This window comes from Acanthochromis polyacanthus, chromosome 15 (genome assembly GCF_021347895.1).
Source record: "Acanthochromis polyacanthus isolate Apoly-LR-REF ecotype Palm Island chromosome 15, KAUST_Apoly_ChrSc, whole genome shotgun sequence".
NCBI classification, from domain to species: domain Eukaryota; kingdom Metazoa; phylum Chordata; class Actinopteri; family Pomacentridae; genus Acanthochromis; species Acanthochromis polyacanthus.
This window is the reverse complement of record NC_067127.1, coordinates 31,582,030-31,726,208: the sequence shown is the minus strand read 5'-3', so window position 1 is coordinate 31,726,208 and position 144,179 is coordinate 31,582,030. Positions and strand designations below refer to the sequence as shown.

At 39.4% G+C, this 144,179-nt stretch overlaps 6 non-coding genes and 1 pseudogene across 6 annotated transcripts; 6 read left to right on the top strand and 1 right to left on the bottom strand.

Moving 5' to 3' along the window:
* Positions 1-56,325: 56,325 nt before the first annotated feature.
* On the top strand, positions 56,326-56,399 carry trnat-agu (transfer RNA threonine (anticodon AGU)). The gene has a single exon. It is a non-coding gene; the product is annotated as a tRNA-Thr (tRNA).
* Positions 56,400-58,037: 1,638 nt separating this feature from the next.
* On the top strand, positions 58,038-58,111 carry trnat-agu (transfer RNA threonine (anticodon AGU)). The gene has a single exon. It is a non-coding gene; the product is annotated as a tRNA-Thr (tRNA).
* Positions 58,112-58,259: 148 nt separating this feature from the next.
* On the top strand, positions 58,260-58,333 carry trnaa-ugc (transfer RNA alanine (anticodon UGC)). Its single transcript has one exon. It is a non-coding gene; the product is annotated as a tRNA-Ala (tRNA).
* A 222-nt stretch (positions 58,334-58,555) lies between these two features.
* On the top strand, positions 58,556-58,629 carry trnat-agu (transfer RNA threonine (anticodon AGU)). The gene has a single exon. It is a non-coding gene; the product is annotated as a tRNA-Thr (tRNA).
* Positions 58,630-60,670: 2,041 nt separating this feature from the next.
* trnai-uau (transfer RNA isoleucine (anticodon UAU)) lies at positions 60,671-60,744 on the top strand. The gene has a single exon. It is a non-coding gene; the product is annotated as a tRNA-Ile (tRNA).
* Positions 60,745-61,181: 437 nt separating this feature from the next.
* On the top strand, positions 61,182-61,255 carry trnat-ugu (transfer RNA threonine (anticodon UGU)). The gene has a single exon. It is a non-coding gene; the product is annotated as a tRNA-Thr (tRNA).
* A 28,019-nt stretch (positions 61,256-89,274) lies between these two features.
* On the bottom strand, positions 89,275-98,217 carry LOC127537560 (uncharacterized; annotated as a pseudogene).
* Between the last annotated feature and the right edge of the window lie 45,962 nt (positions 98,218-144,179).

Genomic DNA, 144,179 nt, shown 5'->3' with positions numbered 1-144,179 from the left:
GATACAGCATCGAGGTGTGTCTATAAATGTGTGTGTGTGTGTGTGTGTGTGTGTGTGTGTGTGTGTGTGTGTGTGTGTGTGTGTGTGTGTGTGTGTGTGTGTGTGTGTGTGTCCCTGCTTTTATCATCAGAACAGGTCGGAAGGTTGCTGGAGGGAGCAGCTATATCCCCTCCAGCAGGAAACTCACACACTCTTCTATCTCTGCGAGGACCTCAGCCCTGGAGATTAACACCGTTTGGAGGGCTGGTGGGATCCTCACCTCTCAGGTGCATGTTTGAGGGAGAAGGCCGAAGGTTCAGTTTGACATCTTGTCATAAGCACAGCAAAAGGTTAAGAACTGTGTTCGTCTGTGTCAAACAGAGGTCTTCATATATAGTGCAGGTAAACAACAACAAGCCCACACACAACCAGAAACACAGCATGACAACATGATCCAGTTTTCTGAAAACTAAGGCTTCCTCAAGAACCTGATACAGTAAAAACAAAAAATGCTTCAGAGGTTTTCACCTTTACATTAAATCTTAGCGAGTGTAATTTGGCTTTTTTGACAAAATTAAAAATTAGCGTGAATTGATTAAAAATATAAAAAGTAAAAAGGGTGAATGCATATGTTTTAAACCCCTTAAAGAAACTAATTCAACATAGATGAAGCCAGTTGGTACTAAAAGTTACGAAGTTTGTGAAACAAGAAAAGCACTCTGAGAGCGCAGTACTCCGCCAAGGCTGCTCAGTCATTGTATCATTTCTAATGGCTGAAATCTCAAAAACAAAAAAAAGATTTGTGGCAAAAATAATGGCACCGCAGAATGCGGCCATTTAATATAGATGTACCCACAAACAAAGTGACCTTGAGCTGAGCACAGGTGTGTGTTATGTATGTGTACATTATGTACGGATACCAAATAGTGTGACCTAAATATGTAGCAGGCGGCAGGAATTGATGGGAATCAGAAACACCCCCACAATTGTTCCTTGTATGTGTTTTCCGATGGATAAGTCCTGATTAGTCCATAAAGGTGGATTTGTAGTAGGATCGCAACTATGTGATTGTCAGCAGGCAGCTGATGCAGTGTTCACTTGTAGTATAGTTACAGTGACGCTGTGCTGCTATCTCGCAATGACACAGAAATTTTTAACAAATCCGTGGATCCAGATTATAAGCTGCATCGCTGCCAAAATCTAATCACTTGGTCCTTGTGTCATTTCTGACCTTCCCTGAAGATTTCATCGAAATCCGTTTTCGAGTAATGTTGTGAACAGACAGAAAGACAGACAGCCACACAAACGTACACCGATTATCACATAACTCCGCCGCATTCCTTCGTGGAGTAATAAAGATAATCTGAGGTCAGTAAATATGTGTCAGTGATTGTAGTGTCAAGATTCTTGCATCTGGAAGGTCCGGTCACTGGTAATCCTGTATATAACTGAGAGGTTAGGAGCAGAACAGTGTAAGCCACAAAAAATCCGAGCTGAGTTTTATATAAATTCTGTAACAATTTATCTAGATTTTAGTGGCAAAGTGGTCTAAACCATGTTTTGCATGTTAGACTGTTCTTGAAAACACAAAACTTTGAACCCGTTTTTCTCAAAAACTAAGATACTGGGTGAGACATCTCTGTTTCCAAACCCTTGGAAGGTTTTGGAAACAGAGTGAGTCAGGCGATAATACGAGAACATATCCTTTGGAGTCAAGTTAACTTGGAGCAAATACTGACTTCAAGGGGGTGAATATTTATCCAGTGTCTTGTTTTAACTTCTTTTTTTCAATTATTTGACATTACTTTGAGGAAATCTGTTTTCATTTAGACATAAGAGAGTCTTTTTTGGTAAATTCCTGTTATGAAATATAAATAAATTGACAATGGTTCAATGCTGAAGAACTGCACTGTCATTTCTGTTTTGAAACAAACATATTTTCTCATTTATGGCATCTTAGAAAAGGCTTTTAGATAAAAACCTACTATATATTCAAGTTGTTTGGAGCACATAGTACCGCATAGGAGACTTCTGATCAGTGCTGAAGTTATTCTGCAGTGCGACAATGACCCCTGAGTCATAAAGAGCCATCCTCAGCTACCAGAGGAACAAGTAAATTATAAAAGCAGAGAATGTGCTTCAGGCAGCAGTATGTTTCTTTCAGAACACGTTTTGCAGTTGCATATGAGTTGTGTATAGCTCTACTTTCTAAGCGGCAGCACGATCTGGTGTTATCTCACTTCACAGAGTCCTCGGTGCTGCAGACTGAATGCAAACTTTTCTTCGTATAGACCCAGCGTTCCTTCCTTTACTCAGCAGCGATGATGATGATGATGATGATGATGACATTAGGACGGGGCAGCCAGGCCGCAAGGTGCCATTTTCTTTACTGTTGTCCCTGAAGCAAACCAAAGGCAGCACTTGCATCACCCCTTTTCTTCCGTCTCTCCTCCCACTCGCTTCCCCGCCGGATACACTTTGATCAGGCGTAATGAGTGTTTCACTTATGAGGAAAAATGTACACACTCAGCCACATTCTGCTTCAAGAGGTCTTCTTTGTTCTGACTCCTGTATAAACACAATTATGTTGTTGTAATTACTTCATTTCATGCTGCTCAGGACCTGTTTGAAGTGCAGGGCCTCAGTGGGCTCCCGTAAAGGTGGATTTCATAGGCGCAAAGTCTTTTATTTTGGGTCTATTTTAGGCTGTCGTACACAAAGAATTCAGCAGGAAAGTGTAATGTTTGGCATGTCCTCTCTCTCTGTCTACCTCTGTCCAACTTTGTACTGTCACCTGTCCAATAAAATCATAAAAAAATAATCTTCAGCTTCTACTTTTGCCAAACCTGTTGGAAAGAGTTGAATGCTTACCCAGCACATATGTCAAAAAAAGTTATTCTTCACTTCTTCTTCAAGCATTTTCACCCCATTTCCAAAATGTTTCTGCTCTATAAACTTGTAGCTTCATGCTAAAATGACTTTCCAAGGCTTTCAATGCAATAAATATGTTTTCATCATTTCAGAAATCACCACAAAAACGGGTGATAATCGACTCTGTGGGCAGTTTAAATGGTCCTGTCTGCAGCTTTTCTATTAGAATTCACATGTGGACACCCAGAGGCGTCCCTGAAGGAATCCCTGCACATCCACTGAAAACTTATTTCAGCTAACCTGGGAATATGTTTCTTCAGGAGTTGGAGGAAAATTGGAGGATGTTGGGTACTTATTCTGCCACCGTTATGACTGACGCTCAGGTAAAATGGTGTAAAAGGTACTGATAAGAATTGAAAAAACTAAATTCATGCATGCGTCACAACTTTCTCTTTCTCTATTTTGATCAAAGCTTTGGCTTTTCTCTCTGACTCTTAAAGAAAGCAGCTTTTAACCTTTAGACCGGTCTTGTCTTCTGGCTTCTCCTCACAGCGGAGAGGGCAGATTCTATTTACTTGATGTATTTTTCCGTCCGTTTGGAAACAGATAAGTGAAAAGGAAAACCAAATCCACCATGAAATATGAAGCAAAGCGTGCGAGGTGAGAAGGTCAGCATTAATGCGTCTCTTGTGGTGGAGTTTAGTGATTCAGGTGGATGAAACGTTCAGACTGAGAGGATCTAATGGAAGGTCCCCAAAGGCCAATCCAGAATAAACACTTTAAAAGATTCATTCTGCCTTCAGACACTAGCAGTGTTTGTATGCGACGAACGCAAACATTTAGAACCAAAGAACCTCTAATAGCACTAATGTGTTTCCTTCTGTGATCCGTCCTGCAGGTCAGAAGCCTCAGTTTGTATGTTTAACTCACAGTTTCATTTAGTCAGGAGGTTTTTCTGTTTATTTGGCATCTCTTAATGAACCAACAAGACTTTCCTCCTTTATGTTTGAGACTTCGCTATGTGTCACTTGTTTTTAAACTTAATAAATTACATTACAAGTAAGTTCTGCAAAGATTTAGTCAAATTTATTCGGAAAAAAGAAACAAAAGGAAATTTATCAAAAACAAATAATAATGCAGTCTTGTGTGGGACATTCGCATGACATAAACAATTTTCTCACAAGTAAATGTTGTTTGTTCTTGAATTACCATGTCTCCCTTTCTATCAGATATTCTTTTGATTGTTATACCAACTTGTTGATTAATTTCCTCCTAAAGGAAAAAAGGAAACAGAACATTTAATTGAAGTTGTAAATTTGAAAACTTGTACAATGCAGCGCCACTCTCATAGCAATACTGAACCTAATAGCAGGAATTAGGCCAATTTTTTTTTTTCTTTTTGGTTGGGTTTAGACACCAAAACTATGTGATTATGTTTAGGAAAATATCAGGCTTGTTTGACATTTTTACAAGGTACACACTAAATTAAAGTTTGGCACCAAAATTGCTTGATTATATTTTGGAAATTACATGGTTTGGGTTAAATGCAACCCTTTTACTGGACCTGTGAAGCTTTTCCTCCATTTTCTTGAACATCAGGGTGTCAAGTCCCTCCACATCTAATATAAATAATTGGTTGAAAAAGAGAAACATATTTGAGATATGACAAACTAACACAATCTAGCCGAAAATGCATTTTGTTCATGTCTTGGCAGAATGCAGAGTTGTACAGGAGCATAACGTGGGTTGTCTTGCAAGTTTTAGTCCTTTTTTCCAGAGTATAAGCTGACCATGAAGCAAGTTTGACAAATCCAGGCTTTCTTTTGCTAGTTGACTGGACAAAACCTTCAACTTAAATCAGAGATAGCAGTTATCGTGAAGGTGGTTACCAACTTCCTTTGTTAACTCTTCTTCAAACTCTGTATGCGTTCACATAAAAGTGGGCATTTAATGCGCTGTTCTACTCTTATTTTGCAAAAAAAATATGCGATTGTGTGCATCTGCTTTAGTTAACTGGTTGTTTTAATGGAGAATAAGAAGCGATAAAAACTGCTCTTACTGCAAATGATCCAAGATGGGAATGCTGGTAGAAAACTTCTAATCATGTCTTAATGTATTAAGACACAATTAGAAGTGCACTAAGGGCTAACACTGTCCCATATTTCATCAAACACACTACCGCTCAAAAGTTTGGGATTAGTCAGACAATTTCATGTTTTTAATGAAAAGTCACACTTTTTTTCATGTGCTAACATAACAGCACAAACGTCAACAGCCACTGGACACACACACACACATTAACATAATAATAAACCCATGAGATGACTGCTGATGCTAAAAATGTCTCATTTGATCTGAACTGCGGGACAGAATTCAGAGTTCACCTGTCACCTTGTTAGAAAGAGGAAAGATCTCTGCTTCACTTTAGCTAGGCAAACGGCCGCTGCTGTTTCCTTTTTTTGAAACTTGGAATCTGGACTTTTGGGGAAGTTTTGCATCACTGAGGTGCTACATGTTTGCTGTCGGAGGAAGTGAAGCAGCTATCTTGCACTGAGCTAACCGCTAACTAGTCGCCGAGCAAACGTTCCAGCTAGCTGCAGCTAATCCCCAACACAAAAAAAAACTCTGCCAGTGTTTGCCGCATCTAGCCCGAATCATGTGCTGACATAACTGCACAAGGGTTTTCTAATCATCAGTTAGCTTTTTAACACTATTAGCTAGGATTGCCAACCGTCCCTTAAAATATGGAATCGTCCCATATTGAGCAACAAAATTACGAGTCCCATATGGAACGCACTTTGTCCCATATTACCATGAGAATCAAAAATCAGTCTGTAAAATGTCAATGTAATCAATGAATAACAGGGTGCTTCATGTGAAAATTTACGGTAATCTCATTCCCAGCCCTCTCTTACTCTGTGACCAATGAACTGACAGCACACTCACACACGAGTAAGACAATACAGAATCTGGCTCATTTCATTGGTCGAGGTCCTTTCACGTGGAAAGAAGGTATGCCGGCAAACAAGAGACGACAACAAAGCAGCATGGATGACACTGACGTGGATGACAATTTTCAGGCCTCGGACACTGCCGATGGAACTCCTCCAAGGAAGATTAAGAGGCTGCAGAAATACAGAAGCAAATGGGAACGAGTGTGGAATGTGGGTGGGAAAAGTGTGCGATAATATTTACAAGGCACACTGCACTGTCTGTCGGTGCGCGTTTTCTGTAGCCCATGGCGGACTTTATGAAGATAAACAGCATGCATCTAGTGCTGTACACGGTGAAACCATGAGACACAACAAAACCAGGGGAATCCTTGACCGGTTTGTTGTCCACCAGGCAACGCCAGAGGCAGATATGTTATGTAAAAAATAAGAATGATTTCTTTTTATCCTTTCAGTCCTAGTCTGTCAACAGTGTTTGGGTAAACACACTTTGGAATACCGTAATTATGTCACCGTTTATGCTATCGGAAAAAATCCAATGGTTTCTGAAAGCTGAGGTGTTGCACTTTACAGGCAATGTGTAGTTTTATTTCATTTTATTTTTCATTGACAGTAGTTTCATTAATACCCTCCCAGGAAGCAATAGAAGCAGCCACTATGTTCCCAGAGAGAGAACTGCCCTGTGCGATTAAATTGAAACTGCAAAAAAAGATTAATTTCATAGTTTTTTCCCACTAAAACACTAAAATCAAATTCTCTTTTAGTGTTTTTCTTAAACCATCAGTACACTCTTGTAGCAGGAGGTAAATTGTACATAACATAGCCTCATTATGGGAGTCATTAGGTCATTCCCTCACACAGTAGGGTTTGTTAAGTGCCCTCGTGGCCAGGTGTGAATGGGTTGTTATTTTGCACTGAAAAATAAATTGTTGAATAATAATTTGTTTTCCATGCATTTGTATCACTCAAAAACATGCATTTAATTAAACTCAGGTTTGACTCAAAAAAGGGTAAAATTGTTTCACGCACAAAAAAAGGCAAAAAACAAAATTTCACCATGCCGGGAGGGGCGAAGGCAATCGGGTCAACCAGCCCTGCCAGCGAGGTGTCCCTTATTTATTTTTCAGGGCGTTGGCAACCCTACTATTAGCTAACACAATGTAGCATTAGAACACAGCAGTGATGGTTGCTGGAAATGGATCTCCGCACCCTTATATTCCATTAAGAACCACCCATTTCCAGCAAGAATAGTCATTTACCACATTAGCAATGTAAAAAAAAAAGGTTTTTCTTTCAAAAATAAGGACATTTCTAAGGGACCCCAAACTTGTGAACGGTAGTGTACATTACACTGTTGTGTCTGATGCTATTTAAATAGCTCAGTAATGCTGTGCATTCTTTTCTGATTAATTTGATGGTGACATCCCAATCCATTTATTTAGCTTTTTGCAATTTACATATAATAACTATGGCCCATTTATATCCCAATTTTAAGAAAGATGCCCCCATTCCCAGTAGTGTTTGGATACTATTCCAAACACTGTGGGGTTAGAATGGATCATCTTACACTGTGGAAAAGGACGTGACTAGTGGGGCACAAAGGGGATATATTCTGTATATTTTCCCAAACTATGACGCTTTTGTGTCTGATATTATTTAATTAGTTCAGTAATGCTGTGCAGCCTTTTCTGACTATTTTGATGTTGGTGTCCCAATACATTGATTTTGCTTCTATGTATTTTAGTATGTCATAACTAAGACCCATTTATATCCCCTTTTTAGGAACCATACCGAGACTCCAGTTGAACAAAATCCACTGGAAATTTGAAAACAACCATTTATACACAGCAGTTATTAATAATAAACGTCATTACAACTAACTTCCATTTTAGTGCTCCACAGTCTTTGCATGTTGTTCATTATCGCTGCAGACTGGGGAACTAAAACAGAACACTTGATTGCTTTTTCGCACGTCTTGCCTCTTTCTATGAAAAGAAATCTGAATTTCATGACTAATATTTAAGCTGTTATTTATTATCGCGCCGAGGAGGTCGCCTCCACTATTACTGCGGGTTAATTGCTATGCAAACGTGTTTTTTTCAGGGGATTTAACCCGAGCAGATCTACAGCCTTCTCACCCAAATAGTGTGAATATCTAAACAGACCAAAGCTTCCAGTAGAGTATCGACTCCAACCGAGGAAACATCTGAGCGGCCCTCGGAGATTAATATTGTTTTCAAAGTCTGCCCTGTGGCTATGAAAGATAAAAGTTTGATGTTGGCAGTAAAAGCATGCTCCAGACAAAAGTAACCTTACTTCTCCTTGAGTTAAATATTTCAGTGTTGCTTCTAGCTCTGAAGAATTTAAAGTGTTTCTGTAGGAGCATTTTCTGTAGGAGTATCGATGCAGCTGCCTCCTCTCGGTGTCCGTCTGTGCTTGATCTACTTAGAGAATAAACATGTTGGATTGTGAGCTGATGAAGGGATTAGTGTTGGAGCACAGAGCAGAAGTAGGCTGACATGAGAGGAGAAGAGGAACAGACATGTTGGTCATAAAATATCACCTGAAATTTCATAAAATCAGCAAATTAGGGTGGTGGATTACAAGATATACTAGAATGTAATTTAAATTTAACATTAAATTATTAAAATTCAACCACTGATGCTGTATCTCCTTAATTACAGCTTGCATGTTTCACAATTTGGCAAACAAATTTAATATACAAGCCAATTTGGTTTTGGTAGAAATACAGTTGTTTATGAAATGAATGCCACTCCAGCCTTTGGATTTTGAAGGACAACAATATATTAAAAAAGTCTAGACAACGTTATCTCTAAGTAATAATAACCTGTGAATAAAAATGTAAGCAAACTTGACATTTGCAGTGAACTGAAGCAGATTGTTTTGGTAATGATTCATTTTCGTGTCATTTTTATTCTTTGGGCAATTCAGCTTTTTAATGTCATCTTATTTTACTTCCAGCTGCTCTCCTGTTAGTTGAATTATTTGGTAAACCTTAAATTATCTAAATAATAGCGTTGCTATTTTTGTTTTCATATTTTTTTGCCATCTAAGTTTCTTCTTTTTGTACCAATGTCTTTAATTGTTGTGCTTTGTCATGATTCCAGGAGACGAACCCAAGCAGAGAATCACACGACCAAGGCGAGAGCAGGCTGAGAGAAGATTTATTTAGGACAGGTGGGGGATTAGCAGTGAAGCCGAGAGCCAACCACAGGCGGCGGGCGACCCAGGGGTGACTGGAGGTGAGCCAGTCCAGCACGAGACACGAAGCAGAGTGGGAGCCGCAGAGGGAATCAGGAACGGGACACGATGGCGGGCAGGGACCAAGGAGGGAGTCCAGACAGGCTCAAAGGAAACAGGTGGTTCGGGGAAGGATCCTGGCAGCGGAGTGATTCCAGACAGGAAAAGGACAACAGTCATAAACTCACAGAAAAGTATGAAGAGCGAGAGGTGAACTAACTCCCCAGCAGAGTCAACGATCTCGCGCCGTGGAGGTACAGGAACCGGCCTTTTATGGATTGAGGAGCAATCAGTGAATGAGCTCCAGCTGCCTAGCCTAGCCACGCTACACCCATGTTTCTGATGGCACAAGGGTCTAGGGAAGCTCGACAGGGAGGGAGGCGGGCTAAAAGGTTGTCTATCAAATCCCTCTGCAGCAATTGGGTAGGTATACAACCAATCAACGCAACGAATCGGCTGACGTAGTTCCGAGAGCACCGGTGGATTGTGGCTAAGTCCCATTAGCTTCCCAACCAGCGGAGCCAACTGGTATATTAAGGATTTGCCATATCCCGTCGGCATAAGTCCAAATACGTCTTTCTTCTCAATGAAACACTTAAGTGCCGTCCTTTGTTTATCTTTCAAGTTGAATTTTAGCTTCAAATCTTTAAGGGCTGTGGCCAAAGCCGAGTCGAAAGATAACTGTTTATTGTGCACTGGTTGTTTCTGTCAGAATCGTCAAGCACCATCAAGTGGAAGCAGCCGTGAGGCTGCACTTCTATCTGATGCAGCAGAGGAGAGAAAGGAGAAGAAGTGAGCGGGACAGTGAGGGGAGGGAGAAAGATAGGAAAAGGGGATTTGGATGCCAGGTGGGACAAGGGGAGGAGGAGGCCCTGACATGCTTGGCTACATCTGGAGGATACTGAGGTCTTCATGTGAATTTAAAATATAGGATGAATGAATGAATGAATGAATGAATGAATGAATGAATGAATCTTGGGGAAAATGGACACACTGATGTCAGATTTGGAGAAGAGTCAATGTATACACTGTGGGAAATTAATGTCTCAGCAATTTATTGTTATTTTACAGATTTCCCTTGTTTTGTTAAATTACAGAAATCACAGAAAACATCTTAATTTACATGTTAACCCTAAAAGAAACCAACAACAACAAAAGAGGACCAAACTGAATTTTAAATCACTACAGATGTTTTTTGTGCAAAATTATACATTTTTACTGTATTTAAATTAGTAAAACTAATTATCTGATTGATATTTATCATGGTTAGAAAGAGAATATATATTAAGATTTGGAAAACAGTTATAATATCTTACAATTTTTACTGTTTTTTTAAATTACAGATACCTTACCTACAGGTCAACCATAATGCCCACATCAAAATGATGTATTTTCAGAAATGATATGTATGTTTAAATTAAACGTTTCACTGTACTATTTACACTATTTTTAATATATTTAAGTCAGCAAAAATAACTTTATTTAAAAAAAATATTTGTCATTATTTGAAAGAATTGTTTTTTTAAAGTTTCAAATAATTTTTTATCTGCTGTTTTACTTTGTTTTTCCTCCTGCTTTGTTAAATTACAGTTAATATTTGATACGCTGAAATCACAGACAAAAGCATTAGTTTACATATGAAGAGTTAATTTGCAAAAACAGGTAACTCCATTTTCAGAAAACTCATTTTTTTATAGTTTACTTGAGACAATAATAATAACACTAATAATTTATTTTTCTCTATTTTGTCATGTATTTTACTACTGAGTCAAATCCACTCAACTTCAGTTTGATTGATATTATCTCAAGTAAACAATAAAAAAAAGTATTCTGAAAATTTATCAAAACGGAGTTATCTGTTTATGCAAATGAACTCTTCATATTGACTGTGGAAAAAAACAAACGACTGCAACAAGATTTTGTATCTTCACTAATAGTAATTCACTCTTTTACTATGTATGACTGTAAAGTTACAGTTTAATTGTATTTAAATCAGCTAAAAATCTAAGTATTTTGAGTCATTTTCCCAGTTTCACCATTTTTTTTCTCCTTGTGAAACTCATATAGTCATACATTCCTATTTTTTTACAGATATATATTTTTTTTACATTTTTTGCAGTGAAGAGTAGTGTGTAGGAAATAAACAATAAAAAAAAACCTTTGGCTTGGTCCTTTTTTGTGACACGCCCATTAAATCTCCCATCGGTTCGAGTGTAGGTCTGTTTTCCTGTTCGCTGGTGTTGTTTGAACTATTTACTGGCTCGTCTGTTTGGACATGTGATGGCAAACCAAGATCATCTATCTGTCTTTGTTGCCTTGAAGGCTGTTGACCTCGGATCTTCTCTGCCTCCATCTCCGTTCATCCACCCCCTCCCCTGCCCTCCACGTCCATCCATCTTCCTCTGCGGGCGGCCGGAGGTATAAACATTTCATGCAGTGAGTGTCCGCGGGGCGACGCTTCTTCCTCACCGGAGTCAGGAGTCCCATCACTGCACCGCTCCGGCCTTGACCCCGACACCTCTCTGCCCTGCAGCTGTCCATCCACTACACCAGGCAGGGCTGCTGCTAATAGCTAGCCTGCCATAGCAACGGCCTGCTGGGAGGGAGTCAGCGAGCAGAGGCTACGCGGACTTTTGATGAAGCTCCAAATTGAAAGAGTGGTTCGAGTCAAAGAAAGAAAAGAAATATCTGTAGGAGGATTCTCTCTTCTGAGAGGCTTTATTTGAACCTGGAATGCAGCTAATTAGAGTTTTAATTGGAATCTCGGGCAGTCATTCCTGGGATATTCTCACAGACTGGACCTCAGATGCTTTACTTGTGAAAACTCAACACTTCTGCAATGTAAAAATGTTGTGTTTTCTCCCTTTAATCTCACAACAAATTATGTATTTTGTACATCTGTGAATATACTAAACTGCCATCTGTAAATATCGATCTATTTGCACACCGGCCAGACAGTAATTTAGTATAGTATTGCACTACCCATTGCACTGCATTGCTTGTTCCTTCGTGTTTTTGTCTTTTTTTTCCCTACTTTGCCTGGCATGTTTGCACCGGGGTCTATGTCCTGTATATATGGCAGAATTGACAATACAGTTGACTTTGACATTAATTTTGACTCATGTTTTAGGCAAAAATTCTTATTGCTCTGCCCAGGAATGTGACGATCGCTGTTGGTTTGTCTGTTTGTCTGTCTGTTTGCAACATTACTCAGAAATGCACTAAGTGATTTGGATGAAATTTCCAGGGAAGGTCAGAAATGACACAAGGACCAAGTGATTAGATTTTGGCAATTGTACAGGTGGGTCTCAGCTTATTTTGGCATTCCAGTCCTACAGCGTAACATAATGCGATTTTCACTGTTAATCAGAACTCACATATTTACAAAAGTACCTATGGTACTCACCTATGATACTACAGTGGTAAAATCGCAATCTAGAACATAAAAACACTGTACAGTGAAAATTTAAAAAATGAGAACATTTCCTTACCTTTACAAATGAAAGAAAGCAAATGTAGCACAATCCAATGTGGCATTTAACCCGCAAATGTAAACACAGCGAATACGTCATCGCACAGCACCGTGGGATGAGCTATTCTTCCACTCTGCTCACCAACTAGTTCTCACACAAAATTCGTTTTTAAGTTGCAATTTGAGATGGCAACATAACCATGAAACACCGTAGGTTGAGGACGTCATAAACCGAGGACCTACTGTAGTCTGGATCCACAGAGTTGCTAAAGCTTTCTGTATCACTGCAAGATAGTACCACACTGTCACTGTAACTATGACAACAAGTGAATACTACATCAGCCTCCTGCTAATGATCACATAATAGCGATCCTACTAAAAATTGACCGCTACGGACCACAAATTGCTTGAAGACTTCATCTTTCAGAACTCATACGACCGAACAGCCTTTTCGGAGCACAGCGCTCTCTGAGTGCTTTTCCTGTTCTCAATGAGGCCTTCATTGGAATAAACTCTGCAGATTTACAACACATTTTCAAATTTTAGTTTAACTTCCGCATCTTGTTTTCTTCAGCTGTTTCACAACTTTCTCAATAAATTCTACCATCTGTTTTGTTATTGATGCCATGAGTTGAGTTCCCAACCTCAGTCCTGTTGATATATTTAACTTATTTATTTGAACTGTTCAGATTCTGCCTGTGGAAGTCTAGATTTATTTGTAGTTGCAGGTTCTTTTTTAAAAATGACATGAAAACCCTGGAAGATTTGACCAGTCAAGACTTTCTAGAAAGTTCCTGCAGTTCTAATTCACACATTTTCTATTTTTCTTTGTTTAAATATGGCAACAGGATTCTACATTAACCTACAATCATGACAAGCTAGATTAAAGCAGATTAAATCAGTATTTTCTCCTCACATATCATGAGATAAGATCAGTTCTATTTAGAGAGTTGGAAATGCAGGGCATAAAACACAATAACAAGAAGAAAAATCTCAATGAAAGACGATAAAATTATAAGAATAAAGAGTTACAACACAATAATAGTTGACATCAGGGTGTTTAGCTCTACCTGAAGCAAACGTCAATGAGAAAAAGTGGGGGTTTCAGCAACGATTCAAAAGTTTCTAGAGTTGTTACAGGGAAAAAAAATAAGAATTAGGAACTGCCACTGCAAAAGCCCTGTCAGCTTTATTTTTGAAGGAAGATCTTGAAACATCAAGGTGTGTCTGGTTGGTCGACTACCTGGGATGTGTAATGCAAAAGTTCTGCTACATGAGGTGATGCCAACACCTTTAAAACCTTGAATAACAGGCAATAAAATAAAAATCAACAGTGAACTAGAAGACAGGCTCTGAAGGGAGGACGTTACTTGTGTTGAGTTGATCAAGATTTATTTTTTCTGCAGACACTGAAGAAATGCTTTCCACCCACATACAAAGAATCACAATAGTCTGACTGAGTGGTAACAAAGGAGTGAATAACTCCAACTAATCAGCCTTCGGAAGAGAGAGATAAGACCTTATCTTGACTAAAAGTCTTAATAGAGAAAACAATTTTTGACAACTAAGCTGTTAAATTTGAAGAAGCTGCTGGAGATCACTTCAAGGTTTTTCATAATCGATTGTCTGTATATTTATAAATTATTTTTCAGTGTACAAAGATGCTTTAGGTGATGTATCAGTTAGAATAAACTGGAGTTATCGTCCTCCAACATACATTACAAACTTAATCTGCCAGTTGTATGGTTGTTTAGACGTTTGTTAAGTAAACGTATACGTTAATAAACTGTACTAAACCCTTTAGGCAGGATTTTCTTGCTGCTACTTGGTGCATATTGTCCTGCTGTAACTTCATCTGCTTCATATCCATCCATGCAATCACTGAACTGTACAAGGACAAACATCTTTTCATGACCAGACACCAATAAAGAGTATTCACTCCCCTTGAGAGGTTTCCCCTTTTATTACTTTTCAACATTAAACTGTGGTTAATTTAATTCGGCATTTTTTGATGAGATATTACAAAACCATACTCTTTAATGTCAGACTGAAAACATATTTTTACTAATTAAAATCAAATAATTAAAAATATGAATTGTAAAACAAATGATTGTGTAAGTGTTCTTCTTTACAAAACTGCTCAAGCTCTGTCAGTTTATGTCCAGACACAGATTCTCAGTTAGACTGAGATCTGCACTCTAATTTGGTCTCCAGAACTTTCACCTTGTTGCCTATAAACCATTTCTGTGGAGCTTTGGCTGTTTGTTTAGTCTCATTGTCTGGATGGAAAACAAATCTTCTCCTTGTCTCAGTTCTCTTCAGACTACATCATGTTGTCCTCCAGGATTGCTCTAGACTTTGCTGCATTCATTTTACCCTCTGCCTTTACAAGCCCAGCTGCTGAGAAACATCCCCACATCATGATGCTGCCTCCACCATGCTTCATGATGAGGATGGTGTGTTTGTGAGGATGTGCAGTGTTTGGCCAAAAATAGCATCTACTTCGATGGCCAAAAAGCAAAACTTTGATGTCATTAGACTAAAAATCGTTGTACCAGTTGAGCTACTATTTATGCATTTGTCATTTATGAGACACTTATTGATTAACTGACATAACTTTTTAGAAATCTATTTTCACTTACACACAAAGGAATCTTTTTTTTTGTAAATTCTTGTCAAAAAAATTCAGTGTTCAATGTTGATTCAATGTTGGAAAGCAATAAAAGGGGGAAACTTCCATGGGGAGTGAATACTTTTTATAGGCACTGTAGCTATGCAGAAAATTGCAATATAGCTTACAAAACAACATCCTAATGGTCATCCACATCATGTCTTACTCACTATTAGGTCCAGGGAGGCAAGAACACATTGAGCCCACAGTGCTCATAATCCAGCAGCCACAGAACACATCAATGACAAAAAAGAATCTGTGAAACTGACCAGATCAGCTGGAGACCTCCTTCTTAATCTGTCCATTTAGAATTAAATGTGACATTAAGCTAGTAACTGTCTCACTAACTTGGAAACGCCTCTGAAAACAAAACCACTCTTAATGGGTCCCGACGGCTTCACAGTCAATTTCAGTTTAGCTGCTTCCTTTAAATGAGCCTCGGGGCTGCACTCCCCCAGCTAAAGGCTTGCTGCCACATCACACCGCCACTAATGGGGTGCTTAGCCTTTGTCTAGTAAACTGTGGAAATTCAACTGATCCATTTTTTTAAATCTATGTGCTAAATGTCTTTTAGTGGGAAGTGGGCAAATTTAAACCACTTCATTTAGCTGCTTTTCCCATGAAGTGAGGAGCTCTGTGACAGCTGGAAGCTCTGCGTGAATGATTAACTGCTGCAATAAAAAAAGATGTAAAACCTTCTTTTTTAAATTTGGACTTAATCATCTCTGAAGCAAGATGCAATGGCTGAGACCATGCTACTGTCTGGATAGATTGCTGGTAAACTGATGTGCAATTTACCTGCAGACCAAGGCTTTAAAGTCATAAAAAAAAACATTTAAAAAACTATAAAAAAAAAGAAAGGAAAACCAACTTCAAACCTAAACATCTGAGTGAGCCCTAAATTCCATAAAACATTAAAAAACTAAGCAGAAAATTAGCTTAATTTTTAATGTGATTTTTTTATTGCAGTGGGTTCAGACAGTATTTTATTTCTACCACTCTCTCTGTAATTTTTGTTTTGATTTTACTGATATAAAAAAAATCACGAAATTAACAATACAGTTACAAAAACAGACTGTATATACACGTCTATTGTGAAAAAAAATCACTTAAAACCTATATAGTGGTGAGAGTGTGTGTGGGTTTTTTTTGGGGGGGGTGCAAATGTATGTGTGTGTGTGTGTGTGTGTGTGTGTGTGTGTGTGTGTGTGTGTGTGTGTGTGTGTGTGTGTGTGTGTTCTTGTACTTGCTACATTGTGAGTACCATTTTCTGCATTTAATTATCAAAGTGAGGACATTTTTACAAAGTGAGGACATTTTGGCCGGTCCTCACTTTGAAACAGCCATGTTTGAGGGTGAAGACTTGTTTTTAGAGAACAGGTATGAATTGAGGTTTGGTTAGGGTTAGGGTAAGGATTAGGGTTAGGCAATCAGTTGTGATGGTTAAGGTTAGGGTAAGGCTCTAGGAAATGCATTACGCCTATGGATGTCCTCACTAAGATAGAAGTACAAACGTGTGTGTGTGTGTGTGTGTGTGTGTTCTTGTACTTGCTACATTGTGAGAACCATTTTCTGCATTTAACTATCAAAGTGAGGACATTTTTACAAAGTGAGGACATTTTGGCCGGTCCTCACTTTGAAACAGCCATGTTTGAGGGTGAAGACTTGTTTTTAGAGAACAGGTATGAATTGACGTTTGGTTAGGGTTAGGGTAACGATTAAGTTTAGGCAATCAGTTGTGATGGTTAAGGTTAGGGTAAGGTTCTAGGAAATGCATTACGCCTATGGATTATGGATGTCCTCACTGTGTGTGTGTGTGTGTGTGTGTGTGTGTGTGTGTGTGTGTGTGTGTGTGTACATGTGCAGTTGTTTGCATACACACTATATTGCCAAAAGTATTCGCTTACCCGCCTTGACTCTCATGTGAACGTAAGTGACATCCCATTCCTAATCTATAGGGTCCAATATGACGTCGGTCCACCCTTTGCAGCTAGAACAGCTTCAACTCTTCTGGGAAGGCTGTCCACAAGGTTTAGGAGTGTGTTTATGGGAATTTTTAACCATTCTTCCACAAGTGCATTTGTGAGGTCACACACTGATGTTGGACCAGAAGGCCTGGCTCTCAGTCTCTGCTCTAAATTATCCCAAAGGTGTTCTATCGGGTTGAGGTCAGGACTCTGTGCAGGCCAGTCAAGTTCATCCACACCAGACTCTGTCATCCATGTCTTTACTTTATGGACCTTGCTTTGTGCACTGGTGTACAGTCATGTTGGAAGAGGAAGGGGCCAGCTCCAAACTGTTCCCACAAAGTTGGGAGCATGGAATTGTCCAAAATGTCTTGGTATGCTGAAGCATTCAGAGTTCCTTTCACTGGAACTTAGGGGCCAAGCCCAGCTCCTGAAAAACAAGCCCACACCATAATCCCCCCTCCACCAAACTTTACACTTGGCACAATGCATTCCCGCAAGTATTGTTCTCCTGGCAACCACCAAACCCAGACTGGTCCATCAGATTACCAGATGGAGAAGCACCATTCGTCACTCCAGAGAAGGCATCTCCACTGCTCTAGAGTCCAGTGGCGGCGTGCTTTACACCACTGCATCCAACGCTTTGCATTGCACTTGGTGATGTACGGCTCGGATGCAGCTGCTCGGCCATGGAAACCCATTCCATGAAGCTCTCTGCTGAAGCTCTGTTATTGAGCTAATCTGAAGGCCACATGAAGTTTGAAGGTCTGTAGCGATCGACTCTGCAGGAAGTTGGTGACCTCTTGGCACCATGCGCCTCAGCATCCGCTGACCCCGCCCCATCAGTTTACGTGGCCGATCACTTGGTGGCTGAGTTGCTGTCGTTCCCACACACTTCCACTTTCTTATAATACAGCTGACAGTTGACTGTGGAATATTTAGGAGCGAGGAAATGTCACAACTGGATTTGTTGCACAGGTGGCATCCTATCACAGTTCCACGCTGGAATTCACTGAGCTCCAGAGAGCGACCCATTCTTTCACTAATGTTTGCAAAAGCAGTCTGCATGTCGAGGTGCTTGACTTTATACACCTGTGGCCATGGACGTGATTGGAACACCTGATTCTGATTGTTTGGATGAGTGAGCGAATACTTATAATACAATATAGTGTATGTATATATGGAGAGAGAGAGGGATGGGCTTCCTTGTTTTTAATGTTTTTAAATGTTGTAAAGCACTTTGTGTTGCATTTTAACTGTGTGGAAAGTGCTACATGAATAAAGTTTGACTGATTGATTGATAACTGTGAATAACCCTAAAAGTTAAAAAAAATTTAAAAGGAAAATTAACATTTTTTGGCACAAAAAGATGACTATAAAAGGCATTTACAAATGTATTATGAATTTCCCCTTTACAGAATGCATGAAGTCCTTAAATTCAAATTCAAAACATTATATACACACACACACACACACACACACACACATATATATATTCCCAAAATTAGATGCGATTAGTGACAATTGTGAGATGTCCTATAAAATAACACAAGTTTTCACAGCAAAATTGTTGAAAAAAGCAATTTTAATCAGTGTATAATACCTTATAAGCACTGGTAATCTGTTAAAATGCAGTTTTAACCTCCGATATAAACATAATTTCAGTGTTTCCACTCATGCACACAGTATTAAGTCATGAGCAGTTCAGCCAAAGAGTGATTTAACCACCATAAAATGTTTAATTTCATTAGATTTAAGTGGCTTGAAGAGGTAATAACAGCGTTTCACGCAGATAAAGTAAAGATTTGCTTGAAAGATGTAAAAGCAGAAGTGCTTTTCTTCTTCTTTTGTGTTTTGTTCAGTCTAGCCTCAGACATTTTTGTGTCCTTTCAGATGATTGTAAGAATGTGAAGGATCAGGCGCCTGTACAAATCAATTCCCGTCTGATTAAGTGCCCTTGAGCAAACCACTGAATTCTTCCACCTCCAGCGCTTCTGCTGTTATTGTGACCCAGACAGTGACCCCTCCATGAGCAAGAAAAAGAGAATCTACCCCTGATGGTGGAGAGAGAAACACGGCAGAAAGAGGATTAACTTAGAAAAAGAAAAAAAGACGTCTTTCAGGTTGCTCTGAATCACAGAAATCATTTTCTCAAGTAAAACTTTCATTATAATTCTTGCTTGTCTTTCAATGTATCACATTGGAAACCTTTAGAGGACAATATACTTTTATTTTAGGGATTTTTGTTAGTAGTGTCCATACAATGTTATTTTTCATTCTTTGTCCTTTTTGAAAACCTAAAAAAAGAAGAAAACGTGAAACTTTGCAAAAATGTAACTGACCACCATACCTAAAACACAACAGGAAGTCGGCCATTTTGAATTATGTGTCATATTTTGGATGATTTTAGACCAATTTTTGCACATTTTTAAAAGTTATAAACTCAAACAGTGTAACCCCGGCAGAGCTCATATTTGACCAGGATGTACACCAGGGTGATCAACAGTTTTCAAGACGCTCAGCAAAAGTTTGAGGACGTGGAAATGTTGGCTGGGGGAATTTCAACATTTCGCCATGAAACAGGAAATGCTGTTTAACTGGCCTGTACATGCTCCAATCTGCCTCAAACTTTACATGAGTGATGAGAGTCCAGCCCTGATGACATTCATAGGTCAATATACAGTCACAGTCATAGCACCACCTGATGGATGGACAGAAAGTGCTGCATAACTAGCCTGTAAATGCTTCAATCTGCCTGAAACTTCACATATGTGATCAGATTCCGTCACTCATCACATTCATAGGCTGAACGACATTCACAGTTACAGTGCCACCTAGTGGACATGCTTCAATTCGCTGACCAGCAGGGATGCGAGGACCCGTATAACGCTGCTTGCAGCTTTAATTAGTTTTTGTGTCAATTTTGCTGCAAATTTGGGATGTTTAATGTCTTTTTATGTTGTGATTCTGTTTCATAAAACTCCATTGGTGACAGTCAAGCGGAATTTTGTGCAGATTCGTGTTATTAGACAGCATCCAGTTTAGAGTATTTGTTGTTTAAAATAAACTTTTTCGTTCTCGCAGTCTCTTCTTGCAGCTTCCTGAAAAGACTCAATGTGTTTGCAAGAATTATCATCATCTATTCCGAGTGTGTTTTTCTGAAAACAAAACTTGTTCTTTAAGAGAAATAGTTGACTTCTGAGCTTTGTCTAAATGCAGCTGCAGCTACCCTATTAGAAAATAAAAATAGCTGCTTTCAGCATGAGTGAGCATCAAATGATTTTTCATTTATACACTTCTAAAAAGAAGCTTAAAATGAAACTTTGCCATTAAGTTTCTGATTTGAAATGAGGATAAATGGTAGAAGAAGCCTGATTTATTTGGTAGTTAACTCACTAAATTGACCTAAAATGCTGCTATTAAAAAAACATATACAATTCACACACAGGGATGGAAAGCAGAACATGAGAAGTAATTGTACAGCCATGGCCATAAGTCTGGACACAGCATGACTTCCTATGTCTGTTTTGATGTCTATGACAGAACATAACTAATATTTTTTGACAGCACCAGTTTAATTAGTCAACAAATCAACAAGGGATATAATATTATCAATAAATTCCAACAATTGGAACAACTTTGTTCCCAAAACATAATATTAGAAGAAAATAACAAAAAAATGCAGTACTTTCACAACCGAATTTGGTAAGAATAACAAAATGACACCAAACTCTTTTGATGTTTTTTTTAAAATATGAAACTTAATATAGTTCTCAGGAGTTGTGTACTGTATTGTAAGTGACAATTTTGTGGTATTTTCTAAGATTCACAAGCGTCATGGTACTTGTGTCCAAACTTATAGCCATGGCTGTATTTACTGTGAGGATTTTTCACAAGTAGTTCTTTGCATTTCTTTTTGCTTGCAGCACTTGTTCCACATTGTGTAGGTGTGATCTGTCGGGCAGACTCTTGTCGTTCGAAGCGTAACCATGTACAGACACCGTAACACAATCCCATAATGCAGCATGATGACACTATACAGGAACATCTATGGTTCAGTGGCATCAGACAGTGTGACAGTCGGCTTCCTTTGCTGTACTTCCTCGGCGTTGTAGACACGAGCGAGAAGCTGCCGGAGAAAAAGAGCCACGTGAAGCATGAAATTAGTTCATGGTAGCTGTAAAGACAAAGTCAATATGGACTAAAGAGAATCAAGCTCAGACTGAGAGACTCTCTCAGTAAAACAGTCCAGAGTCACTTAATTGGAGCTGGAGGGCGAATAAAACATGTCAGACAGATGCAGCAGCGATAATATTAATCAGAAAAGGTGCAGAGGAAGGAGCTGTTTTTGTCATGCAGGTGTGAAGTCGTGTCGAGCTCTGCTTCCGTGAACACTGACATGTGACTTATAGGTGGTGGATTTCTGTTAGCTCCAGAGAAAGAAAGAGGCGATGAAGGAGAGAAAGCTACATCAAATACTGTCTCAGCGCAGAAATCTGCTACAGTAGAAGCACCCTGATTCTCATCTTTGTCCCCTCCAGCCGTTATGATATGACTTTAGATTCAAGAGTCTCATTTTGTCACGTTTGTACAGCCTGTGCAGTCAAATGCAAAGTGACTCTTCCTTAAGGTCATGCAGCAACAATAAGATATATTAGATTACATAAAAAAACAAAGAAAAATCTTTAACAACAGCAGGAAATTAGAAAACCATCCCAATCCTGGAAGTCCACTGCCTGTCCTCCACAAAAACAAAACTTAAAGTAGAGATTTCTTTTGTCATCCAGTAGACACATGATTTTTCAGAATAACAGTAAACATTAACATGTAGACATTTTTTCATGTGAAGCATGGCGGTGGCAGCATCATGATGTTTCTCAACAGCAGGTCCTGGAAGCTTTGTAAAGGTAATGGGTAAAATGCAGGCAGCAAAGTCTCGAGAAATCCTGGTGGACAATGACCTCTAGCATTTGCCTTTTTTCAAAAAAGAAAACTACTAATTTTTTTGAATTAAAAAGACTATTAATATGTGTAATATTCAGTGGCGGCTGGTGAATTTTTCTCTTGAGGGGGTGCACTTAATTTACCAAACCAAATAGCAGAGTTGGCAATACGGGAATACAAGAATTGATGTAAATTAAGTTCACAGCCATTTGATGTGCTATTACTATGCACCACTACGAGGGAAGCACTACTGCTGAGTCAAACAGACAATTAAATGCACGTAAATGTTACCAGCTAGTGAATTTGAATTTATTTCCCCAGTGTTTGATATGATTTGCTCCAGGTAAGGTGTAATTGGTACACAAACCCTTAAAATCTCCTTTTCTATAATTAAACAAATTAAGAATGTATAAATATGCAAATCTATTTTTTACTTCAAAAGTAAAAAAAGAAACAATTCATTTTTCCAGCTTCAAAGAGTGCCAAGTGCTTCTTCTGTCCAGCAAAATCTTTGGAACAACATATATATATTTACATACTCAAAAAAACAAAAACAAATCCATACCTGTGAAACCAACAAACATTGGACATTTTGTTTAAAAAAAACTAACTATAAGGCTTAAAGCAGACAGTGCTTCTGTGAGCTAACTTTTACATTAACCTTACATGACAATGAGAAAACAGCAAATCTGCATAAAAAAAGTTAAAAGTAAATCCTCACATTTTAGGGATTAAAGCCAGCACCTCTACATCTGTGTTATTTTTTGTATGCAAGTTTTGCTCTTCTGTCTTTGAGACATGCAAATTTCTCAATGACTCTATGGTTAAAATCTGGGGTCTCCCTGACAAGTTTCTTTTCCATAGGGAGCATGGCCAGTGCATTAAGACGATCCTGCAACATTGTGTTAATGAGGAAGGTCTTGATTCTTTTTAGTGTTGAGAAGCACCTCCAGGGCCCGTGCGGGGCTGAGCGTGCATGTGTGTGACGCATGTGGGCCTGCGTGCCTGTACAGGGCTGATGAATGGTTGGACACTCATCCCATTCGGCCGCATATGGATAAATAAACAAAATTATTTATTTATTTTTTTGCCTTTTTATTGTGATAGTCGCAGTGAAAAGTGACAGGAAATGGGGGTGGGGGGGAAGTAGGGGGAAGACATGCAGCAAAAGGCTACAGGCAGGAATCAAACCCTGGTCTCCAACCAGCCCCTGTACATGGGCCACCTGCTTAACCCAATGAGCTATACAGACATTGGGTGCCCAATAAACAAAATTATTTAATAAATACCAGCACACCGGCCCACATGTGGACCAGCCCTTTGGTCAAACGACCGAATGAAATAACGTTCAATCCGCCCCTGAGCACCTCTCAGATTCAGCTGTCGTCATTGGAGTCATGATGAGGATCTTCAGGAGAGACACAGTCTCTGAGAAGGTGTCCTGAGGATTGCTGCTCATGAAGAGCTGGTACAGAGCCACAGCACCATTGCAACTCCTGAACTCTGTGTTGCTGAAGATGAGCAACAGTTCAGCGCAGGCTGACCCGCAGGGCGCTGTCAGCCTGCGCCCTGCTGTCTCCTACCTCTTGTATTGAAGAGGAACGAACTGCGCATGTCAAAGTTATAACGAGAGTCAATGGGGAAAGATGAGTGCGCCCTGGCCAGATACAGTCTCTATCAGTTTTGCACATGGAGAGACTGAAATTCTTGCCCATTCTTCCTTGCAAAACAGCTCGAGCTCAGTGAGGTTGGATGGAGAGCGTTTGTGAACAGCAGTCTTCAGCTCTGCCCACAGATTCTCGATTGGATTCAGGTCTGGACTTTGACTTGGCCATTCTAACACCTGGATACGTTTATTTGTCAACCATTCCATTGTAGATTTGGCTTTATGTTTTGGATCATTGTCCTGTTGGAAGATAAATCTCCGTCCCAGTCTCAGGTCTTTTGCAGACTCCAACAGGTTTTCTTCCAGAATGCTCCTGTATTTGGCTCCATTCATCTTCCCATCAGTTTTAACCATCTTCCCTGTCCCTGCTGAAGAAAAGCAGGCCCAAACCATGAGGCTGCCACCACCATGTTTGACAGTGGGGATGGTGTGTTCAGGGTGATGAGCTGTGTTGCTTTTACGCCAAACATATCGTTTTGCATTGTGGCCAAAAAGTTGGATTTTGGTTTCATCTGACCAGAACACCTTCTTCCACATGTTTGGTGTGTCTCCCAGGTGGCTTGTGGCAAACTTTAAACGAGACTTTTTATGGATATCTTTGAGAAATGGCTTTCTTCTTGCCACTCTTCCATAAAGGCCAGATTTGTGCAGTGTACGACTGATTGTTGTCCTATGGACAGACTCTCCCACCTCAGCTGTAGATCTCTGCAGTTCATCCAGAGTGATCATGGGCCTCTTGGCTGCATCTCTGATCAGTCTTCTCCTTGTTCGAGGTGAAAGTTTAGAGGGACGGCCGGGTCTTGGTAGATTTGCAGTGGTCTGATACTCCTTCCATTTCAATATGATTGCTTGCACAGTGCTCCTTGAGATGTTTAAAGCTTGGGAAATCTTTTTGTATCCAAATCCGGCTTTAAACTTCTCCACAACAGTATCTGGGACCTGCCTGGTGTGTTCCTTGGTCTTCATGATGCTCTCTGCACTTTAAACAGAACCCTGAGACTATCACAGAGCAGGTGCATTTATACGGAGACTTGATTACACACAGGTGGATTCTATTTATCATCATCAGTCATTTAGGACAACATTGGATCATTCAGAGATCCTCACTGAACTTCTGGAGTGAGTTTGCTGCACTGAAAGTAAAGGGGCCGAATAATATTGCACGCCCCACTTTTCAGTTTTTTATTTGTTAAAAAAGTCTAAAATATCCAATAAATTTCATTCCACTTCACGATTGTGTCCCAATTGTTGTTGATTCTTGACAAAAAATTAAAATTTTATATCTTTATGTTTGAAGCCTGAAATGTGGCGAAAGGTTGAAAAGTTCAAGGGGGCCGAATACTTTCACAAGGCACTGTATGTCCACTATTAGTAATTGTAGACAACGTCGGACGTTTCTAATCTGACTTTTTATTTCAAATTATACATTTTAATAACTCTCTACATGCTCTATTATCCATTTTGGTTGTTAAAAACATAGGATATACATGTAAATGTAATTTTAAAACGTTTTATTAAAGGAAGGCCTGTGACTCTACATGATGTGAGACAGAGGGGTCGCCGCCCTAGCGCCCTCTATTGACCAGCCGCCCCTGCTAATATTGCGTTATCATTTGCTTGATTACATGTGCAATATTTCACCTTATTGTTCAACATTGTCAATGTGTGCATTTTTATTTCATTTTCTAGGGGTAATTTATTCATATTTAATTTTTTTCATTATCATGTGTGATTTTAGGCTGCACAGTGGAGTAGTGGTTAGCACTTTTTCCTTGCAGCAAGAAGATCCCCGGTTCAAATCCCGGGGTGGGCCTGGGATCTTTCTGCATGGAGTTTGCATGTTCTCCCTGTGCATGCGTGGGTTTTCTCCAGGTACTCCGGCTTCCTCCCACATTCCAAAAATATGCTGAGGTTAATTGATTACTCTAAATTGTCCGTAGGTGTGAATGTGAGAGTGATTGTTTGTCTGTATATGCAGCCCTGTGACAGACTGGCGACCTGTCCAGGGTGTCCCTTGCCTTTGCTCGAGTCAGCTGAGATAGGCTCCAGCACCCCATGCGATGAGAGTGAGGATAAAGCGGTGTATAGAGAATGGATGGATGGATGGATGGATTTGTGATTTTTACCTCAGTATAATTACCCAGCATCACTTTATACTATTCTATTCTAGCTGTATTGTAGCTCATTTTTTTTAATTTCAGTAATGAATTGTACCTATACTATATTACTTCTCGATTTTTTAGGCTGCATTTCTGATGTTATTGTCATTTTATTTTTTCTGAGCAACATCTAGCAAGAGAATTTCCTTTCTTAATTTATTCATTTTATTTCATTAAAAACACATTTGCAAATTCATCGCACAAAAATTACATATGTTGCAAGTCAGTAGACAGTAAGTGTTACCAGACAAATGGACAACAAGTATAGCAGACACAAGAGAATATTAAAGTAATTCAAATAAAATACCAATTGCGGAAATTTGCAAGTGAATCACCAGAGAATGCACAAGTTTACATGGAATGTAATGTAAACAAAAGTCCAAAAAGATACTACTACTACTAATAATAATAATAATAACAATAACAACAAATAACAATAATAAAACAACTACAAAATAATAAAAAGAAGAAATTTTAGGTGTGCCAATGCTTGATATGGATCATCTACTTCACATCTGCCTCAATGAACAACGAAACGAAGCTCCTATCCCTGCGCTGCAAGACCGAAAGATTTAGGAAATCTTTCTTGCAATCAGCAGTCAGGCTATTCAATTCAAAATTAAACAGTTAAGAACCCTGACAACTGAATTTCCCTTCGGGGATGAATAAAGTGATTCTGATTCTGATATGTTCCTGCCATAATTATAAACAAGGGTATCAAGTCAATTTTCTGGATTTTAGAAAAATTTCTAAAATTTAAACTTTTACTGTGTAAAAACCATAAAAGATATAAAAACACAGATTTAGATGTATGACATTCAAAGTCTTGTGCACTTTTTAAACTTTGAATGAAGCTTCCACTGTTAAATCTGCCAGAGCTGCAGGGCTCCAAAGATGGCTGGTTTTCGTCTGGCCGACTTCCCATTCATGTCTTTAGAGATTTTTAATGCAGTTCTTTGCAAATTTCGCAAAAATCGTTCAACAGATCACTTACAAAAGTCACAGCACACTATCCCTGATTGAGCTGCATGTCTTGATAGATAATGTATATGGATTTTCTAAAGGACGTCTGGAGAATCAATAAGAATAAACCTGAGGAATTAATCTTATTTATAAAGCTGTGTGTTCATTTCATGCATGGAGTCAATGTCTGTGGCAGAAGTATCGATATCTTTTGTTTTAGCTGTTAAAATGCACTTTCAGGATCCTTTTTAGCCACAAATTCAACACAACATCAGTCACAAAGAAATGCTTCTGACTTTCCAAATAGTTTCTGGAAATTCAACAGCGGGACAGTGATGTATGACGGAGAAGAACCGAAATAATCGTCTGTTTTCTCTGCTGTGAGAAAAGTGAATCTGATGCCAGAAGCCGCTGGAGAAGCTTTGAAAGTGAGCTTTTAAGATGAAACAGAAAAGCTTTGGTTTAAAACTTGGAAGAAATCTCGGCTTGAAACGGCTAAATTGGCATTGTAGATTCATTTGTCTTCTTTCAAATGTAAAATATTAATATTAAATATTGCTCATTTGGAGCAGAATGTGTCTGTGTTCATTTATTTATAAGCTTCAATGGATCTGAGAGTGAGGAGGGACTGAATGGATTTTTTTTTAATTAGCGTTTTAAGATTGTGAGTTAGTTTAGTTTCTCTACAGCCTCTGTTATGCTAACAAGGCTGCACATTTGTTGTTTCTGCTTAAAAAAAGGCTGCAGAATCTGAGTTCTCGTCATTTTAACATTTCGTTTATTAGTGAATATTGTGCAGCGACTCCCTCACCGCTTTAAATCATCGCTCAGCAGGGACTTCCACCTCCAGGTTTTCTTCAACAGTTCAAAGGCATGCGAGTCAGTCAGGTGGTTTGGATATTTCATAATGGTCTAAATTTATAAATGCGAGTTGTAATCCTTCAGCCCTCAGAGACTGCTGTTATCTGCAGCCGTAGGGGAAACCACATGCTCTTTACGCTCCCTAAAAACCGGCCGACTGCACAGCGTGAAGAGAAGTTCAAAGTAGCAGCTTATTATCAAACCCCTGATACGAACAATGGCCACAACAACAAACACGAGTGAACTGATAGCTGCCGCTGTACATCCCTAACAACAAGCACACGAGAAATAAACTCAGGCAAATGAAAAAAAAACTAAACGATTCAAAACTTTCCTGTTCAAAGTCAAAAAAGTTGCTTCAGTACAGAAATACACAGAACTTAACACTAAGAGTTAGAGGTGAAGGAGTTGGGTTTAAATAGAAAATTAGCATCAGTTGTTCAATCAGCAGGTAGCAATCGATTCAAACGGACCAATCAAGTGGCAGCACAAGCAGTAGTTTAACTCTTATGTTGAGTTGGAAATGGTCACTTTATTAGGCACAACTGTGAAATCTAATGCAAAATAATACAGATCTGTCATAAATTGTACTTTTGTAAAACTTCTGTAGTTTTAGTTTTTGTTGTAATTTTGTTGTGATATTTCTTAATAGTGTTTATTGTTGATTTCACAATGGATAGTGACATACACTACCATTCAAAGGTCTAAGGACACTTAGAAATGTTCTTATTTTTGAAAGAAAAGCAGTATCTTTGAATGAAGATAGCATTAAATTAATCAGAAATACAGTCTAGGCATTGTTAATGTGGTAAATGACTATTCTAGCTGGAAACAGCTGATTTTTAATGGAATATCTCCATAAGGGTCCAGAGGCCCATTTCCAGCAACCATCACTCCTGTGTTCTAATGCTACATTGTGTTAGCTAATGGTGTTAAAAGGTTCATTGATGATTAGTAAAGCTGTATGCAGTTATGTTAGCACATGAATAAAAGTGTGAGTTTTCATGTAAAACATGAAATTGTCCAGATGACCCCAAAGTTTTGAACGGTAGTGTATAGGATTCCATTATATGGGTTTTCTAGCAAAGAATTAACCTCTATGTTGCATTATCTGACTGAAATCCATGTGTTTTCCTGTCACTTATCACCACAGGATGGACAGAGATGTCTATATTGCTCAAATAAATAAACCAGAAAGCACTTCTATTATCTTCAAGAACCAAAACCAGAAGCCCATTTTATAGCTCTTGAGGAAAAAAAGGGAAGTATTTCTGCTTTATTCATCCGTACTTCAGGAGCTTCCAAGTGCTAATTCACCAGATCTGTCATGCTTCCTATTAAACTGCTTAGAACTTTATCCAACCTGTCAGATTTTATGTCAAACATTTCACAGCTTCTACCGTTAACTCACAGCCACAATGTTGTACAGGAAACAAAGAAAGCATGTCACAGATGCTCAAAGTAATATTCGGCTGCTTTATACCGTTTTGTCAAGAAGAAGAAGAAGAAGAAGAAGAAGAAGAAGAAGAAGAAGAAGAAGAAGAAGAAGAAGCAGACAAGATGAATAAGACTCTGTCCACCTTGGATTAAAGATGACACAATAAAGTAAAGAAACAATGCAATTCTGCATCATTCAGTGAAGCACATATACAACTCTTGTGCTGATTCTACATGTCTGTTTTGTCACATGCGAAGGCTGCTGCAGGGTCACTCATCGATCTGACACTTCATTCATATTTAAATTAATGGTCCAATCCATGCCCGCTAACTCCTCCGGGTCTGTGATCAATGGCTCATTTTCCAAAGCCTCTGTGCAGTTATTGAGAAGTAAGCGGTGTAAAAGCCGCAGGGAAAACGTTTCCAGGCGGCTCGACCGACAGTGGCAGCGGGAGCATGTATGCAGGTGGCACAAAACAAAGGCGCTGGGGTGAATAATTACCCTTTCATTTTTTAATTGCAGTAATCTAAATGTGCGCCACGTTTACCTATACAGCCCTTTCCAAGTGACATAAATATTTGATTTCCACTCGCACTAATGTGCTAATGATAGATTCTCTTACTCTACAAGTGGTAATTCAAGTCGGCGAGCATAAAAGCAAAGGGGAAATGTGCCTGTCAGCTCCACACAGAAGTGTTCGTCTGACTCCCAAGAATATTCAATTTCATACCAGCTATTGAATTTTAAGAGGATGCAATAATCCCCCGGTTTGGTGGAGTGTTTTTCTGTTTGCCGAGAAAATTGCTGATAGGGGTTACAAATGGCTGCCGAGTGATGGAGACAATTGTGCTGATATCCCTGATCACATTTGCTGTGCCATCTGTGTGAGGAAATTGGTTGAAGGGCTTTTAAATGTGGAGTAAATGACAAACAAAACTCCACTATGGCGTTATGTTCTATTAAACCGCACGCTTAACGATGACAGAGACGGAGGAAGATGCAAACACAACGTGGCTTCAATTAGACGCCTAACAAGACAGCCGCCATAATTCCCGTGTTTCTCTGCTTTTTTTGTTTGTTTGTCTGAAGTCTGATTGGACATCCATTGCAGAAGCAGCAGCAAAAGCGTCGCAACTGTGCTTTTAAGGAACATTTCGCTCTAAATCTTTTGATCAGACTCACCCTCGCAGCCAGGAAAAGTGGCTCCCTTCATACAGTTATAGTGTTGATTATAATAGTGTTGCAGAGTCACGGTGAAAAATGCAGTTCAAGATTAATCAGAAGACAAAATGTCTCAAACTCTCCTGCAGGATAATAACTTGGTATATTCCACTAACACTTCTGTTGTTATCCGTGACTAAAGACACTAATTTGGTGTCACAGTGACTCCTGGGGTTCCTTCTTCTTTTTGAGAAAACTGACAGAAAAACAGAGAAGTTCATTTGTAGTTGCAGTCGCAGTTTGAGATTTTTTTTATTTTTTTTTTGGCATTTTTCATGCCCCATTGGAATCCATTGTAACTGCAGTACTCTATGTAAAGCCTCTGTGGCTGTTTTTCACTGCAGTATAAAGACCTGCACCTCTATGGCAACAGAAAAAACTCATTGTGACAATTGGAATGCCATGCATTTCTTTAACAAGAAAAAAGTTAAAACTAGAATCAACATGTACATAGTTGTCACCAACACTGTAAAAATCAGTGCTCTACATACTATAGATGTTGAATTATTTACGTTTTGGCAGACTCTATGAACTTTTTTCTCTACTTAATATTTCACAATGTTGAATGCGTCTTCCAACACCTTGCTGACAACTCGCTTCTCTATTTACAGCTTTTGATCCATGCTGCATTTATTTTATTGATTAAATGTGTTTTAAGGAAAGATGAGATAAGGTTGTCCCACAGTGTGGAAATTTGCAATGTTCTAGCAGCAAAAGAGAAGATGGAGACACTTAAGGAACATCAGTAAAGCATTTTGAGAGTGCAGTACTCCACCAAGACTGCTCATTCCTTGTATCATTTCTGACAGATAAGTTTCGATAAGTCCGCAGTGATTGATTTGTTATTACATCACAATCATGTGATCGTCATCAGGCAGCTGACGTTTTACTTGTAGCCACAGTTACAGTGATGCCACGCCGCTATCTCACGATGATACAGAATTTTTTTAACAAATCCGTGGGTCCAGACTGAATTACTGCCAAAATTGAATCACTTGGTCATTGTGACATTTCTGAGCTTCCCTGAAAATTTCATTCAAATCCGTTGGTCCATTTTTGAGTAATGTTGCTAACAGTCAGACAGACAGGCAAACCAACGCCGATAGTTACATAACTCCACCACATTCCTTGGTGAAGTAAAAAATAAAATGAAATAAAATGGGCATATACATGAGTGTTGTTGACATTGTACACCTTCTTCTACATGTAAAACATCGAAGTTGTAGCGGTTCAACTAAAATTCACTGTTGCACCCTACAAAAGTCTAATGGTGAAACATAAAACCTTGGTTTCAAATATTAAACTAAATATTTCAACTCCACACAACAGATAAGCCAGAGACTACAATGGTCCAATAATCAACACAAGTCATCTATTATTAAAAAGTCCAGTCCGGGTTTTCATTAGTCCCCTTTGTAAACAGTCTGAACTGTCAAACTCAAGTAGTCCATCCCAGGTTTTCTGTATATCCACCAAAAAAGAACCAAACAAGGAAGCGAGCAACAAACGTTCATACAGTTCCAACGAAACAAGATGAAACGAGGATTTCAAAGAAAAGCGCTGCCATCCGGGTTGAGAACGGAGAATAAAAGGCAAAAAGGGGAAAAAGAAAAATAATCCAAACTCACGAGTCTGTGCTAACTCATGACGGTGGCAGAGATGAGCCCGCTGTAGCTGGTTGTCCTCGGCAAGGGTCAGGTTTTCACCGGCAATCGGTATCGGCTGTCAACTTGTTCAGATCGCGTGGAGAAGAAGACACCAGGAAACCTACAGTCACTGTGCTGTCTTGCCACCATACTGCTTTGGAGACTGGCAGATATGAGGAAGTCGAAGGGCCGGCTCTCCCAGTGCGCGGAAAAAGCAACCATTTTACTGGTTGGAATGCGGATGGACTGATGGGGAGTGGAGGTCAGGTGAATGCACACTTTCTCAATACATTCAATACAATATACTTTGGCTATCGCCACAAAGTGTAGTGTATTTTCTTGTCCAAACATTTTTTTTTTCACCAGATATTTTACTTTGTGCAAACACTGCCTGCAGTTTACCTGAAAACTCAGATTTTTTGTTCAATGTGACTTTTGACTGCAGCTGATGCAGTCATGAATTAAAAGCGTAATTGTGTCGCAAAGTTGTATTTGTTACACAATTTGATGCAGTCCATATATATATTTGGTGGACTTGTAAACTAGACATGTAGGATAAAGGGATTTTGATGAAATATCATGATTTTATGCAACAATTTGGTCATGTTCCCCAATGGAACTGCAAAGATTTGATTAATTTTCCAGACAAAACTGCACATCACACATATGAGCTGTTCAAAGAAAAACTGTCCTTGCTTTAATAAATGGTCTATTTTTTTTAGTGATTTTGTAAAGACAACATGCTTTTCTATTGCATTGGCAAATTTTGAAATTAAGAAAATTAATAAAATTGAATTTCACAGTACAGTTTTCATAGATTGGGAAAGTAGCAATAACGACCACAATTGTCTTTTGTAAAAGGCAGCAAACATGTTTATTTCTGCAGTAAAGTTGGACATTTTTCCACTGGTTTCTATAGGGATTGACTCGCTTTTGGAGAAAACCTCTAGTGGACATTGGTGGAACTGCAGTTTGAATAAATTGTCAGGATGCCTCTTGCAGTAAATTCAAACTTATCTGCTGTTCACTGTCAAGAAAAAAAAGCTTTAGACTTTTCAGCCACCTGTGAGTGTTTAATACTGGGAACACTGGGAGGTTTCTGCGGAGGTTACTTTAACCATGTACCCTGACCTAGTGCAGCTTTTCTTGTCTTTGTATTCGTTCTGTTGCGATGCCTGTCTTGTAATCCTCAGAAGCTGTGTAACATCTGTCAGGAATATCCATGTTGGACCCAGACACATTGAGCTGATACCTAAGGTCTGGTGTGATGCTTCACCAGATTGGCTCTCAGAGCTGTCGGTATAAATAAGGGGGTTTATCTGACAGTCCATCCTGATCTTGATCCCTCCTCACTCTGTCTTTGATCCCTTCATAGCTCTGTTCGTTGTCTGCTGTCCATCAGGCGATTGAGCTGCTGGTCAAATGCTCTTCTTCACCCATTCTCTTCTTACCAGCCTTCAATCCTCTCTGGGTTTAATGGAGGAGGACATTAGAATACTCCCCATCCATCTTCTCCACTGCTTTTTCTGCAGACAAGAATATTTCAGGAATATACAGTATGTCTGGACATTTTCTTAGTATTTGATATATTTTCACTGGATATGCTCACCATATTTTTATGCAAATCAGGTGCACCCATGTGCATTGCACAGTTTGATTATGTTCATGTGATTATGCCAAACTAAGCAAAAAATATGCAAAATAGTAGATTATTAGTCATGTCATTCTGCTCAATTACCTCTGATTTGCATGAACCACCTTCATCATAAAGTATAGATGTTACAAATTAGTATCTGTCAAATTTTAGCTTCTTATATCAAAAATTTTACAAGATATAACTGCCCACTAACCGACTTTTACCAATTTTTTTGCACATTGAAATTTGAGGCTGTACAAAGGACAATATCTCAGGAAACGTTAAAGGTAAAAACCTGAAATTTTCACTGCTATTTCTCTTCATCTCATTGATTCACATTATGTAATACTGAACAAGTAGGTTGAATAATGTTTTGATTATGGTCAAGTTGAAAATATGTTTTAGCGCAATAATAATAAAAAAAACCTTTTCATATCTGTGAAAAAAAGTAATCCCCCCCTCTTGTTAAGTCATAAATTAACTGTGGCTAATCACAGTTTTTTGGAAGGCCAGTTCAATTTCACTTACCACATCCAAGCCTGAGTCTTACCTCCAGACCTTTTCAATCAAGAACTCAATTAAATAGAACCTGTCTGACAAAATGAAGTTGACCAAAAGATCTCGAAAAGCTGCAACAAAATGATCCAAAGAAATTCAAGAACAGATGAGAAATAAAGTAATTGGCATTCATCAGTCTGGAAAGGGCTACAAAACCATTTTTAAAGTATCAGGACTCCAGCGAACCACAGTGAGAGCCATTATCCACAAATAGAGAAAACATGGAACAGTGATGAACCTTTCCAGGAGTGGCCGGTCTGACAACATTACCCCAAGAGCACAGCAACGGCTCATCCAGGACGTCACAAAGGAACCCAGATAACATCTAAAGAACTGCAGGCCTCCCTTGCCTCAGTTAAGGTCAATGTCAATGACACAACAAGGAAGAGACTGGGTAAAAAGATCTCCAAGGCGAAAACCATTGCTGACCAAAAAGAACATAAAGGTTTGTCTTGCTTTTGCAAACAAACATCTGAATGATCCCCAAGAGTTTTGGGAGAATATTCAATGGACTGACAAGACAAAAGTTCAACTTTTTGGAAGATGTGTATCTCATTACATCTGGTGTACGCATTACACAGCATTTCAGATAAAGAGCTACATACCAACAGTCAAACATGGTGGTGGTAGTGTGATGATCTAGGGCTGCTTTGCTGCTTCAGGACCTGGACGACTTGCTGTGATTGATGGAACCATGATTTCTGCACTTATGTTCTGCGGTAGGACAACAATCCAGAACACACCAGCAAGTTCACTTCTGAATGATTTAAAAAACAAACAAAATGAAAGTTTTGGAGTGGCCTAGTCAAAGTCCGGACTTGAACTCGATTGAAATGTTGGCGTGATCTTAAAAACATCATTCATGCTCGAAAACCTTTTAGTTATTGAATTAAAACAATTCTACAAAGAAGAGTGGACCAAAATATCTCCACAGAGATGTGAAAGACTCAATTCCAGCTACAGAAAACACTTGATTTCAACTGTTGCCCAACCAGGGCATTAGGTTTAGGGGGCAATTACTTTTTCACACAGGGCCAGGTAGCTTTGAATAGTTTTTTTTTTTCTCCTTAACAAATAAAATCATCATTAAAAAACTGCATTTTGTGTTTACTTGGGTTATCTTTGTCTGATATTTACATGTGTTTGACGATCTTAAAGATTAAAGTGGGGAAAACATGGGGAAAAAAAGAACTTAAGAAGGGGGCAAATACTTTTTCACAGCACTGTATGTGCACAAGAGAAGACTTTTGCTTCACAGCGATGCCTTTTGCCATTTTCACGTGTGTGATTTCAGTCCAATAAATCTCCTGACTTGTCAATGAAGCTGGAAGAATCCCTCACTGGCTCATGAACAGAGAAATAACATTAGTCAATCAATAAGGGACAGAATTTAAGATGACTGGAATGTAATCTCTTCTATAGATGAAGGACCTTCGCGATCAATCACAGCACACTTAACAAACAGAGCACAACGTTAACGTACACAAATGACAAATTAAAACTATCAGTAGTTTACCTTGATGTACTTTAAATGAGGTGTGTCGCACCAATTTCATCTCAGTCTGTATCACGACTATGTAGGCTCAAATTGGATTCCACATGACAGAAATATGTCAATAAAGGAGGTAGTTTGTTTTACAATGAGGCTAAAAGTTACTCACTGTTGGGTCATTTTTGATTGTGATATAAAGTCCTGCACCTCTATGGAAACTTCAGAAACCTCAGGAGTGTGCTCTGTGCAGTTAAAATGCCATAAATCATGCGAAAAGAAAAAAAGAGTTGGATTTCTTTGATTTATTTTACAGAAAAACTAAAAAAAAAACAACAAGATTTTCTCAAGTGCCTACAGGTGCTACCAATACTTTAAAAAAAAGCATAAGTTGACAAATTCAGTCAAAAAGTCCTTGAATTTTTGTCCCGTGGCTACTGTTTGTAGACAAGTCTTTTATGGTTGCCCTGTTGCAATATGAAGTTTAGATTTTTTTTTTTTACTTTTGCAGAACTCTGTCCAGATGGTTCATCTTAGTGAATTTTGAAATGAATCATGTGGAATCAAGTAATTTAAGCAGACTGAAGTTCACCTCCCAGATGAACAGTTCAAGGACCGTTGAAGATCTAACAATTCCTTCTGTTTTCACAGCCTCGATAAATGCTGCAATTTTGTCAATTTGGTAAAGAAAGCATCCCTTTTAAAGCTGACCGAGGGTTTTGGAGTTCAGAAGGTTGAAGCTACTGACTAGACTGCTTTTTAACATTGAGAACAGCAGTTGGAACAACAGCCTATAATCCATTTAGACATTTTCAAGATTTTGTCTCACACTGTTGGTGAACAACTGGGCCCTAAAAGCCACTCAAGACATCAGACTGCATATGTGTTCTGGTTTAAGAACTCTTCACATCATTATGGGGTTTTATTCACATCTATTTGTGCTCTCTATATCTGACATCCTCAAAAGAAGGTCAATCTTTGCCTATGCTTGACCTTTGATGTTGTTTGTGCTTTTCAGACAAGACTCTTTTTTAGATTAGGATTAGAAAATCTTTTTTTGTCCCAATTTGGGCAATTTGATTTGCAACAGCAGTCAACAATGAAATTCATACCATAAAAAACATATACTACAGTACACAGAAACATAGTTATAAATAATATAATAATAAATCTCATCAGGTAAGTTATCATGGCCATCTATGTAGCCTACAGTGCAAGGATACAAGTCTAAAGCTTATTTAAAAACCCTACAGCTGAGGGAACAACTGATCTGAGGTATGTTTGATTTGGCCCTCTCGGGGAAGGTATACCTCTTCCCAGATGGCAAAAGTCGAAACTCAGCATACAGAGGGTGATGTGGGTTAGTCAAAATGACCCTTGCCTTCTGAATGGCTCTTGCTTGACAAACATTGTCAAGCTGCTGCAGGCTAGTGCCAGTGATTCTTTGGGAAAGTTTGACAATGCATCCCAGCCGATTTTAATTAGTGATCCTAAGGTTCCCATACCAGCAAATCAAAAATTTGAATTAACTCAATAAAAGATGAATAAAACATTTTAAAAGCGAACTGACAACATTAAAAATGATGTTTTGATGCTTTTCTTCCTTTGTTTTTTTTTTAACAAAAAGACCCCAAAATATCCATCCACATGGAAATTCAATGGAAATTACTTCAGTAAGAACCTTTACCAGAAGAGAAACACCATCCTCCTGCACAATTCTTAGGTCAGTTTAAACAACATCTTCTCTTCTTCCATCTATCTTTAGTAAGCTGACTTTAGCTTCATTTATTAATCGTCAGCTGTGGTACCAAAGATTTCCAACAAAACCTCGACGGAGCTTTTCGGCTTCTATCTGTAACACACATGTAGGTCTGCATATGCAGCGTTCTGAGACAAATATTTGCTTCCTGCCTTCATGCATTCTGTCTTTGATGATATTTTAGTCCTGTCACCCGTTCCTTGTTTTTGGGGCAGACACAAAAGGCCCAGTTAACCAATTTCCGAGTGTGTTAAAAACTCCTTTGAAATGTAAACGTAACTGCGAGAAAACAAAGCTGGGATTTGGACAGTATTTCGTGTTGGGATGCCATGGTACACAATGCTTTTACATAACCCGTAATTTGATCAAAGTCGCTACATAATGAAGCTAATATGCATGAATTTATAAATGCCAACACAATTTGTGCCTCTCTGTCTATGTTTTGCACAGTGAATGTGAGTCTGGCCACTGTCGCATGGAGCATTGGAGGCTACACATGGCGAGTTCAGCTGTCGAACATAATTGCTCTGTTACTTCCATTTGTGTGTTTCACCGATATGAATTCCTGTAATCTGTGGAATATGAAAAGATCTACGTGTGTGACCATTATGAGTGTGATCATGTGAGAGAGCAGCTTATTCCGACTCCAAAACAGCTCCGATTTAAATGCAGATGAGGCTGGTTGTATGTTTTTCTAAGTGAAGGGGGTTGTTTGTGTGTGTGTGTGTGTGTGTGTGTGTGTGTGTGTGTGTGTGTGTGTGTGTGTGTGTGTGTGTGTGTGTGTGTGTGTGTGCGCGCGCGCACTTCCTGTGTTTGCCTGCAGCTCATTAAAGGCTGGCCATCCATTGATTACAGTCATGTAGTGAGAGGCCTGCACAGAGAAAGACTTGATTCTCTGCTGTATCGAGGCTTGTCAGAATGAAAAGAAAAAGGAGGAGAATTATCAATGGGAAACCTCCTCTTCATCGACATCACCCACAGCACCCACACAACTTCTGGCCGACACAAACCGTGGATCAGACCTGGATACAGAACTGAAACGTGGCGCCCACTCACTCTGCACAGAACCTGCTCGCCTGGCCAATGAGCCGCAAATGTTTTCTACCTTCCGGGTTCGCTTCCACTGCAAATGTGCATTAGTGTTTCTCTCGCTGACCCACCCACACAGCTCCATAGACGGTACACTGTTATGACATCTTCGAGGTACACCTCTATTTTCTAGGCTCTGGGCAAGTTTTTTCATGGCTTTATGAAGCTCTGAAGCCTCCGTGGATTGAAAATTCATGGCAAAAAGAGTAGAAACTGACCTTGTTTCCTGCTGGAGTGTCCTCTCTTACAGATGTCTCTTTCATAATTGTGGTCTGTAGGAAAAATTTCATTGTGATTGTGATATGTTGTTACACGACAAACACACGTTTCAATCATGCATACTAAAGATTACATTTATATGCAACCAAATTTCAATGGAAAACATGTTGTGCACATGTCTGGAGCACATCACATCACATTCGCACAACATCGACGAGCAGCAGCTGTCACAAGTCAGAATGTCACAGGAAATGTGCCATGAAATGTGTTGTATTTGCTTCTGTGATCGCTGGCAGGTGTGTATTTGCAAATTGTCAATAGACTGCAAGCTGGAGCAAAGAAGAAAACATCACATTTTGTGTCATTCAGCAGCTGGATGATCCAATTTTCATGTGAAGCATCATGACAGGTGACAACAAGAAGGTCTGCAGCTACCATCCACACAGTTTTCACAGTTTCGTAAACCAGATTAGGCGCTTGAGGTCAGCAGAACCATCAGCACGCTCATTGTTTTCTTCAGCATTCACATGGTTCTGCACCAGGACTTAATCCCCCTGATTTGCACAGTCAAAGCGGAGTTCCACTGTAATATCCTGAGATGTCAAAAGGAGAACATTCAGCACAATGATTATGCACTGTTTTTGGCCACAACAACACAATCATCCCTCTCCAACTGCCACCAGATTGGGCCTCCGAGGACTTCTTCCTCTTCCCCAAGTTGAAGCTTAGGAGTTTACCCGTTCCTCACTTACATGTTTACATGACAGGACTTCCAAAGTGTGTCACAAGCATTTCACACGTTGAAAATTACAATCTGAAGTGTGTCCAAGCAGGTAATTTCCACAATGTGTTCCATATATTGACCCCATATATTGAAGTAAGAGATAATAGCAGCAACAATGCAATGATAGACTGATGTACTGATGGTATTTATAGTCCATATGGGTCTGTTTTCTCATGAGATAAATGGCATATGTGAAATATCAGACAGATCTTTGTTAGGATGTTCTGTGTTCTGAAACAAGAAGACCATTTTGATGAGAGTGAGGGTCAAATTTGAACAAAGTATAGTCTGGGATCTTGGTAGGTATAATCTTGTAACTTTCTGATTGACTCTCGCACCGATGAGCAATGGCATTAAAACCGCTAAATGTAAAGTAAATAACACTGATAATTTCATAATAAGGCAATGTTCTGTTGGGAAATACTGAGATTCAAGAACTTCCCCCTCTATATCAACACCCCTTCCAGATGACAACAGCCCAAAGCTTTGACCTGGCTTCCGAACTTCCCAAATCCCAATGCGATTCTGATTCCATGGGAAGCACCAGAACTAACCTGATATCCATGTTTTAGCGGTACTAGGTTTTAAGGTTGTAGCTAATACTTTTCCAGACAATGTCATTTTTTCCACCAAATTATCAGATCTGGCAGTAGTATGACTACAGTATTACTGAACCTTGTAGAGTTATGTTGAAGCATTTATTTGGGCACTAATAGCACTTGGTTGTTGAAAGATCATGGCCTTTGTTTTAGTAAAAAAAAGACATCCACAAATACTTGAGATGAAACAGGGTTTTTAGAATTAAACTAGACCCATGATCTCAAGACCCAAGTCTTTGTATGGACACTATGCACATCATCCACCACTTGGTGACTAGTTCATTCACACACACAAAAAAAAAACCTAAAAAATTAATTGTCTCTGAGTGTAGTCCAGGCAGTAACTGTTGTCAAAACATAACTAGAAAACCAATTTAGCTGTGTATAAATGTTCTTTCTAGAAGGCTGGATTATACACCTCCAGCATCCCTCTACTTCCTGCTCTGTATGAATCAGCTCAGATGTTCGATGGAAAGCGTCTCTACAGCCGCTCTGATTGGTGGATAATCTAATTTACCGATAGCCTTGGCTCTGCTCCCTTTCTTGTTGCCGTAGTTTATCACTATACTCTCCATAAAGCCTCCATCACCGTCTCTCTTTTTCCTCTTATGGTTTTCAGCTCAGCGACTGCTGAGTGAACTGATACATCCTGTACAGTTAGTGTCAAAGTCTCTGCTGAATAATCCAAAATGTTCAGGTGACACCTCTGCACAAGTTTTATTATACTTCTGATTTATATTTCTTTTTTTTTTGCAATCATTTTTAAACAAGAAACATCATGTCTGCACCTGAATCTCCACTATTTATTGTCCCGCATTCAGAAAGTTGACAAATGAAGAGAGATTCTAGGTCTGTGAAAACAAAACAAAAAAAACAAAAAAAAAACAAACAACGATTTGCATCCATCGTTTATCGTCATGACGATTTCACATGGAATTATGTTCAATTAATGAATTTCACTAGTTATGGAAATTAGCCTTAATTCATCAATCAGAATTAAACAATTATTTTGAATAAGAATTTACTGATTCATTGCTAGCATGAGCACATGTTTTATTTCCAACAAAACAAGCTGTTCCAACAAATTTTTCAAGATTATTTCAAAGGAATATTCATGCTTCTTCTTGATTACCATTGCATTTATAACAATGTCATTTAAAAAAATCTAGTTGTTTTTTCATGTATTTGTTCGTGCAGTAGCTTTAAAAAAATAAGCTTTTAAGAACAACAAAATTGTTGGTAACTAACTTTTTAAATTGTATTTTAAACCGCAGCTCTGCATGTGAACAAAAGCCACATCTACTCTGGGAAATGCTCTTTATTCTATTTCATTTACATCAGAATTTGACATTTTAAGAGCGTAGGAGAGAAAATTTGAACTCAAGGTGAAGAAAATTTAATTTATCCAGCCAACATTATTATATTAGTTCAACTTCAACTTAGTTTTAAGCCAATTAATGCAGAAGTTGGAGTTTAAATTACACACAATATTAAACTAATGCAACATTATTGTGTCAGCACAGCTACATCAAAATTATATTTTTGCAAATGAAAAGGTTTACCTACATCAAGACATTTTTCTTGCAACCATGCATGTAATTAAGTTGTAAGAACAGGTACCTTAAATTATATATATGTTTCTTTCAGCCACTGTATTAATTTCACAAGTGGCTGCAATGAAACTTGTATAAAACTAACTTAGTTCCTTTGGTTTACCATTTTGATTACATTTCCAGGCCCCACATTATTATTTCTATTGTCGAATACGTGCCTTTAAAGATGTATTGTGCTCATCAGTGTTTACTTTTCAGTCTCAATAGGGATTCAAACACACAGAATCACAAATCAGACTCCTGAAGTGCTGATTGAAATGTGAGGTTATGCATATTTGGTTATATTTTAGGGTTTTCAGATTTCTGCCGGCTCCCTGAGACTATAAAAGCTATAGAATCAAAGCAGCGGTATCAAAACAAGAGCTTGCAGTGAGAGGCTCCGTGAGGCTGTACGTCGGCACAGCGGCACTTTGAAACAACAGTTTACATGCTAGTAATAATGTAAACACGTTGGTTTCCACTGAGCTTTCACTTGTGTCTAATCCTGTTGTAGAAAGAGCTCCTGGTGACTGTGTGGCCTTGAAGAATTGGAACATCGTTGTAAGCTGCTGTTCACCTTCTGAACCCTGAGCAGTTTCTGCAGATTTTTTCTCACTGTGGGCTCGTTTTTTCACTGCAAAATGAAGTCTTGCAGCTCTGTGGAAGCAGAACAACCATGGCTAGAAGTAAAGACTTTTTCCTGAGTATGATACAGTTTTAATGCCATAAATTACAGAAAAAAGTTGAATTTCTTCGATTATTTATTTTAAATGACATTTGCTCCTCTATATACCATTTTTGATGTCATGCTGTTTATTTTATTGAACAAATATGCTTTAAGCTAAGCTATGCTAAAATAATCCTTTCATTTGTCTTACAGCTCTGAAATTTGCAAAAAAACAAAACAAAACATACATATACCACAGTTCAAAAGTTTGGGGTTACCCAGACAATTTCATGTTTTTTATGAAAACTCACACTTGTATTCATGTGCTAACTTAATTCACAAGGGTTTATAAATCATGAGTTACCCTTTAGCACGATTAGCTAACACAATGTAGCATTAGAACACAGGAGTGATGGTTGCTGGAAATGTTCCTCTGTACCACTGTGGAGATGTTCCATTAAAAATCAGCCGTTTCCAGCTGGAATAGTCTTTTGCCACATTAGCAATGTCTAGACTGGATTTCAGATTAATTTCCTGTTATCTTCATTGAAAAAAAATGCTTTACTTTCAAAAATAAGGACAAGTGAAAAACAAACTTTTGAACAGTAATGTATACACAATATACGACACGAAAGTATAGTTGATTTTGCTCAGCCTCTTCCAAATGTGAAAAATAACAAGATAGCATAGGGTTGATTTCTAAGTATAAATACATTGACAGTGTACAAATACAATACTGATATTGCACAGTTTTTTAAACATGTAAAAGAAATTTTATTTCCTTTTCAGTCTCTCATGTCATCTCCTAAATGCTCTGCTGAAACATAACCTGTAGTTCAACAGAAAACTGCATTTTTAACGCATTACTGTTGGTCCTTTTTCGTTTTTATGGTGCAAATTTAGCAGTTTTTTAAATGACACATGTAGAACAAAGTGAGTTTGATGACACATCCTAATTTCAAGCTTAGATTTGGTTAACTGATGTCTTCAGGGACCATTGGAAAGTTGAAAATCTTGATTTTTGCTGAGATAAATGGTGTAATTTTAGCAATATTTTCAAGAAAACATTTCTTTCTGGCTGATTTCAAGATTGAGAGGGTTAAATGTATTTCCAAACTACAAACTAAATTCTGTTAGTCACCAGTGCTGAGTGTGCTGGCAGCAATCTTTGGCAAAATCTGACGTTAAATGCATTGCTAGTCGCTGTAATGACTGAGCACAAAACATGAAATTTGGGTGACCTGACCCTTTAAGTGGATAAGATGCCACCCTGTTAACATGATGTATAATATTTAATGGATGTTTAACCCTTGAGCGCTTCTGTCTGCTCCAGAGTGCTCATGTCAGTAAATGATGCCTGCACACTCGTCCTTATTATCCTCCCTATCACCGGGATCTCCAGCAATGAGTCAGTCTGACAGATGTTATCTCATGTAAATGCATCAGCAACGTCGACAAGGATGGACTCCTCCCGGCGACGGACCCACGTCTGGATGCTGCTTCACTTACTTCTACAGACTTTAACTCCTCATGCTGCACTGGAGCTGAAATGATGTGCCATCAGCCAGACAGTGCCGAGCTCACGCCGGCTCCCAACTACCGGCATCATCCTGTTGAATAATGCAGAGCCCAGATCCGTCCCGCTCACTCTGTCATTCTGTTTGTGCACACGCGGCATCGACACTGCGACGCCACCGACATGCTAATTGCAAGCAGATAGGTCTTCTCATGGCAAACGGCATAAAGGCTGCAAAGACGGGCCATCCAGCATCCACTGACTCATTCATTATAAGCAGATTATTGAGCTTAGGGGATCAATATTAATGCTATGTGAACGTTCCATCTATGTCGCCGTTAGCACATTAGCTGCACACAACATTTACACTGCTCCCCTGACATATACACACTATTCTTGCTTGATGTTTCCTAGAAAATCTCATATCTAATGAAGGAAAAACATGCAGTAATTAAATTATTGATATTATAGGTCTGATGTGTACTAAGTGAAGGAGAGGATAAGATAATACCTGGTGGAGTTTATATCTTAACATGGATGACAGGTAAAAATAATGTGTTCCAGGCTTCAGAACAGCTTCAGTAATTCTTGTCACGGCTTTAATAGATTATTCCTTCATTTGACGTTTGGATGACGGCGGTCTGGTTGAGGGGACATTGCGTATGATTCACATCACTTTAGGTAGTTTCGGGTGTTTTCGTGCACGTCGCTGCGCTCGCTGACATTGATCATGACAGCAAACCAGCTCACGGCAAATCTCTTCATAAGGCAACCAAATCCTTCTTGTCAGGTCATCGATCCAAAGTCCCTCTGGCTGGGACGACAGCTCAGCTTCACAAACAAGTAAGGAAGGACTTCTAGAATACTTTATACTCAACTTTTTAATGCTTAGCATGTTTTCACTCACATATATATATTTTTTTTTTTTCTGGTTTTCAATCAGTCAACCAGCCTTTGTTTATATGGCTTTATTTCCATGGATTTTATGTACATATACATAGTATATAATGTTGCTTTTACTAATTTTTATTGTAAAATTTCAGATTTTATTAATCAGCTTTAATTTATATTGTTTTTTTAAACAAATAAAACATAACACAAAGATAATTTAAAAACCACTACACTAACCCCCAGCATCGTTAAATTGTGTGCTCTATTTATTTTAGTTCTAAGTATTTTTTAAATGATTTGAGGGGTCATTTATTTGATTAATTAAATTAATTTCATATTAATATTTGTATATATTAATATTAAATAGAAATATATTTATCATAAATCTAACATAGATATATGATAGATAAATAAAAACTAAATAAATGCATTCATGAATTAATTTTATTTGTTTAGTATTTATTTATCATATATTTATGACAAATATTACTATATAATATTCGTATATACAAATATTAATATTTAATAGTTATATTTATTCCATGTATTTTGAATTGTGTTTTATATAAAATGTATTTCATATTCATATTAATGGGGATCACAAATTTAGTTGAATTTACGAAATGAAAAACAATAGCTTCTTTCTATCTGTATGGCTGTAAAGTATCATTTATTCTAAAGTGCTGGTGTTTTTAACATGTTTGAATGACAATAAACTGAAATGATTAACTCAGTAAAAGTGGCCATCCTACTAGACACTAGACGAGACAAAATTAAATAAAACAAGCTAAAATACATAATAAAATAAAATATAGATTAGAGAGATGAAGGGCTAAATAGAAGTCACTTGCGAAAAAATATAGAATATGGAAATAATAACAAAAAATGAAGCCATAAACAATGCATCAAATATACTCAAATATGTAATTAAGTGGAAAAAATTAGAAATCAATAATTAAAAGGAGTTCGAGGAAAAACAACAAATAAGTAAAATCAATTACAATTTATTCTCAGCTGTTTGTTTTGCCACCTTTTTTTTAAATTAAAGCAGTTACAAATATTGTTGGAGATGAACTGCATCAAAAATTAACCTACAAACTTCGCAGATCCACCTTTTGATCCTACATCTTGCGAGTTTTTGCAGCAGAAAGTCATTTATTCAACTACTAGGTGTTATTCAGCTTCTTCTCCACTTGGTTCAAAACCAAAAGCTGCATTAGGGAACCGCCAATAACCAGATTATTCCTCCAGATCTAAGGTTTCATTTTCCCAGCCTGCCTGTATTACTCAGAGCCAGTTACTGAAACAGATCATTGTTGTTCCGACACTACGAAAGCATTTTACAAATTACCGGAGATGTCGAGCTAGTATATCCGTGATTTCACGACAGCCTCGTAATTGAGACGGCTGCATTCTGACATTAAAGTGTTCTCCAACGCCGATGCCTCCAATGAAGATTAAACATTCGGACATCGCGGGCATTTCAGTCAGCAGCTATTTGACCGTCGGCCGATCATCAGCGGGTCATTTCATGCTGTGCAGACATCAATGGGAAGGCACCTGCCGAGGGGCTGCCCTCTAGCCAGGATTCAGATTTTCTGTCAGGCCCAGTGTGTTCTCGGGCAAAACCTGCTTTGATATTGCACAGCTTGAGGTCGCCTCTAAGCAGACTTTTTTTTTTCATTTCAACAAAGATCTCAGGTGGATTTTCATTGAAATAAATTAATACTGATTTTTGTCTTGACAAGAGTTAATGAGAGACCCAGGACACCCAGATATGACTGGATAACCCACCTTATAGTGCAAAGGTTTGATTATTTTAGCAAAGTCTGATCATTTTTTAGGATTTTTTAGGTGGCTTGGTGGTTAGCACTTTGCAGCTAGAGATTCCCAGTTCATGTCCCGGCCTGGACCTGGGATCTTTCTGCATGGAGTTTGCATGTTCTTACTGTGCATGTGTGGGTTCTTTCCTGATAATCCGGCTTCCTCTCACAGTCCAAAAACATGCTGAGGTTAATTAGTAGCTCTAAATTGTCCGCTGGGATGAATGCGAGTCTGAATGTTTGTCTGTATATGTAGCCCTGCGACAGACTGATGACCTGTCCAGGGTGTCCCCTGCCTTCACTCTAAGTCAGCTGGGATAAACTCTCTGTGACCCTAATGAGGATTAAGCTATGTATAGAGGATGGATGGATGGTCATATTTTCAGATAAAGAATGAATGTCATGAGGTTAAACATTCCAAAAGACACACACACACACACACACACACACACACACACAAACATACACACATACACACACACACCAAACTAAATATATGAGCTCACGATGCAAAAAAATCGACCCCTGCAACTGTCATCCTTCCAGTTTATGGTCATCCTGCCCAGTGGGGAATAGTTCGATCCCGTTTCTTTGCCGTTTCAGGCCTGAGGCTGTAAACGTCGCTGCCGTGTCACCTGGCAGGCAGGATGATGTTTTCTAAACCGAGCTTTTATGTTGCTCTCCAGGGCTCCAGTCTGGGAGAAGAAAAAAATAAAAATCACCTTTTCATAAAGGTGGAAATTTTACTGAGGGAATAAGCATGACGAGCAAACAGAGAGCAGCAGATTGTATGGGCGTTTTGGTGTATTAACTGACTCAGATACCCGACAATATGAACACTCATGTATAAAAGAAATCAAATGCAGCAGACGGGTGGTAAACACCACCTCTGCAAAGATATTAATGTTCACTTTTCATAACATTTTGTCACAGAGGTGCAGATTCATTTCAAGGTAATTCTCACACAGCTCCTGTTGTTGTTACAGGATATTATTTTATTGTAAGTTACAACAACAGGATCATTTAAGGCTCAAATCAATATTTCGTGTCCAGTATATTTGACAGTGTACATATAATATGAGAAGGCAGCTGTGTGCAGCATTTTTAGCCCAATGTTTTGGTTTTAAGTTGCATTTCATTTATATTTAGTCTCCAAACTCTCATTTATCTTGTTTCCAGTAGCAGACAGCCCCTAATAACTCACTGCTGCAACACATGGCAGATAAAGACAACACCCAGCTGGTAAAGAAAGTAAACTTAGCTAAATAGATGTTTTGATTGTGGAATTCAAACCAGAGCTAAATTTTAAGTGCTTCATGTTTATCATTTAGACACAAATATGATGTTGCACTTCAGTTTTGAATGAGATAAAGAAAATAATGATTTTAAAAAAACAATCCTACATCTGTCATGCGGCAACACAAAGGTACTGAGCATATAAGTAGTGGATTGAATATTCAGCTTTAGATATTCACTTCATACCATTTAATATTTTGTGTCTTTTTTGGTCTTTCCATTTTCCTCAAACCAGCTTTATGTTCAACTAGCTTTAGTGGTAAAAGCCCACATAACAAAAAGTTAAAAATTACTTTTTAGATTGACTTTAGATGATTCTTAAAGGGGGAAATATGGGTCATATTTTGTATGTGTCTTTTGTACCTTTAACCTTTAGAGCAGGGCAGCAAATCCATGAAGACTAAGGGTGCTTTCACACATACGCCTTTTGGTCCGCTTAAAGCGGACTGGAGTCCGCAACACCAGCAAGTACGGTTCGTTTGGGCTGGTGTGAAAGCAGACCAGATGTTTTTGGTGCGGACTAAAGAACCGGACCGAGACCACCTTTGAGAGGCGGTCTCGGTCCGCTTCTATGTGAACTCCAGTTCGGTTCGCTCCTGGTGAGAACACAAACCCGTCTCCATTCGGACCGGCTTGATGGCGCAGCAGACTTTTTAGTCTACGGAAGCTGCCGTAGCAACCTGCACGCGGAATTTTGGGATAACGATAACGTCTTGCAATCTTCTCTGTGCCAAAAACGACTGTGTAATGTTCTTGTACCGAATGCGAGCTTCATGCTGGAACAACAGCAGTATTTGTGCTTGCTGCATAAAGCAATGATACGAATATATGGCAACAAGAACGAACAGGAGAACATAGTTCATTGTTTACGAATAAACCAGCCTGTTGTTTTCTTCTGGGATTTTTCCCTCTTCACATGCTGCGCCAATCAGCGTTCACCTACGTCATTATTTTTGTGAACAGCGCCGCCAAACGACTGGGGGGAGATATTTCATCGCAGTTGGTTCAACTGCGAAAACACTGGTGTGAATGCGAACCGAACCAGTTGAAATTAGCAACATTGTAACAACTTTTGGGTCCAAACGAACCACTCTAACGGACTAACAGGTGTGAAAGCACCCTTAAAGTCTCATTTGGGAAAATATATATTTTATTGCATAATATGTCCTAAAACATTAGAGGTGTAAAATAAAAGTTATGGGAATATACAAAAACTGTTGAAATTCTGAAATTCCTCAAACCCCCCACAAGTAGTTGACTTTACAAGCCAGTAAAGACTTGACCCAGGTGCTACCTAAGTGCTTACTAACCAGTGGTCCTACAGCTCTGTATAGCTCCGCCCCCTCACTGCTTCCAGGTGAACCAATCAGAATAAGCAGCTGCTTCAGAGTCCACCAGGTTAATTCACTTTCTACAGCTGCTTCTGCTAAACTCTGAAATGTCTCAGAACATGCCAAATGTTCTGCTGTTGGGTGCAAGAGTGGACACAAGAGTCTCCATGCACTGCCAGCATCCGAGGAACTGAACACCCAGTAGATTACTGGCATTATTGATGGTGATTACCCCACAACAATAGGAGAATCCTTAGTGTTAGCATGTTGTGCAGCGAATACGAATAACAATGTCTCTGATTGTCAAAGTGCTGTTTCAACTTTAACACCGAGGGACATTCAGAGGTGGTAGAAACTTTAACTTAAACCAGTAAACCAGGATTGCGTGGGTTCATATGTTTTCATGTTAGCATCTGTTAAGTTCTCTTCTGCTCTCTGTGCTCAATAAGCTGCATTTTAATACAGCTGAACTCACAATAAAGCTGGTCTCATTTACAGATGTATCAGTTTTTTGTTGTCAGACAATAGAATGGGTATGGGATAATGACTTTGAGTCACTTCAGAGACATTTCTAAGCTGGTGCAGCTAAATCACTGGTTTTATGACCAAAACGCCAGCTGACAAACTCACCAAACACACAAGTTAAAAACAACGGCTTTGCTGAGAATTCACAGATATTTTAATCTCAACTGATCCTCAGAGAGAACATGAGCTGTGATAGAAAGTCCTGATCTCACATACAGATTCACGTCTCTTTTGACCTCTGTCATAAACTGTTTTCTCTGTGCTGTCAATCACAGATACAGAGAGAGACTTCTTCCTGAATGGGGGGGGCAGCAGCAGCTCAGCTACATTTAATGCTACAGACATTGAAACAGCCCTTTCAGAACAAAACTAAAACCAGGAGTTTTACAACCACAGAGAAGTAAATCTTCTTTGTCGTGTTTTGAGCTGAAAAATGAAAGAAAGACACACTCTGGAGAACTTCATAAATTTGCTGAAAAATGGCTCAATATGTCACTTTTAACATGGCGCTAACCTTAATCAGTCTGTGGCTGCTTTTCTTTATGTTTTACTGTTGAACAATTTTATTCCATTTTGCTCATGTCCATCTTTCTATACCTTTGTGTTCCTGACTTCTCAGGATATTTATGCACTTGGGCATTGTTATTGTCACTAAAAATCTCCGTCACATTTAAAAGATGTCAAAAACATACAACTAGATAGCAAAGCTGCCATTTTTACAGTCTTTGGTATGGATTTTCTTTTAAAACCTCATTAAATTCAATATTTAGAGAGATTTTCAGAGGCTTTTCATCAACCTTTGAACACCTACGATAGAAAAAGACACAGGATGTTTAATTTTTAAGTGGCAGCCTGCAGGATTTTTTGATATCCATAGAGGTTAAACCTCGTATTATTCTTTAATTCACATCTTTGATGAAGAATGTAACAGTTCTTGGTGCAGCAGGCCGCCATCTTCTCTGACTCAAAGCGCTCATTGATCATTCAGGTGAAACTCGCAGCTGCAGGATCTTTAGGAGGCGGTTGGTGGTCCTGACACTGCAAACAGAAGTGTTAGCTGAGGTGTTCTCTCCTGGAGCTGCTGCACTTTATCAGGACTGAGCTGGAATACACAAGTTGTTTATCTCTGGATGCCTTTTATCACAAAGTTGTTCATTTGTTCCTGTCTATACAGGCAGCCCTGGTTTTAGAACGTTTATTCCTTGTCATTTATTCATTGTTTGTTTGTTAAAGGGGAAGTTGAGCTGCCGCAACCATGAAAACGTTTTAGTCCAACTATAACCTCGACATAATTATTCTCGCCATTTGAATTATTGCGCTGCATGTTTAGAAAAGCAGTATAGGTGAAATTACATCAATTTAATAGCAGATTAGTTTTTTTCTTTTCTCATTCTTTCTTACCTTTGGGATTTGTTGAAAAATGAACCAGTATTCATGGCAGCTTTGTGATCAAGGCTGATGGATGGAAGGCAGCAAATTATCACCCAGACTCACAGGCTTGTATGTCTTCAAACGCCGTCTTATTTCCCAGGTTAGTTAAAGATTGTATGGAATTTAGTTTTTCTTAGGTTTGGAGACTTCTGCAGGGATTTATGTATGGAATAGGGGACCAAAAACAGATATGTTGCCTTAATTATGTCTTCACACATTGCAGGTTTGGGCTTTTCTCTCTGGGGAATGGATTAGTTTCATTGTTTGGGCTGAGACATTTAATTTCAGTTTAGGAAAGTGTTTTGGGGGTTGTTTTAGGATGTAAAACACTGGTTTTGTTTGAAAATCTGTGTGAGAATTTTCAGAAGTCCATAATTAAAATGGTAGCTTCAGTTTTATGCGTAACACACTGTTTTATCTTTGCAGAATCTGAAACTTCAACTCAAGTCAAATGCAATTGAATACTTATTGTAAATGAGGACTTATTACAAAATATAAGCAACCCAGTTCCCCACACCAGACATGTCTTGAGTTCTGGTGAATTTTTTGTGGGAGACCAAATCCTTTGGTAGCAAAATTACCCTAAATGCAGGAATTGCAAATAAAAATTCTAATGGGACTCATGACACGTCTTCATAGTTTGGTGGCAGCATGAATCCACAGCCTAGAAACCCATAATCCTCTAATAAACTAAACTAGGGTTTTTGGACGTTTTTGGAAAAGCAGGTGTGACATTTAACGTGACTGAGTAGGTCACTAAAGCCATTTGGCATCGCCCGGACGCCAAAATTACCCAATTTTGTCAGCCAAAAACTGGGAAAACAGAAAGAAAAATTCTATAATCATTGAGCTACCCACCTATGAGGTGCTGTTCCATCTGGAATATGAACCAAATCGAAGCTTAAAATGATGGATTCCATCAAAATCATTTTAATCTGTATGTGTAATTAATACATTTGCCAAAGATGAATTGTTTGTTTTACCCAGATTCTGTGAAAAATGGAAAAAAAAAGGGGAAAATAAGCTTTCTCAGCAGAACTAAGAACCCATGAGTGACTTCGCTGTGAGAAATCATCAGGTAACTGTAGTCTGTCTACATAAAGCAGATATAAAATGAATTAAACCTGTGAATAGTATATATAAATACTAATCTAATATCTGGGTAAAATAAATACAGTTCTGCAAACTGCCACACTTTTTCTTTGCAATATTGCCAACACCTGTGGACACTTGGAAAAATGTATATGTCGGGTCCAGGTTTTTAAATTTTTCGTCAAATAATTAATCAAAGAAAGTATATTTTGACTCCACCAAGGAACATGGCAGAGTGATGTGATGATTGGCGTTGGTTTGTCTGTTTGTCTGTCTGTTAGCATCATTACTCAAAAACTGACAAATGGATTTGGATGAAATTTTCAGGGAAGGTCAGAAATGACACAAGGATCAAGTGATTTGATTTTGGCGGTGATACAGCTTATACTCTGGATCCACAGATTTTTGAAGGATTTCCGTATCATTGAGAGATAGCGGCACAGCGTCACTGTAACTACTAATGAATGCGACATCAGCTGCCTGCTGACAATCACATGATTGCCATCCTACTACAAATTGACATCTGCGGACCATGAATCATTTAAAGATTTCATCGTTGGAAATCATACACCGACTGAGCAGCCTTTGCGGAGTCCTCTACTCTTGGACTGCTTTTCTTGTTTTAATTTGTGCTGTTTCGAAAGAGTTGCAGGACTTTATATGCAGTGAAAAATGAGCCATTAGTGAAGAAAAATATGACAGGAGCAAAAACGAAGAGAAAGTGCTTGGAGTTTAAAGAGATAACCCACCACTGCTGCAGTTTTTGTTGGTTTTTAGTGTGGAAACAAGCAAACAAAAGTGCTTCCATTGGACCACAAGCTTTGTAAAAACTAAATTTACTACTGGTTCTCACTTTACAATGCTTGTGCATGGCGACTGCAGTGTGGCTAAGATCTGGGAAAGATTGTGGTTGAAGACAGTAGTCCTTCAAGACAGAATACGTCCGTCTAACATGAATAGAATTCCTACAAATATCATGTTGTTCTCAGAAAAAAAATGGAGGAAAAGATCACATTAATGCACATTTCTGTACAAAAGTGGCTGTTTTTGTGTTTGTGTCCCCATATAATCACACAAATCTCATGAAACAGGAAAAGACAGGTGTCTGATACAGTCTCATTACACCAAGGATTCAAGGATATATTGGAGTCCTTGGTGTATTTACTTGCCCTGCCACCTCTTGCTCCCCATCAACAGTCGTTGTGACGAGGTTCCTCCTTCACCTCGGCATGTAGCCTGAGGCTGAGCTAACCACCTCAGCACAGATGTTTCTGTATATGCTGCTGAACTCGCCTCATCTGCTGCATATTTAGCGTCGCCATGTTTCTCTTCTTAAACCCAGCTCCTGCGTGGAACAATGGCCTGCAGCGAAACAGCACAAACATCACTGCAAATTCCACACAAAGGGGACAGAGATGAATAATGTAATGATGTGTAATGAATTCATCTGGTTATTTATTCCAGAGCTGGGCTGGTTATTGCTGGTTAAGATAAGAGATACGTGCATTATGAATACGAACAGCTGCTCTCTTGTCCTTCCAGTCACGTTGATAACTTAATGATGACGAAGATTAAAAGTAATTGCTCATGTTTTTTTTTTTCCTGGTAAGTTCTGTAAAAGTATAAAAAGAAAAAAAGAGAGATTTGGAGCATATTGGGTTAATTTTAACTTTGCCTTGAGGTGCTTTTTGAATCTGCAACATGTTTCGTTTTTCTGTGTTTTTAGTGAATAGATTGAAGTTGATGTAATTTAAAAGCCAATATGAACAATTGTAAATCTAAGACACAACCAGCATTCAGAAGTTTTTAGATATTAAATAACAGGCACATTTAAATCCTAATCATCTGAACCCTGAAGTAGGTTCTGGACAAGCTTTGTTCCTTATTTCTGATTTGTTCACTGTAATATAAAGTCCTGCACCTCTAAGGAAAGAGAAGGAGAGAGAAGTCAGAAATGTCTTTGCCATAAATCATAAAAACAAATCTTCCTAATTGTATATTTTATAAAACATGAAAATAAACTCACAATCAAAGTGCCCACAACAAAAATATTACATTTTACAACTTCTACAATTTCTCTCTATTCTGCTTGTTCTTGTGTATAGTTTGTGTCATTTCATGTCTCTTTAGGACAGTTTTGCCTCTTTTCTATCATTCTGTTTGATGCTTTTCTTGTTTGGTCCTGTTCTATATCACATAAGTGTCTCTTTAGGAAAATGTCTAGTTCTTGAATTTGCCATGAGATTCATAAAGTATCTATCTATCTATCTATCTATCTATCTATCTATCTATCTATCTATCTATCTATCTATCTATCTATCTATCTATCTATCTATCTATCTGTCTATCTATCTGTCTATCTATCTGTCTATCTATCTATCTTCTTGTCACCTTTCTTTTGTTTTGTCTCATTTGTTGGCTTCTGTCCAGTATGACAGTTATAATGTCAGAAACAAAAGTTGAAATTATTTATTTATTTATGTCCAGAAATGGCAAAAACAATGGAATCAAGATGTACAAGAATTTTCTAAGTTCCCACAGCTGATACGAATATGGTGAAAATGGTGACTCAATATACTGTAGATATTTTACTACCTTTATTTTTATCGTATTGTCAAACTGGTCGTCTATCTGCTACATGTAAATCTGCAGTTGAGCTGGAAAGTCCCTGATTTTTTGTCATGACACTGTTGTTTACAGCTGAGTCACTAATGGCTTCACAAACTCATAGAGAAGTGCAGAATTTTTGGGTTTTAAAGACATTGTTTATTACAGACATTGTTTAGTACAAATAACTTTTTTGCCATTTTTTTTAACAGAGACATTTGAAATAAAGTGAGTTTAATGTTAGATTTGTTTCATTTTCTTAATGAAACTCATCTTTGATCATGAAAATTTTTAACACGAAAACAGTCTCATCAATGACTAAAATGACCAGATGCAGCTCTACATCTTCAGCATTTGTGGATTTATGAATATGCAGTTTACTCTCTGCCTCTTATTACAGCTCGAGCACACCGGCTCACCTTGAATAATCTATTGTACACAGTGGCAAGTTTAATATTAATGCGCGCTTGAACCAGAAACCTGCATGATTGCTTCCTTTCAGTTGTTTTGTATGAAATGTTGGCTGTCTAAATCTGCAGTTTAAAGACAGAAACTCTCAGCCATGGTGCTTATTTCACTCATATGTCTTTTAACACATAAAAAGACACCATATGTTCATCCTAAGAAGGTAAGATACTTGATTCTCAGGTGGTGTTTCCTCACCAGGTTTGTCTGTACCCGCCCCATGTTAACTATTTTAATGACAGTCACTTCTTTGCATGTTTGCAGGGTGGGTTGGTGGTGGGCTGTGGGTGGGCTGCGGGTGGGCGTGGGTGGTGGGGAGGTATGAGTGTTCCTTTGTATCCTCTTTGTACTGTGTGGGTTCGGGGGTGGGGGGTGGAACGGGTAGAAAGTGAGTCATCATTTTTAATTGTTTTTAATCTGTAAAGCACTTTGTATTGCAATTTCTTGTATAAAAAGTATGATATAAATAAAGTTTTGATTTGATTATACAGTTGTAATCCAGCAGTTAATTCGCAAAATCTCCTCAGTTTAGGGTTGTAAGTTTATGTCTACATGTTATCAGAGCCTGAAGCCTTGATTATACTACACTGTAGACGTCGTGTAGACATGAACCACTATGATGAGCTATGGCTTTGTTGGTAAAAACTGGGTGATTTAACAGTTTTTAATTAGAACTTTTGTACCATAGATCATTCAAAATGTATCCAAAAAATTGGGAGGGTGGCATCAGTTTTGTCTTATAATTTGGAAAACACAAAGAAAATATAAGATGTTAAAGTTAGCATAACTTCCTTGTTGTATACAGTTGTAATCCAGCAGTTAATTAGCTAAATGAAGCCTTGATTATATGATGTTGTAGACATTGTGTAGAAAGAGAGCCCTATGAGGCGCTGTGGCTTAGCTGGTCAAAGTGCCTGTCTAGTAAACAGGAGATCCTGGGTTCAAATCCCAGCAGTGCCTTAGGGTTACCATTTAACTTCCCTCAGATCAATATAATAATTGTAATATGACCATCATTTGTTGGTGTGGTTTTGAGTCCATTGCAAACAATCCAATCTATGCTAAAGTTAGCATATCTTCCTTGTTGTCCATCCATCCATTCTCTATATACCGCTTTATCCTCACTCTGGTTGCGTGGGGTGTTGGAGCCTATCTCAGCTGACTCGGGCGAAGGCAGGGGACACCCTGGACAGGTCGCCAGTCTGTTGCAGGGCTACGTATACAGACAAACAATCACACTCACATTCACACCTACGGGCATTTTAGAATAATCAATTAACCTCAGCATATTTTTGGACTGTGGGAGCGGAGTGTCTGGAGAAAGCCCACGCATGCACAGAGAGAACATGCAAACTCCATGCAGAAAGATCCCAGGCCCACCCCTGGATTTAAACCAGGGATCTTGGTCTCCAGGGGTCCTGGTCTCTGAGACCAGGACCATCGGCACTGGCTTCCCCCAAGGCTGTGTTCTTTCCCCACTGCTGTTCTCCCTGTACACCAACAGCTACACCTCCAGGCACCAGTCCGTCAAACTCCTGAAGTTTGCAGATGACACCACCCTCATTGGACTCATCTCTGATGGGGATGAGTCTGCTTACAGACTGGAGGTAGACAACTTGGTGACCTGGTGCAGCAGGAACAACCTGGAGCTCAACGCCCTGAAGACAGTGGAGATGGTGGTGGACTTCAGGAGGAACACAGCCCCCCCTGCTCCCATCAAGCTCTCTGACTCCACAGTGATCACCGTGGAGTCTTTTGGGATCCATCATCTCCCAGGACCTGAAGTGGGAGATGAACACTACCTCCATAATCAAGAAGGCACAGCAGAGGATGTACTTCCTGAGGCAGCTGAAGAAGTTCAACCTGCCAAAGACTATGATGGTGCACTTCTACACGCCCATCATAGAGTCCATCCTCTCCTCCTCAATCACCGTCTGGTACCCTGCAGCCACCGCTCGGGACAAGAGCAGGCTGCAGTGCATCATCCGCTCTGCTGAGAAGGTGATCGGATGTAACCTGCCATCTCTCCAGGATCTGTACACCTCTAGGACTTTAAGGTGTGCAACCAAGATCTTGGCTGACTCCTCTCACCCTGGACACAAACTTTTTGAACCCCTCCCCTCAGGCAGAAGGCTGCGGCCCATCAGGACTAAAACCTCTCACCACAAGAGCAGCTTCTTCCCCTTTGTTGCATCGCTGTTGAACACTGCCCGTGACCCACAGCTACCCCCACACTCTACCTGACTGACTCTAACTCCCACTTGGAAACCTACTGCAAATCGGCTCTGTTCACTACATTAATTACTGCTGTGTAGTAACTGTGTATACCTTGTATATTTGTCTATTTTAACATATATTTCTTACATCTCTTTTACTTACTATTTCATTGTACTTGCACCAAGAGCACCAGAGAAAATTCCTTGTAAGTGTAAAAACCTACTTGGCAATAAAACAAATTCTGATTATGATCTTCTTGCTGCAAGGAAAAAGTGCTAACCACTACTCCACTGTGCAGCCCCTTCTTTGTTGAATACATTTGTAATCCAGTACTTAATTAGCTAAATGAAGCCTTGATTGTGTAGAATGAGAGCCCTATGAGGCGCTGTGGCTTAGCTGGTCAAAGTGCCTGTCTAGTAAACAGGAGATCCTGGGTTCAAATCCCAGCAGTGCCTTGGTGTTACCCTCCACTTGGCTAAGCAAATTCCTCTCTGAGATCAGCAGAGTAATTCTGACGTTAATGCTGTATGCTAGCGTACTTTTGAGTCTATTGCATGCAACCTAATCTGGCATAACTTGTTGTGTAGAGCTGCACATCTGTTGGGTGCTGTGGCTTAGCTGGTAAAAGTGCCTGTCTTGCAAACAGGACACCCTGGGTTCAAATCCCAGAAGTGCCTTCGTGCCCATTCTTGGTGTGGTTTTGAGTCCATTGCAAGCAATCCAATCTATGCTAAAGTTAGCATGCCTTCCTTATTGTATACATTTGTAATCCGGCACTTAATTTGCAAAATGGCCCTAATTTGGGGGTTGTTAGTTCAACAATGTCTAAACACGCTATCAGAGCCTGAAGCCTTGATTATACTATGTTGTAGACGTCGTGTAGACATGAACCACTATGAGACGCTGTGGCTTAGCTGGTCAAAGTGCCTGTCTAGTAAACAGGAGATCCTGGGTTCAAATCCCAGCAGTGCCTTGGTGTTCATAGATATACACAAACACAAGATGGCTCATGAGCGCTGTCAGCCTATGGAGAGCAACGTCGCCACATGGCGGCTGTCTTGGGACAGGGCTGCTCGATCACTCATAACATTAAAGTCAATGGAGCATAGATTTTAAAATCACTGTAGGTTGCTCAATTTTCAACCGATTTTACAACAGCTTGGTTTGTAATAAACGTCAGAGATGTACTTGTTTTACTGCTTACATAAGAATAATTAAAACCATTGAATTCATATAAAACTTATATTAAGTAGATAGGTAATAAAGAAATAGCTATACACACACAGATATTATACTGTCAATCTTTAATATTTACAATATTCAAATAGACAAAATAAATAAATGATGATGAACAAATAACAAAAAAGTAATGCTAAAATGAAAAAATAATGACATTTGAACAAAAAATAAATAAATAATGAATAAAGAAAAATAATAACAAGGTTCCCACTCTTTTCAATAAATCATTTTCCAGGATTTTTGCAGTGTCCCATAACCAACTGAAGTTACAACAATGGAGTGGGCAATTTTTAAGTTAATCTCGCCTTCTTAAAAAAAACAAGATTACAGGTTGATGACCAATATCTCTAACTAGCTGCACAGTGTCATGTTAAGCTTTTGAATTTATTTATTTCTAAATCTCGGGCATGAAAATTGTCTGCTAGCTGTCTTTTTAGTCAAAGATTATTTAGTGTCTTACTATTCTTAATTTATGGTTTATACTTATATTGTAATCTTCACAATTTTATCCTGCTGGTTTGAGGACTGCAGCGAGGACCTTCCACTTCTCTAAACTTCAGGCTGCCACTGCAAAAAAAATAAAAAATGAACACAGATATCATCTTTTTTCAGCATAAATGGATGTAATTGTAATTTTATTATTTAGCATTGCACTTCTTTATTACTATCAGCTTTCTAATGCACAGATAAAAACAAAGCTCAACCAAAATCAATGCACAACAAACAGAGATGTTGTCTTTTCTTTTCATGAACCTGGTGTCTACATTACCCACAATGCATTTCGGCTGCAAGCTAACTAATCCAAGTATACAGCCATGGCCATAAGTCTGGACACAGCATGACTTACTATGTCTGTTTTGATGTCTATTACAGAACATAACTAATATTTTTTGACAGCACCAGTTTAATTAGTCAACAAATCAACAAGGGATATAATATTATCAATAAATTTCAACAATTGGAACAACTTTGTTCCCAAAACATAATATGAGAAGAAAATAACCAAAAAATTCACAACCAAATTTGGTAAGAATAACAAAATGACACCAAACTCTTTTGATGTTTTTTTAAAATATGAAACTTAATATAGTTCTCGGGAGTTGTGTACTGTATTGTAAGTGACAATTTTGTGGTATTTTCTAAGATTCACAAGCGTCATGGTAACTGTGTCCAAACTTATGGCCATGGCTGTAGATGTATACAAACAATAAGTCTAAGGTCTCAAAGTATCTTAACAAGCAAATAAATACAACCACAAAGAATGTAATTTCGCCTAAAGAGTCGGTTCTCAAAAAACGCTGGTCTCAGGAATACCTAATAATTGAAAATCAGATTGTGTTCTCAGCCTTGAGTAGCCAGGCAGAAAAGACACACAACTATGCCGCATTTTTCAAAACGAAAAGCTGCGATTTCGGAATTTAGCCTGAATCATAGCCAGGTGAATAAGGTTTGTAATAAACTAAACCGTTTGTAAATCAATCAAGAATTGAGTGAGTTATGAGTGTTAAAGTGAGGAAATCATCCACCTTACCATTGACTACAGTACAGTGCGCAAGAGCAGTCCCCTGTCCTAACGACACCGCGGACTCCGTCTTGAGACATCTAGTCTTTTTTATATATCTACGTTGGTGTTACCCTCCACTTGGCTAAGTAACTTCCTCTCTGAGATCAGCAGAGTAATTCTGACATTAATGCTGTATGTTAGCGTACTTTTGAGTCTATTGCATGCAACCCAATCCAGGCATAACTTGTTGTGTAGAGCTGGACATTTGTGGGGTGCTGTGGCTTAGCTGGTAAAAGTGCCTATCTTATAAACACGAGATCCTGGGTTCAAATCCCAGCAGTGCCTTAGGATTACCATCTAACTTCTCTCAGATCACAAGAGTAATTTAAAAATGACTCATTTGTTGGTGTGGTTTTGAGTCCATTGCAAGCAATCCAATCTATGCTAAAGTTAGCATGCCTTCCTTATTGTATACAGTTGTAATCCGGCACTTAATTTGCAAAATGGCCCTAATTTGGGGGTTGTTAGCTCAACAACGTCTAAATACGCTATCAGAGCCTGAAGCCTTGATTATACTACGTTGTAGACGTCGTGTAGACATGAACCACTATGAGGCGCTGTGGCTTAGCTAGTAAAAGCTGGGTATGCAGTTGTAATCCAGCACTTGATTAGCTATAGTGCCTTAATTTGGGGGTTGCAAGTTCACGTATATACACGTTTTCAGCGCCTGAAGTCTTGATTAAAAGAAGTTGTAGACATTGTGTAGATAGAGACCCCTATGAGGCGCTGTGGCTTAGCTGGTGAAAGTGCCTGTCTTGTAAACAGGAGATCCTGGGTTCAAATCCCAGCAGTGCCTTCGTCACCCGCCGAGTGGGTTGCTTTTGGATTTAGAAGGGAGAATGACCAGATTATTAATATTGTTAAGGTTTTGCACTAGGTTCTTAATGATCGGGTGGAGCACCTTGTCAGCAACAGTATTACATAGAGGGCGAGAAAACCAGATGCCGGTGGCAAACAATCATTTAATTACAAGATGAATTTCTTCTCATACAATACAGGTTAAACTCCTGCGTTACACTCCTCGGGCCTGCAGCCAGCAGAGGAAACAATCCGATGTCACTTCAGTCCTTTGTTAAAATCCGCTTAAAAAGTAAAATTCCTCATTAAAATCCACCATCCGAATCGTCTCGGGGGCCGTGACACGCGGGGCACTCAGTTCGGCCGTCACGGGATCCGTCCACCTTCCTCCTAAGCCTGGCTCGTGTCCGGGGGAAACCACCTAGAAGACACAGATCCACTGCCAGTACGGAAGTCTCTTTCTCTCAAAGCCACAACCACGATAACGTGCACACACCAAAACGCTACTACAGAGTCCCCGAAGGATACTCACCCGCCAGGCAGAGCTTAATTGCCCTGCCGCTGTGAGTATGTCACGTCATAGCGTTATGGTTTCCTCTCCGACTTTCTCTCTCGGCGTCACCGTCTGCCTCTGTTCTCCGCGTCGTCCCTCTCCGCTGGGCCACCTTCTGCAGTGCTTATCCCAGAACGCTCTCCCTTGTCCTCCATTGACTCCTAAATAGTTCTCTCCACCAGCCGCCGGCGCCTCCAGCCCCGCTACCATTGGCTCCTGTGGAAGGAAGGGAGAACCCAAACAGGTGCAGCCTATTGCCTCATCAGAGGCGTTTATGGGTAGTGGGAAACCCAAAACTCAATAGAAAATTCTTATAATAAAGAAAACATGCAATATAATCAAAACACCAACAATATAAATCCCAAAACATGCAATGAATACAGAAAAGACAAATATCAAAACAGACAATAAACCCAGTCCCCACTACCCCCGTAACATTCCCCCACACTTTAACGTTGTCAGTCCCTGCAACATCATGAGTCTCTATATCTCAGCGGAGGCTGTCCTAAGTTTTCCCTGGTAGAACGCCGCAACACAGCTTCAGGTTCGTCTCTTACCAGCGGCATTTCTGCCGGTCTGGGGGGAAACCCATAAATCAATGGCACCGGGACCTCCTGGGGCTCCACGGCTGCCTGAGTCGCTGCTGGAGCAGTGTCCATCAAGGGGGCCGTACACACCTTCAAGGCATTTCTATGCACAGTCTGTACCCGCCCTCCCTTTTCAGGCTGAACACGGTACACCAACCCTGCATCTCCCACCTGTTCAAGAACAACAAAAATCTCTGGACCCCACCACGGACACAGTTTCCCTCGCCCTTGTCGATTCCTGTTCCGAACCCACACTCTCTCTCCAGGCACTACAGGCAACGCCCTAGCTCCACCATCATACCGCTGTTTACTTCGGGTGGCTACACTGCCCATCCTCTGCTTAGCAAGACCATAATCAGCGGTGAACCTCTCTTGATGATGCTTAACCCACCCTTCTACGTCGTGCTTTCTCTGCTGGAGCCTGACACCCAACTCAATGTCTACCGGGAGACGCAGGTGTCATCCAAACATAAGGAAGGAAGGGGCATAACCTGTAGCACTATGAATAGTGTTATTATAAGCGTGGACTAATTCGGGTAAATACTCAGGCCAACGGTTCTGTTTGTCAATTTCGAGAGTCCGAAGCATCCCTAACAGGGTCTGATTAAACCGCTCTGCACTTCCATTACCAGCAGGGTGGTATGGAGTAGTCCGACTCTTTGTTACACCATAAGTGTCACATAACTGCTTCATCATTACCGACTCAAAATTTGGTCCTTGATCTGAATGAAAACGCGCAGGACAACCAAAAGGTTGAATAATCTACGCCCAGAGCGCCTTAACAGTAGTCTCAGCTGTCTGATCTCGCGTAGGAACTGCCCAAGCATAATGGGTAAACAAATCAGTGGCCACCAGAATATTCGGATGTGTATCAGTGTACCGACCTCGCGACAGAAAATCTAAACCCACCACCTCCAGGGGATAAGACACCGAAATAGGTCTTAACGGGGCTCGAGGCTGAACTCTCTCTCGTTGCAGGTCTTAACGGGGCTCGAGGCTGAACTCTCTCTCGTTGCAGGCTGCAGGCGGCACACCCTTGCTGGAACTGACGCACTTCCCCCTCCATCCCTGGCCAGAAAAACTGCTGACGGATCCGTGAAAGAGTCCTCTCCACTCCAGCATGACCTATGGCTTCATGTACACTCCTCCACACTTCTCTGCTCCTCGAACTGGGACACAATCTGATGTCTCGTCTCATGAGTCTGTGAATCAAACACCTTACGGCACAAGATGTTATTCCGCACACATAACCTCTTCCACTGCTGCAACAGTCTCTGACTTAGTAAGGAGAATGTCTGACGCTCCAGTCCTCCAGGCAATGCATGCGTCTCCACATACCTTTTAACAGCCCATATATCCGAGTCGGCAGCCTGTGCCTCCTCCCACTCACTCCTGGTCTGCTCTTCTCCATCTCCTTCAGGTTCGAGCTCAATCGTTGCTGCCACTGGGATCGTGTCTGTGTCTGTTAGGCTGGAGTCACCTGCAGCTGAAGGGTTAACCGGATATCTGGACAAAACATCAGCATTCACATTGCTCTTGCCAGAACGATACTTAATATCGAAGTCAAAGGAGGCAAGCTGTGCAACCCAACGCTGTTCCACTGCACCCAGTCGAGCTGTCTGTAGGTGGACAAGAGGGTTATTATCGGTGTACACAGTAAACCTCGCCCCGGTCAGGTACCCCTTAAATTTCTCTGCGACCGCCCACTTAAGGGCCAACAGTTCCAATTTAAACGAGCTGTAGTTGGCATCATTACGCTAGGTTGGATGTAAACTCCGGCTTGCGTAAGCTATGACACGCTCTCGCCCTCCCTGGACCTGGGCCAAAACAGCTCCCAACCCTTGGTTACTCGCATCTGTATACACAACAAATGGAAGAGAATAATCAGCATAAGCCAATATGGGTGCTTGAGTTAAAGCAGTTTTGAGTTCAGTGAAAGATGCTTGGCATTCAGGGGACCACTGCACCTTCTGAGCTTCAGATTTCTTACTGGCTGGGACCCCAGTAAGCAGCTGATTCAACGGCCGTGCCACCTTAGCAAACCCGGGCACAAATCGTCGGTAGTAGCCCGTTAGTCCCAAAAAAGCTCGTACCTGTCTTATAGTGGCAGAGACAGGCCAGTCCAATACAGCTGAGATCTTATCTGGATCCGGTCTCACTCCTGTTGCATCTACGATGTGGCCCAGAAACTTCACCTCAGTCTGTAGCAACTTACACTTATCCAGCCTCAGCTTCAGCCCATATTGCCCCAGCTTCTCCAACACCTTATCCAGATGCTGCAGATGGGAGGTAAAATCAGGAGAGTACAAGATGATATCGTCAAAGTACACCGACGCATAGTTGGATAGTGGCCCACTTAAACACCGCTGCATCAACCGTTGGAACGTGACTGGTGCATTACACAGGCCAAAGGGCATCCATTCAAACTCGTAGAGTCCCAGCGGTGTCGTAAAAGCCGTCTTCTCTCTGTCCACAGGATCCATCTCCACCTGCCAATAGCCACTCGCCAGGTCGAGCGTCGAAAACCACTCTGCTCGGGTCAAATTGGTCAGGGTCTCCTCGATCCTGGGTAGAGGAAAAGCATCTTTATGGGTCACTGCGTTCAGTTTCCTATAATCAACACAAAACCTCCAACTGCCGTCCTTCTTTCTTACCAACACTATGGGCGCCGCCCATGGGCTGCAACTCTCCCTGATGACACCTGTTTCCAAAATACCTGAGAGTAGCGCGTTCATCTCTTTATACATGGTCGGGGGCAAAGGACGATACCGCTCTCGGACAGGGGGCACCTCACCGGTGTGTATTTGGTGCTGCACTAGACTCATGCACCCAAAATCCTGGTCATGCTGTGCAAACACATGCTTCCATTTCCCCAGGAGCGCACGCAGCTCCTCTTGTTGCTGCTCCGACAAATCCGGTCAATCCACAAGGCTGCTCACCTCCTCCGGGAGTTCCTGCTCTTGTTCACCCGCTGCTGTATTCACCAGGCCCACTTCTACACAATCATCCCTCAGCGAAAGGTTCAGGCCCTGTGGTCTATGTACATCCACCTCCTCGACATAATACAGCTGGCCCAGCTTCTGGTATCGGCCTATGGTCAGACAATACGGATGAGGGTTACAAATTCTTATCGGGACCCTACCGTCTCTCACCGTCGTCAACGTGCGCGCCACTCCAAAGCTGCTGTTCTCAGTCAGTCCTTCTACGAGGGCACAATGAGTCTTATCCTTGAGGCCCCTCGGAGTCCAGGCCCATACTAGCAGCTCGCTCTTGGGGGGAACTTTAACTGCACGTCGACTTGCCGATCGCACACAGCCCAGCAGGCCATCTTCGGTCGAGGTTGCTGCAATGCGGCGGCAGGTAGCAAACGCATCCCTCCAAACTTGGTGGCTCTGCAGATCCTGAAACAGGGAACCAGACTTCTCGGGATGTTTAAAAAACATATTCCAGCACGAGGTCACAACGTTCATTCCAATAACCAGTGGGTGTGTACAATGTTCATCTTTTGCAATCACAACTCCCCTTCCAGGTATCATCATCCCCTCAGCTTCCAAATCCACCACAGCATAACTCACATAAGGCAGTTCGAGTCCATTAGCTGCACGCAGTTTAAAAAAAAACGTAGGCCCTTCAGCACAAGTTATCTGGGAAAAATGTCGCTCAAAGAGGCTTTGTTGCATCAGGGTGACTTGAGATCCCGTATCTAACAGCCCCACCAGCTCAACTCCTTCAATTTTAACAGTCATTGTCGGGCAATTTTCAATAACTGCATCAGTGACACTATCTCTCTCCCAAACACGCTCAACCCCTGGCCCCCGGACCTCAGCAGCAGGGATAGTTAGTTTAAAGCCGGCGGTGGAGGCATCGCTTGTCTACAGAACCTAGCGATGTGGCCTGCCTGCCTGCACCGGCGGCAGATGGGCCTACCTTGTTCGTCCCAGCGATTTATAACATCCAGCTGCCGCTGTCGTTCTCTCCTCGGTGGCACCGGAGGTGGCCTTTCCCTGCTGGTGGGCTGGAGGAGTGATTTCATCTCTCTCAACAAATCTTGCGTCAATCCAGACACCTGCGCTCTCACATCATCCATTATTTCCTGCTTCAAAGTCTCCTTCCAATTAGTATCCTGAGTTAAAGCAGACACAGGGTTTATTCACAGACGCACAGGTTACCTCTGGCTTGAGATTCCCGCACTCTTGAGTCCAGCAGGAGTGCCTCCTGACGAATGCGGCAAAGGTTTCATCTGGGTTACGACGAGCATACACTTTAAGGGCTTGGGCCAAAGTTCCATCCTGTAACCCCAACAACAGTTGATCCCTCAGGGCGGCATCAGAGGGGGCGCTATCAGGATCGTGCCGCTGCAGCCTGCAATGTAGCTCTCTCAACCGTAATATATAAGAAGGCACTGTCTCATCTAACTTCTCTCAGACCATTAGAGTAATTGTAATATGACTCTCATTTGTTGGTGTGGTTTTGAGTCCATTGCAAGCAATCCAATCTATGCTAAAGTTAGCATGCCTTCCTTATTGTATACAGTTGTAATCCGGCACTTAATTTGCAAAATGGCCCTAATTTGGGGGTTATTAGCTCAACAACGTCTAAACACGCTATCAGAGCCTGAAGCCTTGATTATACTACGTTGTAGACGTCGTGTAGACATGAACCACTATGAGGTGCTGTGGCTTAGCTAGTAAAAGCTGGGTATGCAGTTGTAATCCAGCACTTGATTAGCTATAGTGCCTTAATTTGGGGGTTGCAAGTTCACGTCTATACACGTTTTCAGCGCCTGAAGTCTTGATTAAAAGAAGTTGTAGACATTGTGTAGAACAACCCGGTCTCACGGGGATTCGTGAAACTGTGACGTAAGTTTTTGTTTCGGTTTCGTGCGCACCAACACGATGTCGTCATGTTTTTCGTGCAGCTCACCACGAACGAAACCCGCTGTGGTAATCACATCTGAAAGTGGTTTATACCGGCGGATTCATGACGATCTAAGCTGTCCATCGGCGTTTGCGGCTGCCGCCGCGGCCGCCGCCGGCGGACATTCTTTAGATTCCTATGCGAATTCGTCGGATTCATGACGATCTAAGCTGTCCATCGGCGTTTGCGGCCGCCGCGGCGGCCGCCACTGCAGCCGGATGTCCGGCGGCCGCGGCGGCGGCGGCCGCAAACGCCAATGGACAGCTTAGATCGTCATGAATCTGCCGGTATAAACCACTTTCAGATGTGATTACCACAGCGGGTTTCGTTCGTGGTGAGCTGCACGAAAAACATGACGACATCGTGTTGGTGCGCACGAAACCGAAACAAAAACTTACGTCACAGTTTCACGAATCCCCGTGAGACCGGGTTGTGTAGAAAGAGACCCCTATGAGGCGCTGTGACTTAGCTGGTGAAAGTGCCTGTCTAGTAAACAGGAGATCCTGGGTTCAAATCCTGGTAGTTCCTTGGCGTTTCTGTCCACTTGTCTAAAGCGACTTTCCCTCTGAAATCGGCAGAGTTATTCTGATGTGGGTGCTGCATGTTAGTGTACTTTTGAGTCTATTGCGTGCAACCAAATCCATGCTAAAGATAGCAGACCTTTCTTATCGTAATCAGTTGTAATCCAACACTTAAATTGAAAACTTAAAAATCTCCTTAATTTGGGGGTTGCAAGTTCACGTCTATACTCGAATGGGTAGAAGGTGAGGCCTTCTTTTTAATCGTTTTTAATCTGTAAAACATTTGGAATTTCAAGTTCTTTTATGAAAAGTCCATACATTCTCTATACACCGCTTTATCCTTACTTGGATCACTGGCGCCTATCTCAGCTGACTCAGGCGAAGGCAGAGGACACCCTGGACAGGTCACCAGTCTGTCGCAGGGCTACATATATGGACAAACAATCACACCTATGGACAATTTAGAGTCACCAATTAACCTCAGCATATTTTTGGACTGTGGGAGGAAGCCGGAGAAAACCCACGCATGCACAGGGAGAACATGCAAACTCCATGCCAAAAGATCCCGGGCACAGGCCAGGACTCAAACTAGGGATCTTCTTGCTGCAAGGCAAAAGTGCTAACCACTACTCCACTGTGCAGCCCTTCTATGAAAAGTGCTATATAAATAAAGTTTTGATTGATTTTCACTGGAGGGAGTCTTTAAATATCCACCAATTAACACTACAAGGAGGAAGCAGTCAGTGTTGCTTATTTTAAAAAACGTATTTTAAATCGAGGCATATATTAGAGTGTCCTCTGAGGACATATTTCCCTTGGGAAAACACCAACAAACCTAGTTTTGTACTATTTATTGCACAATTTTAATCATTCATGTGCAATAATAGCAATTAAAGGGGCTAAATGTTGTGCTATTCCAGTTGAAGTCCATCTTATACAGTTTAGTATTGCACTATCGTTTCTAATAAGTGTCCAAATGGTTCTTCTGCCTTCATATAAGGAGAACATATCCACTGTGGTGTCACGTTCTGCTGCTCTGCTCCTTTAGCTCCTGTATTACTGATGGGGTTGGTGATGGGAGGCTTCATCCGCTGGGATCGTTCTCCTACATCTGAGCTCAGAACTAAGAAATTAACTTCCTAAATGTCTGATAAATCCTGAAGCACTCAGAGGTCTGCATTCTGGAAACCTTCCAGTTCTCTAGGAGTCAGTGTAGCTTCACCTGTTGTATGTTCTTTCAGCATCGAATCAGTGGCGTGTTGTTTCCAGCTGCACAATTAATCCACCAGTAATTGTGATCATGATTCTGCCTTTCACAATTAATTAAGCCCGATCATATGAGATACTGACATTTTGCATTTGGCGCGATTGCTCCGGTGCATCAAATGAAGCGCTCCCTGTGCACAAGTAAACTGTCTCACCAATCATGGATGATTAACTGGCCTCCCAAACACAGCTACAGCTTCAGGCAAGGTGCATTTTCACTACAAATTGAAATGGAATGACATTTCTGTGCTGCGAAAAATCATTTTCACTTGGTTCTGCATTTTTACGGTTGCATGAGAAGAAGATTTTAGATTGTGAAAGACTTTGGTTGGAATTTATCTCTGTGGCTGAGACTCCCCACATTTAGTAGTCTGCAGCACAAATTAGAAATTTTGACTTGATAAACTCCATTCATCCATTATCTATACAACACTTAATCCTCATTAGGGTTGCAGGGGGCTGGAGTTTATCCCAGCTGACTTAAGGTGAAGGTACAGGGCCCCCTGGACAGCTCACCAGTGCATCACAGGGATACTGTACATACAGCGCCATGAAAAAGTATTTGCCCCGTCCTGATTTCTGTGTTTTTTGCATATTTATCACTCGCAAAGGTTTCAGATCATCAAGCCAATTTTAATGTTACACAGAGACAACCCAAGGAAATACAAAATGCAGTTTCTAAATGATGATTCAATTTATTAAGGCACAAAAAAATCCAAACCTATCTGGCCCTATGTGAAAAAAGTAATGAAAGTGAAAACGTAATCCAGCCGTATCTGGCTGTCCTGGGTCTCTCATTAACTTTTGTCAAGACAAAAATCACTGTTAATTTAATTTAAATGAAATTCCACCTGAGATCTCTGTTGAAATGAAAAACTTGGATTTACATCTAAAAGTGACTATTGTTTGTTTTATGTTTTAACATTTTCTGCCTGTCTTTTTGGTGCACACCAAACCGAAAAGTCCCTGAAGTTTTGTCTCTTGACTGTCAGTGCAGCTGAGTCCCTCATGACTATAGTTAGTGCAGAATTTTTTAGTTTCTACATAATCTGTTTCATACAAATGGTTGCATTTTTAGCAAATATTTAGATGAGACAAGTAGAATTAAGTGATTTTGATGACTTTAGTTCAGATTTGGTTACGTTTTTTTTTTGACAAAACAGCACATTACAAAGATTTTGACCGGAATTTCTGTGGCTGTGCCAAAAATGTGCAGTTTTGACCTGATGAATCCTAAAACAAACACTTGGATCTACTTCTTCCATATATTAACACATTTTTACTTTCATCTAACACATTCTGCTGTTTTCTTTTTGGTGGACGCTGCAGAAAGATGTTGTCAATACTAGAAAGAAATAGTGACACACATCCTGTAATTCAACTGAAAAGTCCCTGAATTTATGTCACTTGACTGTCAGTTGCAGCTGAATCACTAATGGCTTCTCGGTTACAAGGAGTGCTGAATTTTTAGATTTTTACAAGATTTATTTCATACAAATGATCGCATTTTTAGCAAATTTTTAAACAAGACAAGTAGAATAAAGTGATTTCATTGATTTTAGCTCTGATTTGACAAGACTTTGACAGGAATATCTCTCTGTGGCTGTGCCAAAATTTTTAAGCTTTGACCTGATGAATCCTAAAACAAAGACTCGGATCTACTTCTTCCATTTATTTCCACATTTTTACTTTCATCTAACTCATTCTGCTGTGTTCTTTTTGGTGGACGCTGCAGAAAGATGTCATCAGTACTAGGAAGAAATGGTGACGCATAGCCTGCAGTTCAAGTGAAAAGTCCCTGAATTTTTGTCAACTAACTGTCAGTTGCAGCTGAATCTCTCATGGCTTTACAGTTACAAGAAACACAGGTTTGTTTGTTTTTTTTTTTTACAGAATCAACTTCATGCAAATCATAGTTTTTTAGTTAATATTTAAATGAGACATGTAGAATAAAGTGATTTTGACAGCTTCACTTTGAATTTGGTTACATTTTCGATGAACCTGCACTTCACAAAGTTGTCATCTACACCAAAAATTTGAAATTTTGAGCGGATAAATCCTTTATAAAATGACTCTTTCATTTGCTGTTGGTATATTTCTTTATCTAACACGTTCTGCTGTTTTTCTGGGGCTGATAAAGGCCATGTCTAACATGTCAGTCTGTGTGTTTCAAAGGTCACATTGAACAAAACGTCAATCTGAAATGCAATTATCATCAAAGCTTAAGAGTTCTTTTCTCACATCAGTTACTTGTCAAGTAAATTCTTAAGGAAATAGCTACACAATAGTGAAAAAATAGAAAGGAATGGTGAACATTAGTGGAGCAATTTGATGCAATGGCATATAAGTAAGAACATATAAGTAGTATAATGCTGCATGTACATAATGGAATAACCTGGAACGTGCTAATGTTTCACTATATGTAATAAGAAAATATTTTAGAGTGCACCGGTGTCACATCACTCCAGGCGTCATGCTGCAGTTTTCCATTACCTGTCAGAGCTTGGAATTAGAGAGTGTTAACCTTTATTTTGACACCAGCTATAAGAAAAGAGACGTGTGAGGCAGAAAAACAAGAGAAGGTGAGGAAACAAGTGTGCGTTCGGATGACACTTTTGAACAAACACAGCTGTTTTGTGCTTTTACGACACACACACACAGTCATGTTTGTGTCCTTATTCACCTGCCAGCAAAAACCTGCACATCCTGTCTTAAAACCTTTCAGCTAAACGAGACAGTTTGATACTGCAAACTCCTGTTTTCTGTTTCTTTTCTTTTTTTCCCACCCCGTGTTACTATTGTCTCACCACTGCAGGAGACTTTTAAACATTTCATTCTGAATTAATGTTTACATAGATGTCAGAACAACTTTAATTTCATCCAGTCTTGATGCTCACTCATGAAGAATTTAAGCAAAATACACAAAACATTTTGCGGTAAGTGGTGCTGAAGTTATTCTATCCCACTAATGGAATAAAAGACAGTGTTTTCTGATCTAATAACGTGTGCATGTGTGAATGTCATCTATTTTTCATTAGAATAAAATAGACTCACAGCACATCTTTGAGCAGAAATTGAAACAGCTGCTGCTTAAACACATTCAGCTGAACATAGACTTTGTGTCATGCTGACTTCAATCAAAATGTGATTTGCAGTTTCAGAAGAAGTAAAAAAAGATCCAGTTTCGGTTTCAAAGAACTGTCACAGTCAAGAAAAAAATGTTGTTCAGAGTGTATTATGGGCTGTTCATGGATGTGTTTGAGAATACAACACACAAAATACCCAATTGTGTTGGTTACATATTACTAAAATTAGGCTTTACAGATATTTCACTGGACTGTAAACTTTATTTCATGCACCTGTAATTGATGGTTTTCAATTCAGTTATTTCAATTAAATATATATTTATCAATAAAATGCTAAAGTTGTTGTAGTTATGCCAGTAAAACTGAAGCTAACTCCATCAAACTACTGGAGTTTACATATTGCTTTATAATTTATAGGAATTACTATCACAGATTTTTCCTGTCACGTTTTTACTCACTGTGGGTGCATTACTTTTTTTGTTTTGCATTTTTGCACGTTGTTTTTCCACGTTTTCAGAGTATTCAGTATATTTAGTGTTTCTGCAAATAGATTCTGTGCTCAGATGTTTTATGTTCAGCATATGATTTGGGGTTATAATGTGACTGTAGATGTTAGAACAACATCATTTCGTGCAAAAGATCAATAAAGTATCAAGCTATTGTAACCTGTGGAAACTTTCAGTCCTGTTAAAATCAGAACCACAAGTGTTCATACAACAAAAGCAACATCCAGCAGTCAGAATGTGATGCAGCTGTAGATGATTCAGGGAAGTACACACATGAAGATATATATTTACTTCTGTTTACTGGACTAGATTTATTTGAATTTGAATTATTTATCTTTTATCTTTTCTTTTCAACTTGGGGCCAAATTAGAGATCCAATTAGCCTAATGTTCTTGATTTTTGTATTGTGGGAGGAAACTGGAGCAACCGGGGAAAACCAACGCTAACACGGAAAGAACATACAATAAGTACAGAAACACATGGCGGTGTTTCTATGCAACTGCAGCGGTAAACACTGAGCATCTGTGCTGCCCTTTGATGGAGAATAGAGGAGAGAAAAGGGGTGAAAGATAAGAGGTAAAAGGGGTTACCCTATTACCTCCTAAGCTCCTGTGTCCATCACATGGACATCAGGAGGCTCCACCTTCTCTTTAAAACTTTTCAGTATGTAAAAACAACTGCTGAAAACACTCACAAAAAGACTCAACAATGAAGCGATTAATGAACACCCAGTGGTCACACAAATGCTCAAATTACACTAATAAATGCTGGTAAGCTGTCATTCAGTATAATGCTCCTAATCAATCTCTTGACCACGAGTGGCAGCAACGTTGTGACCAGCTCCAGCCAGCGTTCTTCTTTTCTTCTTTCTCTTTCTTCTTTTGTTCCTTTTCTGTCCTTTGCAACTTTCTTCTCTTCTTTTTTTCTGCTTTTTCTTCTCCTATTTTTCTTTCAGTTTCTTAATTTTCTTTTCTTTCTTTTGCATTTTCTCCTCCTCTGTCTTCCTCTGGAACAAACCAAATAATCCTCTTTTCTGAGTCTTTTAAATCAGAAGCTGCTGAAACTCCTGATTTTCCTGCTCCAGGACTTTTCTCTCTTCCTCCATCATCTTTTTCTCCTCCAACAGATGCTTCACTTCCAATACCTTCTTGCTGGTATTTGCTTTCTCCTTCTGCTCCTGAAGTTCAGTGTTGATGACCTCCATGTTATCAAGCTTCTCTTCAACGTCAGCACACACGAAAGTTTGGTGAACGGTGAAGGAAGACGGGACTGCAGTGAGCTTGCTAGACAGAAAGTTTTCTTTTAAAAATCTTCCTGATGGCAGCTTGGATAAAAGTGTGGTTGTGTGCAAATTGTGCAACAAAGAGTTTTCTTATCACCGCAGCACTTTAAGCTAACAGTATCACCTCAATGCAAAACATGTTGCTGTTAGCACCAGAGCTAACGTTAGCTACGGCAGTCCTGGTAACTGCTAATGATGTAGCCATCCCATAATAGATCATAGAAGACATGAAAAGAAATCTTAAAATGTTGACTATAATTGCTGTAATTGCACTCTGAGTTTGCAGTAATCTGTGAATGTAGTAGACAGATGAAAAATGCAGATAAATGTACATTAAAAAAACATTTTTATGGTTTAAGTTATTACGCTGCCTCCTTGGTGGAGTAATAAGGTAACCCCAAAAATGTCTGTTTTTTAATAACTTAATTATAAACTTTTACTTTATAAAAAATATCTTTGTTTATAAGTAAAAATGTATATTCCAAAAAAAAGAACCATTCAACAACAATGACACCATTTATCAGACCCAGAAACCATGAAAACCAAATGAATCTGTGGATTTTCTACTTTTTGAAGGTCGTTGAACTACCTATGCCTTTGTTATGTGCCATAAAATGGAAAAAATGAACTAAATCCATGCTTTAAATCATCAAAATCACTTTTTTTTCTATCTGTCCCATTTGAAAATTGTATTAATTTTATACATTTTAAATTATAAACACGTATATATCTATCCATTGATTCAACTGTAAACCAAACTTTATTTGAACTGAAAAACTTATTACTTATTACTACTTATTGTGTCAAATACTGCTTGTTTGTGACAAAACGGCTCCACGCCACCTGGAAAATTTCAAACAGGAATTTCCGCCAGTATGTGTCACCGACAGCTATGAAGTTTGGTGACTTATGTAACTCCTCAATACGCACAACAATGTAATTGATACCCATGCCCAAAACACAACAGGAAGTTGGCCATTTTGAATTGTGTGTCATATGTTCAATGATTTTGGGTCATTTTTGGTACACTGGGCATGGATGATCAAAAGTAAAAGTCAGAGGGCGTGGAAATGGCAGAAATGACACAGGAAATGCAGTGTAACTGGCCCGTACATGCTCCAATCTGCCTTAAACTTTACATGTGTGATCAGAGTCCAGCCCTGATGCATGTCATAGACCAATATACAGTCAGTCATAGCGCCACTTGATCAATGGACAGGAAGTGATGTACATGTAGATGCTCCAATCTACCTCAAACTTAACATGCATGATCATCACATCACATCAGCCGTCATCACATCTATAGGCCGAAATACACTCTAGGTTGTTGCTAGAGGTACGGACCCGTACCCGTAGCCTGTGGACTACGGATACAGCACTTGCCATTTGCCAATCAGATACACGAGATCTGGTCACGTGACTCCCGGTAGACGCTAGCGGTACGGACCGTAGCATCGGTACTACAGGTACGGACCCTAAACCCGACCCTAACACTAACCCTAACCTTAACCTTTGCTTACCTTTCAACAGTTTGCAGTGGTTAGCAGCTTCTTGACTCGCGAGACTCGTGTAAGGGTCCGTATCTGTCTGGCAAATGGAAAGTGCCGTACCGGGTCCGTATCTGTAGACACTACCTACACTCTAAGTGGCCCCCTGGTGGACATGCTTGGATTCAATGAAAAGCAAGGATGCGAGGATCCGTTCAACACTGCTTGCAGCTTTAGTTTTGGTAATTCTTTGAAGATCATTTATTTTCAAAATCCAGTTGTGGGGTTCAGAGGGGGAAACATACATGAAACGTCAAACCTGTTTTTTTAAAAAAGTTCAGCTTAAAGAAAGTAAGATTTGCTCAACGTCACTAAATCACAGAGGAAAAAAGCTCTCATTCAGTCTTGTTAGCTAGCCATGTAGCATGAAGACGTTTCATGTGTCCCATCAGACTTTCTATTCAAGATTTAAAAGCCAGCAGGACTGTTTACAATCTAAAGTTCCTGCGGGAATCTGTGTGCCTTTAGAAGCCAAAATAATTTAAAGCTAATTGGGATTTAGACTAAAGAAAAAGGGATTTTTTTTTTTTGTGAAGCCGCGAACAAAAGCTTCTGCTACTTTGTTTTGCAGCCATCCATCTGTCTTTGTGTTCGCAGATTTCGGGTCACAGTCACAGCTGGTTAAGCAGAACATCCCAGGTGTCTGCTCCTCCTGCTGCTTCCTCCAGATGCAGGATCTTGGAAGTCGCTCCCACACCGACGAGGACGATGTCGTCCCTGTAGCCTGCACGCGCTCTGGGTCCGCCGCAGGATTTTCTCCCACTTGTTTATGTCTGGTGTCCTGAAGGGAAGCTCCCTGGTGGCGCCTTGCTGCTGCATACTGAGGAGCAGATGCTGGTTTTTATGTTCAATGGCTACAACACAAACACAGTTTTACTTAAAGTATGTGTGAAAGTATTCAAAACTCTTAATACCAGTCTATTTTCAACCCATTTTCATTTCTTCTGATGCAACTTCTGCATACAGTTTGGTACTTTAAACAAAGTAAAGTGGTTGAAATACTTACGTTCCTTTCATTTATTGCTGAATACTTGATTACATTCACTAGTTTAATTACATTTGCCTAAAACAATGTTCACCTCTTCTCAAAATATCAGTCAGCTTGTCAGATTGAGCTTTAAGAACCTAAATCATCACCGCTCTCTCAAGCCGAATCAGTTTTTTCCCATTTCAAGTCACATTTGGCATTAAATGCATACAGACCAAGAATAGTCATAACTATCTGGTCTTTTTAAAACAGGTAAACAAGTGTTTTCTGCTCTGACATGCAGTATCTCTGCAGCAGATGCTGATTTTTATGTTCAGTGACTACGACACAAACACAGTTTTACCGACAGTATGTGCTAAAATATTCAGAACTCTTAATACCAGTCTATTTTAAATCCATTTTCATTTCTTCTAATGCAATTTCTGCAGTCAATTTGGCACTTTAAACAATGTAAACTGGCTTAAATGCTTCCGGTCTTGTTTTTATTACAAAATCTCTTGAATAAGTCACATTTGCAAGGAAATTAAACTCTATTAACACATGGAAAAATGTATTTCTTTGCTCTGACACGCAGCATCTCTGCAACAGAATCAGGAAACAACAAAGTGTGACTGTATTGGAAGTGCTAACAGGCAGATGGAGAGTGGAGTCAGTAATGAGCCACACTTGTGCGACACATAGCGGTAATGAGGTGGTCGATGCTGCTTGTCCTTCTTTTCCTGAAGGGTTTCCAGAAGTCGGTGGACATTTCTACCCTCACTGATCTGCAGCGTCCAGCAGCTCGTTCTCGTTGCTGTCTTAGCATCTGTTGCATCGTGTAACTTGAGTAAATAAGTTGCATTTTAAAGTGGCCTTTAACAGTAACTAGTCAGAGGGGTTTCTATATCCTGGTCACTCACTGTTCATTGTCCTTTAATCTGATGACGGTGTGGATTAACTCAGTGGCCAGCACAGCTTTCTTGTGCATGATTGGCTTAACTGAGCTATTTTCCGACCAGAGCAATAGAATTTGTAAAAACCCAAAGGTGACTCAAACAGGGCCCAAAGGGGGCCAGTAAATCCTCCAACCCCCAACCAAATAAATGAATTGATTGTCAGAGAATCACTGGATCCCCAGCTCTCAGCTCTCTGTCTAACGGGTCCGGTTACAACAGCCCAGTGGGTTCTGACCCAGATGAGTTCTGAAGAATGTTTAAGCTGGTATTCAAGGAAAATTCGCCTAGCTTCTAACTGCCTCCATCCAGCCGCCTATCCTGCTTCCTCTGATAATTAATTTAACTGAGTAGCCACTTTCGAATGGTCAAATTAACTACCAGTCATGTCTGTTAACGGCAGCTTTTCCTCTCATGGGTTTGGCACTTGGCAAGTTGCTAAACTAAAGTTTAGAGGTTAGGAAAATCCCCAAGGATATGTTTGTAATAGGCCACCCACGGCCCCAAAGACTAGTAACCTTTCAGAACCTTTTTAGATGTAATGCACACAATAACCTGACTTTTTACCACCAGAGAAAATATTCATAATTAATCATTGTGATAGGGATAAAGTGAATTTCCAATCTGTTAACTTTAATTGCAGGAAAAATGTTTATTATAATATTTTAGCAAGGGCGTAGCAATAGCTCTTAATCATCAGACAATTACTCAAACATCAATATTCTTTTAATTGCTTAACACGACTCATAAGTGGAACTACAGCCATGGCCATAAGTTTGGACACAACATGACTTCCTATGTCTGTTTTGATGTCTATTACAGAACATAACTAATATTTTTTGACAGCACCAGTTTAATTAGTCAACAAATCAGCAAGGGATATAATATTATCAATAAATTCCAACAATTGGAACAACTTTGTTCCCAAAACATAATATGAGAAGAAAATAACAAAAAACTGCAGTACTTTCACAACCGAATTTGGTAAGAATAACAAAATGACACCAAACTTTTTTGATGTTTTTTTTAAATATGAAACTTAATATAGTTCTCAGGAGTTGTGTATTATCACCCAAACACTTCAGTATTTTGTGGTATTTTCTAAGATTCACAAGCGTCATGGTACTTGTGTCCAAACTTATGGCCATGGCTGTATGCTTTCATAAAAGAGAAGTAATAATCACCCAGATTATATCATTTGGAGGGGAGAGCAGCCGGCTATGGACGTAGTCGACTGCTCACCTGAAACCCGACAAGTCTTTGAGACTCGCGGGGTCCAGGAGGAAGTGGACGGGGGTCCAGACCAGATTTAGATCAGCATGTATCCAATTTGGTTGTTTGGGCCAGTAAAAACTTTGTTAATCCATTCTGGTGTTATTCCTCAAGGAGAAAATAGAGTTCAGTAATGTTCCTTCAGTCAGCATTGTTTTTAGATCACAGTTCCGTAATCTTCAAACAGCTCAGAAAAAGCAGTACTTTCATCCATAATTCCAATAGAACAGTTATTCCGTAACAGATCATGTTGAATCCTCCGTCCGGAATTGCGTGATAAAATCCCCTGTGCTCAGGGCATTTCTACCCTGGTTTGCATCGAGTGACTACCACCCAACGACTCCCAACTTGCATCTCGATCAGGCGTAATTTATAGGGAACTAAACCTTTTGCATATGCAATGACTGCACCCTTAATTAACATAGCAATGAGCTCATACTAAATTAACTTGAGCATCGACTTCATTCCCCCCCACCTTCCAACTCGCACACTTCTACCATTCACCGACCGCACGGACACCTCCACTTTTAAGGAACTGAAACTATCTGCCTCCCTGATCTCCCTGTCTGCAGCTCAGAACAGGCTCCTGATCAGGAAATGGAGAAGCAGATGTCAGCCTCTAACTATTGCTGGCATCCCATTGTGCAATCTTTTGGACAATGTGCACAGACTTATAAAAATCCCCAGTCTATTTTGAGTTTAAACTTTACTGTGAACACTTGACCCTAGTTCACCTTAGCTCTTGACTTCTCACCTCATTACAAAGTTAAAACCCTCTTAACTTAACAGTTGTCAAAACTCTTTCTAAAACATCTCAGTTTCATAGTAATCAACTCTCTTAAAAGCATTCCCATTTCATAAAGCATAAGTTCCCCTTTTTAGTCAAATATATCAAAAACATCAGTTTCCTATGGTAACCAAAAACATCACTTTTCACAGTGAGCTGCTGTTCTGACTTGGTTACTTCTTAAAATAAAGATTATCAAGACAACCTTTCAAAAATAATCAAACTATCACTTTTTACAGTGAGACACGCTTCTGATTTTTACACTGTTTCAAAATTAAGGAATGTAAAAAATAGAAATGTTGCTAGTTCACACACATTAATTAGGTTATGGCATAATGTGATCCTAAATCACAGGTTATAATATCACAATGTTCCCTTATTTAGCTGTTGTACAGTCAGAGTCTCCCCCTTGTGGCTGATTCTGGGATCTCATATCTCCATGCTCTACAACAAATTACATTTTTAAATTTTTTCTCCAAGTCAGAAAAGGAGATTGTTTTCACATTTTCTTCAGTTTATGTTGTGTGACTGTCTTCACCTCCCACTTGACACTCAGCCATCTGTTCACTACTGATATATTTTCCCTAAAGATGCACAAATATACCACTAACCTACCAATTGTAAGCTGTGAGGAGATACTTCATGCACGGCAGAATCTAGTTGACTTTTCTGTTTGCTTAAATCAGCCACAACAAACCAGAGCATACTGTTTGAAAACACAAACGTGAAGTTTTTGCCAGTGCTGTGAACCAGGTAGTTTCTTACACATTTTGTCCTCAGTGCTGGCTTATTTTTCTCTGCAATATAAAGTCTTGCACCTCTATGGAAACAGAACAATCATAAAGAAGGACAGAAATGTTTTCTGTGTGGTGTGATATGGGTAAAATTCCATAAATTGATAAAAATAAATAAAAATAAAGGAGAGAGAACTCAGAAATGGCTATAGAAAGTTTGTCTCCAGTCAGCTCATCAGCTGAAAGATGTTTCACTATGCTGGATGTATCTTCCAACAACTTTCTTCTCTGTTCACTGTTTTTGAGCCATGCTGCATTTATTTTATTTATCCACTAGGTTTGATTGTACTCTCAAGTCTAAAATCCTCCCAAAGGATTTGAAACTTCTCCAAAATAGCAATATGAAATTGTGCAAATTGACCCAAAATTTGTCCAAAGAGAAAAAAAATGTCCAAACCGACTCAAGAATTGTTTAAACTATCTCAAAAATTGGTTCAAAATGACCATTTTTGAGTTACTACAGACAATTTGAGACATTTTGATTAACTTTTTTTTGTCATTTTGGACAGGTTTTACTCCTGTTTTGAGTCTCAGCTCATCAGCTATGGAAAGATGTTTCGCCTTGCTGAATGTGCCTTCAACAATTTGCTCCTCTGTTCACTGTTTCTGAGCCAGGCTGTATTTATTTTATTCATCCAGCAGGTCTGATTTTCCTCTCAAGTCTAAAATACTCCCAAAGGATTTGAAACTTCTCCAAAACAGTAACAAAAAAATTGTCCAAATTGACCCAAAATTTGTCCAAAGTAACAAAAAAGTCCACACTGACTCAAGAATTGTCAAAAATAACTCAAACACTACCTCAAAATGACTCAATTTTTTTTTTGAAAATGACAATTTTTGAGTCATTGTGGACAATTTGATACATTTTGATCAACTTTATTTGTTATTTTGGACAAGTTTTGTCCAGTTTTGAGTCTCTGCTCATCAGCTGCAGAAAGAGATTTCACCATGCTGGATGTATCTTCCAACAACTTACTCTTCTGTTCACTGTTTTTGAGTCATGCTGCATTCATTTTATTGATCCAGTAGGTTTGATTTTCCTCTCAGTCTCTCTGGAAACACTGTCTGCAGTTCATCTGAAAACTCCCTGTGCTTCTGGGTGGTGCTGAAGAAGACAGAATAATTAGTTTTGATAACAGAATCTGGTGTGAACAGTTCATTTTTGGAGATTGTTTAAATTGAGACATGTAAAATTAAGCGATTTTTAATGAAATATCTCAATTTTAGGTCTTAATTTAGTTAATTTACCTCCCAGAACTGCATGTCACAGAAGAAAGTTGAGCATCATCACTAAAAAAAAACTACAATTATTTCACTTTTTGCACTTTTTGCATTTGATAAATGATGTAATTTTGCTCATATTGAAAAAGGAAAGCATGCCTTAACAATATTTATGGTACATACCAAAGAATCACGTTTCAGAACAGATCAGGATCATGACCTCTCATAACAATTCTGACATTTTGTTACACATAGATGTTGCCTCAGGTGTCTTGCATATTCTATCCTTTTTCTCTAAAGACACAGATAAATACTGTATGATTAATATGGATGTATTTTTATACATACATTACCTAAATAAATAAATACCACATCTATTTTTGAAACTGTTTGCATACATTTAAAACTTAAAAATGAAATGCAACTTCATATATTATTCAAATAAATAAAATATAAATAAATTCTGCATTTGATTTTTTTTAAAATGCATGAAAATTATTAAATAACTGAATGGATAAATGCAGCATATGCCATAGAACATTTTCTTCCTTAAAACACAAGCACGAATGTTGTTGTTTCATTGCTTCTTATGATGTCATAAACTTTTTTTTTTTTTTTTTTTTACTGTAACCCAGATATGTACAATTTGGGTTCAAGAGTACATGTTTGAGCCGTAAAAGCCTTTTTTCTTTCTTTCTTTATTCTGTGTAATCTTGTTTAACAAGGACGTTCTGGATGTTACCCTACAGACCAATGTGACCCTCAGAGCTTCTGTCATCTTCCTGTGAACACACACTCAGGTGCATTCATGGCTTTTTTTCTTTCCTCCGGTGTCGATGCTTGGCTGAACATTAAATCTGCCGAAGGGCCGAGTTTATTTTCTTTTGCTTTGAAAACTGTATTTATCGTTTCAATTATCTCAGCTCCATAAAAGCTGAACCCCGCTCTTCGTCAAACTGCTGGAGAGAGAAAGACACTGAATGGAAGTCCAAAATGTGCTCTGTATGTCCAAGATTCTCAGATTGTGCCCTTGTCCTGCAAATACAAATACACACCCTCAACTGAACTGCACTTTATCTTTAAAACCTTGAAATCCAAACAAACTTCCTGTAACTCTCCGCAGACGTCCAAATCAATCCCCTTCTCTTCCAGTGATAGTAACATCAACACGCTTCTGATGTTAATAGTAAATTAATAACAGCCTGGATGTTAAACCCTCATTATCTTGTCATGAGATATGGTGCTGGCCCGGGGGCACACAGCCGGCTACAGCTCCCTTTGAACGGGGAGAGTATCAGCCGAACCCCCCTCTGTTTGCCATTTCAAAGCAACTGCCGCAATGGACGGAAAATGATGCCATCTGCACAAGCGTTTCGACTCCCACCCACTCTCAGCACTGAGCATAATCTCCTTTTTATGTTGATTGTCTACACTTGTGATTATGAAGTGGGTGCATGTGCGCGTACCTGCTTGCAGAGGCGTCGCACTAAGAGCACATGTGTGGATGAAGCGACTGAGATCTGCTCGGCAAGAAGAAGACATAGGGCTCATTTGGTGAAATGCATCGCAGAGAAACGGCGGTCCATTTAACGGGGCGGAGAGGTTGGACATTACATGCACAACACTTATTGTTAAGCTGTTAGCAAATGTAGTCGCAGTGCTTTGGAGCTCAATGAGAAGCTGAGTTATGTTTTCATGTTTAATAGCTACTTACTGAGTCCAACATTCAGCACAGATCTTTTGTTTTTTGAACATAATCTGGTGTTAACAGTTTGTTTTTGGAGTTTTTAAAACAAAAAGACATGCAAAATAATGTGATTTTGATGTATTAGTTGTGTGCTTGTCTGTCTGTATATGTAGCCCTGCGACAGACTGGCGACCTGTCCAGGGTGTCCCCTGCCTTCGCCTGAGTCAGCTGAGATAGGCTCCAGCACCCCCGCGACCCTAGTGAGGATAAAGCGGTGTACAGAGAATGGATAGATGGATGGATGTATTAGTTAAGACGAGACAAGCTAAGCTAAACTAAGCTCGATCAGATAAGGTAAGTTAAGACAAGACAAGCTAAACTGGGCTAGATGAAATAAGACACAATAACACAAGCTAAGCAAAGCTGAGCTATATAAGATTAGATAAGCTAAGACAAGACAAGGCAAGCTATGCTGAGCTAGATAAGACACAACAAGGCAAGGAAAGCTAAGATAACTAAAGTCAAGCTAAGCTAAGCTAGATAAGTTAAAATAAGACACAACAAGACAAGCTAAGCTGAGCTAGATAAGAAGATAAATTAAGACAAGACAAGCTACATTAAGCTAGACAAGAAAAGATAAGTTAAGACAAGCTAAGCTAAGCTAGACAAGATAAGTTAAGACAAGATAAGCTAAGCTAGCTAAGATAAGACACAACAAAACAAGCTAATGTAAGCTATGCTAGATAAGCTAAAATAAGACACAACAAGACAAGCTAAGCTAAGCTTGATAACACAAGCTAAGACAAGCTAAGCTAAACTTTTTTTTTATTAAAAAAATATGGATTTCAGACAGGTCAGCATCACTTTTTTAACCAGTTGTGCTTCAGTTGCGCTTCAGTGTCCTGCCCGCGGTACACTTTGAGATCTGCATAAGCTATTTGCTAAATGTCTGAAACTGCAAACGCGATTATACAAAACACTATACGTCGATGGAAAACTTAGATTCTCATGAATCCGCCGGTATAAACCACTTTTGGATGTGATTACCACAGCGGGTAATATAAACACATTTGTCCGACAAACAACGAATATCCATCCATCCGTTCTCTATACACGGCTTCAACGTACACAGCGCGACTCACATTTCCGGGTTCAATATTACACACAGATGAAAATATTCCACAAATAATCCATAATCCAACCTTGGACATCCAGACAACACAAGCCAGTAAAATATTTTGTCCAAAACATATCTTGAAGTTGGTATATAATCCACGAATAGGTCGTTTTCAAGGAAATGCACCTCGCGATGTGCGTCCAATATTCCCTGTATTTCTCGTCATATTTTTATTTACAAATAGAATATTAGCGATTTTTTGTACTGAAAATGGCTGGAATTGACTGCAGCTTAAAGGGTTAAAGGTAAATTCCAGAGTCAACTTTTCAAAAGATCAGGCTCATGATTTATGTAACAGGTCAGGGGATTTGTTCTGCACAAACATGGTTTTAGATGCCAATATATTTTCAATTCTTGCTTACAAAGGGAGTTTATCTTAGACATTACATGCTCAGACACATGCTGATATCCCTATCAGCTATTTATTCTAACCACACATGCAGAGTTTAACCATTCGAGCTGGTTTTAACCTTCTTCTCAGGCAAAAACTTCCACATTAGCTTCAGAATTGTCAGCATTTGACTGCAGCAACATTTAAGTCATTTACTAATAGGAGCAGACAGGCATCATGCATTAACATCAGTGTCTTATCTGTATCTAGGTGAACCAGAGGTGCACTTTATATTTCCACAGCACCCCTGTGATATGAATATTATTCACCGCTGCTTCCCGGTTTCATTAAATCAAGGTTGGCTCACTATGAATAAGGGAGTAACTTTATATATGCGTTTGCTTGTGTGTGTGTGTGTGTGTTTTCACATGGGGTCATTTTACAACCATTTCCATATAACATTTGAAAGGTTCAGGTGTCACAAGGGGCTTTTTACCTTTCTGGTGCAGCGCTGTGCCTCCTACCAGACCTACAAAACAGCATTTCTGTGCTGCCCACTATAATTCTGACTTGCAGTCCCATGACGAAATGAACAAATGTTTTTGGGAAAAGAAAAAAATGACATCAGTGCAGAGAGAATTCAGATGCTGTGTAATTACATACACGCAGGAAAGAACATTTTTAAATGACTGGGAGAGCTAATTAACCCTCTGAACTCTGAGCAGTTTCTGGGTATTTTTTTTCTCTATTTTTTTTTTTTTTGTTGCTCCTTTCATGTTTTTCCTCACTGTGGACTACTTTTTCATTGCAATATAAATTTATGGAAATAGCATAACCATAACTAGAAGGAAATAACTCAAAAATGTCTGCTTGGCAGCTTGACACAGTTAAAATTGCCATAAATCATAAAAAAATAACTTCTTTGATTGTTTAATTTACAAAAATTTAAAAGTATTGAATCAACACATGCAATTTTCCTCTAAGAGTCCATAGGCGTTACCTTATTGTGAGGAGGGAAAAGTGTTTCCACCTGCTATTTACATTTTTATGAGTTCAAGTGTTTTCCACACAGTTCTGCGCATCAGCTCCAGAAAGATGTTTTACCATGCTGAGTATCTTGCTCCTCTGTGTACCATTTTTGAGCCATGCTCCAAATATGTCTTATTTGTGTAAACACAGGCTGCAGTTCAAATGAAAGAATCTTATCTCATGGCTTCTCAGTTGTGTGTTAATTAATTTTGACAGGATAGCACAATTTCAAGCTCAGTTTTCCAGTGCAAGTTTTTACATTTTTACTCCACCAAGGAACAGGGAAGTTATGAGACGATCGCCGTTGGTTTGTCTGTTTGTCTGCTTGTTAGCAAGATTACTCAAAAACTGATTCACTGATTTGGATGAAATTTTCAGGGAAGGTCAGGAATGACACAGGGACCAATTGATTAGATTTTTACAATGATGCAGTTTATAGTCTGGATTCACAGATTTGTTCATCGCGAGATAGCAGCACAGCGTCCCTGTAACTGTAAACACTACATCAGCTACCTGCTGATGATCACATGATTGCGATCCGACTACAAATCGACTGCTGTGGACTTATCGGGACTTATCCATTGTAAACGATACAAGGAAGAATTGATTATGTTGTGGGGGTGTTTCCGAGCCCCATCAATTCCCACATGCATAGCACACCTGTGCTCAGCTCAAGGTTATTTTGTTTGTGAGTACATCTACAGCGCCCTCTATAGTTATTGGCACCCCTGGGTAAGATGTGTTCTTTAGCTTCGGCTGTGGATCAGGTGGTAGAGCGGGTCATCCAATGATCGAAGGGTCGGCGGTTTGATTCCTGCTCTGACCTAGTCATGTACTGTTGTGTCCTTGGGCAAGACACTTCATCCGCCTTTCCTCCAGTGCGGCTACTCACACTGGTGTGTGAATGTTGGTGGTGGTCGGAGGTGCGGATTGGCAGCCACGCTTCTGTCAGTCTGCCCCAGGATAGCTGTGGCTACAAATGTAGTTTCCCAGATAGCAAACTATGGGTGAATCAATGTTGAATCTATGTTGAGACCTAATGTCGAAATTATACAGAAAGCGCAAGGTTGATAAAATGTTGAGTCAACGTTTGCTTTTCAACCCTAAATCACACTTTACCCAGATAGCAAAAGATGTTAAATCAATGTTGAATTAGGGTTAAGAAGGTTGAATTGTGGTTACGGTTGAAGACTGATGGTTGGATCAACGTTGATTCAACAACATTTTGTCAACATTGAAGTTTGTGTTTTAAAAGATACCATGAAATCTACATTGCATTTTGGTTTAATTAAAATGTTTGACAGGTCAATGTTTAATTAATGTTGAATCTATGTTTGCAAACATGTAATCTATGTAAGCAAACGTTGACTCAACATTTTATCAACCTTGCGCTTTCTGTATAATTTCGACGTTAGGTCTCAACATAGATTCAACATTGATTCACCCATAGTTTGCTATCTGGGTTACCACCACCAGAGTGAGAATGTGTGAGTGAATGAATAATGGTTCCATTGTGCGCGCTTTGAGTATGCCTAAATAGAAAAGCGCTATATAAATCTAATCCATAATTATTATTATTAAATTCAGTTTTTTTCTAAATAATATAGGACCACAATAAAAAAAAGGAAAAGCCAACCTTTAATTCAAGTGCATTTATTCAGTGGTGAAAAAATCACACATTAAAAATAATTATTTTACATCAAATCATGTGTGCCACAATTATTAGCACCACTGATGTTAATATTTTGTACAACCCCCTTTTGCCAACAAAACAGCACCTAATCTTCTACTATAATACATTTTTCAACTATTTTCACTGTGAGAGTATGCTTCTGTAATAAAAATTTAATTTTAAGGCTTTCAACACATCTTAACCGGGGTGCCATTAATTATGGAGGGCGCTGTAGGGCCACATTCTATGTTGCCGTGATGTGTGCCACAAATTTTTTTAAGATTTCAGTCGTCAGAAATGATACAATGACTGAGCAGCCTTGCACTCTTTGAGTGGTTTTCTCGTTACTTATTTAGATCAACTGTAGAGTGATGTTTCACCATGCAGAATGTATTTTTCAACAATCTGTTCCACTGTATACCATTTTTGAGCCATGTTACATGCATTTTTGATCAGTTGTTTAATTTTTCTCTCAGTCTATTTTCTGTGTCCTATCAGCTCTGTGGAAACACAGCCTGAACCTTATAGCTTCACAGTTCTGCGTCAAGTGACTTTGACTGAAAATCACAATTTCAGGCTTAAATTTGGTTAATTTTCCTAAAAAACATGTTTAAGTCAAATAATCTCAGAAATCTGTAGCCTACTTGTCACTTGGGTTGATCCAAGTGTTCACAGATGTTAACAATATATATAGCAAATATTAACTCTAGAGAGATGTTTCACCATGCTGAATGTATCCAACAACTCGCTCCTCTGTTTACTGATTTTGAGCCATGCTGTATTTATTTTATTGATCAATTTTGTTTTTTTTTTTTCAGGTGAACACTGCCTGCAGTTCATCTGAAACCCCTCTGCTTCTCCCTTGTGCATCAAATATCATAATCTCAAGCTTAAATTTTGTTCATTTTTCAGAGAGAATATGCATGGATTAACTAATCTCAGAAAGCTGCAGTCTATATACCACCTAAAACGTTTAAAGTGCTCAAAGGTGTTGCCAATGTTGTAAAAACTGGTAAAAGCTATACATATTCATGCGTTTTAATTTGTTTCCATGTTTGTCTCATATCTACTCTGTGTAAACAATGCCTGCAGTTCAACCCAATAGGCCCTGATTAGAAGGTAATAATGATTTCACAGCTGGGCCAACAACTGCCGAATTTTTTTTTTTTTTTATTTTTTTTACAGAATCTAGTTTGAGGAAGTGGTTTAGATTTGGTGAATTTTTAGGTGCAAATGTAGAATAAAGTGCCACAATTTTAAGATTATATTTGTTTGAGTTTTCTGACCTGATGGCACACAACAGATGAGCAGTTCAAAGTCCTTGAGAGTTGATTATTTTTTTTCCGTTTTTACAGTTTGTGACTTTGATAAAAAAAAAAAAAGAACATGTCTCTCAACCCATAAAATGCCATTTTGACAAAGAAAACCCTGTAGATAAGACACAGCAGGGATAAAAAAAAACACCTTCAAACTGACTGCCATGGTGCCATTCAGAGTCCACCTTACTTTAAGAAGTGTTTGTGGAGGGCAGTGAGTCCCACTTAGCTCCTGCTGAGCTGCTCTGTTGCTGAACCCGACTGGGAGGCAGGTGATGTTTCACATGTTGCTGTATGATTACCTAAAAAAAGACCTGCTCATTGAAGAAATACCAGAGTCCTGGCAAATTTTCATCCCTGATTCACTGAGAGCAGGACGCCTTCTCATCTCTGAATCTAAAATTGGCAACAGGAAGATATCTGCATTTGTTTTTATCTCTGACCTGCCTTTGCACACTGGCTTTGGAAAGCAACCCTCCCTCCCTGCTCGGTATGTCAGTCTTTCTGAGGACTCTGTCTTCGTCGTGCTGCCGTCCCTGCTGGTTGTCAGGATCCGTCCCCTGAGCAGTCTGCCATCCCCCCTCCAGTGAAGCCATTCTGGGTGAGAGGCTGCCGGCCAGCTCTTTTCTCCTCACAGTGTCTATGAACCGCAGACGCCATTTGTTGTTCTCCTCTTTTGTCGATAGATGTTTTGTAGTTGTGATGATGGAGCTGTGAACCTTCAGTAGGCCTACTGTCTTCTGATAATCTGTCAATTACCAAGTCCTGCTTGGTGTCAGCAGACTCCCCACCCACCACTTCCACCAGCTCCATCTCCACCCTTCCTACTGTCTCCATGGTAACCTCTTCTGGGGCTGACAGAATAACTGTGGAGGCAGAATGAACTCAGGGATTATCGTTTGACAACAACTGCTGGTCCTTTTTTATCCCATCCAAAACCACACTGGGCAAATCGTTTTTTAACAGCCTGACTATTTTCTCCTCCTTCAATAAAGGAGCATTTTTTAAGGCGCTGATATTGCTCGCTGTGCCTAATGATAACATACAGAGCAGCTGTTTGAAAGTGTTGGGAATTCTTGTCAGAAAATGTAAAAAGAAATGGTTTGTTAAATGTATTTGTGAATGTCAGGTAGAATGCAATGTAATATGCATAATACAGAACAACATAAACCTCTGAAATGAAACTTTCTGTATAACTGAGACTTTATAAACTCCTCTACTTTTACTTAGCAATAAGTCCAAGCACTTGCTCCACCACGGCAATCTGCAATGCTCTTATCATATTAGTCCAAATAACAGCCACTAAAAAAAAATCCAATTAAGCCAAATTGTCCACATGAGTCACATCAGCCCATACAGACAATTTAAACAAGACCAGGCACTAACGATGTAAATTGCCACTTTGTTATGTCGCACTACAACTGAGTTTGTTGTCTTATATGAGTCTATGAGGACACTGATGCAATGGTGCTTATAACTTTGTGAATCCTTGAGGATTGTCTTTATTTTAGCATCAATATGACCCAAAACATCATCAGATTCTCACAAAAGCCCCAAAAGTAAATCAATAGAACCCAATTAAACAACCAATGTGCCCCTTTGTGCAGCAAAATCTGTAACTAAATCTTTCCAGTGTCCACCTGTTTATTAGTTTGAATGGATTTTAGTTCATCTCTTCATACGTACCACCTTCAACTCTGGGATGTTGGTGGGATGTCTTACACAAATAGTTCAATTCAGGTCCAATCGCAACATTTCCATTAGATTAAGGTCAAGACTTTGACTTTCCAAAACATGAACTAATCTTCTTTGACCTTTTTTTTTTGGTAAAAATAATAATAATAATTACTTTGTGTTTTGGTTCATAACAATTTCCTCTTGGGATTCAGTTCAAAGACAGAAGTACTGACAGTTTCCTGTAGACTTTGATGAAATAATTCATAATTCATTGGTCCATTGAGCTGTTCTGCTCCAGATGCAGCAAAACAGGCTTAAACTATGATCTTACCATGTTTCACAGTTGGAAAGATGATTTTCTGGAATGACAATAGAATAATACAAAAAGGTGAAAGTGAGATGAGCAGAAGTCCAGAAGGTAAATTCAAAAAAACAAAAAAACACAAGGAGCAGACAAAATTAACCAAAAATCGAACATGGCATAATGGATAAAGAATAACAAGAAACAACATAGAAACAGAAGTAGATGAGGTTCATGGGGACAACTTAGGTAGGTAAACAGACAAACTTGCAAATAGAAACAGAGCAAGCCAGCCGACTGAATACAAGATTAGCTGACTGACAAGACGAGATGCAGGTGAAACCAATGAGAGCGGAACAGATGATCAAAAAGGAGGGAAAACATACAAAGAGGGGAAGAAACAAATTTTTTCAAACAAAAAAATTGTCATGTAAACCAGAAAGTTATGTTGTGGTCTCATCTGTCTCGTTTGTGCATATATTATACATCACCATATAAAGGGTTGGGCAAAGTTGCTTTCACAAGCAAGGGAGTTTAAGTATCTCGAGATCTTGTTCATGAGGGATGGGAAAGTGGAGCATGAGATGGACAGGCAGATTGGTGCGTTGGCAGCAGTAATGTGGGAGTTGCACTGAACTGTCATGGTAAAGAGGGAGCTGAGTTGCAAGGTGAAGCTCTGACTTTATCAGTCCACCAATGGTCATGAGTTTTAATTACTGACTGAAAGAATGAAATTGTGGATAAAAGCAGCTGAAATGAGCTTCCACAATAGGGTGACTGGGCTAAGCCTCAGAGATAGGATGAGAAGCTTGGGCATCTGGAGGGAACTTGGAGTAGAGCTGCTGCTCCTTTGCATCAAAAAGAGCCAATTGATGAGGTGTTTTGGACATCTGATTCAGATGCCTATGGGGAGGCTTCCTTTGGAGGTTTTCCGAACACTCCCAGAACTCACTGCAGGGATTATGTATCTTCTCTCGTCTGGGAATGCCTTGGGATCCCCCAGGAAGAGCTAGAAAGCATTGCTTTGGGGAGGGATGTCTGGAATGGCTTGCTTTGTCTGCTGCCTCCACGACCCGACCCCGGATAAGTGGAAGAAAATGGATGGATGGATGGATGGATGGATGGACGGATGGATGGATGGATGGATGGATGGACGCATATATTTAGCTAATTGCAGGTGCATAAAGATTAGTTGATGTGTAAAAGGCATTTAGTTGCTTAGAGGTTGTGTTGGGTTCTTTCATGACCTTGCCTTGCTCTTAGAGTGATCTCTGTTGGTCTGCCATTCCAGAGGACTGTACCAAGAACTGAGATTAATGGGTTTGCAGGTATGTTAAGGTCAAATCCAAAGTTTGGTGACTCTCTTTAGCCTGCCAGATCACCATGGTAACTGGTCCTGCCCAGCTAACCTGTTCTGAAGGAGATTCTGTTGCAAGATTTAAATCCCTTTGACCAATCCTTCACATGTCAATCTTGTCTGAGCGATACAGATTCTCAGCTGAGATTTTATCTGCAAACCTATTGAGCTATACATTATTAATCACACAGAAGACAGATGTGCAATTACAGCAGGAAAACTGTAAGATTCACATTGCCATGGGAACCTTCATGTATTCAGTTTATGATGCAGAAAATGCATAAATATGATTTTATGATTTACTGCCGAGTTCATTTTACACATTTTTGCTGCAGCCAATACAACACAGACTAGAAAATTGATCAGTCTATTGGCATTTATCACAAAGAGTATTCAATCAATGACATTCGTTTCACTTTGATTTGATATCCATGTTTTATTCACGAAGGGACAGCATTAAACCTAAATGCACTTGTTGAATAGCATGTTTAAATGAATTAAGTTGAAACTTTAGTATGTTAGAAATATGCAGCTGCACAACTCACATGGCTAACAGTTTTCCACCAGCTGTTCTTGACTTTTTGAACACGATAAATTATTGCAATTTCCAATAAAACAACCTTTTCATTTGTTTTGTCTTCTTGTGTGGAAGTAGAGCCAGTAGACCTGATTAAGAAACCTATAGAAAATTGACATCATTATATAATTTTCTGTGATTGAGGTCTGATGTTGTTTATGAGTCAGTAAGAACAAAGAAAGCAGACTTGCTTCATAGTTCAACCGACTAAGGAGGTTACTAATGGTCCTGCATGTCCTTTAATTGTACATAATCTCTGACTGTGGATTAGTGGAGTTCAACCCCTGTACAGATGATTTTCTAACCTTTTCCAAACTGATGAGCATCAACAGGTTGTTTTTGGAGGTCTTCAGGAATATCCTTTGTTTGTTTCATAATGCATTTTGACAAAAATGTATGTATAATCAGACTTTTGTAGAAAATTAAATAGTACTGTGACGGCCACAGGACTTGGAGTCAGTATGTTTGTTTTCCTGTGTCCTGTCTTTGCTTTTCATTTTAGATCCTGGCCTGCCTGCCCCTCCCTCCTCTCACCTCTGGTGTTCAGCAGAGCAGTAGATCCTTCTGCCTGCCCCTCCCTTTCATTATTCAGGATTGGCTTCACCTGCTGGGGGCCTTTAAAAGCAGGTTGAATCCAAGATGGCTTTTATCTCTCCCCTCCTGGATGGCAGGTGCCTGCCAGGCACTCTTCTTAATTTTGGTTTGGATTTGATTATGTTGGGTTTAACCTGGGTTATTTCTTGGTTGAGTTCTTTAATAAATTAATTTTATTATTTAAAAGTTGTCACTGTGTCGACCTCCTTTTTGTTATGCTCTACAACGAGCTGGGCATAACAGTACTCACTCACATCTGTTTGTCATCCCACTGACTGAAAACACTTGAGTCTAATTCCACCCTCCAATTAACTTCTCATCCTACAGGCTCACATAGTTTTGTCTGTCACTGTATCATTTTCTTCAATAAATAAGTGGAAAAATCTAATTTTGTTGTCTTGTTTGTTTAATTGGATTCTCTTCATCGACTTTTAGGACTCGTGTGAGAATATCATGAGGCTTTGTGATATTTACGCACAGTACACCCCATACATGACTGAAAATCCATGATAAATGCTGCATTTCAGTGAGCAATATTCTCGCACCATCGGTGACACATTTCACCTGAACAGACCTATGTACTTAAAGACACGAGGTTTGGGGGACATAATCCAAAATTATCGATCGCAAAAAAATAAAACAAACGGAACAAAACAGGAGGTGTTATTGACGAAACACCACAGCAGGGTTGGTGTGACATTAATGTCTGAGAGCCGGCGGCATTGATTTAGTCAACACCGAACCTTAAAATCCTTCTATTTAATTTGCAGTCGAGGCTCCCGGACAGGCACAAAACAAAAGCATTTGTAATAAACTAATAAAGAAAAAAACTTTAAAGTGTGATTCGTCCTTGATTTTGTGCCTCTGCGTCGTCACATCTGGCCGGTTGCCATTGAGAATCTCACCTGACAGAGGAGCCAGAGGCGTGACACATTACCACAGCTTCCCCTGAGACAATGTCTGGGCTGTAACAAATGCCATCAGGACTGGAAGGTCACATGTTACCTGGAGTAATATGGGAGGCATCTACAAATCATCCATTCAGCCCACAGCTCCATGTTCAAGGTCCCTTTAGTACGTCTAAATTATTTCTTGTCACTTTCCATTCACCCTGGCAGTGCTGTCTCTTTTGTCGAGCCCTTTCAAATCTCAAACATATGAATGACAGGACATAACTCGATAGCCGAAGTGTACACGGGCATAAAATTGCCTCCGATTTGACATGTTTGGCATTTTAAAATAAACTTCCGCATCCTGTACCGGTGGGAGCTGTTTGAGGGTTTTGAGGTGATTGACGGAGAAAATGATTGTAGCAAAGCTGCGATCAGAATCCGGCGCTGCTAATAGATGGGCCCTCGATGATTTACATATTCATCACATCACACGTAAATCTCTGAGGAACCACTTAGCTGCATGTGTCAGCGCATCCTTGGGAGTGAATTGGGACAAAAACCTGTCTTGGAACCTGCGGCACAAGTGCTTAATCTCAGCGTGATTAGGAGCTCAGTCAATAAAGATTTTGCCTTCAGTGTCGCAGACCTTGTCACAGGTTTTGGCAGCAGTGGAAGAGACTTTGTTGAGATATGAGATGAGTATTACCTGGGATGTCAAGTATTTCGGGAGTCCTCCATCTGTGCTTTGTGTGCCTCATTTGCTGAGAGTAAACAAAGTCTGTCACAGTGAAATCTAGCAACCACCCCGCACGGATTTGCTCTTAATATAAATGACATAAATATAACCCTCTAAACCACAAATCTGGATCAGCAGCAAACAAATACTGTTCATTACCAAATGTCGCTTGTCATTGTCTTTCAAGATTTTGCTGTTTTGATGCCTCCATTTCTGTAAATACAACGCATTTCCAAGTTAAATGGAACTCAGAAAAGTCATGTAAGGATAACAATGGATTGTTTTAGAGGCCTTCACCTGAATGCAGAACAGGTGAGAAATTAATACATAAGATCTAAATCTCTAATCTCCTTTATCAATCTCAAGACTTTGCACATAAAGTAACTCTCTGCTGCTGTAAAATAAGAGCGAATAATCAAGTGCAGCTTTCCATGATTAGAAGAGTTTTTCTATTCACCATTGGTTACATTTTACTTTCACAACAGAAAAAGAATGCTTCTAATATATTTAGCAGATATTTATATGTATTTTTACTTGGCCTGGAACTTTAATGTGTTAATTACAATTAATTAATGACAGAAAAAATAACGCACTAAAAAAATAGCGCATGTAATCGCACCTTTCTCAGTTTTTCTAATTTTTGGCACACCAGTAACACTAATGCACATTCTAGCCTGGTAGGTGGCGGTTATGAACCTAAAGTATGCTGGCCAGCCGTGAAGAAGATGCACAAGAGACACTGAGTGAATCAGTGCAGAAACGTCGAACCAACATGGTGGCTCAGTCGCAAACTTTCTCTTTTATTTTGAAAACTGTTCAGCAAAAAATATTTCTGAAAGCATTTTGGGTGAGAAATAAGCCGCCTAATCTGCCCTTGTTTTAGTTCAACTTCGACTAGTTTGGAAGTCTCACGAAAGCTTCACGATGTGTCAGACTGCCGCTCCCTGCGTCACATTTGCATGAATGAAACTACTTTATGCAAATGAACTCCGGGGCGATGCACCACACGTTTAGCTACGACAGTCCTGATACCAGCAAATAGTGTTAGCAGCCCACAATAGACCACTTTTCAAGACACTGAGTATACAAAAAGCCTAAAAATGTTGAATATAATCATTATAACTGTAGTTTGAGCTTGCAGTAATCTATGAATGTAGTAGACGGATGAAAATTGCAGATAAATAGAAATGAAACCTGAAGATGTTTGCTGTTTAAGTTCACGTATATGTCTATTCATCGATTCAGTCGTCAAGCAAAATTTATTTGAATTGCAAAACTTTATTGTGTGAAATTTTGCTTTTTCACACAAATGCAATTAATTGCGATAAATAAATTACAAATTCTCTAATTAACTAATTACATAAATCTTTTAAATTGTAGTCACCCACTAATTTTTACATTTACTGTGAAACTACAAACTTTTATGATGTCTGTGTAGGTTTCTCATTCATCCAGGTCATGGTTATCCAAAGTAGTTTAAATCAATTCACTGGACTTTAAGAAAGTTCCTTGAAGATGTTTCACCTCTCATCCAAGAGGCTTCTTCAGTTCTGGTGGTAGTTGGTGTTGCCTCAGCTTTTTTAAACCTCTGTGAAGTGTGTCCAGGGCTATTATTATTTGAACGACCAATACCAAAACTCATCTGACCACTCGACGATGGTCGTTGTGAGTATCGGTGGGGGTCGTTGAAATGCACAGACGTCACTGAGCCCTCGTGTGCTAATGGTGGTCATTAGCATGAGTCTGCTGTGTAGTTCTTTTGGGGAGTTTTGAAAGGACCTGATTGTAAATTGGCGAAAGATGATGTCGCAGACCACCAACCCCGGTTCAGAGATGGTTTCTCTACTTTGACGGATGGATGGCTTCTTTCACTCCTCTTTCAGACCATCTGTCCTCCCTGTCCTCAATCTGAACATTGGTGCTGAAACGAGTGTCCTTCCTCCTTAAGGTGAAGGGAGACTGCTGAATCCTGTCCTGAGGAACTGGCTCTCCTGTGTTGAGCCATGCGCTTGTTAAGTGGCTGTTAGGTTTCCCCTATGTAGAGATCTGAGCATTCCTCGCTGCATTTAACTGCATACACCAGGTTGCTCTTCTGTCTGTGTGGTGTGGGGTCTTTTGGGTGGACCAGTCTTTGCCCAAGGGTGTTATTTGGCTTAAAAAAGACAGGGATCTGGTGTTTGTTGAAAATCCTCCTCATTTTCTCAGACACACCAGACACATATGGGATCGTTGCACCTGCTCTCCTTCTCTTCCGTCTTCACTGGGTTGTTCTCCTTTCTGGATCTTGTGTGAGCCTTCACAAAGGTCCAGTCAGGGTATCCACAAGTTTTCAGTGCCCCTTTCAGGTGTTTGTGTTCTTTTTCCTGGCCTTGGGTACTTGTGGGTAACTTGTCAGCCCTGTGTTGCAGGGTCCTGATGACTCCTAGCTTGTGTTCCAGTGGATGATGAGAGTCAAAAAGCAGGTACTGTTCCATGTGAGTTGGGTTTCTGTATACCCCAACACTCAGATTTCTGTCCTCTTCTATGCGGACCTCACAATCCAAAAAGGGGAAAATGTTGTCCTGTACATCCTCTCTGGTGAACTTGATGTTGCTGTCCACCAAGTTGATGTGTTCAGTGAAAGTTTGCACCTCATGAATTCTGATCTTGACCCGTGTGTCATTCATGTATCGGAACCAGTGGCTCGGTGTTTCTCCACTGAACAAGGTCAGGGCCCTGTGTTCCACTTTTTCCATGTATAGATTGGCCACAATAGGAGACACTGGTGAACCCATGGCACATTCATGTTTCTACCTATAGAAACTCCCTCTGTACTGGAAATAGGTGGTGTTCAGGCAGAGGTCCAAAAGTTGGCAAATCTGGTCTGGGTTGAGGTTTGTTCTGTTGCTGAGGGTGTTGTCTTGTAGAAGCCGTTGCCTCACTGTTTCCACCGCCTCCATTGTGGGAACATGTGAATAGGGAGATGACATCGTTGGATACCATGGTCTCATCTGTATCCAATCTCAGTCCTCTCACCTTTTCCACAAAGTCCATGGAGTTCTGTACATGGTGAGGATTCTTCCCTACCAACGGGACCAAGATGGTGGCTACATGTTTGGCGATGTTATAGGTGACAGAGTTAATGATGCTGACAATAGGTCTGAGGGGGGCTCCTTCTGTATGAATTTTGGGGAGGCCATATATGCATAGAATGGCATCCCCAGGGTACAGGCGATGGTATTGCATGCGGTTTATTGTTTCCTCCTTCTGTAGCTTCTGAAGGCAAGCCACAACCTTCTTTTTGTAGCTGCTGGTTGGGTCGCGCTTCAGAGTCTCATAAGTGCTGGGAGGACAGATGGTTTGAGAGAGGAGTGAAAGAAGCCATCCATGTCAAAGTAGAGAAGCCATCTCTGAAGGGGGGGTGTTCTGCGACATCATCTTTCGCCAAATTATAATCAGGTCCTTTCAAAACTCCCCAAAAGAACTACTCAGCAGACTCATGCTAATGACCACCATTAGCACACGAGGGCTCAGTGACGTCTGTGCATTTCAACGACCCCCACCGATACTCACAACGACCATCGTTGAGTGGTCAGATGAGTTTTGGTATTGGTCGTTCAAATAATAATAGCCCTGGACACACCTCACAGAGGTTTAAAAAAGGTGAGGCAACACCAACTACCACCAGAACTGAAGAAGCCTCTTGGATGAGAGGTGAAACGTCTTCAAGGAACTTTCTTAAAGTCCAGTGGATTGATTTAAACTACTTTGGATGCAAAATTTTACCATAAGTGATATTAGCTGTTTCTTTGAAGTAAAAAGACCCATTGTTTGGGCTAAAATGTTTTTTACATTATAAACAGCCTAATTACATCTAAAATAGGCACCTTATCAATAACTGTATGAAGTCTTTTTTTCCTTTTGCTGATGAGTGCCTGTGTTTGCAAAATCATGTGTTTTTGCCGCTGGTCTGGCAATGGCAGCAGTCAAGCATGTGCAGTGAATAACACACACTGTTACAAACAAGTAGTGCATTAGCAAGGCCCATTACCCCCATCTCTGCTGGAGCACACTCACATCCAGGACATCCAGACACTCAGACACAGCACAGGACGTAATGGACTGTGTTCCGCTGAGCTTTGATGGTAATAAACTCGAGCGAGAACGTGAGAACAAGTGACAACTTGGCGGTTAATATCAGCAGAGAAATACACGTCCGTTCGGTTAATTTTGCCGCTTTGTGCTGCTTGTAGCTCTCGTTTGGTTAATTATTAAGCTTTGACTGCAAAGTTCAGTGCTGCTCTCAGAACGGAGTGTGCAGCCTAATTTTAGGTTTAATTTCTACATTCTATTGTGGTAAGTAGAAGCCTTTGTCTAATTTGTGGAAGAAATGACCTTCCTCTGTGCCATGATTAGGGACTGTACGACTGAGCACTTTCATTAATGATTAATTTTCATATTCTTGTCACCAAGCAAGGTTTTTCTTCTTTAAAATTGGCATTTCTGCATTTCATTAACCTCAAATCTCTGCTTCAGCCACCAGCAAATCTTCACTCCATGCAGAACCGTTGCGTCTTATCATCTCCATATTTGTATTTCTTTTTTTCATATTTTACAGTATCTTATTCTTTAGATTCATATATAATGAATATTTTAGGCTGAACATGATTCAATAGTTTTCTATTTTAACACTTATATAGCTCAAATGAAGCAAATCAAACTGTTAAGGATGGGTTTTCTCTTTAAATTCCTCCAGAAAATGTTGGTTTTTACTACTCTTTTTATATTTTCTCACCCTGAATTGTGCACTGCAGAAACTGTTCCCCAGTGCAAGAATTTGCAGTCTCTGTGTAGATTTAAATTTGCCAGTCATCTCAACAACTCTCGATTGTCTAATGATAGCAATCAGTTTTTAGAAGCTACGTTTTGGGAGGAAGATGCATGAAGGGAAGATTCACCCTGAGCCCCAGCAACAAGAAGGGATAGCATCAGTCACTGTGTGTTTCTGCTGCATGGGAGTGTTTGTAGCTCTGCACAACAGTTTAATCATGGCAAGAGAAGAGTCATTAAAGATTAAAACACCTGCCGTAAAATAGGTAATAAAGTTGTGCAGATTTACCTTTCAGTGAAACTGTTGGGAGCTATTTAACAAAGTCAGAAAAATGATGCTCCAAAAGTCTTGTTTATTGCTCTAATGTCCATTAAGACAGGAATAAATAATAAATGAGATGGATTTGGACAAGTGTTGCTTCTGTAATTTCCATTTTTAACCCATTACCTGCAAATAAAACTACCTGTACAAAGCCAGTTTATTGCTAACCTAAAATTAAATCATAAATATAACCTGTTCACTCACTGTGATCCAATATTTTTACAGAAGAAGAAACATTACAAGCAAGTATTAGGGTGGAAAGTTAAGAAACAAGAAAGAAAAAAAAGTCCCATGTGGTGAAAATCCATTTTTATTGGTTGCTATAAACTTGGAGGTGTAAAATAAAAGCTGTTGATGTATGAAGATGTCTACTTCTATCATTCATCGCTACCCAATTATACTCTGTGTAGTGCTGCCTCCTCACTGCTTCCAGGTGAACCAATCAAAATGAGCAGCTGCCTCACAGTCCACCAGGTTTGTTTACTTTCTACAGCTGCTTCTGTTGAACTCTAAAAATGTCTGAACCGTGAAGAAAATTCACCGAGTGTTCTGCTGTTGCCTGCAAGATTGAACTCATGAGTCTTCATGCACTCACGTTTGTCAAAAATGACCTCAAAAATTGTCCAAAACAACACAAAACTTGGCCAAAATTGGTTGAAATGTGTTCAAAATGACACCAGACATGTCCAAAACTAATAAAAAAATATGCTCAGAGTGACTCAAAATGTATCCAGAAGGAAACCTCTAAAATGTCTGAATCATGAACAAAACTCACCAAATATTCTGCTGTTGACTGCACAAGTGAACACAAGAGTCTTCGTGGACTCCCAGCACTTTACTGTTATTACTGATGGCAATGTCTCAGTAACAACAGAAAGTCAGTGTTAGCAAGCTGTGCAGCTAATGTGGCTAATATGGCTACCAGATGGTGAAAATCAATAAACAAGGACTAGGTAGGTTACTATGTTTTCATGTTTCCACCTGTTAGCTTCTCTCCTGCTCTCTGTGCTCATTAAACTGCATTTTTGCATTTTAATACAGCTGAGTTCACAATAAAGCTGTTCTCATTTACTGATTTTTTTGTTTCAACGAGTATGAAATAGTGACTGACACGTATCCCATTAAGACTAAATGTTAACCAGGAGTCACTTTGGAGACATTTCCAAGCTGCTTCTTTGCAAGACTAAACTACTCATTTCCTAAACACCATATTGTCTGACAAACTCACCAAAGGAAAAAAAAAAAAAAAGACTTTGCTGTGAATTCAGAGATATTTCCATGTAAAATGATTGCAGAGAAACAAAGCTTAAAGCAATCGAAAGTCCTGGTCTGACTGTCAATCACAGACAAAGAGAGAATCTTCTTCCTGAAGGAGGCGGAGCCAGCAGCAACTCAGCCATATTTTTGAAGCTACAGACACTAAAACAGCCCATTTATACAATAAAGCCCAGCCCAGTTATACAATAATGGATAAATGAACCATCTTTGTTGGGGCTTTGAGCTGAAAAATTGAAAGACACATTTGAGGAGCAAGGGAAATTGTTACTAATTTGCGGAAAAGTGGCACAATATGGGATTTTTAAACAATAACACAAACAATAAACACATGGTACATTCTCAGTGAACTGTATTGTGGTTGGTAGCAGTTAATTTTCCTCTCCAGCATTGATTAAAACCCTAAAAACTCATATAGTACATCAAAATTACATATATAGAAGTTTTCTATCTATGACAATATCCCTTTATGCCTTCAGTCTTAGAAGTAACTCTACAGCGTCGCTTCCTTTGTAGTGTGCAGATCTTTTGAGCTAATTCTGAAGAAGAATGACAATACAAAAAGCCTCATCCTGCAGGTTGACAAGGTTGGTTCCTTTGATTTATAATGTATAAAACCCTGGAAGTCTGAAGCCGTCCTGGTCATCAGTAAACTGCAGTTTCACAGTAAAAATATTCATCATGTGTTGTCTAGCATATAAAAAATACAACATTGATGCTTTAACAAGACAGAAAACTTGAATGGAGGGGGGTCTTTAAGAAAAGGGAAGATTTCAAACACAGCAGAGAAAATTGAAGCAATTACAGCACAATTACAACAAAGGAAACAAGTGAAAAGAAGCTATCTCACATATAATTTAAGGCTGTAGTAATCACAAAACATCCTAATTAAATCCTGGAGGGACTGACATGCCATACCTGTAATGAAAGCCTCAATCAACCTGCGAGTGAAATGCTAAATATTCAGGTTAATCAGGTTAATACAGTGGATTACCAGCATTGTGAGGTGTTTTCATTCCTGTTTTTTTTCTTGTAATAGATGCATCGACACTATCGAAGTATAATTAAACCTGCTGAAAGGAGCAGCTCACAACCAAGTAAACAGCTGCAATCAGAATTATTTAACCCTCTTAACCTGCAAGACAGTCGAGTGAATGCAACTTAATGAAATCATATCAGCTAAGGCCTTTATAAACAAAGAAAGTTTAATGATGCATGTTTGAGTGCAGCGTGTTTGAAAACATAATGTGGAGCTAAATAAAGACAGGAAATTAGTCAGTGTCAAACACAGCATTTACCTGCAGACATTGATTGGAGGTCACAATAAATTAATGATATCGTTAGTTTTCAGACAATTTTTGGATTTTTACAGTATTTCTTCATTTGCAGAGCTCTTTTTTATCTTTTGTTTCTGCTCTTCCGTGGCTTTCTGTGAACCTCACAATAGATTTTCAGTGAGGCCATACAGTCTTTGGCTGCTGAACAAATCTTTGGTTGACTTTGACGTATGATTGTCCAACGATCACCTTGCTTCAAGAGAGAATGGCTTACTCCTTTAAAAAAGGTCTGACATTTCAAAGAATTCCAGATGCCAGACTTCTGGGCAGATTTGCTTTTTGTTTCAGGCTTCATAAGGTTTACTGCTGAGTTTAAGACTTCATTGGATTTCTTCCTCTTTCCAAAACTGGCCCCAGAGATGTTTTGGAAGCAGCTTGTTATGAACTATAATTGCATTTTAAAGTTAATCACTCGTCAGGTGTAGTCATGCTAATAAGTGAATGTAATATCTCTGCTGGTGTCATCATCTGTAGATGTGGAGGTACTGTAGAAGTCACCCATGTAGCCTCGAAAATGGAACTTCCTACCAATGTTTTTAAGCACAAACCATGATTTTTCTCCTAAACCAAACCAAGTGGTGTCTAAATCTCATCAAACAAAATCCAAGAATGAATCTTAAGTCACAATATTATATGAAATAAAATTAAGAAATAGTGCTTTCACAAGGGACAATCCTGCAACCTACTTTTATAGACTTCTGTCATGCTTTCCAACTTATAGTCTTATTTGTTATAGTCTTATTTGTTATAGTCTTATTTGTAACTTACATGCTCTCATGTTCTCTGCCTTTCATGCTGCTGGTATTGTGAATTTCTCTTTGGAGATTAATAAAGTATCTATCTATCTATCTATCTATCTATCTATCTATCTATCTATCTATCTATCTAATAATTGAGGTCCTGGGACCAAAAAAAAGAACGTTCTTTTGCATATTACGTGATAGTAGATCTTATTCATATCTAATTTCTTGCTACACAACCACTGTCAAAATGCCAGTATTTTACACAACAATCTAGTACAAACTAAACTAAATGACTAAACTGTAATCCCACTTATATTTTGAAAGTTTTTTTACAAACAAACAAATTTTTCGCACGTATGACGTAGGAGGAAAGACTTCCTGTTTGGAAGAAGCTACAAAGTCCAAGTCAGGACTTTCACTCAGGAGACCAGGGTTTAAATCCTGAGTGGGTCCAATATTTTTAAATTTTGATTTTACTTTACAATTTTAATTAACAATTTGCTCAGGTTTAGGAAAATATCACATCATTACATATTGGATCATTCGATCTAAAATAACCAGGGTTCTTTTCTTGAAAGTGTTTTATCATAAACTTTGGATAATGAAAAACATATATGTAAAATTCTTGATTGATATATCAAGCACTTTGTAAGAATTTCCTTTGATGTTTTCAGAACCATATGTTGCTGCACAGTGGGTCAACAAGCCTCTTAAAGAATCTCAGTTAAAATTTCACAAATATCTTTATGAATGTCTGGTTTGATATGACCCTGCTGTAAGCTTGGTTAAGTTAGGCAGTGAAATTATTTGGTTAAATTGGGGAAAATAGCACAGTTTGGGCTAAAATATGACCCTTTGATGCTTTTCCTCCATTTTCTCGGTTACCAGGGTGACAAATCATTCTAGTATATGATCAGTTGTCTCAAACAGAATGACAGCATAGTAATAAAATAAACAGCAAAGATATGGTTTTCTCAAAATGCAATTGAGAATGTAGTTTAGAGAAACATAATTTTGTGCAACATAAATTATGTTGTCCACATTTCTTTAGGATCAAATCACAGAGATATCTCACTCATAAACATGAAATATGATTAAATAACTGAAACTGAAAGCTACATATCTATGAGGCTCAGGCTGTAACTGTCATTGACGGACTCATTGATTTTTTAAGCTACTAAATGTTGTAGCACTTTTTAACGGACATAAAGGTAATTACTTTAATTGTGAGAGGCTGCACATCAGGTGACTGAGGAGAAGACTGTCACCTATGAGAGGTTTTCATGGATCTGTTATTGTTCCAGTCGGTGGCGGCTTCCTCACCTTGCAGCTCGTCTGTACATCTTGTAACCAAGCAGGTCTACTGCACCAGTTAATGCTAACAATAGTGACAATAGTTTCTAAAGGCAGAGCAGATCATTACTCACTGCTGCCCCGAGTTTTTCCTGCAGTGGCTCGGGATTATAAGTGGAGACCTTTTAAGTTACAAGCTCACTGGACCCTTAAATGAAAATGAAAGCTGCCCTCAGCCAGTTGGTTACGACATCAATTTCGATGTCACAGATTTCACCGGTCCTACCTCGCCTACCACTTCGCCGGAGTGGAAACACTAATTGGACTTCATGATGAAATATCTGGAGAAGAGACTCGCGCAGTCCTTCCAATCTATTCGGCCCAGAGCGGTCGACGCTTTTTTGAATCCTCAGTCACATCCAATCTTTGTGCTTTGCCGTTTTGGGTTCATCATCAGCCGCACTGCTTTCCACCTCGCTTCTCTCAGCTGTTCTGCCATCAATATCTCACTCAGCTCCCCGCTCTGTATTGTGACGGCTAACGCTGCCCAGTGGGCGTATTTCTGCACAACCTTGAAGTGCAATCAAGGGCTGACTTTGGTCTGCTGTAAAGACGTTACATAAGCTACCTGCCAGCATGTTTTATTCCGGCATTTGAATGTCGAACTGCAAGAAAAAAATAGTTTGTGCATCTGTGTTTGTGTGCAAACTGCAAAGGGAAAGGTGCGTAAAGCATACTGATACAAATGAGCTGTGTACTAACAAGGGTCATTAACCTCATCTCGTATTTTATCCACATATATGAACAAACACGTACACACTCAGGCTCGGTGTAATGGGCTCTGTGGTGAGCAGCTCTGATAGTGATGAATGAGAGTATTAACAGTGTCTAATTAGCAGCGAGCCACAATAATATGCTGCGTTCACGGGAGTGAAACCGAGATGGTGAGCTCATGAGGGCTGCCGTCGCCATTTCTGCTCTCCGCTTATTTATGTTGTTTATGTTGTACAATCTGGTAATGGGTTCAGTGTACAGCATCTCATTAGGCCTTAATAAGGTTACCACAAATGGGTGACTTCTAAACATTGTGGATTTCAGGGAGATATTAATAATAAACCTGATGTTTGTGGGTGTTTACATCCCCAGTGAAGTTACTTAAGAAGTAGGTTAAATAATGTTGTGATGAAGCACATCCATCTGTTTTACCTGAGAATGTTTTCTTTATTGCATGGCTACATATCTATTATTATACAGTCAAAAATGGGAAAAGCACTGCTTGTTATGTTTAAAAATGTGAAAAATGTACAATATAATCTCATGTTGTCAAGATGAACTTGATTAAATTGCGTATTTGAATGACTAACAATTTAACATTTATCCGATTCTTTCAGGTTTAGACAAACTGAGGAGTCATTTAACCCTGAATGCAAATAGTAATCAGAAAAATCAAAGCAGAGACAGAAGATTTACAGAATCAGCATCAGAAATCCCCTATGTTACAGTTGTTCCCATTTGAAGTCGTAGAAATTTAAGCAGCAAAAAAAAAGCAAGATAAACATGAGTAGAAAGTCCTAAAAAATACAAACATAAGTAGAAAAGCATAAGCAATAAACAACAGCAAAAAACACAATGCACAGTAAAATAATTCATAATAATTTTGTAATTGTGTTATTGCACATTACTGAATGTCAACTCAAGATGTGAATATGTGTTACTTGGGCTCTTCTCTGCCCAAATAACACATAATCACATCTTTATACTCTCTGCTACAGTGAAAAAGCAACAACAACAAAAAATTGTTTGCCATTGCCTTCTGTTATGACTGAAAATGTAGTCTTTCAAACTGTTATTACATTTAAAAACGGAGATCTCGAAATTCTGATTTTGTTCTCAGAATGTTAAGCATTTCCTTCATGCTTCATATTTCCAGTATTCAGCGTGAAGTTAAAGGGGAACTTTGGTTTTTTTCAACCTGGGGTCTGTTTCCATATGTAATTTCATACATGTCAGTGATGGAGAAATTAATTTTCGACATAGCTCCAGTATTTAGCCAGGCAGGCAGCTTAGCTGCTCAGCTAGCAGCTCGGCTAGCGAAAAGTATGGGGCAGCTGGCCCCCCCGTGTCAAAGTCCGCCCTAACGTGCTTTTTGCCCCACACTGACCGGCTCAGATAGTCTCAATGAGTGTCCCACAACATACTAGAGATGAGAAGTGAACGAAAACCTCCACATTACCTGGCGATCGCTCTTTGTTGTGGTCTGTATCCAAATCTCAGGACGCTAGAACGCAAATCTCATTCCGAAATCGCGCGAGAAATCACGCGAGAGCTCTCGTGTGATTATTAAAAAAAACCGAAGTCCCCCTTTAAGTAAAGTTCAGTGCAAATGTCCTTTAATTTAATGTTAAAATCCAAGTGAAACCCAACAGGCACTGTAATTAGCTTCAGTTTAATCAGTGCTGATGACTTCATGTTTGCACACTGTTGTGCAGTACATCATATGTAAATTAACTGGTGAAACATATTTAATATCTGTACATCAAATTCATTAGCCTTTTTGAACATAATGCAATGTTTTGAGTTTTGTTTTATAGCAGAGAAGAGCTGTTTTTACTAGTGTATTTTAACTATTATAAAATAACTGGTGCAACCTTTTTAAATTGACCCAATCTTTGGAAATACACTGAATTAACCCTAATTTATTATGTTGATGCAACACAAGTGCTTTTAGTTGAATCAACATAATTAGATCGTGTGGAAATACTTTCCCTGTTGCAGTGAAGTTCAATGCAAGAGATATTTTTTGAGTGTTTGGTTCCATTTCTATGAGGAATTCTTACTACTGATTGACAGAAGTTTAATCATTATCCTAGGAAAACTTCATGGTTTACAGACTTAGTGATGGCAGAGTTTAGAGTTTATATTATGAGCCTATGAACAAATAAAAAGTTTTTCTTTCTGTCATGTCATTAAACTGTCAGTTTTCTATATCGCAGCTGATGGGTGATAATGTCTTACGCATTGACGATAATGGCTGGATGGATGTTCTGCTGTCACTCGATGTAAATGACTTTATATTTCAGCTTTTCACATATGTAGGCTTCACATATTTTATTAACTGTCATAAATCAGGTGCGAGTCTGTGACCATCTGTGTTACGGCTGCAAGACTAATTTACCCAATTATGGATAATAAAGTTCAAGTCTTAGTTAATCGTCTTCACCTTTATTTTATTGTTAATATTATATATTGAAGCATCTATTATCAAAATAAACAGGTTGCCTTGATGTTTTAGACTTAATTATGGAGCCGTGGAGGCATTTCAACACCATTTTGCAGCATTTGAGAAGCGTATGCTTGATTGCCATCATTGCTAACGTGTTAATGTGTTTTCCCACTTCACTGCTCTTATTTTATTACCTGCATGATTGACTATCTGCTATCTGATCCTTCCAAGAAGAATAAACCTCAGCTACAACTGCTTCAAATGTCAGCTGCACATGTGTTGACTTTGCACTCACTAGCTGTCTACAGTAGAACTGATTTAAGATGCATTTATTGATTTTTAAGACTCTTAAGTAGGGTTGTTTGAAGTACAATAACAAGATCAAGATCGGAGCTAATCAAGGTACTTTTTAAAGGATCAGTAAAAGCACTAATCTAAGCCTGAAAATTTGTTTGTATTCACTGGAGACTGTCCTCCTTGAAAAAACGACCACATAGGTCGTCTGTACACGCCCTTATTATGACCGAGTGTCAGGTTTTGAAGTTAAGCGACCTCTAGCGGTAGAGTAAATATTGACACTCCAGTGTCTCAGCTGAAACGTCACCATGAACAAACTTTGACCTAACACTAACACTAACCCTAACCATAACCCTAAACCCGTCTTGTGAAAGTGAGGGGAAAGCCGTTTCGCGAATTAAATCCCGTAATGCCTTCCTGTCTCCCGTAGGGGCGCTAACCTAAATACGCTCTCATGGGTAGTATTTCAAGGGCACGTACATACGACCTGTGTGGTTGTATGAGTTTGAGGGCTTGTTGATTCACTGGCACATAGTACATTTTAAAACATTCGTTAGGCATCACTGAAGACTTTGTCATGGTGTCACTTTACTAACCAAACCCCCACAATGATCTCTGCTTGCCAACATGAACTGTCTGTAGTTTGATTGACGAGTTTTCTTCCATATGTTACTGTGATACAGAAACTCTGTCCTAATTGACTCCAGTTTGTCTTAAACACATGAGCTCTGATTGGAGAACATTTATCACCAAAGAAGACTTTGTTATGGTTTCCCTTTGCTAGATAAACCTCCACAATGCTCTCTTCTTGCCAAAACGTCCTGTAGTCTAAGTGATGCCTCCTCTTGTCTGTACAGTATTAAACGGTAAGAGGCTCCACCTGGTAGAACAACCAGGTACTACAGCAGACTGACAATACTTGAAGTTTGTATAATTTACAAAAATGATATCGCTTTTAGCAAATACTGAAATACTCAATATTAAAATACTCACATCATCCCTCCATCCATCATCTAAACACCGCTTTATCCTCACTAGGGTCGCAGGGGGATTAGAGTCTATCCCAGCTGACTCGAGCGAAGGCAGGGGACACCCTGGACAGGTTGCCAGTCTGTCACAGGGCTACATATACAGACAGACAATCCCACTCACATTCATACCTATGGGCAATTTAGAGTAATCAATTAACTTCAGCATATTTTTGGATTGTGAGAGTACCCGGAGAAAACCCACGCATGCACAGGGAGAACATGCAAACTCCATGCAGAAAGATCCCAGGAAAGCCGGGACGAGAACCAGGGATCTTCTTGCTGCAAGGTGAAAGTGCTAACCACTACCCAGTGTACAGCCCTACTCAGATCAGATCGATCTATTTGTCAGATAGGCTTTAATTCTATGAAACTTTAAGAAATCTGATAACGGCCTTTTATTAAACCTAAATGCGAAATCTAAGATGAAGTACAGCCTTCCAAAAGACATACCTTTTTAGTCTTTGTTAAAATAAGTTTTATTTCTAATGCATTTTACTCATTTATTTGCATATTTGGGGTCTATTTAATCTGTCTTCCAGCGCTTCACTTGTCTAGTACAGTGCTATTTTGCTTATCTGAACTGTTGACTCATCCTGCCCCTGGTGCTTCCTCATTGCATTTATTCATGATGGTGTTTCCTCAGTTCCTCAGTCACTGTTTTTGTTGAGCTCTTCATTCATCTTGTAATTATTTATGGGGTTGGTGGTTTATCTTCTTTTTTTCTTTTTTGTCTTCCTTTCTTTTGTCTTCTGTAAAGTACTTTAAGTGTCATTCTGTCTCTAGGGAAAGTGCGATACAATTAAAGTCTGATTGACTGACATTTATGTTGAATCAGTATGCAACATATACAACTGCTACATTGTGTCCTTCTGCAAAACAGGATATAATCTCTGATATTTGTTTAATGTCTGTGCTATAAGCTTGCTAATGCACTCCACAATGTCCTGAAACAAAGGATTGTGTAATTGTTTTTTCTCGGCCATTATATCAGGACATAATGGTCCCAAATGTGCCAGAAGGAACCGTTATCCTTTTAGTTTTTGCTGCTTTATAGGCCTTTTAATGTCACTTTGCATCCACTTTTCAGTAGTTCCGGGCAAAACAGTTGCAAGATACAAGTGTCCTCGACTGAACTGCTCCTTGTTAGATTTGAGCTGCAGAAAGGAGCGCAGAGAGCTGTCAAAACCAATCTGCAGGATCAAGACTACAGGCAGACAGAAACACATTCCTACATCCAGGCAGAGCGATTCTCTCAAGTTGTAATTTCATTTGATAGAAATATACATGTTTAAACTGTAAAACGATGGCTGTGTGTAGCCACAGACAGGCTTGTCACAGCCGATGACACAGCAGTCTGCATCAAAACAGCATCAAAATTCAAAACAAGAGAGCAGAGGAGATAAGATGACTTAAAAGGCGGAGAGGCAGAAGGAGGGAAGAGCCACAGGACGTCACCCACAAGGATCCTGGTGGAGCGATAAGACCTTCGGCTTAATGGTGTCCAACAGCAAGCATTTCGCTGATCACACCTCGCCGTCTTATCTGCTGCTCCAGAAGAGAGGAGACCTTTATGAGTGTCCCTTATTGTGTGAAAAACAGATACATTGAAGAAGGAAAGGAGACGAGGGAATATGCACTTCTTGATTTTGAAAAACACACCTCGTGTTGCAGAGCAAATCACTCATAAAGTGCATTATCAGAATGGAAAATGTAAAGCCGAGCTGATTTTAATTTAACTTTATGTCGTGTAAACAGAAACTTTTTTACTGCAATGTCTGCATATTGAGGTTTACATTGAGTGAGCAACATAACAACACTAAAGGAAAAACTTATTTAATTCTGTGAGAAAAGCTTGACCCGACGACATTCGTTTCTATAGCAGAAAAGAAAAGCAGTGAAACTTGTCGGAGTCACTTGTTCAGAAGTGAATCAGACTCTGTTGATATGAAGCTTTTATATGTTCAGCTCATTCAAAGATGCAGAAAATCGGTAATAAACAAGCCTCAGAGGCCAAATGAAATCGAGTGAAACAACAAATTATCGTGTCACTCTTCTGAATAGAAACCGTCCAGAGATCTAAGACCAGCATCATTACAAAATAAAAAAAAGGGCTTAACTTTGTTGTGCAGATGTTGCAGGGAAGCCTGCTGAGATCTGATTGCACAACTTAAAATTCAATTAAAATCTTTTAAAAAATCAGTTTTGCTCTACATTTTCCACAATTTTTCATCTAATACCACCATTATTGTTATATTTATTAGTTGTTTATTTTATTTATTTCACATCAGTTTCACTATTAATAACACTGTTATTGCTGTTTCCCCTCATTTTCATGATTACAATGTAAAAATACTATTATTGTAATAATACAATTCCTGTAACAATAGTGAATTAATTAAAATCTGAAAAGCAATAAGTTGAGCTTTACATTTTACACCGAATGTAACTTTTCATCTAATACCATGTTTATTACTTATTTTCCTTATTTATTTTGTATTAACATCATTACTAATAGTATTTTTATTGCCATTTTCATTCACTTTTAATGGTTATATAATATTACTACGACTACTAATAATAATAGCAATAAACACAATGGTGTTGAATTGTACAAAAATATGGTAAAAAAAATCAGCTGAGCTTTTCATTTTTCACAAAACTGTACTTTTAATGTAGTACCATCATTATTTACTTATTTATTATCTATTTCTGTTATATTAATAGTATTACTAATTTTATTGTTACTGCTATTTTGCCCAAATATTTTATGATTACATAATAATAATAATAATAATAATAATGTAATTAATATAATAATACTGAGCTTGATTATCATTATTCATTATCATTATTAGCCTTGTATTGGTTAAGTTCATTAATTTATAATATTTTAGTAATATTTTGTATTATTGATATTTATTATTCTTCTGATTATTATGTGACCAATAATCTTAACCCTCTATGGTACAGCGTTGCCACATGGCAACAACCCCATTTTAAGCTTTCTACACACAGATAATACATCCCCAGTTATGATGCAATGCATTAAAAAGAAGTGGGGTTCTAAGTTAACCAATAGCAGTGTTTAAATTTGTCACATGACTTTCTGGAGGCCAGTTTGAAACCCTTTTCTGCAGACATCATTGACGGGAGGAGCCTCACCATTTGACTCCTAAAAATTCACCAAAAAAAGTGTTTTTTTGAAGTTTTTCAACGGGGAAAAAAATATACACTCGATAATAGGTGAGTTAAGTTCATTATTATGTAGTTTCTTGCACTGTGCTTGATCAATAAATAATAGAAAATGTTAAAAATGTGTACGTTGCCATATGGCAACACCGTACCATTACGGATTGCTAGTCTGGCATGTTGATAACATTTTGTATTTAGTTATACACCTACTTTGCAATTGCACTGGTGTATACTGATCTTCTATAGTCTATAAACTATAATAATACACTTTGTGAGTCTTTTCCACATTACATATGATGATATTTGACACATCTTTCTTCCATTTACAGCATGAATGCAATTTTTTTTTATGGTAAATCGCGGAAAAAAGCTGAACTAGCCCTTCCACTAGATCATAGTGAAGATGACAAAAGATTCAGTGACGAGAAAAATGAGCTGCTCGAAACACAGTAGAGTGAGGTGATGAAGACAGTGAGACGGATGAAGACTATGAGCCAGAGAATGAGGACAGTGGAGACAGTGAGGGCAGAGACAGTGAAAGTGAAGTGACAGACAGGTATTACCAGTAAGAGAGTTTAAAATGTATATGGCAATCATGTTCCAGCCTCCATTTATGTATTGCATTAAACTATTAGTTTAGTTAGCTACTGGGGATTGTTTATACTATAACATGAGTTTTAAAATAAATGTTATATACAATTTTAAACAAAACTCTCTTGTTTTCATTACTTTCCATTATGGTACGGTGTTGCCATATGGCAACGAACCCTAAAAACTACTAAAAAAATAATATTTTTTGAAAATGTCTCTTAATTATGTTTACTGGGTCTATTTTAAGACAACAAAACACCCCAAACATTTTTTTTGCCAACTGGGATCATAGTGCTTACCATAGAGGGTTAAGAAAAATATGCTTATCTGTTTAGTCTCTAGCAGTTCTTTATGTACCAGAAGCAATGGCTAATGTCTACTCAGAAACAACATATATTTGACTAAGAGATCAGAAAACAGGGACATAAATACCTTGCATGTGGAGGTTTAAAGTCCTTGGGTGTTTCTGTATGTGTGTATTAATACACACATACAGTGTGTGTGTGCGTGTGTGTGTGTGTGTGTGTGTGTGTGTGTGTGTGTGTGTGTGTGTGTGTGTGTGTGTGCGTGTTGATACATATGTCTGTCAGCCTGAGCTGTAGCCCCAAGTGTCACTTCTCAGACTGCTGCTCAACTTCACAAGAGGTCACTATCACACAAAAGGTGATCCTTCTTAAGAGATTAGTCCTCCATATTTAAAGGACTGCATTATGCTTCTGACTGCGAACGGATTCAGGAATTAACTTGTGGGCTTTCATAATCGTCTCCGGGTTTTAGGTCAAGACTGTGAGTCGGCGAACACACCGCGTCTGCATAGAACATCCCGTGTATGAAAGCAGGATGGAGATTTAGCCGACAAAATATGCCAGCGAGCGGACTAAGTTAGTCTCCGTAACACCATTTGTTTGTGTGCTGTGACATTTAAGGCCCCTGACAATATACACATTGTTTATCCCTGCCAACTGCTCGCGCCGTGATAGATAGAAAAACAGACGTCTCAAGGTTGCTCTCGCCAAGAAGATTATGACAATAGGGCTGTTACCTTGGGATAAACTGTTACATCCTAAGAAAAAAAAGAGAAAATCTAAATTTAAGTTCAGTGAGGCTGCAGACCAGTCCATTCTGTGAGTCATTTACTGTGGACATTCATCTACGTCCACGAATAATCAGGGATGGATTAACAGCACTTGGCAGTGTCATCGGCAGTCTGGGGAAGTGCACCAGTCCAGGAGGAGAGTCCAAAAAATTCACTGCTCAACACAGAGTACAGTAGTCCTTTATTTTAAAGTCTGGCACTTTCAAAAACTACCAAAACAAGGAACACAGCAACACGCCTAAGCTCACAGACTATATTATTTCATTTCCACTTTGCATAAAATGGCAATAACCTATAAAAAGGGAGTCACAAGTGCTTCCAGTGTTCAAGGTTTCTGCACCTGTGGAGCATTCCCGGCTGAATTAACCAACCTTAATGCTGTTTTTCCCTGTATGCTGGCCATGCAGCAAGCCTATGTTGTTGCATTAACAGAAACAAGACAATTATTTTGTTGCTAGAGCACAATAAACTTGCAATGCAGGTAAGTAAGAAGGTACTTTATTCATCTCCTTGGGGAAATTATTCAAGGTGTCCAGTGGCTCACACGTTACATACAAGATAAGTAGTAAAGGAATAATGTACAAAAGCAAACTGTGCAGGTTGAAGAAACTGCAATAAAGTGCTTAAAATGCTAGTATTTACAGAAATGTGCAAAAATAATTTACAATAAGGTGCAAATTGGTGGTATTTAAAAAATATATAGCATTATCAGAGTGCAGAAAACAATAAAATAGAGTATTACTGTTGAAAGGCCCAAAGTTATGTATATCAAAGTTATAGTTTATGTTGAAATAGTGTTAGATTTCCTTTCTGTTCGATTCAGTACCCTCATGGACTTTCAGGGGCGGGGCGTCGCTCATGTGGGACGTGTGAGAGGAGTGACATCACATAGTAATGAGCAGCGTGATAGCATAATAGGTGACAAGTCGAGAGTTGGGTGAAAAATCCTACACTAGACTACACTGGTTTTCAATCAAAGAGTGAGTATTTTCCAAGGAATATGTGATGCTGTGGCTAGTTTATGTTGTTGTTATGTTTATATTCTTTATTTAGTAGACATTTCCGCTGTGTGCTTATTATGCTACTGAGCCGATGTCGCGCCAATGGTACGCTCGTTAACTCCTATATCAAGCCAAGTAGCAAGTTAATACATGTCATGTGAAGCTCATTATTATATGTTTATTCTTTGATTTGAACTGTTACTGCACTGTAGCTTTGTTAAGTCAGGAATGCAAAGTGAATAAGTTTATTTTCACCGTCTGAAGTTACAACTGTTAAATTGCTGCTGCTCTGTGCGCAGATAGCCAAGCTTCTGGATTTCAGAATCAGACTGTGTCCATGTTAAATAGCCAAGGTGCTTTTTTATGCAACATAAGACAGGAAATTTTATGTTAATATAAGTTTCCAATAGCGGTAATGTGAGTATTTGACGGTGTTTATGTGTAGAGGTACATAAGCTCATGATTGTCAAGCATTTGATTACATTTCTGTTTGTAATACTTGTGTTGCTAGAGTAAGATTATGTATTTAGATTTTAGTTTATTAAGATATGTTGATTATTCCTTTTCCTGATAAAAAACCACAACTACAAGTAAACAGACAATCAACCAAGTCTCTGCTTTATTTCTTCCCATACTCTGGAGAAACTGGTGGAGAAAGTGGTGTTCTGGCCGACACTCCCTGTGTGAACCTGGTGATAACACAGAACCAGTATCAAAACCAATATCTCTTTTACATTTATACCATTCAAAAGGTGCAATGTGAAAACAGAAATAACTAGAAAAGCACTGAGAGAGCGCAGTACTCCGCCAAGGCTGTTCATTCCTTATATCATTTCTGACGGCTGAAATCTTTAAAAAAAAAATTGTGGTCCGCAGTGGTGGATTTGTAGTAGGATCACAATCATGTGATCGTCAGCAAGCAGCTGACATAGTGTTCACTTGTAGTTACAGTTACATTGACGCTGTGCCACAATCTCACAATGATACAGAAATCTTTAACAAATCTGTGGATCCAGACTGTTATACAGAGTGGCTGTGTCCCAGTTAGGGATGTACCCCAGAGCCTTAGTGTTGACTAAGTGGGGCTGTCTTGACGGGGAAAGCATCTGTGGGTTCCTGCCCTGAAAATCTCATCCAAATCTGTTTGTCCATTTTTGAGTAATGTTGTGAACAGACAGACAAACCAGTGCCGATTGTTATATAACTCTGCTGCATTCCTTGGTTTAGTAATAATAAAGAGTCTACAGGTGCATGAGTCCGTATTGTACAGTTTAGTTGAGGTAATGAAATGCATTCATGCAACATTAAATGTAAAGCTACAAACAGCATCTACGCAGCTCAGTCAGGTGAAGAATTCCAGAAACAGGAGACAAGAGAAAGCTTTAATAGAAGAATCTGCTGGAAGGCAATGTAAAGTTGATTCTAAGGCACCAGACTACAATAAAAATCTCACCCTCGCTTTTGTTTTGCTTATTTTTTTCTTTGCTACACAGCTTCAGCTGAAGGACAATCTTGTTAGAAATTCTGTGACCCTCAGGCGTTTGGCCAGCCTTTTCTAAAACCCAGTGGATTTACACAAAAAAGTACATGCAGTTCTTCTGCTTGGCTGAAAAACAAACTTGTTTTTGGTGTTTGCATATTGCAAGAAAAGTTTTAGCCCAACAGTGATGATCAACAGAATCGTCCTCGGTGGGTTAATGCGGACTGCAGAGCTCGGTGTTCAAATACGATCCATTCTGCAGGTGAGGTCAAAAGATGCTTTGCTCGAGCTGTAGAATATGCCAAAGTACAAAATACCACACAGGCAAGTAAAAGAGTCTGAGATGTAGCATCACCTGCATGTAGCAGAGCACTGCTGAGCTGATGAAAAGGCAGACAGCCGCTCAGGTAGGTGGTTATCACAGAAGCAATCAGGTGGCCCGCGGTGCTGGAAACATCCATTTAACTGACACTGTCCCATGAGGACTGAGCGGGAATCTGTGCCACACAAACGCTGGGACTGGGCCACTGAGAAAGAGGGAAAATATTTAGGCAGATGGATGAAAGAACGATGGAGACGCCTCGCTGTGAAACTGCTGGTGGTCGACTTCTGCAGGCTGCTGATTGTGGAGCTGTGGGTCGTCCTTCAAGTCCTGGTAAAAACATCAATGGTAAAAGCAGGCTGGTGGTTAAAGGAAAACAAGGTCAGGTAAGAGGACCTCATTTAGCTGATTTAAGCACTGCTGTGGTTGTCTCACATTGCCAGACATGCTGCAGAATGGTCTGGATGCACCTCATTATCATTCTGATTTAGGGGGAAAAAAACTCTCAGGTGTGTTTGTATTTCTTTAAACCAATGAAAAGTGGTGCTCCGCCCAGGATGTAGTGATGGTGCCCCTACATAAGAGTGACAGGAGATTGTTTAGTGGAACATTTGCATGCAGAAAGACCAGTGCTGTCATTAAAGTGGTTAATTTACTGCAAGAACCAAACAGGCCTTTGTTAATGCATGATAAAACTTTATTCATCCCAAAAGAAATTATTGACAAAACAAAAAAGTGCCTGGAAAGTAGAAAAACTATACAATGCAGGTAAAATACAATACTGAATAAAATAAGTAAGTTAAAACAGAAATAGAATGGAATAGTGATTGTATGAGAGATTTCAGCTGAGACAATAAAACTAAACAATAAAAAGTAGTGTTGGAAGTTGTACTGAGGTAAAAAGTAATAAAACTGGCCAGTTTCAGCATGAAGGTTGCTACTGAAAAGTGCAACAGAAATGGCAAATGTACACCCAAAGTCTATTTCCAGTGACAAAAAGCGTATGCAGAATTTAATAAGGAAAGTAGCTGGAAATCAAACCCTCACACAACTAAAGAAGAAAACCACTCAGAGAGTGCAGTACTCCGCCAAGACTGGTCATTCCCCCATACGGCATTGTCAGAAATGCAGCATTTTTTTTGTAGAAATGTAACATTTGTTTATTAGCTATTGATGATCAGAAATCACGGCACCATATAGTGTGGCCATTTAACATAGATGTACCCACAAACAAAATGACCTTGCTCTGAGCACAGGTGTGTGCTATGCATGTGTACGTTATGTACGGATACCAAATCACATGACCTAAATATGTAGCAGACGGTGGGAATTCATGGGACTCGGAAGCAACCCTACAAGTTAATCAATTGTTCCTTGTATTATTTCAGATGGATAAGTCCCGATAAATTGATCGTCAGCAGGCAGCTGATGTAGTGTTCACTTGCCTAGCATAGCAATAAGATGCCTAAAATGCTAGTATTTACAGAAATGTACAAAAATCATTTACAATACAGTGCAGAATGGAGGTATTTACAATAAAATGCAGTATTATAAGAGTACAGAAAACAATAAAACAATAAAATAGGCTATTATACTATACAAAAAGTGCAATGTCAAAACAGAACGAACTGGAAAAGCACTGAGAGAGCGCAGTAATCCGCCAAGGCTGCTCAGTCATTGTATGATTTCTGATCCAAGAAATCTTTCAAAAATTCATGGGGGGGGGCACATCTGACCAATGTTAAGCAACGGCTCACCCAACTCTTCTGCATTCATAACAGAGCTCAGTCATTCTCTTAGATACTATTCGTTGGTTCAAGAAACAGTCAAAATAGTCCTTCTCAAAATGCTGACTGTTTGAAGTTTGATTTTCAAAATATGTCTGCTGGCAATTGAGTTAACACCACAAAATAAACATTTGAACACATGCAGTAACGTCGCTCGTGTTCTGTGCTTTGCCCCCCAAACCTTACCTGAAGCTTTTGCTGAAGATTTCTTGGAAAAAAATGCCCTAATATCCATTGTGACGGTCGGCCTACAAACAACACTTTGATAAAACAATGATATGGCACCAGTGTGAAATTACAACAGCCTTTTTCACCTTCATGTTTGGCATGCCATAAGCATTGCTTGCTTCATTTTGTGATTTTCAAGGCTAAACAAGTAAAATTCGCTAGCTAGAAGGCAAGCTCGCTAGCTGGATTGTTTGTTTAGACAACTCAGGCTTATAAATGCAGATTTCATGGACAAACTTGTGAGTTCACTTCAGGGTATAAATACCAAGTAAATGTTGCAGTCACCTGCAGTTGCTGGCTCTGTTGGCTAGCCTGTCAATCTCTCTGCCCGATCCATCACACGCACACAGGGGTGGGAGCAGCATTCAGCGCAGCGGCAGAGTAGAGGGGAACTTGCGCTCTCTTAATGGATCAAACCATTATCCAAAAAGGGGAGGGGGGGGGGTCAAATTAGGGAGAACTTTGCCAGATGTTACATTTGGTTTGAAACGGTAAAATAAATAACACTGTTAATAATTATTTCAGCATTTATTATAAACATAAATAAATGACGCCCAATAATTCTAGGGGTGCTTAAAAAAGATGAAGGGGTGCTCAATCACCCCTGAAAATGGTCTAGCTCTGCCCCTGATCTCAATCATGTGGACATCAGCAAGCAGCTGACGTAGTGTTCATTTGTAGTCATAAGCCGCATGACTGTCAAAATCTGACAATTTCTGACCCTCCCTGAAAATTTCATTCTAATCCATTAATCCTTTTCTGAGTAACGTTGCTAACATACAGACAAACAGATAAACCAGCACCAGTCGTCACATAACTCCACCATGTTCCTTGACAGAGTAATAATCTCAAATCTCAGGCCAGATTTCTCCTCCGACCTGGGTGAAACTAGGGTAAATCAGCTCGTTTGCAGGTGCAACACTTACGGTCAATAAAATGTGAACCAACCATCAATGACCTAGCAGAGCCACAGCAGTTAAACTAATAACACCAGCAGTGTATTTCCAGAAGCCTAATATTACCCTGTCACAGGCAGACAGTTGTCCTGAGTGTTCACTGGTTTCACAGTTCAACAAACCAACTCTGTCATATTGAAGTGTTCGGATGTGTAAACAAATACCTGTGAAGCAAATTCACGTAACACCTTTTCTCTCCTCCCTCTCTCGCATTTCACTTAATTGGATTTCGTTCTTCTTCTCCTCTTTAAGCTGTTTGTCAGCGTGAAGGCTTTCAACAGTATAATTGTATAGACGAAAGCAGCTCTGGCTCGGCACTCATAGAGGAGGATTGATATCCATGTGAGTCATTTTCTATTTACTGTCAGGCTGTGGGCTGAGAAGCCTGGGGAGTTAATTCGCATGTCTTGCATGTGTGCGGTGACAGGAAGAGGAGGGAAGACGAAGCACTTGAGATGTTGTTGGGGTGACGAAGGAGGGCTGAGGGCAGAGCAGAGGAAATGTGGGGGGAAAACTGAGGAGAAAAACAAATAAAAAAACCAAGAAAAGAAAAGATGAAAGAGCGCTGGTGGATTATCTGATACAGGCAACAGAGAATAGGGAGGACAGATGGGACAGGAACAGCGTCCCAGCTCAGGAAGCGATGTTTCTTGGCTGACGAGGTTTGTCCTATTTCAAAGTTTTCTTTAAAATGCAGCTCAGAATTGCTGTTTTGATCCCACAATCCACCAATCAGCTGTTAGACGGAGTGTTAAAGCGAATCTTGTCAGTGCATAGACTAGTTTTATTAAAGTAATCAAACATTTACTAAATCTTTAAAGTGATTTGACACACCAGGAAGAGAGAAAAGCCAGAGGGAGTTTTGTTGTCTTTCTAAAAACTAAAATACACAGAAAGTGTGATGGTGAATCAACATGCACAACACTTGGAAATTAAAGAGCTAATTGGAATTGGCATTTTATTTTCAGCACCTTTACTTTTTCCATTATGATATGTCAAAGTGTCATTAAACACTAAAACTGTAGCTGTGACAGCATCTTCTGACTACATCATGTCATGAAATAATGATGACGTTATTTATACAGCACCTTTTAAAGACTGAGGGGAAAAATAGAATACTCAGAAAGGTCACTGGACAACAAAAGACTAATTATTTGAAATATGTTGAGAATGAGTCCCTACAACAACCCCAGAGAAAATATTAAAAGCACTAAAAATGGCACATCCAGGGCTGCACAGTGGCTTAGTGTTGATACCTTAGTGAAGATTCCCACTTCACGTCCTGGCTTTCCTGAGATCTTTCTGCATGGAGTTTGCATGTTCTCCCTGTGCATGTGTGGGTTTTCTCCAGGTTCTCCGGCTTCCTCCCACAGTTCAAAAACACGCTGAGGTTAATTGGCAACTCTAAATCGTCTGTAGGTGTGAATGTGAGTGTAATTGTTTGTCAATGTAGCCCTGAGATAGACTGGTGACCTGTCCAGGGCGTCCCCTGCCTTCATCCAAAGTCAGCTGGGATAGACTTCAGATTAAGCGGTGTATCGATACTGGGTGAATGGATGCCATATCCAAGAACAAAAAAGGTGTAGCAAAAGAAAATAGAGGATAAAATCATTTCCACAGACTAAAAATAAATAAATAAATAATAATAATAAATAAAATAAATATATGAATATGTAAATAAATATACATGCACAGCTATATTAAAAGTCACCCAGACAAATTCATGTTTTCCATGAAAACTCACACTTTTATTCATGTGCTAACATAACTGAACAAGGGTTTTCTAATCATCAATGAGCCTTTCAACACCATTAGCTAACACAATGTAGCATTAGAACACAGGAGTGATGGTTGCTGGAAATGTTCCTCTGTACCCCTATGGAGATATTCCATTAAAAATCAAATGCTTCCAGCTAAAATAGTCATTTACCACATTAACTATGTCTAGACTGGATTTCTGATTCATTGGAAAAAACTCCTTTTTTTTCAAAATTAAGGAAATTTCTAAGTGTTCCCAAACTTTTCAACAGTAGTGTATGCATAGGGCGAAAGAGAATAAAATGAAAAATGAAATTTAAAAATAAATTATGAGATGAAAATTGACATCGGATTAAAGCAAGTCTGTAAAATGGCTTTAAAGAAGTGATTTAAAAGAAAACACTGATTCAGCTACTAAAAGTCAACGTGTAAATAAATCTCTGTGCTTGCAACAAAAATACATTCAGTAAACTTTCTTTTTGCTTGTTTAGGAGCTAAACTTTATTATTGAGGAAACAGTTCTGTAACCCCCAATCACTAAACCCATTAGTTTCTCTACAGAATTCCACTTGCTCAAGCTCTTCCAATGTGAATATTTTCTGTTTTCTATTCTCTCTCAGAGTGAATTAAATAACTTTGGGATTTGCACTGTCTCTCTGACAAAAATAAAAAATGCAATTTGAGGAATTCATAATGCGCTTTGTAGACTTGTGATGGACATTTTTCTTCTTTCTTTTTTCGTCTTTCTCTCAATAATGAACTGAATTTCTTGATGCATATTTATCATTTTAGGCTTTAGAGATCAACATCTGAGGTGGAGCAGGACTTCTGAGAAGGATTTTGCCAAATGGAGAGCACGTGCAGCTCAAACATCCAGCCCGGCGTTGGCTCTTATTTTGTTATTTCATCAGGCCTGTTTGGACGGGGCTTCTCCTCTATGATTCATTTGGACATATGGACTGGCTCCGACAGCGGACGTGAAAAACTGCCCACTGGCAGGCTTCTGACGCTGTGAGTGTCAGTTACAGATTGCAGATTAAGTTTCATTAAAACAGAATGCATTTGTGCAATCATAAAATGGCCCGTGTGCTTTATTTGCCAAACAGCAGCTACTGAGTTTCCATTTTCATGTCAATTAGCAGAAGACGCTCAGCTTGGCACTTGGGGACTACAATTGGATAAGTGTGAGTTCTGGGACCTGTTCAAATCTTGAAGATGGCAAAAGTGATTAGAGAAGTCAAGAGCTCATGGCTACGTGTTCTGAAATCAAACAAAAGTGCCAAAGGGGGGAAATTGAGTGGATTTATTGCACCGAAATTGAGCTCTGTGCGCACTTGTCATTACTTTCCCTGTAGGTCGTCTGTAGCTATCTGCTGCTCTGCATCTCAGTCTTTGTCCTGCTCAGATCTACTGAACACACAAAGAGGCCACAAATGAGCCACAGAGAAAAAGAGAGAGAAAAAAATAGAAAAAGGAAGCCAGAAAGAGTGACTGAAGGGAGATCTTAATTAAGATTAGGCCAGAGTCACTGCTGTGTGTCACCAGCTGGCTCTGTGTATCCGCTACATGACTTCATGTCTTTCCTCTCGTCTTCCTCCGTCTGTTTCTTCGATCTTTCCTTCCCCCTTTTATTTTTTCTACCCTCCTGCTCTCGAGTTTCTCCCCAACCGATTGTCTGTTTGGTCAGGTGTTCTTATTGATGGTGAGATCACTTCTTTTGTGAGGACACCTGCCTTTCAAACACCAGAAACTTGCAGAAAATACAGAAGAAGACACTAATATTACACCAGTCAGAATCAGATATGAAAGAATATCAAATATAAAGTCTTTAAATACTGTATTATGATATACTATATACCTCTTGCTCTGGGAGTTTTTCCATTCTATTGCTACTGAACTTTGAATCTTGGTCAATATAATTTGACTTTTTCGTCAAAAATTTACAAAAAGGCTCTTTCATGTTAAAATGAAAACAGGTTACAAAGTAATAACAATTTATTAAAAATACAAAGCATAAAGTAAGCAATTTCATGAGTATTCAGCCACTTTAAGTCAGTATTTAGTAGATTCACCTTTGGCTGCAGGCACAGCATAAACCCAGTGTGGACAGATCTCAGTCAGGCTTGCACATGTGCACGCTGCAACTTAGCACCATTTTTTTTTTCAGTCAGATTGAAGTCTGGAGTCTAAGAACATCCAGAACATTCACCTTGTCTTTAAACCATTTCTGTGGCGCTTTCAAACAAGTCGTCTCTAAGTGTCAGTTCTTTTCAGACTGCATCAGGTTGTCATACAGCATTTCACTAGACTTTGCTGCATTCATTTTATCCTCTACCTTTACAAGCATTCTAGGACCTGCTGTTGAGGAACATCATGATGCTGCCACCACCATGCTTCACACAACAATGCTGCCACTACTGGGCTTTGCATCATGATACTACCACTACTATGCTACACATCATGATACTGCCACCACCGTGCTTCACATCGTGATGTTGCCACTGCTGTGCTTCACATCATGATGCTGCCAACGCCCACTTCATGGTGTTGGTGTTATTTTGATGTTCACTGGTGCAAACAGCAATTAGTCTGGTGGCCAAAAAGTTCCATAATGATCTCATCAGACCAAAGAACTTTCATCCAGTTGACGTTAGAGTCTCCCACATGTCTTCTGGGGAACTCTAGTCTAGATTTGATATGAGCTTTGTTTCAACAGTAGATTTCTCTTTTCATCTCACATTCTGAAGCTTGTAACTCCTTCAGAGGAAGTCATAGGTGTCTTGGTGGCATCCCTCAAAAGTCTTTTGATTTCTTGGTCACTCAGTTTTTGAGATCTAACTCTACTCTAAGAGAGATTCGGCGCCATTAAAATGTTCTTGTATCCATCTCAACCTAAATACAATATTAAGTAAGTTTTACACCTTTTTACCATGTTTTGAGTTTTTGTTTTCTATCTTCACAGATGTCCAAGAGTACTAATCCACCAGTGACCAGACCTTCCACATACAAGTTTTCCTTTATATTGCTCTCACTGACTCACATCTACTGCACTCAGATGATCTCTATTTCACCAACTGTGGGACTTCTATCACAAACTGGCTGCACCTGTGTTGAATTAGGTGAGTCATGTTAACACTTTGAATGGGGGAAATCGGAATTACTTGAGATTATAGAGTCTTTTTTTTGTAAATTCTTGTCAAAAAACCCAAATCAAAATGGCCATGACTGAATGTTGACAAGCAATAAAATGGGAAAACTTCCAAAGAAGTGAACATTTTGAAGAGGCAATATAATAAATATATGTCTGAACTTTCTATATCTTTCGAAATAAACCCCCAAATTCCCAACCTTAATAGCAGACTGGCAAAAACACTCCAAAATATTTTTTTCTGTGGGAGGTTTTCCTATATCAGTATTGTTTTCAAGGCTCTTCATCCTACACACAACACACAAACCTGCTCACAATTCCCCAAACTTGGCCCGGTGACATCGCTGTGCTGCACCTGACACCAATACCGACTTCAAGCTGTTAAAAATCAAAAGCTTGCTGTGCTGCCCCCTCCTCTTCACACCAACCACCACCACTTTTCTGACATGTTTTCCAGGAAAACCCACACATGCATAGTGCACACATACAGCACTGTCATTGCTTTCTGCAGGGCAACACAGAGAGAATAAACAAGAGGCCGTGTGACAGACAAAGAAAGAGGAAAGGATAGATTGGGGAGGTTCCTCTTTTTGTGTCTTCCCTCTATGAAATTTTTAAAAATGTGTTGAGCGTTTGCACGGTGTATTGGAACAGGGCTGGTGGTAAATCACTGCACGCTGGCAGAGTTGCTGTTTGCTTGATTCTGCTTGAGGAAGAAATTATGGCTGCTTTTTCTTATCATGACTCCAGTTTTAACTAGAAACCAGCCGCAACAGGAGGCATGATAGACAAAAGTGCAACACAATAGAACCTTCAACAAACTTTACTTCAGGACTGCTGCCACAAAATGGTGTTCCTTCACATTTTCCTTCTGCACTCCTGCACTCTGAATGGCCTAAAATGACACGGCCATAAGCAGTTTCATAAAAGTGCACACAATACAAAGTGATTATTTTTGTGAAAATGTCATCGGAGATTTAAACATTGCAGTAAAAGTCATTTGATTTCTGTATTTTCAACTCAAACCTAAAAACACTTTTCGTCTAATGGTAAAGATTTCCACGGTCATTTCCGTAATGATGCCTCACTGGTGCCTTTCAGCATCCCATAATGTTTACCACATGTGGTGTGATGAGGAAAGGAAATGAGATTGTTCCATTAAAGCAGCTTGTATCATCATGAACCTGAAAAACAAAGACGCAACAGGTGTATGCAGGTTGTCGTGCTACTTTTCCCACTTGCCCTACACAGTATATGTTCCTCAAGTCAACGCTGAAGAGCTCTGATTCTTGGTAAATGCCAGCATAGTCTTCTTTCTTATTAAATTGACTTGTATCTGATTCTATTATAAATTGTGAGTTTATTGCAGCTATACAGTGACAGATGTGTTTGAGTGTGACTGTATGTCGATAACAAGCAACGTAGCGCAGGCGAATTGAAGGCTGATATAATAAGAACATTTGGCTCAGTCTATTCAGTTTTGCTCACAAGAGAAAGTTGAGTTTGACAGAAGACTAATTGTAAAGTTAAAAATCTAACTACATCACAAAACAGCCCAGACTCAGACAAATTACGTTCCAATGAAACTAAACTGTAAACTTCCAAAGACATGGAGGAAATGGATTTTCTCCAAAATTACATTTGTTTGTGACATATCCCCAATACTTTGCAATTTAACATGTCTTTTCCATTTATTCTATTGCTTTACTGCACTGCGTCTACACAAAGACACACAGTAACCATGCACATTTACTCCTACAACAAATTTATTACTAGTAATGTACACGTATCATATTTTAACCCAAACCACGATATTTTCCAAAAGTTTTGTGGTGCCTAAATTTAACCAATCTTCTAACGAGTAGCTGTTCATGTGAAAATGTCAACTAAAGTGATCTTTTTTTGTGAGAGGTCCCGGGTCCAAATCCTGGATGAGCCCCCAAATATGTTACGTCCCGAGAACTAGGGGATGAGGGGAGTAACAAATATGTAGAAGAAGCCAGGTAAAAGAGGCTGAAGACTGATCATGCGGCGGGGAAATAACTTTATTTACAATGGGAGTTAACCCTGAGATCCACACAAGGGAATCGAGTTCCCTAACCACAAAAGAACGCTCCAACAATGAGTTGAGGCACAACAGCCAAGTCCAGGTTCCACACCAAGTCACCAGCACACACTCCAGCTACCGTTCTGGCCAAAAGGCCCCGCTGATTCAGGTGGCTGAGCTTTTCAACTTCCCAGCTGATTGCTAATGAGCCACAGGTGTCCCAGGCCACTCCCACTAGACGCAATCTAAAGGAAGAGAAGAGAAAACACACCCTACCTTATCCACACGCACACAACCTAGAATGTAACAGGCACCTAAACCTGTTGTTTTTGTGCCTACACCTTAAGAGAGACTGAAAAGTGAAAATAAACAAGTGAAACTGAAATTTAACATGACACAAACCCCAATTTGTGATGTGTCATAATCTAGTTGCTGAGCCATGCCTCCATCCTTTCATGGATTTTGTAGCTCTTTCAAATGGAAAACATGGTTCCTACTACCTCACATGTACAGAAATATGTTTGTTTCAGACCAAAATTATGTTTCTGTCAAATGAGAATACACTTTTTTTCCCAGAAAATGCAGATTTTTAACTTTAAACTGTTGACTGACAAACATGAAACTTTCTGAATGCATTTCATCTCATCAGATCCATCCATCCATCCATCCATTAGTTATATTCACTTTAAAACCCATCCAAACTTACAGTTGATGTAGACCATGTAAAGATCAAAAGGGCATCACAAGAGTAACACAAAGAGACATACTAGCCATGCACACTTACTCCTACGACCAGTTTATTGTCACCAAACAACCTTCCATTCATGTTTGAGCACCTGTATAAAACCCACCCAGGTGCAGCCTTCACACAGAAATCAAGGTTCATACAAATGTTTCCAGTAACGATGTCTGCATCCTACTGTGTGTTCTGCTGCCAACGTCCTTGCATTTTGCATGCTGTCACAGTGACACGGCCCACTGGGACGCTTAAGTAAGCGCCGTCGCAAATTAGCGATTCAGTGCTGTATAAATAATTTGACTCAAATAGAACAGAACCGGAACGGATGTCATTAGCTGCACCTGCACTTTTCCCAAGACAAGTCAAAATGTCAGCTGTGGAGAATGTCTATTTGAGGTTTGGTGCATGTGGTTTGTGTAGGGTAAGAAATCCATTCATTACAGAACCTTATCAGTGAAATATCTCTAACTAGTAAATTATGGAAGAAGATGAACGGAAATCTGCAGATATACTAACGTGTAATCATAAGTGCAGTTAACTAAGTTTCATGCATGGGTGAAAATCTTGGTTTTCTGCATATCGGCTCACCAGATTACCATTTAAATAGAATGGAGCTGTCTAAGTAAGCTCAGCAGCTACCTAGTGTCATTACATGTTATTTTGTGTAAAGATTTTCAATGATTAACCAGTGGAATTCTTCAAGTTTAATGCTTAAGCCATAGTAAGTCTTTTTGACAATGAAACCCCTTATGTAGTTTCATTTACTGACAAATCTGCAGGTTGACTTTTCTTGTTTCCACTATTTGCAGCTATACGTCTCGATAAGCTGCTGTGCTTCTTGAACTCCCAGAGATCTCTTTGCTGTTAAACACTGTTGAGTTTCTGTTGGCTCTGACCTTAAATGTTTAACCACTACTCAGCAGAACCATCTGTGCTGCCACTTGAAATGTTAAACTCAGTGTTTCCTGTGCAGCTGAGTTTTCCTCAACAACTACAACTGATCCGGCTGCCTTCTTTTAAAAACAGCAAATGTGAGGCAGATGTTTTTATTTAAAAAAATTTTTTTTTTGAAAACCTTCTGTCATATTTGCATTTGAAAATGCCAAAAACTGACAGGAAACTGTCAGCTTACAAGGAACAGATTACTTAAAATACATTTTGAATACACTAACTGCAGAATTGATATAAATGCTGCTTTATTGTCCTTGAATCAATTTTCTGCTCCTGTGATCAAACAGTCGACTGTCCTCACGGAAAACCCAGCTTCTCAAACTCTCATCTTTTATTACCTCTGTTCTCCGTCTCTCCACGCATCACTTCAGTTTTATCTCCTCTCATTGTTTCCCTTTCTTTGATATTCTCTGCGGCAAAAAATCTGCATTTCCTGCTTCAGTCTTCCTGCTTTCAAACCTCATTAGCACACATTCATAAATCCTTCACAGGTGCTGAGTCACACCAAAGAAAAGAAAATGCCCATTATATCTGCAACAGATAAAATGAAATGGTGGAAGGACAGCGGTGTCGTTTCCTCTCTTTGTTCTCAATGTCAAACACTCCTCCTTCCTCACACTTTCTACATCCAAGTCTCTTACTTCTCATTTTCAATTCAACCTTTGACTTTTCCCTCCCCAGATCTTCTCCTGGGCTTGGCTGTTCATGCAGCGTCTTGGTGTCCATCTCAGAAGCTGTGCATTGACTCGAACAAGGACGACCGGTATGAGGAAACTGACCAAGGTCAAGACTAGTTAATGACCTTGCTCTGTTTTTCATCCTTGAAGCCTCCTGTGAAACCAATCGGCTGTTCTTTACCTCAGAAAATTACATTTTATGTGATCTTCTCTATCGTCTTTGGTTAAGGAATCTTCACTATGACTTGTCATTTGGGTCTATATTTGGTAAATACATCCTGTGAGTTAAACAATTTATCAAAAACAGAGTTTTTTGAGATAGATCTTTAAGCACAGTCCTGGTCAAACTAAAATTACAAGGCTTGGAAGTTAGCAAGATGTTGACAGTATCTTATTTTTCACATTCAGGTTTCTATCTCTTGCTGTTTACCAAATAAACTTGATTTATTGTAGATGGTCTCACTTGTCAAGTTATTTTGGTTCCGCAAAACAAATTCAACACAGTTCAGGCTCTGGCAATTTCAATTCCTGATCGGAAACACCGAGATAAATTGTCCTGGAAAAGCTCACCCTTTTAAAAAATACTAAAAAAAGGAAACATTTGTAGCTTACTTTTTCCAACAAGACAAGATGATTTGAGCAAATATTACAGCAATAATACTGATTAACACAAGATTCAAAAAAAGGAAACTCCTTTGATACCACTGTTGTTTTGAATATTTAATATTTAATATTCCTAAATTGGTATTCTGAGGTGGGTAGAGTATTCAAAAATTGTACTCAAGTAATAATAATATTACTTCAAATTTATATCACTTTAGTAGAATTACAAAGTAGTCATCCAAAAAAATTACTCAAGTAAGAGTAGAGAAGTATTTGGTGAAAAGACTACTCAAGTACTGAGTAACTGTTTGACTGTAATGTCCGTTTATTTTTTAGAAATGATGTGATCAGAGAAACAAAAATGTAAAATAATGTGCAAATTCTGGTATTTCCAAATAATAAAATAAAAAATAGCAAAAATAACATCTTTACAAAATGACAAGTTAAGGCACAAGAAACGCAAACTTCCAAATCTCAGTTTTTCACAACATAAAGCTTTTAAAACAAATACCTATAGTAAGGTAACGTTTGTATGTGTGAACAGTGCAAACTACTTCAATTGACAAGATATACTGTATACTGTGTTTCACTTTCCTCCAAATGGCACAGGCTCAGTAGATAGAAATGTAATGGAGTAAATGTAACTCGTCAATACCCACCTCTGTGAGTATTGTATTTTGTTCTTTAGCTTGAAGTGACTTCAGACGACTTGAGGTGGTTGAATATGTTTGGCATTTCATTTTATAAATGAAAATGCAACCACACTAGTCATGGGAAAATGCTAATTTGTCACATGTAGCTTCTTTAAAACCCCTTAGTCCCTACGGCCCCCGCCGGCGGGGGCTGTAGGGACTAAGAGGAGGTGCCTCAAAAACAGGGCTCAGGGACTAAAAGGTTAAAGGATAAATTGTTTGGCTAACTGTCAGTCTAACTGTCATACTAATGGCCAGGGTAATTGTTAGGATTACGGTTGAAGCTTGAATTTTTGTTGCTAAATCGTGGTTTTGGTAACAGTGACTGCTGTTATTTGACTTTTTTTTTTTTACCCAGTATTACTCCAAAGTTCGGAATTTACAGAAGCTATACTTAAATAACTTATGTAAGTAAATCTGAAGTTAAAAGGACAGCGTAATTGATAAAGTGTAGCTCTATATGAGTGTTTTATTTTATGTTGTCAACTGCGATATATGAGAAATAAGAAAAGGAGAATTTCACAGTGCTCTTCAACTCTGGCCTCTTCATCTTTGTTTTCTTCAGTATCTTCTTTGTCGTCTTCTTTTTCATCTTCCTCTTCAGCTTTGTCTTCTTTGTTGTCAACATTTTCTTCTTCTTCTACTTCATCGTCTTTGTCTTCTTATTCGTCGTCTTTGTCTTCTCTTTCATCTTCATCTTCTTCTTCTCCCATTTAGGAAAATGCTACATAATTCTACACCAAAACTTAATAACACAACTACAAATACTGTAGTATTTGGAGTCATATGCCTCTCTGACTCTTAGCTGCACCAATACCATTTACTGTGGTCGATTTAGCGACTAAATCAAAGAAAAAGGAGGTCGTACCTGTACGTAGTCAGTGTTACAAATCTACTGTGCTTACACTAATCTGTTTGTCCCTGAATAGTAGTCTCCTGCTCCTAGTAGACAAAAATAAACTGTAATACTTTCTGCTGCAATATAAACACATCCATAGCTGTGAATTATGAATATTTTGCACATTTGAAAACCCTGTGTAATATCTGTGTTTCTTCATTAACGCGGATATGTGCAATATTGTTATTTTTCTACTTACAAGCAAACCTGTGCAATAGAAATACTTCTCTCAGTATTTCTGTTGATTAAATGCCAGTGATATGTGTAATATTGTTATTTCTAAAACTATTACTTTGGTTTATTTATTTTTTGCGCCTGATATTCCTGAAATTTTTGCACTGTCTGCCTTGCTGTTGTAACAATGCAAATGTTCCCACATTGGCATTAAAATCTTATCTTCATACCAGAGGTCTTTTAAAACTGTTCATTTCAGCCTGATGGTTGAAAACAAATCATCTCTTTCACATGTGAGGTTGTAAAATGTATGTGAGAGGTTCTGCTACTTCCTTTTATAGATTATAAACAATTTGTTGTTAATAATGCTTAAACATGTCCTAATAGTACGAGTTCTCCTGCATTTCTGTTCGACACTGACAAACCCGTCCAAAGTCACTGATGCACTAAGATGAGTATTGGTGCTCCTTCTGCTGGATGTCTGGAAAAAGTTTCAGCAGCTTTAGTTCTTTCTCCTCATTTCTATTTTTCTGGAAGTGTCAAGTCAAGCAAGGATACCAGCACGTCTGCAGGGTTTTAAAATGTTCCTGTCATGGTCACTGTAAGTAAAGGATGAATCCCAGTACACTTCAATGAACACTTTGGGGTCTGTAACCTCAGATGGCCTGTGTGTCTGAGTGTGGATGCGAAATAACAGAGTGTGTTTGGAGGCTGCTGTGTCCGCTGGTTAAAGGAGACAGCAGAGAGATTACATCCAGGCTTACAGACCGACAGCAGCTTTCATGGTTGATAAATAAATATCTCAGTCCATTTTCCATAGACAATAACACTCCTCGCAAACATCCATTCGGTCTTTCACATCACTCAGGACCTCCGGCAGAGATGTCAGGGCCTCAGTATTTACTGAGTGAAAACAAGAGAAATCCTCTGTCGGAGGACGGTAATGGAATCATAATACTTTTCAAACAGAGGCTCCTCACTGTTTAAAATATAAAAAGCCTGAAATAAATGGAGCTCATTAAGGAGGTTTGAAAGATTCACTCAATATCCCTCATTGATTTCTAACAAATCAGTGCATCGGGGAGTAATTGTCCAGAATTTGTTCTGTCATACTGACAACAACTCTGAACTTGATGGCCTCTCATCGCACTTATGTTGTCCAAACCTACATTCTCCATAAAACAGAAAGGCCAGTGTGCTGTAGTGGAGTTTCAGAAGCTATCCCAAACTGTTTCAATCAGGCCAGTTTAGGATTTTAACTGTCACTGCAACTGGACATCTGAAACTTCATCTTACATTCTGAAAGTAGACTGGTGTAAGGTATCAACATGAGGTTATTATGAGAAGTTCTGGAAATACCAAGTCCCATTTTGGATGTCCAAGCACCACAAGAACACTACGAAGCTGATAGATTAGTTCTTAACTGGTATACACATAGCAATCTTAATTTTTTGAACATGTTGTCTAAAGGAAACAAAATGTTCTTGTCTTCTAATGATAGCAGCATTGATAGCAGCAATGTACTGGCATTGTTTAATCCTGGGTATTCAGGTAAATCTGGCTCAGACTTGGCCATGTTGTGACAGTATTTCACTTTTTGGTGAGCCAGCTCTGGTCCAGTGTTGGGAACAAATGTTGGAAACCAGTTATGATGAGGCTTTGGGGAGATTTGGGCCAGTTTGGGCTGTAAATTGGCTCATTTTCCTGAATTTGGGCACGATACAAACCTGATTCAGTTTCAGCACCTGGACACCATTTTTATATGTCTATCGGGGCTTCTGATTTGCATCATTTTGCAGCCAAGCCCTTTTGGCTACAGCAAGTTGTGACCTCCAGCATGCATTGCATTGCATTGCAGACATGTGTAGCGCGGCCATGACCATGGTTTTCTGTTGGAAACTGGGAGATTCCCACTTCTGTGTTGGGTTTGAGTTGCTGCTACAAGTGAAAAAGTTTGTGTATCTTGGGATGTTGTTCACGAGTGAAAAAATGAAGACTGAAATGGACTGATTCAGTTAATATGAGTCTTAAGTGGTGAAATTCACTGAGAAAAAAACCTGTCTGTTTCCTTGTATGTGTTCACATGTTTGGCAAATCATCAGAAGGCAAAATGATCATTTTACCAGTTGGTCTATGTTCCAACCCTTGGGTCAAGAAATACAAATGTTAGATAGCAGCTGCTGCTGCATAATAGGTACTTTTTTCCCTTTTAAGTTTAACTCAGTTCATATACATAGAGATCGAAGCATTATATCATATGGGTTATGTCATATATTATAGCCATATTTAATTATTTTCTTGTTTGTTTTTGCATACTTAAGTTAATACAGCTGTGCAGACAGAAAATATCATCCTCTGTCAGAAGTCTGTTTTGGAACCTGGCATTGATGAACTTACAGGGACTGTTAGGGGAAAGATATTCTTTGATGCATTAGCTAAATTTTTAAAAGTTTTCTTCACTGTGGGGACCGTTATTATAGAAGAAACACAGTGCCAAGGCCTAATGGACATATAAAAAATAAACATACAAACACCTCAGTACAAATGTGCAAACACACTTCAGGAACTAAATGTTTTACTTTTGTTGTTGATTGCAATTTTTAACAAAAATGTTTGATTAAATATACAATAAAATGACAAAACAGTCATTAACATGAGTTACGTTTGCCAGAGATTAATTTTTGCTTGCCTTTTTCTTACCGGCAATCATGGTGTCAAAGTTTTTCAAAGGTTTTTCTTAAATACAAACAGGAATATTATATATATTTGCCATTTATGCATTTGTAAATAATGCACATTATTAATTAATGCACATTACTTCATGCAACTCCTTGGTATTTCAAAGACTGTAGAAATTTATGCTTTCATCATGAATGTCTAACAACAGAATGTCCATCCTGTCAGGGCCCTCTCCTCATCCCTCCCCACCTGGCATCCCAAACAAACCCCCTCCCTCATCCTTTTCCTCCCTGTCTGTCTCCCATCCGCACCTCTTCCTCTGCTTTCCCTCAGCGCGGCACCTGAGTGGAGTTCGGCTTCGCAGCCGTCTCCACTCAGATAATCAATCTCCTCCACGAGTCCCGGGCAGCTGGAAGAAATCATCCTGATTACCCACCTCGCAATAAGTACCGGCTCAACACTCCACACCCTGCCAGATTGTTGAATTGACTCTCGCTGTCAGTTCTCTCTCTAGCCTCAGAAAGTTCATTGAGAAATTTTGACATTTCTAACGTGCGCCTTTCTTGCTCTTTTCCAGACCCAGCTGCCCGGAGACCTCCTCACCTGGAACCCCCATCTGACCCCCCTGAGCCATTCGGCACCGGTCCCCTCCCCGCTCGGATCCCCCATCCCGCCTGGACCCCCTCCTGGAACCCCCGACCCGTTTCCCTCCCGGCTGCTGAAGCTGCAGCACCCCAGCCGGCTGCTCCCTGCCTCCCGGAGCCCCCTCCCGGAACATCACCGGCGAGACGCCGTCTCTGCTCGGCCGACCCGACACCTCGGCCTCCCCCTGATCGTCAGAGTGCCTCTCCAAAACCCCTCTCCTCCACCGAACTCCAAGCCCGAGACGTCTGGCCGCCAGGGATCCCCCACAGTGATCCGCGACGCTCCGGTCCCGCCTGGACCACGGACGACCGCCGATCCCGGGCCCCCAGACCCACCCAGCCACATCCTCCCTCCACCTGCACTCCTTGTCCCTGCATTCCGGTCTCTACACTTCAGCCATATCCATCCCTGTATAATAAATCCTTTTTTCAACTTCTCCGGTTCTGGTAGCAGTGGCTCTCTGTTCGGTCTGCATAAACTAAGCCGTGACACATCCGTTCTCTATACACCGCTTTATCCTCACTAGAGTCGCGGGGGGTGCTGGAGTCTATCCCAGCTGACTCGGGTGAAGGCAGGGGACACCCTGGACAGGTCGCCAGTCTGTCGCAGGGCTACATATACAGACAAACAATCACACTCACATTCAGACCTATGGACAATTTAGAGTAATCAATTAACCTCAGCATATTTTTGGACTGTGGGAGGAAGCCGGAGTACCCGGAGAAAACCCACACATGCACAGGGAGAACATGCAGACTCCATGCAGAAAGATCCCAGGCCGGGATTTGAACCGGGGAACTTCTTGCTGCAGGGCGAAAGTGCTAAACATTATGCAGCCCACAACAGAATGTACATCGTGAATGTGAATAAGCAGGTATTTCTCTATTTTACCAATTAGTCAACAGAATATGTGCATTGAAAGACAGTCCTCCTCTTCATCTGTACTGAGGGTCACTGTCACACTTTTGCTTCAGATATTGTTATGAATTTGCCCATTAATATGGTCTTGTGCGGTGTTTAACAGTTATTTTTCATAAGGCTTTTTTGTAAATAAGAAAATATATATTTTCTGATTGCCATCTGCTGGCAGAATACAAATATATTTACGCTAAGTACTTGTGTATGGTCAAGAGCTCTGAGTGACTGCAAGAATGACATTTCAGATACAACAACCAGACAATAGTGGTAGTAGTGAAGCAGTGCTCATCCTTAGAGATAGGGTGAGGGGTTTAGACATCCAGAAGGAGGTCAGAGAAGCAGTTGAGGTGGTTCAGACATCTGATTAGATTGCCTCCTGGGCAGCTTTTGTTGGATGATTTCCAGACGTGCACAACTAGAATATATCAGCAAGAAACATCCGAAGGAGCTGGAAAGCTTTGCTGGATGGAGCAACATCTGGAATGACCTGCTTAGCCTGCTGCCACCGTGATCCGACACTGGATAAGTGGAAGAAAATGGATGGATGGATGGATGGATGGATGGATGGATGGAATCTCACTGCACAATTCATATAAGAAATGACAATAGTCTTCATTTGCATTAAGGATACACAGAAAACACGTTTTCTAGCATTATTCTATACACATTTATACCATCTGTATCACCGCAACTGTTTATTGAAAATACATCTTTAAAACTCATCTGTCATTTTGTTTGGAATTACTCTTGACACATCTTTACCAGAACAACATAAATAGATATTTGGCTGCAGTGGAAACTAACCAACGAGCTGCTGTTCTGTTGTGTTTAAGGGCTGCTTTGCTTCAGTGTTAAACCACATCTGTTGCCTCTAATTGCAGATTTTCTAGTATCTCCACAATTTACATGTGTTGCAGAATCAGGGCTAAAATATGAACTGTAATTTTATACATTCATGGTTCTTTGGCTTTTTTATTCACACAAAGCACAAATGATGACTTTTCACCTGCAAATATGAAAAGGACTGTACAGAGCAGTGGATGGATGAAAGAAGGGATTACACGCACCAGTGCATCCACACACGTACAGTAATTCAATAAAGAGCCGAAACTAACACCTAGTGCTTCTCTAGATGTCTTAATAAGTCTTTCTCCTCAGCTTAACACATGACCGGAGCAGTCACAACACATTCAGTCTTCACAGAAAAGGATTCTGTGCCTGTCTTTCACCTGGCAGTTGGGAAGCTAACATACGCTTCAAAGTTTCATCTTGGACAGGAGTCAACGAGGACAGGAGTCTGAAGTGTAAATTACCCAGTGAAAGTGTGTGAACTCCACGGCTGGTGTGAGGCCCGTATCCATGGCGACTCTACCATTGACTATGCAAGCAGCAGCACCTGTGGGAGTGATAATTGTAGCTTAATGCGTCAGAGCCTTTAGGGAACCCGGCAAACACCTAGAACAGCTCATTTTGGTGGTTCGGAGGATTCCCAGCTCATATTTCTTCATGTCCACCTGGTTCATCTTTCAGTCACCTCCCTCCTGTGTGATCTCCCTGAGTTTCTGTAATGATCTCTTACCTTTTATTTCTGCACATACTTCTAGAAACTCTGAGCTGTCACACAAGCTCTGCTGCATCAGCTCCAACTCGTAAGACTTTGCTCAAGTTGCATCAGGCGCCAACTTTTCAATCGTGAACCCTCGTGCGGCTCCTCAAGGACATGTTATGAAAACTGCATGCAAGTTTAATGAATTGTTAATTAAAAGGAAAGGAATGATAGCAAAAAGGTAGGGAGTGTTTTCTTTTCTTTTTTTGACTGACATCAGGATATTTATAGACTTAATGGAATTGTGTGAAGATAAATCCAAAGAAATTCAGGCTGAGAATACCAATTATTAAAGTGTATCTATGGATGAACAGCCCTAATGGGATTTTATCATTTGTTTTACCTTGTATTTATCTGGTGCTGCTCATATATTCTTTGTGTTGAATTCTTTGAAACCTTAGATAAGATGTTCTCAGTGTTTTTATTGCAGCATCCAATATATTGTTAGATTTATAGACTTAGACTTAGATAGACTTTGTTTATCCCCAGAGGGAAATTCTGTTATTACAGCAGCTGGATATTCAACAAGGGGCTAAACAAGAAGACATGGAATATTTGGATCAGGTATAAAATGAAAGTAACATAAATTAAAATAAAATTAAATAAGAATATGGATAATATAATATAGAAAGAAAAATTAAGAAATATACAAGAATAGTGATAGAGAAATGTGCAAATGAGAATGTGCTTAGATGTGCAAATGACATAAACAGGTGCAGAGAAGCTTACAGATGTAATGAATAACATTTAGATTGTAAAATGTCCGGTGTGTAAAGTGGTTTAATCAGCAGGCAGGGCGATCTGTCAGAAGCAGACATACTGAAAAGTCTTATTGCAGTAGGGAGGAATGACCTCCTGTGAAGTTCTCTGGAGCAGTACAGGAGATCATTGTTTCAATCTGTTGCTGAAGCTGCTCCTCAGATTGTCCACAGTTTCATGGAGGCGGTGGGAGGTGCTGTCCATGATGGCCCGCAGTTTGGTCAGCATCCTATACTCCACCACCTCCTCCAGAGCAACCGACTGACAGCCAACAACAGACTGAGCTTTCCTGATCAGTTTCTTCAGTCTGTTGGCGTCTTTCGCCTTGATGCCTGCGCCTCAACACACCACAGCAAAGAAGACGGTGCTCGCCACCACAGACTGATAAAACATCAGGAGGATGCAGTTGCAAACACTGAACGACCTGAGCATGCTGAAGAAGTACAGCCAAATACAAAGAAATCTGACCTTAAAGGTTTTTTTTTTTAATTGTTGTTGTTAATTTGTTAAGTGCTGGGAACAATAGAAAAAGAAATCACTTCTAACTTTTAAAAAAATGGAATTAAGTCCATTAAAACAAGGTCCAGTGTGTGAAATCCTTCCCTATATGTGGTTCAGGAACTGTGTGATATTGAAAGGGGATTAAATGCATTATTTTAAGTACTTTTGGGCACTGTGTTATAGCGTTTGCAACACTTCAGGACTTTGAGTGTATTTAGGCAGATATTTGGTGAACAGAAGTCACTGGGACTTGATTTTCTGTTTGATTAAGTTTAAGACAGATTTCAAGAAACATATATTTTAGCATCTATAATCTATTATGTTGCTTGGCAGACTCCTGTGGACCTGCAAAGATGCAAAGATAGCAAAATGAAGGCACACTGCCCTTAGTGAACACTTGCAAAACCACAGAATTATGTTTTCTTAAGAAAATGCATTAATTTTCAAACATAAGTGAGAATGTTACATTGTATAGGAGTGTAATTTTTAAGAGATGACTGATTAAAGGGAACAATATTTACATGCAGATAAGAGACTGAAATGTTATGATTCCTGCATCATGATAAAGTCTAAGATTCAACTTCAAAACTTTATAATATATGTCAACATTACGAATGAAGCAGTTGCTTTTTTGTGGTGCTGAAAGAAAATTTGCAGCATTTGTGGTTCAAAAAATGCAACATAAAGAATAAAACATCTTGTCTTTGTAGAGACTCCTTTTTTAATTAATATAATTACATGAATTAAATATTGACAGTTATCTCCAACATATTACATTTAAAGTAAAAACATCAGCAGTTTCATGAGCAAATTTAAGCTTGAACAATGCTCATATCAAAGAGAAATTACTTTGTAATCAGATAGTATTTTAAAGTTTAAAAAAACTACAGATATTGCAACAGAAATATTGTATTGTGTAAGAAGTTTTTAGTCCTGAGGAAGACAAAATGCGGATTCACTTGACTGCAAAACCTGTAAAACTTGAGAAAAACTTGGCCAAAAAGCGCAAAAACTAAGCAAACTTATCAAAAGATACCCCCAAAAAGTAGCACAACTGGATGAAAAACCAGCAAATCTGAGAACACTTGTAGAAGTGTTTTACTGAAAGTAAATTCCACATTCTCTGAGCTCTTTCTTTCTTAAAAAGATCAGAAACAGACTGCACAGTGACTTGGTAGTTAGCACTTTCACCTTGCAGCTAGAAGGTTCCCGGTTAGCATTCCGGTCTTCCTGTGATCTTTTTGCATGTTCTCCCTGTGCATGCGTGGGTTTTTCGACAGGCGCTTTGGTTTCCTCCCACAGTCCAAAAACATGCTGAGGTTAATTGGTAACCCTGAACTGTTCGTAGATGTGAATATGACTGTGCTTGTTTGTCTCTCTGTGTAACCCTTTGACAGAGTGGTGACCTGTCCAGGTTATCTTTTTCCTTCACCTTCAGTCAGTTGGGATAGGCTCCAGCCCCCTGGCAACCCTAATGAGGATGGATGGATCAGAAAGAAATCTTGTGTGTCCAAATTCACACCTGATTTTCTGTCATCCATAGTGCGCATAGTAGCATGTGCCACTTTCTAAGAATAATCCCACAATGCAATGCATGCAAAAACCACAGTTGAGCTGCAGAAATGATGCAGAATTAATCAGTAATTGTCTAAAATCTAAATCACTAAACTATTGAGTATCTGTTACGACACAACCAGTGTCACCTGAAAGGATAACTACACCCTGAAATCCAGCTTGAAAGTTCTGTCCAAGCACATTTCCTTTTCAAAAATACACCAGAGGAATGAGGGGGCAGAGGCTGGAGGAGGTTAAGCCTCGGAGGGTGAAACTGACTGACCAGCATTTACTGAGAACGGACAGCGACATGGAGCTGGTGGTTAAAGCTAACAGGCAGATTCTCCTTCTCTCTGCTGGAAGGATGGAAGTAGAGCTGAGTTTCTGACGTTCACTGGAGGTAGAATTCTGGCTATTTTTTCTTTGTATGTGAATGTTGACGCTCCAATATCTGAAATTAAACTTAAAATCTAGTTGTATTTTCAGTATAACTGAATTATTTAGCGATTTCTAATGACGAATCTTCAACATAATTCTATTAAATGCTTGATGATTAATATGCAACTTTGACTTTAAGTAATTTTTAACTCGATCAGTTGAGATCATGTCTTTCTGTAGGCTTCTTTTGCATTACCTGGGTTTAACTTGATTTGATAAATTTGCTTGTTTCCAAGTTTTGTTTGTGTTTTTTTTAATCAGTAGTTTTACGTCCAACTCAGTTTTAGTGTTAAGAATTATACTACACTACATTTATTGTTGTAATTGCTACAGAATTAAAGCAATTTTACATGATCAACGGTGTGAGGATGTGCTGATATTTTGGAAAAGATTTGTGTTATAAGCACCGATGAGAGAAAAAAAAAACGGTGAACGTCTCTGCGGAAAGGCCAAATTTCACATCCAAAATGAAACCTCAACAGTTCTGGAACCAAGTTCTGTGGACTGATGCAACAGAAATCAACCTGGAAAGACAAAAACTGTGGATGAAAAAGAAAAACTGCAACAGCTCATGACCCAAAGTTATCAGCTCATATCTCAAACGTGGCACTGACTCTGCTATGACTCTGTTTGCATGGCTGCCAATGAAACTGGCATTTGTTGATGATTTCAGAAGCAACGGTATAAATGCAGAGGTGTAGGGGAGCATCTGTGGGCTCAGAATCAGAAAAATGCATCAGTGGAGGATCTTTGAATATTTAACGATGATCCTAAACATTCGGCCAAAGGCTTCTTCGCCACAGCTAAAATCCATCCCTGCCTGGTGCAAAAATGCTGCACTGACTGAGGATTTTACACATTCAACTTTAATTCGTGCTGTGAGAGCTCTCATTCTAATTCGTTTTTTTTTATTCTATTGTGACCAGAGCAGCCCAATATTAATACTAAAAAACCAACGGCTGCCCTCGAGACAAAGCATCCAATAATGTCTATGTGGTGAAACCTTTAGATAGTCATCAGCTCCGTCTCCATAATGTATTCTTTTGGGCTTTATTTTTTTAAGTATCACATTAAAAAAAGATTGATGGAGATGGCAGAGTTGGAAAAAAAAAAATCTTGGTCAGTTTCCTCATAAAAAGTTTTTGTGCTTGCTTAAAGTGGTTTTTGACTTTCTGCACGTCGTAGGAGGCAGAAACTGGTAGCAAACATTTAATTTAACTGGCATGTCTGATCAGCTGTTGCTGCTTCTAGAAAAGCTATGAAAGCTATGGTATGAAATAATATTTCCAATTTTTCTAATTAAATTTTCTAAAGATTTCATTTAATTTTTCTGCCATGTAAAGCGAAGTCGACTGTTTCCTCTGTGTTCTTCTGTTTGTGGATTTCTTTTTTTTTAAATAAGGTTTTCTTGCTGATTGGAAACCTCTACTTCTGTTTAATACAATGATAACCTGCAGTACCGTTCAAAAGTTCAGGTTCACCCCGACAATTCCATGTTTTCCATGAAAGCTCACACTGTGACTCATGTGATAACATAACTGCACAAGGCTTTTCTAATCATCAATGAGCCTTTCAACACCATTATCTAACACAATGTAGCATTAGAACACAGGAGTGATGGTTGCTGGAAATGTTCCTCTGTACCCCTATGGAGATATTCCATTAAAAATCAAATGATTCCAGCTAGAATAGTCATTTACCACATTAACAATGTCTAGACTGTATTTCTGATTAATTTAATGTTATCTTTATTGTTATCTTTAATGTTCTTATCAGAAATAAGAACATTTTTAAGTCATTTCAACTTTGAAATTGCCTGAATGACCCCAAACTTTTGAACAACAGCGTATATTTGTATAAAAATTGCATTTGTTTATCTGCATTTCAGCAGCTTAATCAATAAGATGCAGACAACAGTTTATCCTTCTAAATATGAAACTCAATCATAAGTTTAATTTGAAAAATTTGTTCACTCCAAGGGCTGCACAGTGGCGTAATGGTTAGCACTTTCTGCATGGAGTTTGCATGTTCTCCCTGTGCACGCGTGGGTTTTCTCCGGGTACTCCGGCTTCCTCCCACAGTCCAAAAATATGCTGAGGTTAATTGGTTACTCTAAATTGCCCGTAGGTGTGAATGTGAGTGTGATTGTCTGTCTGTATATGTAGCCCTGTGACAGACTGGCGACCTGTCCAGGGTGTCCCCTGCCTTCGCCCGAGTCAGCTGGGATAGACTCCAGCACCCCCCGCAACCCTAGTGAGGATAAAGTGGTGTATAGAGAATGGATGGAAGGATGGATGTTCCCTCCAATCCTATCTTTTTTCCTCTCTCTGAATATGGGATATTACTACCACTCTGTCATTTTTATTACTTCTGTTTTTCCACACAGTCAAAAATCACTTTATTCACCATTTCATTGTCTTTTCTCTTGTCCAATGATCTAGCCGTCTGCATTTTCTGAACCACTTGGCCTTTAGACCATGTTCTTTAAATCCACTGCAGTTCTGTCATCCCCCTTCCAGATCATTTATCTGTGCTACGATACTGAAACCTATTTCATTCTTTGCTCTGCTGCTTGTCGTCCTTATCACATCAGATTCTGGCAGTGATATTTTGAAGGCTTCAGATATCCTCATAGAAGCTTCTGCAGACAATGTTTATGACTCCTGGCCGGTGGGTGATGTAGCTCCTGTGTTGCATCTTGCTTGTGAATCTTTCACTCTGCAGCTTCCAGCAGTTAATCACATCAATGCGGTACCTGGTCACGGTGCTACCGAGCTACACGAGCTGACCAGCATTTCCAGAGTGATTCATTTCCTTCCATCCATTCCTACAACCCTGCAAGATCTAACCACACCAGCTGATCTACCACCAGGCTCCAAATCTAGTATCGAAGGTTGCGTGGGAACAAAGAAGTCTGTTTCAGCTGAATGTCCAGCATCAGACCATATTTCACAAAGCATTTGAGACTCTCCTTGTTCTTCCACTATTAAAAGTGATGTGGAGCAATGCTTCCAGGCTGTAAGATCAACTCTCCACGATGTTCTGCTTTACGTATGATGTCGGTTCTCATTAGATACTTCAGTATAACAGTGGTCAGACTCGCCGTTAATATATTCTTTATATTAATTCCGTGAAGGAATGTAGCAGAGTTATGTGACATTGGCATTGGTTTGTTTACTTGTCTGTCTGTCTGGTAGCAACATTACTCAGAAACAGACCAATGCATTTGGTTGAAACTTTCAGAGAAGGTCAGAAATGACACAAGGACCAAGTGATTAGATTTTGCCAGTGATGCAGCTTATAGTCTGGATCTACGGATTTGTTCAAGATTTCTGTATCTTTGTGAGATAGCAGCACGGCGTCACTGTAACTAGTCATGGATGAAAGAATTGGCACCTGTGGAATTTTTCCAGATAATACACCATTTCTCCCAGAAATTGTTGCAATTACAAATGTTTTTTGTATACACGTTTGGTTTCTTGATGTGCATTGGAAAAATACAAAAAAGCAGAAGAAAAAAGCCAAAACTGATGTAATTTTCCAAAA